The sequence below is a fragment of the Heteronotia binoei genome, chromosome 17 (assembly GCF_032191835.1).
Source record: "Heteronotia binoei isolate CCM8104 ecotype False Entrance Well chromosome 17, APGP_CSIRO_Hbin_v1, whole genome shotgun sequence".
NCBI lineage: Eukaryota > Metazoa > Chordata > Lepidosauria > Squamata > Gekkonidae > Heteronotia > Heteronotia binoei.
Window position 1 is genome coordinate 6,266,316 of NC_083239.1, and position 118,556 is coordinate 6,384,871.

Consider the following 118,556-nt stretch of genomic DNA (forward strand, 5'->3'; position numbering starts at 1 on the left):
TTATTACAAAAGGGATTGAGAATAAAACAAGCAATATTGTAATCCCCCTGTATAGATCTATGGTGAAACCAATGCACCATAGATCTATACAGGGGCATTACAATGTCACTTGTTTTATTCTCAATCCTAAATTTTCCTCACCTTTAGATATACACATTTCTCCAAATAGATGGTCCTCTTTCTTTCAGAAGTTGTATGAGGACCACATCTAAGGATATTTTAGCATTGGAAAAAGTCCAGAAAAGGGCAACTAGAATGATTAAAGGGTTGGAACACTTTCCCTATGAAGAAAGGTTAAAACGCTTGGGGCTCTTTAGCTTGGAGAAACGTCGACTGCGGGGTGACATGATAGAGGTTTACAAGATAATGCATGGGATGGAGAAAGTAGAGAAAGAAGTACTTTTCTCCCTTTCTCACTATACAAGAACTCGTGGGCATTCAATGAAATTGCTGAGCAGTCACGTTAAAACAGATAAAAGGAAGTACTTCTTCACCCAAAGGGTGATTAACATGTGGAATTCACTGCCACAGGAGGTGGTGGCAGCTACAAGCATAGACAGCTTCACGAGGGGGTTAGATAAAAATATGGAGCAGAGGTCCATCAGCGGCTATTAGCGACAGTGTGTGTGTGTGTATATATATGTGTATAAATATATATATATATATATATATATACACACACACACATATATATATATATATATGTGTGTGTGTGTGTGTGTGTGTATAAATATATATATATATATTTTTCTTGCCACTGTGTGACACAGAGTGTTGGACTGGATGGGCCACTGGCTTGATCCAACATGGCTTCTCTTATGTTCTTATGTGACACAGTGTTGGACTGGATGGGCCATTGGCCTGATCCAACATGGCTTCTCTTATGTTCTTTTGCCATTTCTAAATCTGTGTTGTAAATTTCTGTCATGTCACAGTCTCTTCCCCCTTTTTTTTAACTAAAAGCTACTTTACTCTAGACTGTCAATTTTACAAATTATATGAGCGCTTCCTAAGCAAGTCATGCCAAGTGTTCATTTTATTAATTTGCTTATTTACTTCATTTATAGCCTGCCATACTCCATGAGACTCAAGGCAGATCACACAGTTAGAAACAATGAAGAAGAAACACTACAATACATACAATAAAAATGCAGTATAAAGAAACTTGATTACAAAACTAGAGAATATACTAGGAAAATGTCATAACACATAATAAAGTAGGATTAAATAATTTGATGACAATACAACAAAACTGTATAATATATACAAAGGACAATTATCAATGACTAGAAGTTTCTAGATCAGGGGTCCTCAAACTACGGCCCGCGGGCCAGGTGCGGCCCGCTGAGGACGTTTATGCGGCCCGCCGGGTTATGGCAAAATCAGACCGGAAGTGACGTTCGACCTAAACTCGCGTTAGCAACGCACACTTCCGGCCCTGGGCTGAGGCGGTGGAGACAGAGTGTGAGGTGATACCAAGGTGAGGTGAGTTCCCAGGCCGGGGTGTGTCGTGTGGGGAAGGGAGAGAGATGCAGAAGACGGAGAACTGACGGCCCGCAGCCTTGTACAGTAATGGCGGTCCGTCCCTCCAACAGTCTGAGGGACAGTGAACTGGCCCCCTATTTAAAAAGTTTGAGGACCCCTGTTCTAGATGATAACTACAATTATGTTCACTTTATAAAAATACCCTCCTGAACAAATCAGGAGGATGAAGTAGGGAGGGAAAGTGAAAAAAAAGTTGGAGTCTGCTATTGAGAAGACAGCCACAAAAGTCCATATTTCTGCCACATTTCCAGCTGAAGATAACTTGCCTTGATCCTGATAAGGTAATCCCCTGTGCAAGCACCAGTCATTTCCAACTCTGGGGTGATGTCACATTACGATTTTTTGGGGTGGTTTGCCATTGCCTTCCCCAGTCATCTACGCTTTACCCCCAGCAAGCTGGGTAAACCTCAGAAGGATGGAAGGCTTTTACCAACCTCAGAAGGATGGAAGGCTAAGTCAACCTTGAGCTGGATACTCTTTCCTTAAAAGATATAGAATGCATATGTTTCTAATTTTTACTTCCAGGAAGACAACTGGTGGTATCCATAAAATAGTAGCCAAGATCAATTCAAGAAATATCTAGGGGTGGAGCCAAGAGACTTTGGGGATGGAGCCAGGAGCAAGGTTGTGATAGACACAATCGAACTCCAAAGGGAGTTCTGGCCATCACATTTAAAGGGACCGCACACCTTTTAAATGCCTTCCTTCCATAGGAAATAATGGAAGGATAGGGACACCTTCTTTTGGGGCTCATAGAATTGGACTCCCTGGTCCAATCTTTTTGAAACTTGGAGGGTCTTTTGAGGAGAGGCATCTGATGCTATACTGCAAATTTGGTGCCTCTACCACAAACAACAGCCCCCTTGGAGCCCCAGATACCCGCAGATCAATTCTCCATTATTCTCTATGGGAATCGGTCTCCATAGGGAATAATGAGTGCCCAGCAGACATTTCTCTCTCTGATGACCTTGGAGCAAGGGGAAGGCCTCCAAACCGAGGGGACCCCTACTTCCACCTGGGGATTGGCAACCCTACCATAAAAGGAGTGTCTATTTTACAGCGAGTATCTAATTCTAAGCATCTGTCAAAGGGATGTACCAAGAAGTGTTCTTAATACCTTTTTCCAAGAACTGTTCTTGCAGGGAACAGGATAAACCAGCATAAACTACTATCCTGAGTGTTTTGGAGCAGAAGAGTCAGATTTTGGCAGACATGTAATTCGAGCCCTGGATGACACACGGCGAAGGAAATGTAGCGTGTTGCACATTCTATCAGTTTGCTTCTAGTGGTTGTGTCCATATCGCCAGGCAACCGCCAGTGAGCTGACCCATTATTCAAATATCCACAAATTGGGTCAGCTCATCGCGGGCTCGGTAGTGATCTGAACATGCAATGAATAGTCCCCCCTTTTAAGAACATAAGAGAAGCCCTGTTGGAGCAGGCCAACGGCCCATCCAGTCCAACACTCTGTCACATAAGAACATAAGAGAAGCCATGCTGGATCAGGCCAACGGCCCATCCAGTCCAATACTCTGTGTCACATAAGAACATAAGAGAAGCCATGTTGGATCAGGCCAATGGCCCCTCCAGTCCAACACTCTGTGTCACATAAGAACATAAGAGAAGCCATGTTGGATCAGGCCAATGGCCCCTCCAGTCCAACACTCTGTGTCACATAAGAGAAGCCATGTTGGATCAAGCCAACGGCCCATCCAGTCCAACACTCTGTGTCACATAAGAACATAAGAGAAGCCATGTTGGATCAGGCCAACAGCCCATCCAGTCCAATACTCTGTGTCACCTAAGAACATAAGAGAAGCCATGTTGGATCAGGCCAATGGCCCCTCCAGTCCAACACTCTGTGTCACATAAGAACAAAAGAGAAGCCATGTTGGATCAGGCCAATGGCCCATCCAGTCCAACACTCTGTGTCACACATAAGAACATAAGAGAAGCCATGTTGGATCAGGCAGGTGACCCATCCAATCCAACACTCTGTGTCACATAAGAACATAAGAGAGGCCATGTTGGATCAGGCCAATGGCCCATCCAGTCCAACACTCTGTGTCACACATAAGAACATAAGAGAAGCCATGTTGGATCAGGCAGGTGACCCATCCAATCCAACACTCTGTGTCACATAAGAACATAAGAGAAGCCATGTTGGATCAGGCCAGTGGCCCATCCAGTCCAACACTCTGTGTCACATAAGAACATAAGAGAAGCCATGTTGGATCAGGCCAATGGCCCCTCCAGTCCAACACTCTGTGTCACATAAGAACATAAGAGAAGCCATGTTGGATCAGGCCAATGGCCCATCCAGTCCAACACTCTGTGTCACACATAAGAACATAAGAGAAGCCATGTTGGATCAGGCAGGTGACCCATCCAATCCAACACTCTGTGTCACATAAGAACATAAGAGAGGCCATGTTGGATCAGGCCAATGGCCCATCCAGTCCAACACACACACACACTGTGGCTAATAGCCACTGATGGACCTCTGCTCCATATTTTTATCTAAACCCCTCTTGAAGGTGGCTATGCTTGTGGCCGCCACCACCTCCTGTGGCAGTGAATTCCACATGTTAATCACCCTTTGGATGAAGAAGTACCTCCTTTTATCCGTTTTAACCTGTCTGCTCAGCAATTTCATCGAATGCCCACGAGTTCTTGCATTGCGAGAAAGGGAGAAAAGTACTTCTTTCTCTGCCTTCTCCATCCCATGCATTATCTTGTCAACCTCTATCACGTCACCCCGCAGTCGACGTTTCTCCAAGCTAAAGAGCCCCGAGCGTTTGCAAACAGCTGCCTCCTCTGGTTCCGTTTGGGATCCCAGCGCCCTCCAGGCACCAGGGGTTAACCTCGCCCGCCCCCGCCCCCGGGCCCCTGACTTCGGCTCGCCGCTTCCATAATAGGCGTGCGAACAGCGGCAGAGAGCCCGGCTGGTGATTGGCTTTTCCGCAGGGCCAGTTGCCGAGGGAGGCTCGGCGACCACAGCCAATAGGGACGCGGGGACTGGCTCTCGGGCGTGCGGAGGCGCTTCCACCGAGCGGCCGGGATGAGCTGCAGCGCGGCTTGAGGTCGCCAGGATGCGCGCCTGGCTTGGTGCGCCTGGGCTGCTGCAGCTTTTCCAGCTGTGCCGGCAGCTGGATTTCTCCCGCGGCAGCGGCTGGACGGGTAAGTCGCGCAGAGGAGGCTGCAATTCTTGGATGGGGCCGAAGAGAAGTTAAGCTGGGAGTGGGGGGAGAGCCAGTTTGGTGTAGTGAAGGGTGCGGACTCTTATCTGGGAGAACCGGGTTTGATCCCCCCCTCCTCCGCTTGCACCTGCTGGAATGGTCTTGGGTCAGCCAGAGCTCTCTTATCTGGGAGAACCGGGTTGGATTCCCCACTCCTCCACTTGCAGCTGCTGGAATGGCCGTGGGTCAGCCAGAGCTCTCTTATCTGGGAGAACCGGGTTTGATTCCCCCCTCCTCCACTTGTAGCTGCTGGAATGGCCGTGGGTCAGCCAGAGCTCTCTTATCTGGGAGAACCGGGTTTGATTCCCCCCTCCTCCACTTGCAGCTGCTGGAATGGACTTGGCTCAGCCTGAGCTCTCTTATCTGGGAGAACCGGGTTTGGTTCCCCACTCCTCCACTTGCAGCTGCTGGAATGGCCTTGGGTCAGCCAGAGCTCTCTTATCTGGGAGAAGCGGGTTTGATTCCCCCCTCCTCCACTTGTAGCTGCTGGAATGGCCGTGGGTCAGCCAGAGCTCTCTTATCTGGGAGAACCGGGTTTGATTTCCCCCTCCTCCACTTGTAGCTGCTGGAATGGCCGTGGGTCAGCCAGAGCTCTCTTATCTGGGAGAACCGGGTTTGATTCCCCCCTCCTCCACTTGCAGCTGCTGGAATGGACTTGGCTCAGCCTGAGCTCTCTTATCTGGGAGAACCGGGTTTGGTTCCCCACTCCTCCACTTGCAGCTGCTGGAATGGCCTTGGGTCAGCCAGAGCTCTATTATCGGGGAGAAGCGGGTTTGATTCCCCTCTCCTCCACTTGCAGCTGCTGGAATGGCCTTGGGACAGCCATAGCTCTCTTATCTGGGAGAACCGGGTTTGATTCCCCACTCCTCTACTTGCAGCTGCTGGAATGGCCTTGGGACAGCCAGAGCTCTCTTATCTGGGAGAACCGGGTTAGATTCCCCCCTCCTTCACTTGCAACTGCTGGAATGGCCATGGGTCAGCCAGAGCTCTCTTATCTGGGAGAACCGGGTTTGATTCCCCCCTTCTCCACTTGCACCTGCTGGAATGGCCTCGGGTCAGCCATAGCTCTCTTATCTGGGAGAACCAGGTTTGATTCCCCACTTCTCCACTTGCACCTGCTGGAATGGCCTTGGGTCAGCCAGAGCTCTCTTATCTGGGAGAACCGGGTTTGATTCCCCCCTCCTCCGCTTGCACCTGCTGGAATGGCCTTGGGTCAGCCATAGCTCTCTTATCTGGGAGAACCGGGTTTGATTCCCCCCTCCTCCGCTTGCACCTGCTGGAATGGCCGTGGGTCAGCCATAGCTCTCTTATCTGGGAGAACCAGGTTTGATTCCCCCCTCCTCCACTTGCAGCTGCTGGAATGGACTTGGCTCAGCCTGAGCTCTGTTATCTGGGAGAACCGGGTTTGGTTCCCCACTCCTCCACTTGCAGCTGCTGGAATGGCCTTGGGTCAGCCAGAGCTCTATTATCGGGGAGAAGCGGGTTTGATTCCCCTCTCCTCCACTTGCAGCTGCTGGAATGGCCTTGGGACAGCCATAGCTCTCTTATCTGGGAGGACCGGGTTTGATTCCCCACTCCTCTACTTGCAGCTGCTGGAATGGCCTTGGGACAGCCAGAGCTCTCTTATCTGGGAGAACCGGGTTAGATTCCCCCCTCCTTCGCTTGCAACTGCTGGAATGGCCATGGGTCAGCCAGAGTTCTCTTATCTGGGAGAACCAGGGTTGATTCCCCCCTTCTCCACTTGCATCTGCTGGAATGGCCTTGTGTCAGCCAGAGCTCTCTTATCTGGGAGAACCGGGTTTGATTCCCCCCTCCTCCACTTGTAGCTGCTGGAATGGCCGTGGGTCAGCCAGAGCTCTCTTATCTGGGAGAACCGGGTTTGATTCCCCCCTCCTCCACTTGTAGCTGCTGGAATGGCCGTGGGTCAGCCAGAGCTCTCTTATCTGGGAGAACCGGGTTTGATTCCCCACTCCTCCACTTGCAGCTGCTGGAATGGCCTTGGGACAGCCATAGCTCTGGCAGAGGTTGTCCTTGAAAGGGCAGCTGCTGTGCGAGCCCTCTCAGCCCCACCCACCTCGCAGGGTGTCTGTTGTGGGGGCAGAAGATATGGGAGATTGTAAGCCGCTCTGAGTCTCTGATTCAGAGAGAAGGGCGGGGTATAAATCTGCAATTCTTCTTCAATTCTTCTTCTTGTGGCATCTTTCAATTCTTTATTCCAGGAAGTTCCAGCAAACATTTTTTTTTTGGTACCCGCTTGGTCTAACAATATACCTGCTGATAAGCAGTCTGTTGCAGCTCCTGCCTTGATGCTTTCGCCTAGAAATGTCGGGGGAGGTCAATACACTCCGATGCTATTTCCGTCTCAGCCTGCTCTGCAGAGCCGGCAGAAAAGTCTATGGAGGAAAAAAGCTGATGAATCGTTAAGATTTTGATTTGTTTCGCTATTGATACCTGCTTTTCTCCACGGCGTGGGACCCAAAGTGGCAGCAATATCGTTCCCTCCTTAAGTTTTTCCTCAACAACCACCACAACCTTGCCAGGCCCTGGTCTCTCTAACCAGGCTGATATTTTAGTCTTTAAAATGCCCAAAGACTCCTGTTATTTTTGCTGCAACAGACTAACTAGCTGACTCCCGCTGGAGTTATCAGTCCCCCACCGCACAAAATAGTGGAAGCTCAAGCCGACAGGCAGACATATAATGTTGGGGTGCCCTGATCCTGCTGAAGAATGCGACATTTGAGCCACATCCACAGAAGGCATCCACATCTGGAAGCTCTGTATACCCAGTAGATTCAATTCATAACTGCATGCAATTCCCACACCCCCCAGGATAATATGGTTGCTACTTCAGATCAGAAAATATACACATACCAATATGTTGGATGTATTATCCATCTATTATACATATACAATTATGGATTCTAAGTTTCCTAAAATTTCAGTCCTGATTTATAATAGCACACCTCTCTTTGCTCAATTCTTTCCCCTTTCCTCCTCCCTTTCGGCCGCTCTCTTAAAACGAGGTAAATGTTTTATTTCCTTTTTTTTTGTTTCTGAAGAAATGAGCTCTGACTAATGAAAGCCATACAGGAATAAAAGTTAAAGTTGCAGTCCAATGGCACCTTTAAAACCAACGAAGTTTCATTCTGGGTATAAGCTTTTGTATGCATGCACGCTTCTTCAGATACCCTGAAACAGGTTTCCTCAAGCCTTCCATATGGGTGGGGGAGTTAGTTGCCAGGAAGGGCTAGTTAGACTCAAGATGCATAAGTAACTGGGCTATTAGTATAGCTGAGATTAGATTAAAGCAATGAGTAAAACCTGTGAATGGCAGCAAATTAGCACACGAACACAAGAGTTAACAAACATTAGGGTTTGTAGAATCTTTCAGGATCAAGTGCCATGTTCTACTGGAGAAAGTTTTCCTTCCAGACGTTTCATTCTCAGCTGCGGAGAACATCCTCAGTGGCGTTGCAGCCGGAGCAGGCGCTCTGACCTTCTTGGCTGCTGTGCATTGAGTGGACAGCAGCCAAAAATGCACAGCAATCTGGCTTAAGACATTTGACCACTCAATGCACAGCAGCCAAGAAGGTCAGAGCGCCTGCTCCGGCTGCAACGCCACTGAGGATGTTCTCCGCAGCTGAGAACGAAACGTCTGGAAGGAAAACTTTCTCCAGTAGAACACGGCACTTGAGCCCGAAAGATTCTACAAACCCTAATGTTATCGTGAATAATGTTACCTAATGTAACCAGCCGTGAAAACCTGAAATCTTAGTTAACAAACAGATGTGAAAACTAAGTCTGAGCCCAACGGCACCTCCAGGATCAACAAAATTCAATTCTGGGTGTAAACAATAACTGAGAGACTTCGCATAGATGCACATTTCTTCAGATACATGGAACTGATTTCCTCAAGTGTTACATATAGGTTGGGGGGTTAGTTGCTAGGAAGGGCTAATTAGAGTTAAGATGCAGAAGTAGAGCTAAGATTTGAATAACACAGTTGGTTATGTCTGTGTATAGCAGCAAATTAGCATACAAATAATAAAAGAGAACTGAGTTTGATTCCAGTGGCACATTTAAGACCAACAAAGTTAAATTCTGGGCATAAATAAGAACGGAGTGACTTAGCATGTGTAGTGAGATAAGAACCCAATATCTCTGTCAAACCTTGGGGATCCTATTGTCCTGAGTGTTATAATAACTTGTAAGTCAGCAGTCTCCTGTTATAGTTTGCTTATAGGGGAGGGACGGTGGCTCAGTGGTAGAGCATCTGCTTGGTAAGCAGAAGGTCCCAGGTTCAATCCCCGGCATCTCCAAAAAAGGGTCCAGGCAAAGAGGCGTGAAAATCCTCAGCTTGAGACCCTGGAGAGCCGCTGCCAGTCAGGGGAGGGACGGTGGCTCAGTGGTAGAGCATCTGCTTGGGAAGCAGAAGGTCCCAGGTTCAATCCCTGGCATCTCCGAAAAAGGGTCCAGGCAAAGAGGCGTGAAAAACCTCAGCTTGAGACCCTGGAGAGCCGCTGCCAGTCAGGGGAGGGACAGTGGCTCAGTGGTAGAGCATCTGCTTGGGAAGCAGAAGGTCCCAGGTTCAATCCCTGGCATCTCCAACTAAAAGATTCCAGGCAAATAGGTGTGAAAAACCTCAGCTTGAGACCCTGGAGAGCCACTGCCAGTCAGGGGAGGGACGGTGGCTCAGTGGTAGAGCATCTGCTTGGTAAGCAGAAGGTCCCAGGTTCAATCCCCGGCATCTCCAAAAAAGGGTCCAGGCAAGTAGGTGTGAAAATCCTCAGCTTGAGACCCTGGAGAGCCGCTGCCAGTCTGAGAAGACAATACTGACTTTGATGGACCCAGGGTCTGATTCAGTATAAGGCAGCTTCATATGTTCATATGCTTCTGAAATTCCTTTGCAGTAAAACAGATCCCCCATTTGAGGTCCTCCACTGAGTGCTCTGGGAGGTTGCAATGTTCTTCTACAAGTTTCTCAGTTTTGTGATTCTTGATGTCAGATTTTTTTTATTTTTTTTTAAAGGTAAAGGTAGTCCCCTGTGCGAGCACCAGTCGTTTCCGACTCTGGGGCAGACTTTTTATTGCCTTCCCTAGTCAGCTACACTTTTTGATATCAGATTGGTGTCTGTTTATTCTTTGGTACAGAATTTGACCTGTTTGTCCTGTGTAGAGGACTGAAGGCATTGTTGGCATTTAATGCCATATAGACAATGTTATAAAATGTAAGTAAATAAGCCTGAGATAATGTAGTAAATAAGATCCCCGGCATCTCCTGCTAAAAAGGGTCCAGGCAAATAGGTGTGAAAAACCTCAGCTTGAGACCCTGGAGAGCCATGAATGGGGCTGTGGCTCAGTGGTAGAGCATCTGCTTGGGAAGCAGAAGGTCCCAGGTTCAATCCCTGGCATCTCCAAAAAAGGGTCCAGGCAAATAGGTGTGAAAAACCTCAGCTGGAGACCCTGGAGAGCCGCTGCCAGTCTGAGGAGACAATACTGACTTTGATGGACCCAGGGTCTGATTCAGTAGAAGGCAGCTTCATGTGTTCATGGAGTTCTTCCACCATATTGAAAATATAATTATTTAGGTATTTGTACTATATTTCTGCCCTGTGGAGATCCAAAACACTTTACAGCATCATTTCTCCTCCCCCATTTTATTTTCACATCGTCAGCCCTGTGGTGTAGGGTAGGCTGAGTGAGAATGATTGGCTCAAGGTCATCCAATGGGCTTCTAGGGCAGAGCGGTGATCGAAACCTGGGTGTCCCAGATCCTAGACCAGCACTCTAACCACTGCATCATGCTGGTTCCTTCATTAAAGTGATTTTAAATCAACCTATGTATGTTCCTTCCTTTCTTTTTTCAGAGCTGTCCTATATTTCTTTTCCACATCCATGTGATGAAAGCTAGATTTACACCTGTTGGGCCAGATGTATCTTATTTAGTTAGAAAGTGTATACTGCACCACTCTATGATTAGGGTTGCCAATCCCCAGGTGGGGGCAGGGGATCCCCCGGTTTGGAGGCCCTCCCCCCGCTTCAGGGTCATCAGAAAGCGGGGGGAGGGGAGGGAAATGTCTGCTGGGAACTCTGTTATTCCCTAGGGAGATTTATTCCCATAGAAAATCATGGAGAATTGATCCGCGGGTATCTGGGGCTCTGGGGGGGGGCTGTTTTTTGAGGTAGATGCACCAAATTTTCAGTATAGCATCTAGTGCCTCTCCCCAAAATACCCCCCAAGTTTCAAAAAGATTGGACCAGGGGGTGCTATTCTATGAGCCCCAAAAGAAGGTGCCCCTATCCTTCACTATTTCCTATGGAAGGAAGGCATTGAAAAGGTGTGCCGCCCCTTTAAATGTGATGGCCAGAACTCCCTTTGGAGTTCAATGATGCTTGTCACAGCCTTGATCTTGGCTCCACCCCCAAAGTCTCCTGGCTCCACCCCCAAAGTCCCCAGATATTTCTTAAATTGGACTTAGCAACCCTATCTATGATTAAGGCAAGATCACACACACACACACACAATGAAAACCAAAACAGAAATGGAATTGTGACATTCTGACCACCAAGCTTTGCAGATGCGTTCATAAATAAAGCAATGAGGCTAAATATAAAGCTCTTCCTGTACCAAGCCCTGTTGGCAAAAGTGTGTATCCTTTTAGACCTGTGGAAGACTTTAAAAAGCAAGGGAAGGATGTTGCCTTTGTTGTTTATTGACAAAGGATTGCTGTTCTGCTTTTTGTTCTTAGGGGAGGAACAGGACATTCAAAGTGACTTTAAAAAAATGATATAAAAATGCAGCAGGACAGCAGCAATGAAAACACAAGCTTCTTCGAGGGAATCTATTAATCTCGCAGTGGTTCTTCGAAAAGATAGCTCCAGCTTTTTGGGAAAGAAAAAAAGATAGCTCCAGCTATCAAAATTTTGACGAAACACTGCAAGTCTAACCGATTCCCCTGAAGAAGCCTATTGGCAAAACACATAGGGGATTTTAACTGCATGATCATATATTTTCATTTTATTTAGCCGCCCTGAGCCGTATTGTTAGCCGCCCTGAGCCTGCTTCGGCAGGGGAGGGCGGGGTACAAATAAAATTTATTATTATTATTATTATTATATTATTTGGCATAGTGTAACAAGACCAAGATCATCATACAAGCTTCCAGGGTGTTTCCCAAATCCTAGTCCGACACTCTAACCACTTTACATGGGGCTGCCCTTGTCCCAAATCCGATGACTCCAGCTAGTGCAGAATGCTGCAGCCAGGCTGTTAATGGGAATTCCTTTACAGGAACACATTCAGCCTGTGCTGAAAGAACTGCACTGGCTACTGATAGTGTAACGGATTTTCTTCAAGGTGCTGGTCATTACCTTTAAAGCCCTATATGGCCAGGGTCCTGCATACTTTAGGGACCGCCTTCCCCTGCATATGTTCCAGCGAGCACCTCGGTCCGGGTCTCAAAACCTGCTGACAGTTCCCAACATCAGAGAAGTCAGGCTTAAATCAACTAGAACTAGGGCCTTTTCCGTCGCTGCCCATAGCTGGTGGAATGAGTCGCCGGAGGAGGTCAGGGCCCTGCGAGAGCTTCCACAGTGCCGCAGGGCCTGCAAAACGGCACTCTTCCGCCACGCATTTTCATAATGGCAACACCTGCAGCAATGGCACAGGCCTATAAATACTACCAACAGATCTATCTGAGCCTGCTTCGGCGGGGAGGGCAGGATATAAATAAAAGTTTATTATTATTATTATTATTTATTATTATTATTATCTCATCACGCTATGGTGATCCTGGGACCTCTTAGAACATCTAATATCAACCATCTAGCTACTTACCACCATTACAATTTTAATTAAGAACATAAGAACATAAGAGAAGCCATGTTGGATCAGGCCAATGGCCCATCCAGTCCAACACTCTGTGTCACACAGTGGCCAAAATTTTTTGTTGTCTGAAACTATTGTTGTCTGAAACAGTGATAATTGTTGTCTGAAACTATTGTACCAGCACCTGTTGATGTTTTAATAATTGTTCTTATGTTTTTATGTCTTGCTGTTGTTTTATATTGTTCGGTCACGCTAATCTGACTGCGTGACCCTTAATCTGTGAGCCGCCCTGAGCCTGCCTTTGGCGGGAAGGGCGGGATATAAATTAAATAAATAATAATAACTGTACTGCACTGGTTCTTCAGAAAGTTAACCCATTTGGTACCAGTCAGAAGGCCTTCCACAAAGAAGAAGAGATTAGATTTATACCCCATCTCTCACTACCCGAAGGAGTCTCAGAGTGGCTTACGATCTCCTTTCCCTTCCCATAACAGACACCCTTTGAGGTAGGTGGAGCTGAGAGAGATACTGCCTTGAGCAGAACAGCTTCTGACAGAGTTATGAGTGACCCAAGGTCATTCCAGCAGGTGCATGTGGAGAAGTGGGGAATCAAACCTGGATAAGAGTCCATGCACTTAACCAAAGAAAGCACCATGAAAGAAATTGCCCCATCTTTAGCAACCACTCATCTCACTAGGAACTCATGAAAACAGGGACTGTGAAAATGATCTCGGATGGGGTCACAATGGTTTATTACTTTCAACTTTTATTACTTGCAGTGATAAGACTCACCCTTATTCTGAAGTGGTACAGTCATATTCTGCCAACTCCGAACTTTGCCATGTCACAACCACGTTATTCAGCTGCCTATAATTTGACTAGACTGAGACACAGTTGTGGCAGTGCATGCCTCATCTTTCTTTATTACCTTTCAGGGAATGGTTGTGGTCACTCTGTGCTGACACCTTTCAGTGGGACATTAGCCTCCAAGAATTATCCTGGCACCTACCCCAACTTCACATCCTGCGAGTGGAGGATCCATGTAGCTACTGGGAACTACCTCAGCCTAGTCTTTGGAGACATGGACATTGAGGCCTCAGAACAGTGCAGATCTGGCTACTTGTTGATCTCTTCTGATAGCTCCAGCTATGGTAAGGACAGCCTTGACTCCTTAATCATGGGGATCATAAAACAGGAAAACTTGTGCTAAGGGACAGCATGATGTTCAAAATGCCTAATGATGAGAAGGTGAGGGAGGGAAGAACCCATATTGTTGTAATTGCCGACATTCAGTTTCCTCTGGCCATTCAGTTTCTTTGGAATCCAGCTATGGAGAACACACATAGGCTTGGATCCAATGAATGAGTTTCACAAGTGCTAAATAGTTTCTGCTTCTCCTTGCACTGAAACTTCCATTTGCACAACGACGCATCGAAAACCATTGAGCTTGCACAAATGGGAGTGCTACAGCACAAGGGAAAGCACTCAATAACAGACACTACGTAGCGCACATGGAAATTGTTCATCAGGGTGGATTGGGAGAACAAATGGCCCAGGAAGAGGAAAACACACTTCTGGGCCATGCCCCTTCTTGGCCACACTGCCAATGGAGGAAGGCCTGGCTGGTAGGGCAGTTTTCACATTAGTTGGTCCCAGGTGAAATAAGGAGAGTCTTCTCTTGTGCACGGTTCCTGCCAGCAAGGCAGCCTCTGTGAAGCGGAGGCAGTCCCCCAGACAAAAATGTGTGAGCCAGAGGCTAAAAAACTGAGCTAGCTTGCACTAACTCAGCTTAGAGGGAACACTGGTTGTAATGGGAGGGATGGTGGCTCAGTGGTAGAGCATCTGCTTGGGAAGCAGAAGGTCCCAGGTTCGATCCCCAGCATCTCCAACTCAAAAGGGTCCAGGCAAGTAGGCGTGAAAAACCTCAGTTTGAGACCCTGGAGAGCCATGAATGGGGCTGTGGCTCAGTGGTAGAGCATCTTCTTTGGAAGCAGAAGGTCCCAGGTTCAATCCCTGGCATCTCTAAAAAAGGGTCCAGGCAAATAGGTATGAAAAACCTCAGCTTGAGACCCTGGAGAGCCGCTGCCAGTCTGAGAAGACAATACTGACTTTGATGGACCAAGGGTCTGATTCAGTAGAAGGCAGCTTCATATGTTCATATGTTTGGGGAGGGATGGTGGCTCAGTGGTAGAGCATCTGCTTGGGAAGCAGAAGGTCCCAGGTTCAATCCCTGGCATCTCCAAAAAAAGGGTCCAGGCAAATAGGTGTGAAAAACCTCAGCTTGAGACCCTGGAGAGCCGCTTCCAGTCTGAGAAGACAATACTGACTTTGATGGACCCAGGGTCTGATTCAGTAGAAGGCAGCTTCATATGGAGATCTCCAGACTCCATTTAAGGTTGGCAACTCTGTCCTAGTACGACACTCCAGCCTCTATTCACCCATGGAGCTTTCCTTTTCAGTCAGCCCAGAGCATGTTTTCTGCCCAAGCGATCCAAGGAATAGGACTAAGCATGCCAAAACACCCCTTCCATCAATAGGGTTGCCAGGTCCCTTGCCCATCTGGCAGGGGGATTTGGGGGGACATTCCGGGGGTGGGTGGGGATGTCATGCGATGTTCCCAATGTGATGATGTCACCCAGAAGCGACATCATCACATTGGGGACATGTCCCTCTTTGGAGGTGGGATTTCTTCCACTGGCCAGCTGAATAGGGGCAGATAAAGCCCCCAAAATTGGGGCGACCACCATTAGGATCTGGGGGCCAGAAACCCTATCCATGAAGCCTGTGAGGAATCTACTTGCTCCTGGTTACTAACAAAGGAAGTGGGGCAGCAAGCAAAATATGGCCCTAAGTCATCCAGCAGGCAAGATCTATGACAAATTGGGGATTGAATTAGCCCTGAGTAGGGTTGCCAACCTCCAGGTACCACCTGGAGATTTTCTGCTATTACAATTCATCTCCAGGTGACCAAAATCAATTCCCCTGGAGAAAATGGCTGCTCGGGAGGGTGGACTCTATGGCATTATACCCTGCTGAGGTGCCTCTCCTCCCCAAATCCTGCTCCACCCCCAAAATCTCCAGGTATTTCCCAATCCAGAGCTGGCAACCCTAGCCCTGAGGCAGCTTTTGATAGCGGCTTTGTGATCCTCCCGATCTCTTCACCTTTTGCCTGATAATCAGACTGCCCACCCGCCCCTCACTTTTTACCACGTTGGGCTGACCCAGGTTTTCAGAGGGGGTTAGAGATTATCACATATAGTTTGAGCTTCAGATCTCAGTTAAATTTAGAACCGTGGAATTGTTTATGGCATAAAGTGGCAGAGGAGAGCCTTCAGCAGCACATTAATGGCAGGAGCTCCACTCATTCTTAGCATGTGAAAAAGGGTCTTTTGTATATTCATAAATCCTTGTACATATTGTAACCCTGACATATTAGATTTATCATGATTATCCCAAGCTGGAATTAAAACAAAATGCACAAAATGAGGTAATTGGCTCAGGAAGCACAGTAGACTGCAGGAAACAATCCTCCCACCTCTTAAAAGTGGAAAGGCTTAAAAGTGGCGGTCAATGAACGAATAGTACTTTACCATCTCTGATTCCCATGTGTAGCAAAAGACAAACAATTTATCCGGAGACCCTCTCATGTGTCCCTTTGACAGAGCACAAAAGGCCTTCTCTTGGCCCAACTCTGGCATTCCTGGGCCCATATTACTTCAGTAGCTCCCTGTCCTGCAGTTCATTTCGCTGTTGGATCCTTTATTTAGCTCTGCATCCTTTAGACCAGGGGTCCTCAACCTACGGCCCGCGGGCCAGATGCGGCCCGCTGAGGACGTTTATGCGGCCCGCCGGGTTATGGCAAAATCAGACCGGAAGTGACGTTCGACCTAAACTCGCGTTAGCAACGCATGCTTCCGGCACTGGGCTGAGGCGGCGGAGACAGAGTGTGAGGCGATACCGAGGTGAGGTGAGTTCCCAGGCCGGGGTGTGTGGTGTGGGGAAGGGAGAGAGATGCAGAAGACGGAGAACTGACGGCCCGCGGCCTTGTACAGTAACGGCAGTCCGGCCCTCCAACAGTCTGAGGGACAGTGAACTGGCCCCCTATTTAAAAAGGTTGAGGACCCCTGCTTTAGACATATGGGCTGTCTAGCCTTCCCCTCTTCCCTCTGCTTTCACCACCCCTTTTTCCTGGCAGATGCTATTGCACAATTCCATGCACAATTTCTGACAGACATTTCCAAAGGTCACAATTTCTTTTCAACTCCCACACAGCAGACTATGGATGCTCTGTTCAGGTCTGTCCAGTTCCTTTATAATTGGGGTTGCCAAGTCCAATTCAAGAAATATCTGGGGACTTTGGGGGTGGAGCCAGGAGACTTTGGGGATGGAGCTAGGAGACATTGGGGCGGAGCCAGGAGCAAGGGTGTGACAACCATAATTGAACTTCAAGGGAGTTCTGGCCATCACATTTAAAGAGACCACACATCTTTTAAATCCCCTCCCTCCATAGGAAATAGTGAAGGATAGGGGCACCTTCTTTTGGGGCTCATAGAATTGGACCGCCTGATCCAATCTTTTTGAAACTTGGGGGGTACTTTGGGCTCATGAATCCTTGTACATATTGTAACCCTGACATATTAGATTTATCATGATTATCCCAAACTGGAATTAAAACAAAATGCATAAAATGAGGTAATTGGCTCTGGAAGCACAGTAGACTGCAGGAAACAGTCTAAATAAGAACAGAGTCAAGAAAAAATAACTTTCTATTTCTGTTTGCCACAGTGTGTATAGATGTGTGTCTATATATATACACACACACACACACACACACATAAGAGTGTTGGACTGGACGGGCCATTGGCCTGATCCAACATGGCTTCTTTTATGTTCTTACGTGATACAGAGTGTTGGACTGGATGGGCCATTGGCCTGATCCAACATGGCTTCTCTTATGTTCTTATGTGACACAGAGTGTTGGACTGGATGGGCCATTGGCCTGATCCAACATGGCTTCTCTTATGTTCTTATGTGACACAGAGTGTTGGACTGGAGGGGCCATTGGCCTGATCCAACATGGCTTCTCTTATGTTCTTATGTGACACAGAGTGTTGGACTGGATGGGCCATTGGCCTGATCCAACATGGCTTCTCTTATGTTCTTATGTGACACAGAGTGTTGGACTGGAGGGGCCATTGGCCTGATCCAACATGGCTTCTCTTTTGTTCTTATGAGAAGCTGCTGCGATGGGGCTGGGTGGGAAGGGCCGCCATTTTTCCCCTCCTTCCGGATTTTTGGCAAGCGGGGGAGGAGGCTCCAAATCGGGGGTTGGGGGGGTTGGGAAGCCTCTCTATAATCCATTCAGTCTTTCCCAAGAAATCCGGAATGCATTTGGATCACTATTCTTCTGGTGGGGGGATAACTTAATATATTGGAACACAAATCTGCTCCTTGTATATGGTCACTCCATATGGCACATTTCCCATGCAGAAACAGAAAGTTATTTTTTTCTTGAGTCTGTTCTTATGCAGGGTATTACACTGATCCTCTTATCCAAAGGTTACAGCAATGCCTATGTGTGTTGGAAGACTCAGTATTCAAAGTGAAATGCACATTTTGAACCTTCCCTTCTGTAGAGTAAGGGCAGAAATGATGAGACAACGACCTTACAAGGAAAAAGGTGATAGAAGTCATTACACTAACAACACTGAAGATAAATTTCAGTTGGTGAGACAATTTCAGGTGAAGAGACAATGGAAGAGAGTTGTTACTGAGGGTTCGATCCCCTTCCTAGGAATGGAATCCTAGGAATCCTTAGATCTTACACAAGGAGTTTTCATAGGAGGGTACTGTACAACCAGAACAGCGCCCCTGGACACCGGACACCTAACCACCAAAGATGGGGGGATGCAGAAGATAATTTCAGTGGATAGCCTTCTCACCATTCCTTTGTGTGTTCCCCCCACCCACCCTTGGCCATATTCCTGTTTTGTTTTTTAGATAGATGCCTAAGAGCGTTTAAGGGTGCTTTCATATAGTGAATAGGGTTAGAGTAACTAGGAAGAAAGCGTTTTTTTCCTTCATCTTACTGACTAAAAACATGATGTCTAGTTTGAGCCAGTCTGGAAGGTACTTATCATAGATTTAGTTTTCATTTCTAAGCACCTACACATTTTCTGAAACTTTTTATTCCACCCACCCACTTGCCTAACTCATTTAGGTGGCTTCTGGCAGAGTTGCAAAAAAAGCAGATTCGTGCTCCAGAGCCTTTCTGCCAACTTTCAGCCTTCAACAAAGCTTGGCTGCCTTTCTGGAAGTTCTCTCCGGAAGTTCTGTGCAAGCGTGACCTTGGAATGACCCAATGCACACATGGCTAGGAAGGAAAAGGAGCTTCTGGCTGCAGCTTTTGAGCACAACTTTATCCCTTTCTGCACTTCCAACTTACTGTAGAGTATTCGATCAGTCAAGCCTCAAGCTTGACTTCAGATTTCTGTGCCTACCGTCCACACCAGTCTTGCACCGTCTGGTATACTTATTCTGCAGCTACAAACCCCACCCCCTGCACTTTTCAAAATAGGGGTGGAGCATCACTTGTAATGTGTGGTGGGCAGTGTCTAATTTAAAAAAAAATCATGCAAGTGCCCTATCACAGCTATGCAGTGGGCAGCAAGCACTTTCCATTTAAATCCTCATCATTAGGGTTTGTAGAATCTTTCGGGCTCAAGTGCCGTGTTCTACTGGAGAAAGTTTTCCTTCCAGACGTTTCGTTCTCCGCAGCTGAGAACGAAACGTCTGGAAGGAAAACTTTCTCCAGTAGAACACGGCACTTGAGCCCGAAAGATTCTACAAACCCTAATGATGTTACCAGCCATGAAAACCTGAAATCTTTGATAAATCCTCATCGTTCATGGTTTGTGCATGTCTTTTAGTGTTAGTATGTTGAATGATAGGGAACAGAAAGGAATGCAGGCAAAGGGAGAAAGCCCACTGATGAAACTGACCAGACTTGTGCCAAAATTTAAAAGGAGCTGAGAAGCCTAGTTTTCCATACTGTATGCACTAGGGGAGAGGGCAGCTCTGCTGTGAATGTGTGTGTGTGGAGAGAGAGAGAGAGAGACAGACAGACAGATAGATGGAAGCCACCAACAGAACAACTCCCCTGCTCGTAACCAGTAGTAGAAGACTCAGCTTCAAGGAGAAGGAATGCAGCCATCCGCTCTCCTGCCCCCTGCTCCCCTCTACTAACTTCCTTGTCTACATGAATCTGGGATGGGAGGAATCTCTCGCATTTTGCAATTTTATTTTATTTTGCATTTTTAAACACCTATTTGTTTTTTGGCCCAGAAAAAAAAATGAGACTGAAGTTTCCCCGACTGTGCCCAGTGTCATTTCGGAAATCCCATGTGCATCTTACATTTTAAAAATATTTTTTGAATTTTTTTTTCCTGTGGAGGTAGCTCTCACCTATGGGGGCATTGCCCCCAAATGTCCCATGGCTATGGGCCTGGCAACAGGAGAAGAAAGTACAAAGCTGGATGGCTCCCCACAGGCACAGCAATGCCAGTGGGTCCCTGCAGCATCACTGACGTCTCCTGCTGGCTGGTTTAAACCTGGTGGGCTCTGTTGAGCTGCCTCATTTAAACTGGGTTGCCCAGCAGAGTCCCAGCTGATCCTGCAGGGAGAACTCTTCCCACATGACTGGTTCCTGCACACACTCAGGAACCACCAGTTCAGCCTTTCCCTATGAATAATTTTTTAACCCAGAGAACCTAGTTTAGCAAAAAACTGATTTCTCTACAATTGCCCACTGGAAGGACTCCCATTTTCCATCCCAAGGTCTGGAGCCTAGCCCCTGTGTCTCCCATTGCCCAGTGCCTGATCACCACGGGGACAGTTTACTGCCTTGTGCACTCTTGGAGGAACAGCCACTGACCCCTTGCCTGCCTTCCCTCTGGCATTCGGTTTAAAATAATGTCCAAGACAGTGGAGGTCTGTGTGATACAGAGAACTAGTACCAGCTTCAAAAGTTATAAAGTATTTATTAAAAAGGAAATGTTCACTAGCGTACTTTTAGCACAGCACCAGACTGAGCAAGGGATTAAAAAAATCGGTAAAACACAAATCCTCTGTCCCTCTCTGTATACATGTCCTATCACTTGTTAAGACTATATCCTTAGCTTAGGATATTATAGAGCTTTACAAAATTCCTTTATCTTAAAGCTTCCTTCTGCTCTCTAGGGCAGCACATGTTAAAAATAGATGCCTCCTCAGTTAAGAGTTTTATCTGCTCTTACGGACTCCACACCAACCAAAGAAAGCTTTCTCCTCATTCCTCTGAGTGTTATCATCTCTCTTTCCTCCACCCACTCACCTGGTCAGCCCAGGTCAGAGATGCTTTTCCTGAAGATTCCTCCTGGAGCCTTTGTAGTCTAAAGTAGGGGAGTCAAATTCATTTGTTAGGAGGGCTGGATCTGACATAAATGGGACTTTGTGGGGCCGGGGTATAAAATGTAGTGTAAGGCAGTAAACTTTATGAAGAACACAGATAAACACAATTAAAGATATGTATTTTAACTTAAGAAGAAGAAGAAGACGATGAAGATATTGGATTTATATCCCGCCCTGCACTCCGAAGAGTCTCAGAGCGGCTCACAATCTCCTTTCCCTTCCTCCCCCACAACAGACACCCTGTGAGGTGGGTGGGGCTGGAGAGGGCTCTCCCAGCAGCTGCCCTTTCAAGGACAACCTCTGCCAGAGCTATGGCTGACCCAAGGCCATGCTAGCAGGTGCAAATGGAGGAGTGGGGAATCAAACCTGGTTCTCCCAGATAAGAGTCCGCACACTTAACCACTACACCAAACTGGCTTAAAATACAAGCATTCTTTAAACTCTTGCAATATTTTTTCAAAAAGAAAGGTGGGGGAATAGTGGGATTGGAAATGCAGTTTTAAAAATTAAACACCAAGAAAAAGCCAAAGGGTTTCATCTGTTCTTCCAATTACACATTCTTACATAGCTATTAGAAGTTCTCTTTTCAGCAATTAGCAAGGGAGTGACATGGCAAGCATGGATGGTATGTAGGCAACATGTGGGCAACATGTGTCCAAGGATAAGACTGGCTCTTTGCAGAGGCTGAAGGAAATGCCTGGCCAGCCTTTCTATAATTCATTGTGAGGGTGAGTTAGAACTCTTGGCGAAGGCATTTTTGGGTCCAATGAGGATGTGGGAATCACTAATCCTGATTCAGCCATGATTTGTGGCTGCTGATGGCCTTTATCGGAGTGATTCATCCTCATGATGCATTCCAGCACACGAGGTTCAGTGCCTGCCTGTAGTGTTTCTCCGCCTCCAGATGTTCACGTTGCTAGAGTTCACTGATAGACCTGCAGACTTTCAGATCAAAAGCAGCACTGATAGGAAATGTCATGCTGTGCTTGACTACAGTTTTCTATTTATCCATCCAGGGCTTTTTTTTGTAGCAGGAACTCCTTTGCATATTAGGCCACACCTCCCTGATGTAGCCAGTCTTCCAAGAGCTTACAGGGCTCTTATAGGGCTGCCAAGCTCCCGGGTCCAGGCAGTGGGGGGGACCTCCCCCTACGTCACTGGCATGATGACGTCACCTGGGAGTGACATCATCGAGCAAACGACGTCCCCGTGTGGCCGCTCCAGGCATTTCTAGGAAAACTCTATGGTTTTTCTGGACGCTCTAGCCATTTGGGAGGGAAAACTCTATCTGAGTGAAGACAAGTTAAACTCAGCTTCCTCCCACCTTCACAAATAAAATGAGACACATGCAGGGCTTTTTTTTTTTTTTAGCAGGAATACACAGGAACTGTCGTGAGCTCTGATGAGGAGGAGCAGGAAGGGTTAACAGACCTGAAAGAGTTGCCAGCCAGTTCTTCAGCTGAGCAAACAGCAGCTGGCCCATCAATCACTCTCCAGGCACCAGTCTCAGCTGTTGACGATCAATCTCCCCTGAGCTCTCCTCCTTCCATCTCAAGAGTTCGAAGCAGGCTCCAGAAAGAACTTTCAGAGCGAAGACATGAGGCATGCCGATGCTTCAGATCTCTCAGCCCTGAGTTCTAGCAGAGTCACTGCCACCCAGGGAGCAGGTTGATTGAAACTCCCATATAGCTCCCACCCAGCTTGTGGAAGCAACAAGTCTATTCTCTGACTTGCATCCACGCTCCTTCCTGATCCTGACCTGCTTGATTTTCTTGGCACCCTGACCTTTTGCCTTTTGGACATTGACTTCTGACTAGGGTTGCCAAGTCCAATTCAAGAAATATCTGGGGACTTTGGGGGTGGAGCCAGGAGACATTAGGGGTGGAGCCAAGATCAAGGCTGTGGCAAGCATAATTGAACTCCAATAACAAACTAAGAGGAATGGATCCTCCATGACAATGCACAGACCAGCTTATGCAGGACCCTAAAACAATCAATTACCAATAGTATTTAACCATGCTTGACATTGGGAAGTATGCCAAGTATGCCAAAGCGGTCGCCATCACCTTCCCCTGCCTGAATACGGCCAGCTGTTTCTTGGGAGGGAGGGAGCGGGGGAAGAGGCAGGAAATCCTGGGGTCCCCTGCCAGGGCGGGAGGGTTGGGAAGCCTAGGTGGGGAGGAGGAGGGGGAACCCTCAGAAAGGTTCAGAAGCTGTGCTCCCGTGCTCTCCTGCTGGATCTGAGGCTTGCTGAGTAGGATCTGTTCTGAAAATATTTACAAGAAGCTATTAGGCAGGCAGACTTACTCTGTATTTTAACCGGCTTTCCTCAGCATCCGCTTGGTGATAGCCGCAGCGCAGGAGCCAGGAGACCTTGAGTCCTCTAATTAAAGGAAACCCAAAATTTTTCCAAGCTTCCAAAAGGGTTGGCTGGGACCCTCCATGTGTTGGAAAGGGGAGGGGCTAGGATTTTGTCCATCAACCCTGCCTAGCTTGGAGCCCTGGTACTGAGGAGTGAAGAGCACCAAGTTGTCAAAGAGAAAGCAAGTGGTCTTCACCTGAGGGTTTGGGGAGGTGGGAGAAGCTTCCCTTGTGAAGTCTCCTTCGCACTAGATCTTTAATCCTGGTTTAACTCTGTCCCCAAACTGACATTCTACACTAGAATCAGAGAAACCAACTCTGTGACTCTATGATTCTATGATTTTAGCGTAGAATGTCTGCTTGGGGACAGGGATAAACCAGGGTTAAAGGTCTAGTGCGAAATCGGTCTCCCCTCTTCCAAGGAATTTGCCTCCTCTTCCAGTGAAGATGGGTTGGAGCAAACCCGGTCCCTGACACCTCACCATGCCTGATTTCATTGAAATCAACGTGCACAGAGGGGGAGTGAACAAAAGGACCCTGCCCATTGGAACCTGTTGGGGTTTAGATATACTATTAGCAGAGTAACGTGCAGAGAACCACGAATAACAGCCAGGCACACGGTTTAGCTTAACAAAGCAGTTTACTTTACTAATGATAAAAGGTATGACTGGGATTTCTAGAAAACAAAGAAGGATTCAATATCCTTTCTAGCTTCTAGGCTACATCTTGACTCTCTCGAGTCTTAACTTCAACTGATCTAAGGGCTTAACACAAAGGGCAATAAAACTGACCGAATGGTTTCCCTCAGACCACCACCCAAATATATGGATTAGCCTATTAGGGCTCTCCCTCGATGGTCACTATGCATATTGACACCTAGCCTTGGTGAGAAGTACGTACAAACATTCCCATTGGCTCTACCTGGAGAGCCAGTTTGGTGTAGTGGTTAAGTGTGCGGACTCTTATCTGGGAGAACCGGGTTTGATTCCCCACTCCTCCACTTGCACCTGCTGGAATGGCCTTGGGTCAGCCATAGCTCTGGCAGAGGTTGTCCTTGAAAGGGCAGCTGCTGTGAGAGCCCTCTCCAGCCCCACCCACCTCACAGGGTGTCTGTTGTGGGGGAGGAAGGGAAAGGAGACTGTGAGCCGCTCTGAGACTCTTCAGAGTGGAGGGCGGGATATAAATCCAATATCTTCATCTACCTCACAGGGTGTCTGTTGTGGGGGAGGAAGGGAAAGGAGATTGTCAGCCGCTCTGAGACTCTTCGGAGTGGAGGGCGGGATATAAATCCAATATCTTCATCTACCTCACAGGATGTCTGTTGTGGGGGAGGAAGGTAAAGGAGATTGTGAGCCGCTCTGAGACTCTTCGGAGTGGAGGGCGGGATATAAATCCAATATCTTCATCTACCTCACAGGGTGTCTGTTGTGGGGGAGGAAGGGAAAGGAGATTGTGAGCCGCTCTGAGACTCTTCGGAGTGGAGGGCGGGATATAAATCCAATATCTTCATCTACCTCACAGGGTGTCTGTTGTGGGGGAGGAAGGGAAAGGAGATTGTGAGCCGCTCTGAGACTCTTTGGAGTGGAGGGCGGGATATAAATCCAATATCTTCATCTACCTCACAGGGTGTCTGTTGTGGGGGAGGAAGGGAAAGGAGATTGTGAGCCGCTCTGAGACTCTTCGGAGTGGAGGGCAGGATATAAATCCAATATCTTCATCTACCTCACAGGGTGTCTGTTGTGGGGGAGGAAGGGAAAGGAGATTGTGAGCCGCTCTGAGACTCTTCGGAGTGGAGGGCGGGATATAAATCCAATATCTTCATCTACCTCACAGGATGTCTGTTGTGGGGGAGGAAGGTAAAGGAGATTGTGAGCCGCTCTGAGACTCTTCGGAGTGGAGGGCGGGATATAAATCCAATATCTTCATCTACCTCACAGGATGTCTGTTGTGGGGGAGGAAGGTAAAGGAGATTGTGAGCCGCTCTGAGACTCTTCGGAGTGGAGGGCGGGATATAAATCCAATATCTTCATCTACCTCACAGGGTGCCTGTTGTGGGGGAGGAAGGTAAAGGAGATTGTGAGCCGCTCTGAGACTCTTCGGAGTGGAGGGCGGGATATAAATCCAATATCTTCATCTACCTCACAGGGTGCCTGTTGTGGGGGAGGAAGGTAAAGGAGATTGTGAGCCTCTCTGAGACTCTTCGGAGTGGAGGGCGGGATATAAATCCAATATCTTCATCTACCTCACAGGGTGTCTGTTGTGGGGGAGGAAGGGAAAGGAGATTGTGAGCCGCTCTGAGACTCTTCGGAGTGGAGGGAGGGATATAAATCCAAAATCATCATCTTCTTCTACCTGCTCACTGGCTAAACATCAGCATGCATATACAAACACTTAATTAACTCATGACAGCAGGAAGTGAAATTGCATCAGAAACCCAACAGAACCCACACATGTTGTAGATGCAGGCATATAGACTCCATCCCTGTTTTGGGGATTGTTGCTTTTTTCACATGTTCCCAAACATGAGGACTTAGAGGGAGTGTCTTGTTTGTTTGCTGTCTATGGGGAGTGCAGCTTTTCGGCACTAAGCTTTGGGAGAGGAGAGTCTTTCTTCCTTAGCCTAGAATGGCATCTACTGACAGAATTGTCTGTCAGCAGCATTTGTGTTACATCTGGTATGTGGGGTGTGCCATATGCCACCGGTCAGCTATTGCAGAGGACTGAACAAAGAGCAGGAAAGGAGAAACTGCTAGAAATGCAAGAGCCCTTTCTCCCCCTCCGTTGCCTCTCCCAGGCCAACACAGTCCCAGCCAAATCCCAGTGTTTACTGGAAGGAAGGTCATCTATGCAGACACTGATGATCCATCCATAGGGACTCATCAGGAAGCATGAGAGGCCAGAACATTTCCCACGCATTGCACTGTTTATTGTATAACAAGTTTGAGTCCAGTGGCATCTTTAAGACCAACAAAATTTTCTTCCAAGTATGAGCTTTTGTGCATGCACACACTTCCTCAGGTACATTGAAGTGGAAGTCAACAGTTCATATATAGAGATGCTTCTATGTAGGTGAACAGCAAATTAGCACACGACTTAATGATGTTTTGACATATGCAAAGGCCAAACAGTGGTAACAGTATATATGGTCACCAGGTCACCATTTGTTTGGATTTCATTAGGGGGTCAGAACAGTGTGGTAATAAATATGTCAAAATAGAAGACGGATGTGTAAGGTTATCTTTTCCCCTTAGAAAATGCAAGCATGTGAAAATTAACACAATAGCTACTGCAAAAACAAGTGCCAAAATTATTAATGCTCCTAACTATTTATATGAACATATGAAGCTGCCTTATACTGAATCAGACCCTTGGTCCATCAAAGTCAGTATTATCTTCTCAGACTGGCAGCGGCTCTCCAGGGTCTCAAGCTGAGGTTTTTCACACCTATTTGCCTGGACCCTTTTTTGGAGATGCCAGGGATTGAACCTGGGACTTTCTGCTTCCCAAGCAGATGCTCTACCACTGAGCCACCGTCCCTCCCCAACGATACTAACGTTTAGTAAACTTTAAAGCAAACCAGATTTCAGGTTACAATCTTAAACGACTTTTAGGAATTCTTCTCCAAACCCGAGACTGTCTGGCCCACCTACACCTCTTACCTACACACTCCTAATAGAGGTTAACATTGCAATATGAGGATGGTAGCAGTAAATGGCACTGTGCGGTTGCGAGGTTCCGAAGTGTGTACCTTCCCATCCAAACGGGAGGCTTTGACGGTGCTCTTTTAGGAAAGTTCACAGCAGAGAGGTTTTGGGAAAGATCAGAGTTCAGACTGAAAAAGAATGTATGGAGGTATTTCTCCAGTGACATTAGTGAAAAGAGGGAGGAAAAAGATTAATTAGCTTAACAGAACAGAGACTCCTATGTGGATGAAAACAACCAGAAGACAAAATTATTTCAGAAGTGTAATATTTACCAGTGTCATGCAGATAAAGAGGGAATGGCGACGACTTCTTTGCAGAAAATGGTTCCTATGTTGAATTACCCTCCTCTGCCACCATTGCTAAAGACCATCTCCTATGGTTGGGCAAAACAACCAAGATATTTCCTGGTATAAGACCCTACCTGTTCTCTCTCTTTCCCCAGGTCCATACTGCAGTAACTCAAATCTGCCCCGCAAGGTCTTGGTGGTAAATGCAAGCTCAGTAACCATCTTGTTCAACAGTACTGTGCACCGCTCAGGACGTGGCTTCCTCCTTTCCTATGCCGGCAGCAACCAGCCAGGTAAGGCAGATTCCTTTGTCACACATGTAGAGGTCAGATTTGCCTGGAAAGTTGTGTTTCTTCCATTTGGGAAGGAGGGGGGGGGGTCATCCTCCAGCATGGCCATTTGTCCTCAGTCAGTAGCTACATTTGCTTTCATTGCACATCCACTGCGGTTGGGTTGCTGCCGCTATCCAGAGAGATGCTTCACAACTGCGAGACAGAGAAGTAGGTGGGTTTAACAGAACACAAGACCTTGTGCCGAGGAGAGCATCGGGGGGGGGGGGGGGTTTAATGATTTCAAAAAGTATTCACGGATCTGTGAATCCTTTGTTGTAATTTCTCATGTAGCTAATGACAACAACGTATCTGTGGGGAGTGACCCCGGTGTGGAAGCTCCCCCCCCCCACCTCCACTGGTGCTTCTTTATTCCAAGGAAGCCAGACCAGCTTAAGCTTCTATCTAAGTGAAGACAAGCTAAACTCAGCTTCCTCCCACCTTCACAAATGAAATGAGACACACGCAGGGCTTTTTTTTTTTTTAGCAGGAATGCATAGGAACACAGTTCTGGCTGATTTGGCATCAAAGGGTGTGGCCTAATATCCAAATGAGTCCATGTTGGGCTTTTTCTTTAAAAAAAGATGGGCACACCTATCTGTGAGCTCAACACCAGCTCAGCCATCGACTTCCCCTTCAGATCACCTTTCCACCTTTTATATTCAATATTTCTGGCTTTATGTGTCCACTCCCCTTCTGGAGTGCAATACTGCTTTGTGGAAGTTAGGGTTGCCAATTCCCAGGTGAGGGCAGGGGATCCCCAGTTTGGAGGCCCTCCCCCCGCTTCAAGGTCGTCAGAAAGCGGGGGGAGGGGAGGGAAATGTCTGCTGGGAACTCTGTTATTCCCTAGGGAGATTTATTCCCATAGAAAATCATGGAGAATTGATCCGCGGGTATCTGGGGCTCTGGGGGAGACTGCTTTTTGGGGTAGAGGCACCAAATTTTCAGTAGAGCATCTAGTGCCTCTCCCCAAAATACCCCCCAAGTTTTAAAAAGATTGGACCAGGGGGTCCAATTCTATGAGCCCCAAAAGAAGGTGCCCCTATCCTTCATTATTTCCTATGGAAGGAAGGCATTGAAAAGGTGTGCCGTCCCTTTAAATGTGATGGCCAGAACTCCCTTGGAGTTCAATTATGTTTGTCACAGCCTTGATCTTGGCTCCATCCCTAATGTCTCCTGGCTCCACCCCCAAAGTCTCCTGGCTCCACCCCCAAAGTCCCCAGATATTTCTTGAATTGGACGTGGCAACCCTAGTGGAAGTACCTGGATGACATCACAGGAGTCTAGCCACAATCAGCATTATGCACTGCCAGCCTCTGCTTGAAACTTACTAATGGCTTTTCACACGCACCCTCCACCTTCTGGGGTTTGTTTAAATGGAGGGAGATGAGGCCGTTTCCCACACAGACTAACCCCTCTGTAGATAGTTCTAACCTCCTGGCCCAAACTAAACTGTGTTTATTTCATCTTTATCCTGACCTTCCTCCAGAGAATATAGAGTAATACATGTGGTCCACTGCCCTGCCTCTCATCCTCAAACAAGCCCGTGAGGATGGTTAAGATGGAAGAGAAAGACTGGCCCAAAGTCACCCAGTGAAATCCATGGCTCAGCAGGAATTTGAACTCCTGACCCAAGTTCAGCCCTGTAACCAGGTTGCCTCACTGGCATCCAGAGGACATCGATGTTTAGTTGCATGTAACTTGCTCCTGCCATTTGGAGTTTTTTAGAAAATGCGGGCAGAGAAGCAGAAGAATGAGGAGGAGGGGTTTCTTAACCCTCTGCCCTAAGGTGCTTTTCTGCTAAAAATCACTACCCAAACTCTTTTTTGGACTGGTGCCTGTATCTTTTCCCTTGCAGAAGAAAAAGTAGCTGGAGAGGGGGGAGTGAGGTGAGGGGGAAAGGGCTACTGTTTTAGCCTGCTGCTGTGTTTTCTAAAAGCAAAAAACCCCCAACTTTCAGGAAGGAGAACAATGTGTGATTGAGCATAATGATTTTGGATTTATATCCCGCCCTATACTCTGAATCTCAGAGTCTCAGAGCGGTCCCAATCTCCTCCACCTTCCTGCCGCCCCCCCCCCACAACAAACACCTTGTGAGGTAGGTGGGGCTGAGAGTGCTTTTATAGCAGCTGCCCATTCAAGGACAGCTTCTATGAAAGCTATGGCTGACCCAAGGCCATTCCAGCAGGTGCAAGTGGAGGAGTGGGGAATCCAACCCGGTTCTCCCATATAAGAGAGCTCTGGCTGATCCAAGGTCATTCCAGCAGCTGCAAGTGAAGGAGTGGGGAATCCAACCCAGTTCTCCCAGATAAGAGAGCTCTGGCTGACCCAAGGCCATTCCAGCAGGTGCAAGTGGAGGAGTGGGGAATCAAACCCTGTTCTCCCAGATAAGAGAGCTCTGGCTGACCCAAGGCCATTCCAGCAGGTGCAAGTGGAGGAGTGGGGAATCAAACCCTGTTCTCCCAGATAAGAGAGCTCTGGCTGACCCAAGGCCATTCCAGCAGCTGCAAGTAGAGGAGTGGGGAATCCAACCCGGTTCTCCCATATAAGAGAGCTCTGGCTGATCCAAGGTCATTCCAGCAGCTGCAAGTGGAGGAGTGGGGAATCCAACCCAGTTCTCCCAGATAAGAGAGCTATGGCTGACCCAAGGCCATTCCAGCAGGTGCAAGTGGAGGAGTGGGGAATCAAACCCTGTTCTCCCAGATAAGAGAGCTCTGGCTGACCCAAGGCCATTCCAGCAGCTGCAAGTAGAGGAGTGGGGAATCCAACCCGGTTCTCCCATATAAGAGAGCTCTGGCTGATCCAAGGTCATTCCAGCAGCTGCAAGTGGAGGAGTGGGGAATCCAACCCAGTTCTCCCAGATAAGAGAGCTATGGCTGACCCAAGGCCATTCCAGCAGGTGCAAGTGGAGGAGGGGGGAATCCAACCCAGTTCTCCCAGATAAGAGAGCTATGGCTGACGCAAGGCCATTCCAGCAGGTGCAAGTGGAGGAGTGGGGAATCAAACCCTGTTCTCCCAGATAAGCGTCCGCGCACTTATCCACTACACCAAACTGGCTCATAAATGTAGTTTGGCTTTCTGTCAATTATGAAAGGCAAAGGACAAGATAATACAGCAGCAAGAACTGAGGAATTGTAGTCATTAGACTGCTGGACTAAAATTTAGAAGACTTGGGTTAAAATCTCCACTTGCAACAAAACCTACTGCTGGACCTTAGGCCAGAAATTCTCTCAGCCTGACATACCTAGCGCCCAGACTTGGATAGCTCAGGCCAGCCCAATCTTGTCTCAAGCTAAGCAGGGTTGACCTTGGCTACTATGTGGATAGGAGACCTCAAAGGAAAACCAGAGCTGTAAGGTGGAGGCAGGCAATGGCAATCCACCTCTTGATGGGGTGTGAACTGGCAGAGACTGACCAAGAGAGAGATCTTGGGGTCGTGGTAGATAACTCACTGAAAATGTCAAGACAGTGTGCGATTGCAATAAAAAAGGCCAACGCCATGCTGGGAATTATTCGGAAGGGAATTGAAAACAAATCAGCCAGTATCATAATGCCCCTGTATAAATCGATGGTGCGGTCTCATTTGGAGTACTGTGTGCAGTTCTGGTCACCGCACCTCAAAAAGGACATTATAGCATTGGAGAAAGTCCAGAAAAGGGCAACTAGAATGATTAAAGGACTGGAGCACTTTCCCTATGAAGAAAGGTTGAAACGCTTGGGGCTCTTTAGCTTGGAGATATGTTGACTGTGGGGTGACATGAACGAGGTTTACAAGATAATGCATGGGATGGAGAAAGCAGAGAAAGAAGTCCTTTTCTCCCTTTCTCACAATACAAGAACTCGTGGGCATTCGATGAAATTGCTGAGCAGACAGGTTAAAACGGATAAAAGGAAGTACTTCTTCACCCAAAGGGTGATTAACATGTGGAATTCACTGCCACAGGAGGTGGTGGCGGCCACAAGCATAGCCACCTTCAAGAGGGGGTTAGATAAAAATATGGAGCAGAGGTCCATCAGTGGGTATTAGCCACAGTGTGTATATGTGTGTGTGTATATATATAATTTTTTTTTGGCCACTGTGTGACACAGAGTATTGGACTGGAGGGGCCATTGGCCTGATCCAACAGGGCTTCTCTTATGTTCTTATGTGACACAGAGTGTTGGACTGGAGGGGCCATTGGCCTGATCCAACAGGGCTTCTCTTAAGTTCTTATGTGACACAGAGTGTTGGACTGGAGGGGCCATTGGCCTGATCCAACAGGGCTTCTCTTATGTTCTTATGTGACACAGAGTGTTGGACTGGAGGGGCCATTGGCCTGATCTAACATGGCTTCTCTTATGTTCTCTGAATGTCTCTTGCCTTGAAAATCCCACTAGTTGTCAGAAGTCAGATGTGAATTGACAGTAAACAAACAGCAATAAAACCTACCTAGTGTAAGGATAAAATGAAGAAGAGAGAATTATGTACACAGCTCTGAGATCCTTTGTAGGGAGAGTGGGATAAAAATACGCACTGGACAGATAATTGAAAACAGTGCTGAAACAGAATTTCCTATCAATTCAAAATATATTCTTACCAGCTGGGATATTTTGACAGAAGTGAGACATCTCTCACAGTGGCAGATAGCTCAAAGACATAGCAGTGGAGCAAGACCTAACCTCAAAGTGGTGTCAATTAAAGCTTTTGAGTTGATAAGAATCATATTCTGGTGCTTGGAGACTGTCAGGCAGAATTCCGGAGGCAGTATCTGGAGATTGTCTTTGAAGGACTTATGGATCAGTCATTGGTCCGATTCACACCGCAGACATCCATGACTCATTCTCTTCTTTGTGATTTGTGGGAGAAATCGTGAAATGACTGTGAGTCAAACAGGCTGATGGGAAACTTTGGACATTCAGTCTCTTGGTCCCATGAGTTATGAAGAAAACTGTCTACGATAGATTGCATTCCTGGTATTTGTCTCGTTTTCTGTTTAGGATAGTTCTGCCCATAAAATATTTCCCCAAATCATCCCCCCCAGTACACGTATTTTGTGGTTTCAGATGGAGAGAAAGAACACTTCAGTATGTTCATTGTCTCTCTCATGGATGTTTTAGGTAGTTTTCAATAGACTGGCCTCCTTTCCCAAAGAGGGATGCTCAACATTTTTTCACTGTGATACAGAAATGTATGTGAATGTAAATGTAAATGCTGGTCAGATATCCTTTGTACTCCAGTTCTTATCACAACACGACAGCAGATGTGGAGGCACTGTACCAGCTAGAGTGATGAACTGGGACTGGCAAGATCTGGGTTCAAGTCTGTACTCTGCCAAGAAGTCCCCTGCATGATTTTGGACCAGACACACTCTACATTAGAGGGCAAATCCATACACTACATAGTTCTTAGTGACCACCACAGGCTCTGGTGATCGGTTATACAACTGAAGTTTTGGACTTGGAACTTAATTCCCCAAATGCACATGGGTCCCATTTGGGATGGGACTGTGACATACAGGCAAAGGGGACTTAAGCATCCTCCGTGCGATTTTCCGAACCTGAAATGACGCAGAGGAGCCTCTGTTTGCCATCAGTAATCCTTCTCTCCCTGTGTATCATGGTTTCTCTTCCTACATACTACAGTGATAATCCAAACAAAGGCTGCCCCTGGGCCTAGTAATTAAGGTCCAAGCAGGGAATCTGAAGACCAGCCATATTTTGGCCAGCCACATGGGGGACACAAGAACTTTGTAACAAGTGAACTGGCCTTCAGCCTAAGCTACCTTGCAGGGTCGTTGTAAGACTTAAATGAGTAGGTGAAAACCATGTGCCCTACCCACTGAGCTCTTTGGAACAGGGTGCAGTTAGATGTAACTGCCAGTTCTCATGAATTATATTCAATTTTATGGCATGAGGCATTGATTCTGCACCGGAGAAGCCAAGCTATAAGAAAAGTTTTCAGTGTGACTTCTAGGGTTGCCAATCCCCAGTTGGGGGCAGGGGAGGTTTGGAGGCCTTCTCCCTGCTTCAGGGTCATCAGAAAGCGGGGGTGGGGGGAATGTCTGCTGGGCACTCCATTATTCTCTATGCAAACTGATTCCCACAGAGTATAATGGAGAATTGATCCACAAGTATATGGGGCTCTGCGGGGCCTGTTTTTTGAGGTAGAGGCACCAAATTTTCTGCATAGCATCCAGTTCCTCTCTCCAAAATACTCTCCAAGTTTCAAAAGTATTGGACCAGGAGATTCAATTCTATGAGCCCCAAAAGAAGGTGCCCCATCCATTATTTCCAATGGAGAGAAGGCATTTAAAAGGTGCACAGTCCCTCTAAATGTGGTGGCCAGAACTCCCTTTGGAGTTCAATTATGCTTGTCACACCCTTGCTCCTGGCTTTATCCCCAGTGTCTCCTGGCCCCACCCCCAAAGTCTCCTGGCTCCACCCCCAAAGTCCCCAGATATTTCTTGAATTGGACTTAGCAACCCTAGTGACTTCATTCACATGTCATGAACAAAGTGATTTATTTATTTATTCATTCATTCATTCATTCATTCATTCCGTAACTTATATCCCGCCCTTCCCACAAGTGGCTCAGGGCGGCTTACAACAAACAATAAAACAATAAAATCGGAACAAAGTTATTACATTTAAAATCAAGCATTTAAAAACCTAAAAACCTTAAAATTTTTACATTGAAGCTATACAGTATAATCACAAAAATCTAGAAAGCTACATTCGTCCAGTCAGGCGTAGGCTAACCGGAAGAGGGTCGTCTTACAGGCCCTGCGGAACTGAGTAAGATCCCGCAGGGCCCTCACCTCTTCCGGTAGCTGGTTCCACCACATAGGGGCCATTGTGGAAAAGGCCCTGTCTCTAGTTGTTTTGAGACGCACTTCCTTGGGCCCAGGGATGGTGAGAAGATTTTGAGTCCCAGACCTCAGTACTCTCTGGGGAACGTGTGGGGAGAGACGGTCCCTCAGGTAGGCAGGTCCCAGACCATATAGGGCTTTAAAGGTAATGACCAGCACCTTGTACCGGACTCGGTATATTATTGGAAGCCGGTGCAGAGCCCGAAGACCTGGCCGGATGTGCCCCCATCTTGGGAGGCCCAATAACAGCCGGGCCGCGGCATTCTGCAATTTCCGGGTCCGGCACAAGGGCAGCCCCATGTAGAGGGCATTGCAGTAATCCAACCTCAAGGTGACTGTAGCATGGATCACTGTTGCTAGGTCGTCAGGGTCCAGGAAGGGGGCCAACTGCCTTGCCCGTCTAAGATGAAAAAACGCGGACTTGGCAGTGGTCGCTATCTGAGCCTCCATATTTAGGGACGGCTCCAGTAGCACCCCCAAGCTTTTGACCCTGTCCGCTGGCCTCAGCGGAACACCGCCAAAAGCTGGCAGGGGGATTGCCCCCCCCTGGCCCCCAACGGCCCAAACAAAGGACCTCTGTCTTCACAGGATTCAGTGTCAGTCCACTCAGTCTGAGCCACTCAGCCACGGCCTGTAATGCCCGATCTAGGTTATCTGGGGCGCAGACCGGTCGGCCATCCATAAGTAGATAGAGCTGGGTGTCATCAGCATACTGGTGGCACCCCAGCCCATACCTTCGGGCAATCTGGGCAAGAGGTCGCATATAGATGTTAAATAACATCGGGGAGAGAACCGCTCCCTGGGGCACCCCACAGTTAAGTGAGCACCTCTGGGATAGTTCCCCCCCAATCGCGACCCTTTGTCCCCGACCTTCAAGGAAAGAGGAAAGCCACTGCAAGGCCAGCCCCTGAATCCCCGCGTCGGCGAGGCGGCAAGTCAGCAACTGATGGTCGACCGTATCGAACGCCGCCGATAGGTCCAACAACATCAGTACTGCCGAGCCACCCCGATCCAGATGCCGTTGAAGGTCATCTACCAGGGCAACCAACACCGTCTCCGTCCCGTGACCTGGGCGAAAGCCGGACTGAAGTGGGTCAAGGATGGAAGCGTCCTCCAGGAAAGTCTGTAGCTGCCTCGCCACTGCCCTCTCAATAAGTTTGCCCAAAAAGGGTAGGTTTGAGACCGGCCTATAGTGTGCCAATTGGGCCGGGTCTAGAGATGGTTTTTTTAGGAGGGGACGGACCACAGCCTCTTTAAGTGGTGCTGGAAAAAGCCCTTCCGTTAGGGATCTGTTTATGATATCCCGTATAGGATATCTGAGATCCCCCTGGCAAGATTTAATAAGCCAGGAAGGGCAAGGGTCCAATTTACAAGTTGTTGGGCGGGCAGATGAGAGGATCCGGTCGACTTCCTCCAGGCTGAGGGGGCTGAAACCGTCCAGGATATAATCCGAAGACATGCTCGGGGCCTCGGTTGCGTTAACTGTCTCAAAGTTGACGGGGAGGTCAAGGCGGAGTGATGCGATCTTATCCGCAAAATAGTTCGCAAAAGCCTCACAGCCTATCTCCAATTCACTAGAATTTGGTCTGCCCTGGGGCAGGGTAGTCAGATCTCGAATTATCTCAAACAATTGTGCCGGGCGCGAAGTTGCGGACGCAATCTTAGCCGCAAAGTATGTCTTCTTTGCGGATTTGATTGCCATCTCATTTGTGATGAGCATGAATTTAGTTAATTGTCAGGCTTGCATAATCAACTTTTCCTTCCCTTGCATGGAAATGTTACTGAAAGTCCAGTGAAGAAGGATTAAACTGGGGTTAAGAATCCCAGTTATTAGGGAAGAAACAAACTTCAGTTCACTGAGAAACCCACATTCAGACAACATGACCAAGGCTTTTGTGTGAAGACTTCCGTCTTTAATCACAGCATGGTCCACAAGAGCTCAACAGTTAACAAGGTTTATTTCCATCACATACAAACTCTGGCTGGTTCCTGATGTTTGGCTTCATGCTGTGAAGTAATTTCAAAGGATTCAGTGAGATCTGGAAGGTTCCACATTGGCTGGATCCTCATTTGTAGTAATCCACTAACAACCGATTTGGTCAGCTACGGTGTTCCCTCTAAGCTGAGTTAGTGTGAGCTAGCTCTCAATTTCTTAGCCTCCAGCTCACACATTTTTGTCTCAGCTTAGGAAAAATGGCCCTAGAGCAAACTAATTGATGCGGTAGATCACAACTTTAATGCCAGTAGCTCACAAAATAGAATTTTTGCTCACAAGACTCCACAGCTTAGAGGGAACATCAGCTATCATCTGTTACCCCTTCCGTCTGTCTTTTAGATTTGATTTCCTGCTTGAAGAAGGGTATCCATTACAGCAAGGAACAACTCAGGTGAGTGCCATCCATGGAGAGACTGCTCTGGTTTGACTGTGAAAACAGAATGAGTTCCACCCTTCCCTGCAGCTCATGGTTAACACAAGATGGCACTCAGGTGCAGTGGAAGATTTTCGTATTTCAGAAACTGCTATGCTGCCTCATCAGAGTTCTGCTCAAGGAGGTTAGAAATTAAAATAATAAGTTATGGATAGAAAAGGGGGCCTTAGGCATGGGGGAGGGGCTGAGTAAATATGGTACTATATGAACATATGAAGCTGCCTTATACTGAATCAGACCCTTGCTCCATCACAGTCAGTATTGTCTTCTCAGACTGGCAGCAGCTCTCCAGGGTCTCAAGCTGAGGTTTTTCACAACTATTTGCCTGGACCCTTTTTTGGAGATGCCAGGGATTGAACCTGGGACCTTCTGCTTCCCAAGCAGATGCTCTACCACTGAGCCACCGTCCCTCCCCAATATAGTGTTATATCACTTTGGAACTTCCTCCTCGGGGAGATTCGACTGTCTTCCTCTATCAGCATCTTTCACCAGGAGGTGAAGACTTTTTGTTTCTTCTGGCATACTCCCAGTAATGGTTATTGGCCCTCCTTCTAGCGTGGTTTGTTTATGTGTTTTAATTGAATTGTTTTTTTTAATTTTAACTGTATTTTAATTACTTAAATGTTTTAGTGCTTTTTATGTTCACTCTCTTGTGGACGCTGATCAGGAGGAATGGTGGTATCAAATATTTTAAATAAATATAATTGGTAGTAGGGTATATCACTATAACGTTATTGATTACGAATGACTTTTATTTTGTTTGTTGAAAAAGTTGACAATAAAAAAGGAAATTGATTACTCATGATTTTTAAAAGTCTTTTGGGGGGTGGGGGCAGGAAACGCTGAATGCAAGAGAATGGAGAGGGGGAAATGGCACACCAGGTGTGGTTAAGGAGATTTGCAAACCTGCACTGTCCTCCTCATGTGTGAACTAACCCACTTTCTTTCTGAAAACACTGGATCAAAGCAGGTTCCAGAAACCTCCAAAACAAAACGGGGTTCAGCAAATATATGCAGCAGCAGCCTGAATTTGATGGCCTGATGTCACTATATGACAGCCTTATTACAGTCATAAACCTGAAAGTATGATTACAATTAGAAAAATTTCCAAAGGAAGACAGGACTTTAATTTGGTATTTGCTCTCAGCTGCTAGGACATTGTATGCGCAGCTGTGGAAGCAGGGAAAAATACCAGAGAAATCGGATTGGATTGTGAAAGTTTTATCGTGGAGCGAGATGGACAAATGAATGAAAACCTTAAGAGACTATGATTTAGATATATTCAAAAAGGAGTGGAAGAAATTTAAAGGATATATGGAGAAAGAGTGGAATGTTAAAAAACATTGGACAATTTTTTAGTATTAACGAGAAAAGAAAAATATTGAAGTTTGATTGGTTAGTGGTACCTTTATAATTGAATTTAAATTTATAACTTCAGGGAAGTCAAATATTGGAGGGAGGGGGGCTGAAATATCATATGGGTTAGTATAGAAAAGAAACAATTAAGTATTGTAACCATATGTTATTAATAAATTGTTAAAACACATAAACCTCAAAGTATGTTTTCTAAATCAATATGAATGCTGGCTGTTGCCACCACTTGTGAGGAAGAAGGGTCCCGATCCTGTGCTCTTTAATTCTGCTACAGAGTATACTGTCCTGCAGGCTGCAAGGAAGTGGCAGGAGACATCTGGGGCAACATGAAGCAAGGCTACCGAGACGTAAGTACAGCACTGTCAAATCATGCTTTGTTTGCTGAGTGGTGTCTTGAGGGTCTGGTTTAACAAAGGGATGAGACACTGGCAGTTCTAGATCAGAGTTTTATAGCTCTAGGGTTGCCAGTCCCCAGGTGGGGGCAGGGGATCCACCGGTTTGGAGGCCCTTCCCCCGCTTCAGGGTCGTCAGAAAGCGGGGGGAGGGGAGGGAAATGTCTGCTGGGAACTCTGTTATTCCCTATGGAGATTTACTCCCATAGAAAATCATGGAGAATTGATCCGCAGGTATCTGGGGCTCGGAGGGAGCTGTTTTTTGAGATAGAGACACCAAATTTCCAGTACAGCATCTAGTTCCTCTCTCCAAAATATCCCCCAAGTTTCAAAACGATTGGACCAGGGGGTCCAATTCTATGAGCCCCAAAAGAAGGTGCCCCTATCCTTCATTATTTCCTATGGAAGGAAGGCATTGAAAAGGTGTGCCGTCCCTTTAAATGTGATGGCCAGAACTCCCTTTGGAGTTCAATGATGCTTGTCACAGCCTTGTTCTTGCCTCCACCCCTAATGTCTCCTGGCTCCACCCCCGAAGCCCCCAGATATTTCTTGAATTGGACTTGGCAACCCTATATAGCTCACAGCTCACAGCCTTCAAGACGGAACCTCCTGAAAACAGGCAAGGAGACATTAACAGCAGCAGCAAATAGCAGGCCTTGTCTGGGAGCTAGTTTTGCAAGCTCCACCCTTCAGTAGCACTGTAAGGTGTCTGATTGGACCTCTGCCTCATCTTTTCCCTTTTGCACTTTAGCCCGCAAGTACGTTTCTTTTGTCACTTACCTTTCATACTGTGGTAGCTCGCCCTGGCTCAGTCCCCAATAGGGTTGCCAAGTCCAATTCAAGAAATATCTGGGGACTTTGGGGGTGGAGCCAGGAGACATTGGGGCGGAGCCAGGAGACATTGGGGCGGAGCCAGGAGACATTGGGGGCGGAGCCAGGGTGTGATAAGCAGAATTGAACTCCAAGGGAGTTCTGGCCATCACATTTAAAGGGACAGCACACCTTTTAAAATGCCTTCCTTCCATAGAAAATAATGAAAGATAGGGGCACCTTCTTTTGGGGCTCGTAGAATTGAACCCCCTGGTCCAATCCTTTTGAAACTTGGGGGGTATTTTGGGGAGAGGCACTAGATGCTATACTGAAAATTTGGCTCCTCTACCTAAAAAAACAGCCTCCCCAGAGCCCCTGATACCCGCAGATCAATTCCCCATCATTCCCTATGGGAATCGTTCATGGAGGTGCATGATCGCTGTGGGGGTGGGGCTTCCCCCGCTGGCCAGCTGGCTGGGGGAGGGGGGAAGCCTGTAAAACCGGGGGATCCCCCTCTGAGACCTGGGGATTGGGAAGCCTAGTCCCCAAGAATAGGGAGCACGGCTGCAAATTATGGGACCATGCCAGACGCCTTCCACATAAGGTGGTGGTGGTGGCAACAGCGGATAAAGCACGTCTGTACTTTTAAAATCCCCCAGTGTGGCAAACAGCAGTGCACTTGGGCTGTTTGGAGTTGAGAAAACGGTGCAGGCAGGAAGTCTTCCCCAGTGCTATCATTCTGATCCAAATTGATCCAATAATGGAAATCCCAGGGTCTAGCCTGGGATGTAACGTAAGAACATAAGAGAATGGCCCATCTAGTCCAACACTCTGTGTCACAAAGTGGCCAAAGAATCAGGCGCCATCAGGAGGTCCAGCAGTGGGGCCAGGACACTAGAAGCCCTCCCACTGTGCACCCCCCCCCCCCCAAGCACTAAGAATACAGAGCATCGCTGATTTGGCTAACAGAACTTTGGGAGCTGGTGAAGCACCGCAGCTAAGCTAACAGACATAATTCAAGAGATAGTTCACGTAAATCTTTATGGTGCCACAAGATTCCTGTTTATCTTTGCTTTCATCACTGTCTCGTATTAATTCCCTCCAGACTTCAGTTCTCTGCAAAGCTGCTGTCCATGCTGGAGTGATCCTAGATGAACAGGGAGGGCAGGTTGCATTGTTGCAAGGAAAGGGAATCACTCTGTACGAATCATCCTTTGCTAACGGACTCTACTCAAAAAGGTAAGCAGAACTGGATTCACCAACAACCAAACAGCAACTTCTGAATCCCTCTTTGGATGGGCTAAATTTCAATTTAATTTTGCCCAAGTTTTACGTGCTGTTGAAGTATAGGGATTCTCATCCGCAATAAGTGGAGTTGACACACAGTTTTGTTTCTTCCTCATAAGAAACAAAATACCAATGGACAGGCCCTAGCTATTAAATAAAATTGATGCAGCATTTGGATAGAATAAGTCGAGGACCTGCAAGGACTTGCAGGGGGGGGGGTGGATATCATTTTCCCTTCCTCTGCTATTTCTTCTTTTCCTTTCCTAAAAGCCCCTATATCCTCTCTTCTTTCCCTGCTTCCTTCTCTTCTTCCTACACAGCAGCCAATATACCTCTATCTGCCACACTGTGTTGAGCTTTCCTTCTTTCCCTCCCCCTGGCAGCCTGCTTGCAGGAAAACAACCAAGCTTTTATATGCCCCTCATCTTAAGCTATACTCATTATTTATTTCTTCATTTATACCCCCAACTTTCTCCACAATGGAAACTCAGGAAAGCTTATGTCATTCTCCTGTTTGGCCATGGTCCCAATTATCAGATGTAAGTATCCACAGATGGGACCACACTGAAAATTAAATGAATTAATTATATATTCTACTGACATAGTTCAACCTAATCCTTCTCAGGCATGCTAAGGATGTTACTAGCCAGTATCCTGTTTCCATCAGTGGCAAGCCAGGGGTCTCTAGAAAGTCCCTAATCAAGGCATGAAAACTACCGGGTAACAGATCAGAGTTGTCCACTGAGATGGTGACAAACAGTATGGACAGTATGTCATGGACAGTATGTCTGCCAGAGTCTCGAGGTGGCAGGAGGAAGGTGGCGGGCCTAGCTTGCCTGGGAAATTATAGATGTCTGTATGCAAATGCTAGAAGTGTTCGAAGTAAAATTGGTGAAATGGAATGTTTAGTGTTGGGAGAAAACATAGACATTGTGGGAATTTCAGAAACTTGGTGGAATGAGGAGAATCAGTGGGACACGGTGATTCCTGGATATAAATTATATCGGAAGGATAGGGAGGGAAGGGTTGGAGGTGGGGTAGCTCTGTATGTCAGAGAGGATATACGGTCCAGTAAGACTGAGGTCAGAGAATTAGATTCCCTTTTAGAAATGCTTTGGGTTGAAATAGAGGCCCCAAAAGGAAATTTAACTATGGGAGTTTGTTATTGCCCACCAAATCAAAAGATAGAGGACGATTATAATATGATGGAAGGCTTAAAGATAGCAGCTAATCGTAAAAACTGTGTCGTAATAGGTGATTTTAACTACCCGCAGATTGATTGGGTCAATATGTGTTCTGGTCAAGAGAAAGAGATTGAGTTTCTTGATGCTCTCAATGACTGTGCTATGGAGCAGATGGTCTCAGAACCTACCAGGGGTGGGGCGATCCTTGATTTGGTCCTAAGTAATGCCCAAGACTTGGTGAGAGATGTAAAAGTTATTGTGCCACTTGGGAGCAGTGACCATAATGTTATTGATTTCACCATTTGTATAAATAGGGAGTTGCCCCGAAAGACCGCCACAACCACGTTTAACTTTAAAAGGGGTAAATTCACTGAGATGAGGAGGCATGTGAGGAGGAAACTGAAAGGAAAGGTAAATACGGCCAAAACCCTTGGGGAAGCTTGGAGACTATTTAAAACTATAATCCTAGAAGCTCAGATAAAATACATAGCACAAGTTAGGAAAGGCACAAACAGGCATAAAAAGAGGCCAGCATGGTTAACAAACAAAGTAATGGAAGCTGTAAAAGGTAAGAAGGACTCCTTTAACTGGTGGAAAACCAGTCCAAGTGAGATTAGTAAAAGGGAACACAGGCAGTGGCAAATCAAATGCAAGACTGTGATCAGGCAGGCAAAAAGCGACTATGAGGAGCATATTGCAAAAAACATAAAGACCAACAATAAAAATTTCTTCAAATATATTAGAAGTAGAAAACCAGCCAGGGAGGCAGTGGGGCCCTTGGATGACCATGGGGTAAAAGGATTACTGAAGGAGGATGGGGAAATGGCTGAGAAGCTGAATGAATTTTTTGCCTCCATCTTCACTGTGGAAGATGAGAACTTTTTGCCCGCCCCAGAACCACTAATTTTGGAAGGGCTGTTGAAAGACCTGAGTCAGATTGAGGTGACAAAAGAGGAGGTCCTACAACTGATGGACGAATAAGTCACCGGGTCCGAATGGCATACATCCGAGAGTTCTGAAAGAACTCAAAGTTGAACTTGTGGATCTTCTAACAAAAATCTGTAATCTTTCATTGAAATCTGCCTCTGTTCCTGAGGACTGGAAGGTAGCAAATGTCACCCCCATCTTTAAAAAGGGTTCCAGAGGAGATCAGGGAAATTACAGGCCAGTCAGTCTGACTTCAATACCGGGAAAGTTGGTAGAAACCATTATCAAGGACAGAATGAGTAGGCACATTGATGAACACAGGTTATTGAGGAAGACTCAGCATGGGTTCTGTAAGGGAAGATCTTGCCTCACTAACCTGTTACATTTCTTTGAGTGGGTGAACAAACATGTGGACAAAGGAGAACCGATAGATGTTGTTTACCTTGACTTCCAGAAAGCTTTTGATAAAGTTCCTCATCAAAAGCTCCTTAGAAAGCTTGGGAGTCATGGAGTAAAAGGACAGGTCCTCTTGTGGATCAAAAATTGGCTGAGTAATAGGAAGCAGAAAGTGAGTATAAATGGGCAGTCTTCGCAGTGGAGGATGGTAAGCAGTGGGGTGCCACAGGGCTCGGTACTGGGTCCCATGCTCTTTAACTTGTTCATAAATGATTTAGAGTTGGGAGTGAGCAGTGAAGTGGCCAAGTTTGCGGATGACACTAAATTGTTCAGGGTGGTGAGAACCAGAGAGGATTGTGAGGAACTCCAAAGGAATCTGTTGAGGCTGGGTGAGTGGGCGTCAACGTGGCAGATGCAGTTCAATGTGGCCAAGTGCAAAGTAATGCACATTGGGGCCAAGAATCCCAGCTACAAATACAAGTTGATGGGATGTGAACTGGCAGAGACTTACCAAGAGAGAGATCTTGGGGTCGTGGTATATAACTCACTGAAAATGTCAAGACAGTGTGCGTTTGCAATAAAAAAGGCCAATGCCATGCTGGGAATTAAAGGGCAACTAGAAAGATTAAAGGGCTGGAACACTTTCCCTATGAAGAAAGGTTGAAACGTTTGGGACTCTTTAGCTTGGAAAAACATCGACTGTGGGGTGACATGATAGAGGTTTACAAGATAATGTATGGGATGGAGAAAGTAGAGAAAGAAGTACTTTTCTCCCTTTCTCACAATACAAGAACTCGTGGGGATTCGATGAAATTGCTGAGCAGACAGGTTAAAATGGATAAAAGGAAGTACTTCTTCACCCAAAGGGTGATTAACATGTGGAATTCACTGCCACAGGAGGTGGTGGCGGCCACAAGCATGGCCACCTTCAAGAAGGGTTTAGATAAAAATATGGAGCAGAGGTCCATCAGTGGCTATTAGCCACAGTGTGTATATATATATATATATATATATATATATATATATATATATATATATATATATATATATATACATACCTCGGTGGGGTAGGGCGGGATATAAATCGAATAAAATAAATAAGAAATAAAATAAATAAATAAAATATATATATAATTTTTTTTTTGGTCACTGTGTGACACAGAGTGTTGGACTGGAGGGGCCACTGGCCTGATCCAACATGGCTTCTCTTATGTTCTTAGGTACAGTCCTCCTCTTGTTGTTTGTCACCAGTGTCAAGAATTAAGATACACTGCCTCTGACCAAAAAGAGGATATGATTTAATTTTAATTTCAAATAGTTCTCTAGCAGTTCTCCATTAGGTAGTTTTTCATTAATTAAAATGGAGAAACACAATTATACAAAATTAGCCAGCCAGCAATAGGGTAAAGGTAAAGGTAGTCCCCTGTGCAAGCACCAGTCGTTTCCGACTCTGGGGTGATGTCGCATCACGACGTTTTCATGGCAGACTTTTTACGGGGTGGTTTGCCATTGCCTTCCTCAGTCACCTATGCTTTTCCCCCAGCAAGCTGGGTGCTCATTTTACCGACCTCAGAAGGATGCAAGGCTGAGTCAACCTTGAGCCAGCTACCTGAAATTCAGCTTCCACTGGAATCGAACTCAGGTCGTGAGCAGAGAGCTCGGATTGCAGTACTGTAGCTTTACCACTCTGTGCCACGGGGCTGCAGAAACAAAATAGCACAGAATAAATAGCTGTAGACTTTTTAAAAAGCAATAAAACAATACCTTATTCTTACAAGCGTTTGTGAATTGAGATTTCAAAAGTAAGGGGGGAAATAGAAGTAGTATACTTATCAATGATTATGACATTGAACAACTGCACTCTGCAGAATCTGGCTGGCTTGCTGATTTCCCAATATGCTTCATGCTCCCTCCAAAGAAGTAGCTTTCCATATAACATGGAAGCATATAATTTGTGTTGGAATAAAAGCTATGCACATTTCAGACATTATAGAGTTAACTGTTTGTTTCTTATCTGAAAGAAGAAATGATGTATTGTAACCTAAACCCAATTGTGAACCGAGTCTTCTAAGCCCGGGAAAGCATGTAAACATAGCATTGGTCAGAACAGATATTAGGTGTGAAAAGCTTTGATCTTATATGCAAGCTGAATTGCTCTTTTTTCTGTTCTTGGTGTTTTCGGTGAAGATCTGGTTAGACAAAGGCAGTGGTGGGATTCAGCCGGTTCGCACCGGTTCTATGGAACCGTTACCTAATGCGCTATCGGTTCTATAGAACCGTTTGTTGGTCGGGCGCCCTCGGATCAACGGGGACTTTCCCCTCTAAGTGCCTAAAACTCACCAGTTTCTTTTCCCCACCAGACTGCAAAAAAGCCCAAGCGAACAAGTTAGACGCGCGCCCTGCCAGGAATTGCGTCTTACTCCCTCCAGCCCCTTCCAGCTTCACCACTCCCACGTGTGATTAAAATCCAGGCGCCGAGGAAAAAGCAGCTCAAGCTAACCACCGCGGCGCCTTCTGGGACTCGTAGTCCTTGCGCTCGGTAGCGCAGCGGGCAGGAGGCTCGAAAGACTACCAGACCTGGCATGCCCCTCGGCAAAGAAGGGCTCCGCTCGCTCGTGCGCGCTCGCGGAGTCAGGAAGCCCCGCCCACTTTCATTCCTGGAAGGATGAGTAGGCGAAGGTCTGTGGGCTGCAAACGCTTGTGGGGGCGTCGGGCTTGTTTGGTTTTTTTGCAAATGGCAGTCAAATTAGGTGACAGATTTTTCTTTTTGCAGAGAGATAAATATTGGAGCGTGTTGCCATGTATGCAAAACAAGGCTTAATAGCCAGGCTTTTCCCCAGCCAACGGTTGATCTGTTCAGATGGGTTCTGTGGCATGCGTTTGGGTGCCCCAACTGTAGTAGCTTTCAGGTGATGGTAAAAAAAACCCTCTGCCTGGACATGTGAGTCCTCCACCCGTGTTTGCTCAAGCTTGTATAACCAGCTTTGGTTGGCACACTGCTTTTTTAGGGAGGCCAGCCTCTTAAGCTCACATTGCCAGAGTGACACTTCGTTCTGCAAAGCCGGAGTGTCAAACATCTGACCTGGGGGCCGAATCAGGCCCTCGGAGGGCTCCTATCAGGCCCCTGAGCAACTGACTGTCATCTGCTTCCTTCTTTCTCCTTTCTGTATAACAGCTTGCTTTGCAAGGCTCCCTCAATTGCACAGGAACTGCAGAGCAAAACTTCTATTTTCTCCATTGGCTGAGGCTCCTCCCTTGGGGAGGAAGGAGGAGGAATAGCTTGCTTTGCCAGGCTCCCTCAATCGCACAGCAGAGATACTGAGTGAAGCCTCTCTTCCTTCTATTTGCTGAGGCTCCCCCCCCCAGTCCCCTGGGGAAGGAAGGAAAGAGCCAGAGCTTCCTTTGCCCAGTTCCCTGGATCCCATGGGAGAAATACAAAGAAAGCACCTTTAAGACCAACAAGTGCTAATGCTTTTAGCATGTTTTAAGTTTTTTAGGAAATATATTTGTGTTTGTGTCCTTTATAAAGTTTGTATCTTTGCTACCTAATCTTTAAATAGGAACACACATGGCCCAGTCTGACATGGCCCAGCCAGACAAGGTCTCCTTTATGTCAGATTCGGCCCTCATAACAAAATGAGTTTGACACTTCCATAGCGGTCTGTACACTGGTTGTAACGGGCTTGAACCTCCCACCCCCACCCCGCTTCAGGTTCCACTGCAAGATTCTCTGGTTTGATTTTGGTTCTCTGGCTTGACACATTGGCTTGTGGTTCCTCTGGGATTACTGAGTTCTGTAGAAGTTCTGCTGAACTCGCTGTCTGTCAGTGATTCCTACTTGCAGACATGGGGGGGGGGTTTTGCCCTGGAAGCAGCTTGCAGGGTTTTCTGTCCCCCTTTCCACTGGAAATAATGTTCAGAGGCCCATAAAATTGGACTCACTCCTTGGTCCAATCGACTTGAAACTTGGGGGTTATTTAAAGCAGGGGTCCCCAACCCCCAGGCCATGGACCGGTCCCGGTCCGTGGTGTGTTAGCATCCAGGCTGCACAGGGACAGCACTCTTGGCTTCCTGGGTCACAGATCTGGGAAGCTGAGAGCGGTGGGATGGATCAGCGGCGTGTGCTCTCCTCCAAGCCCTGCTTCCCAGGCATAGAGGAGAGCAGGCTTGCTCCACCACCCCTTTTGCCCACCCACACAGCCTCACTCCAAAGACCGTGGTGGACGAAAGAGGCAGTGTGGCCTCGCTCTGAGGCTGCCTCCCCTTCCAGGGGAGGTGGCCAGAAGCAGCCCCAGTCTCCCCCATATTTAAAGACCCCCATGGGGGCAGGGACATGGGAGCAGAGTGGCCTGGGGCAGCAAGAACCCCTGCACCACCCCCCACAGTCCGTGGAAAAATTGTCTGCTACAAAACTGGTCCCTGGTGCCAAAAAGGTTGGGAGCCACTGATTGAAAGGACAGGCACCAGCAGCTTCCCTGCGATTGTGGTGCTTGTGCCTCTAAAAGCCAGTTTGGTGTAGTGGTTAAGTGTGCGAACTCTTATCTGGGAGAACCGGGTTTGATTCCCCACTCCTCCACTTGCACCTGCTGAAATGGTCTTCGGTCAGCCATAGCTCTGGCAGAGGTTGTCCTTGAAAGGGCAGCTGCTGGGAGAGCCCTCTCCAGCCCCACCCACCTCGCAGGGTGTTTTTTGTGGGGGAGGAAGGGAAAGGAGATCGTGAGCCCCTCTGAGATTCTTCGGAGTGGAGGGCGGGATATAAATCCAATATCTTCTTCTTCTTCTTCTAAAAACAACTCCCCCGGCCACCTGGAAATCTTTCAAAACAACTGTTCCATTTCCCCAGCCATTCCCCATACAGAATAATGGTCCTGAAAAAACTGGAAATGGTGGTGGGGGGGGGGACCCTCCAAATCCAATTACCATACAGGTATCTGGAATTCAGGAATATTGGAATTACCAATATATTCCCAGTCCAATATACCTGAACCTGAAAAGGTACTTTTTTGGCACGTCCCACCCAGGACCCTGGGAATTATATTGTTATGGACAGTTGTTGGTATTTATGGCGAGAAAATGGTTGGATCCAACACTGAAGAGGGAAAAAATCAAACATTACTAAGGACATAGGTGTATTAACAGCAGTTAGTGACTAGTTTACCAGGTTTCTATCCTGTTTATCCTTTCTATCAAGAGCCAGTTTGTTGTGGTGGTGAAGTGTGCGGACTCTTGTCTGGAAGAACTGGGTTTTATTCCCCACTCCTCCACTTGCAGCTACTGGAATGGCCTTGGGTCAGCTATAGTTCTTGCAGAGGTTGTCTTTGAAAGAGCAGCTTCTGGAAGAGCTCTCTCAGCTCCACCTACCTCACAGGGAGTCAGTTGTGGGGGAAGAAGATAATGGAAATTGTAAGCCACTCTGAGACTGATTCAGAGAGAAGAGTGGGGTATAAATCTATGGTTTTCTTTTTCTTCTTCTTCTCTTCCTCAAAATTGTTCAAAGCAATTGTTCAAATTGTTCAAAGTTAGGAGCAATCGTGTTTTATTTAATTGGCCAGAAGAAGAAGCCAAGATTTGTTGCAATCAGAATTCTGGACTGGGAAGACTGAAGGTCAGATTCCTGCAAAGCTCACAGGCTGATTTCAATCAGTCACTATCAGCGCAATCCTAAAGCCATTTCCCTATGCAGCCCAGTTGCATAGACCTGCGTGAGAGTCTGAGTTAGATCTCCTAAGGATGGTGCTGTGTCTGTCAGCCCCACCTACTGCACAAGGTTGTGCGGATTTAAAGGGGAAGGCTAGTAAACTATGTATAACATCATGAGTACCTGAATACAAAGATGGGCTACATCAGGGGTAGGGAAATGGCTGAGAAGTTGAATGCATTTTTTGCCTTCACTGTGGAAGACGAGAAGTGTTTGCCCGCTCCAGAACCACTAATTTTGGAAGGGGTGTTGAAAGACCTGAGTCAGATTGAGGTGACAAGAGAGGAGGTCCTACAACTGATAGACAAATTAAAAACTAATAAGTCACCGGGTCCGGATGGCATACATCCAAGAGTTCTGAAAGAACTCCAAGTTGAACTTGTTGATCTTCTGACAAAAATATGTAATCTTTCATTGAAATCTGCCTCCGTTCCTGAAAACTGGAAGGTAGCAAATGTCACCCCCATCTTTAAAAAGGGTTCCAGAGGATTTCCAGGAAATTACAGGCCAGTCAGTCTGACTTCAATACCGGGAAAGTTGTTAGAAACCATTATCAAGGACAGAATGAGCAGGCACATTGATGAACACGGGTTATTGAGGAAGACTCAGGATGGGTTCTGTAAGGGAAGATCTTGCCTCACTAACCTGTTACAGTTCTTTGAGGGGGTGGACAAAGGGGACCCAATAGATGTTGTTTACCTTGACTTCCAGAAAGCTTTTGATAAAGTTCCTCATTAAGGCTCCTTAGAAATCGTGAGAGTCATGGAGTAAAAGGACAGGTCCTCTTGTGGATCAAAAACTGGCTGAGTAATAGGAAACAGAGAGTGAGTATAAATGGGCAGTCTTCGCAGTGGAGGACGGTAGTGCCTCTCCCCAAAATACCCTCCCAGTTTCAAAAAGATTGGACCAGGGGGTCCAATTCTATGAGCCCCAAAAGAAGGTGCCCTTATCCTTCATTATTTCCTATGAAAGGAAGGCATTGAAAAGATGTGCCGTCCCTTTAAATGTGAGGGCCAGAACTCCCAATATGGAAATATCTTCAATAAATCTTTCTTTAAACATAATCTAGTTGTCTTTACCTCTTTTACTGTTCTTATTGCAGTATTTAATGCGTGAATTATTAAACTACCTTTCGGTATATCTTTTGGTATAGTTAAAATGGTCATCAGGACATAGAACCTGTTGTTAATTTATTTGAATCCCACCACTGGACAAAGGGTTGTATAATCTGTAGCCATGTAGAGGTCAGATATAGTTAGACTAGCTGGTAAGCTAAGCTGTATTTAGGGTTTGTAGAATCTTTCGAGCTCAAGTGCTGTGTTCTACTGGAGAAAGTTTTTCTTCCAGACGTTTCATTCTCGGCTGCGGAGAAGATCCTCAGTGGCGTTGCAGCCGGAGCAGGTGCTCTGACCTTCTTGGCTGCTGTGCATTGAAGGTCAGAGCGCCTGCTCCGGCTGCAACGCCACTGAGGATGTTCTCCGCAGCCAAGAATGAAACGTCTGGAAGAAAAACTTTCTCCAGTAGAACATGGCACTTGAGCCCGAAAGATTCTACAAACCCTAATGATGTTACCAGCCGTGAAAATGTGAAATCTTTGATAAGTTGTATTTCTTTTTATCCCAAATATCCTATCCTGATGTTTTCTAGTAAACTTTATTTCTTTTGATAAGCTTAAGCCTCGACTCCAATTATTGCCGCTCCGAGTCCACACCTCTGAATTTTCATGTATATCTCAACAATTTGCCTACCATAAACTTATGGGCTGATAGTAGCTTGGTCTTTTTTATGGATAGAGACTATTATAACCTGTCACCAGAAGGGGGGCATGATTCCTGTCTTGTTAATCCATGTAAATATTGGTGCCAGAATCCCTGCCCACCAATTGGAATTTGCTTTAAATAGTACCACAGGTATAAAGTCTAGTCTTGGTACCTTCCCAGATTTCATGTGAGATATTAGAAGGTTATTTCTGAGACTGTTATAGGCAGCCAGTTCTCAAGGTGTGGTCTGAGGACCATTTGGGCAGGGATACTATTAGCAGATCGAATCACATAGGGCCTTGAAATATGCCTCCCAGCGGTTAGCAGAGATATGGCGGAGGAGCAGCAATCTAGTGTTAAGGGAGGGACGGTGGCTCAGTGGTAGAGCATCTGCTTGGGAAGCAGAAGGTCCCAGGTTCAATCCCTGGCATCTCCAAAAAAGGGTCCAGGCAAATAGGTATGAAAAACCTCAGCTTGAGACCCTGGAGAGCCGCTGCCAGTCCGAGAAGACAATACTGACTTTGATGGACCGAGGGTCTGATTCAGTATAAGGCAGCTTCATATGTTCATATGTTTGGGGAGGGATGGTGGCTCAGTGGTAGAGCATCCGCTTGATAAGTAGAAGGTCCCAGGTTCAATCCCCGGCATCTCCAAAAAAGGGTCCAGGCAAATAGATGTGAAAAACCTCAGCTTGAGACCCTGGAGAGCCGCTGCAGGTCTGAGAAGACAAGACTGACTTTGATGGACCGAGGGTCTGATTCAGTATAAGGCAGCTTCATATGTTCATGTTCAATGCATTTGCAATCATGTCCCAAAAGAGTTTTGTATCTTTTTTGGATGCTCAGATGAAGTGATTCCATGAGGTAACTAGAGCTGCTTTTTTTTAGCTTATGATAAGTATTCTAAATTTGTGTTTAAACAGGGGGGTCCAGTTAAGTATTTCTTTGTTGTTGTCTTAGGGTGGCCAGACCGTCCCGGTCACCCGGGAAAGTCCCGGTTCTGGCCCCCAATTCCTGCCTCCCGGGCTGGCTATACCGGGACCATTCGAGGTCCCGGTTTAGCCAGCCAGAGAGCCGGTGGGCTGCGCGCGCGGGTGGGGAAGGCGGCGAGTGAGGGAGGGAGCGTCCCCGCGCGTGCGCAGGGCGATTGGCGGCGGTGTGGCGGGCTCTGTGCATGCGCGGGGACGCTCCCTCACTCGCCGCCTTCCCCGCCCGCCCGCGGGGCCCGGCGGCGGTGGCGGAGGCCGGGGAGGCGGCGGAGAGGCCGGCGCTGGTCGCTGGAGGCCCTCCAGCGACCAGCGACGGCCTCTCCGCCGCCTCCCCGGCCTCCGCCACCGCTGCCGGGCCCCGCGCACGGGCCTCCTCCGCCACCCGCCCTGGAAGAAGGTAAGCAGGGCAGGCAGGGAGGGAGGGAGGGGGCCGAAAGCGAGGGGGGCGGCTGGCGGGAGGGGGCGGCCTTCCTTCCTTCCCTCCTTCCTTCCCTCCCTCCTCCCTTCCTTCCTTTCTTCCTTCCCTCCTTCCCTCCCTCCCTCCTCCCTTCCTTCCCTCCCTCCCTCCTCCCTCCCTCCTTCCTTTCTTCCTTCCTTCCCTCCTCCCTTCCTTCCTTCCCTCCCTCCTTCCTTCCTTTCTTCCTTCCTTCCTCCCTCCTTCCCTCCCTCCCTCCTTCCTTCCCTCCCTCCTCCCTCCCTCCCTTCCCTCCTTCCTCTCTCCTTCCTTCCTTTCTTCCTTCCTTCCCTCCTTCCCTCCCTCCCTCCTCCCTTCCTTCCCTCCCTCCCTCCCCCCTCCTTCCTTCCTTCCTTCCTTCTTCCTTCCATCCTTCCCTCCCTCCTTCCCTCCCTCCTTCCTTCCCTCCCTCCTCCTTCCCTCCTTCCTTCCTTTCTTCCTTCCCTCCCTCCCTCCTCCCTTCCTTCCCTCCCTCCCTCCTTCCTTTCTTCCTTCCTTCCTTCCCTCCTTCCCTCCCTCCCTCCTTCCTTTCTTCCTTCCTTCCCTCCTTCCCTCCCTCCCTCCTCCCTTCCCTCCCTCCCTCCTCCTTCCTTCCTTTCTTCCTTCCTTCCTCCCTCCTTCCCTCCCTCCCTACCTCCTCCCTCCCTCCCTTGCTTCCTTCCCTCCTTCCCTCCCTCCCTCCTCCCTTCCTTCCCTCCCTCCCTCCTTCCTCTCTCCCTCCTTCCTTCCTTTCTTCCTTCCTTCCTTCCTTCCCTCCTTCCTTCCTTCCTTCCTTCCCTCCCTCCTTCCCTCCCTCCCTCCCCCCTCCCTCCTTCCTTCCTTGGCTCTCAAATATCCGATGTTCATGTCTTGCGGCTCTCAAACATCTGACCTTTATTCTGTGTTGCTCTTTTGTTAAGCAACTCTGGCCACCCCTGGAGTAGACAATACTGACTTTGGTGGACCCAAGCACTGATTCAGTGTAAGGGAGCTTTGTGTTTGTGTCTTCTGGTGCAATTTTGTTCTCAAATCCTGTATTTACTTCATCAGTATATGGGATAAGGCACTTTCTCAACTGTGCTGCATAATGCAGCCTATTTATTTTGTCCTGTTTGCTCTGTTGGCTCTATCTGCACCACCTTCATCACTTTCAGGGTGTGGATCCCCCAGTGGGGTGGTCTCCCGACTCCCTCCGCCGGCTGTTTCTGATAGCCCTGCGCCCCCTCTTTCATTTGATATGTGTCCCGTGCGGGTGCCACCCTCCCGCCGAGAGATGCCGCAAAATGAGCCCCCTTGAGGCTTATGGCAGCAGGGCTCGGGGGAAGCGAGCTAGACTGCTGTTCTTTTGAGGGGTTATAGAGTGTTTCGAGCCCGTCCCTGTGGCATCGGTCCCATCGTTGTGGGGCCCAGGGGGCCGGCGCAGCGGCCCGCTGAAGCAGCCTGTCGGTCACTTCCGGGTTCCTGTCCTGCATCTCGACCTGTGTTATTAGTGACAGGCTGCTTCGGCAGGCCGCTGCGCCGGCCCCCTGGGTCCCACAATGATGGGACCGATGCCACAGGGACGGGCTCAAAACACTCTATAACCCCTCAAAAGAACAGCAGTCTAGCTCGCTTCCCCCGAGCCCTGCCGCCATAAGCCTCAAGGGGGCTCATTTTGCGGCATCTCCCGGCGGGAGGGTGGCACCCGCACGGGACACATATCAAATGAAAGAGGGGGCGCAGGGCTATCAGAAACAGCCGGCGGAGGGAGTCGGGAGACCACCCCACTGGGGGATCCACACCCCGAAAGTGATGAAGGTGGCGCAGATAGAGCCAACAGAGCAAACAGGACAAAATAAATAGGCTGCATTATGCAGCACAATCTCACTGGAATCTGACTGGCTTCTCAGCGTGGAACCCGTTCTCTCTAGACTTCTCACTTTGAAAAAAGTTAAAAAAGAGTTTATTTAACTTTATTTCCCCCTTTCCCTCTCTATAAATAATCTTGGTGTTTCCGGCGGTGATATTTGGGGGATTTTTGGGGACGTCACAGGAAGTGCTGTGAAGTCACTTCCTGTTTCCGGCAGTGGCATTTGGGGGAAATGATGCCACAGGAAGTGATGTCACTTCCTGCTTCCGGCAGGTGGCGCGGGGAAAATGATATCACAGGAAGTGATGTCACTTCCTGCTTCCGGCGGTGGCATGACATCACCGGAAGTGACGTCACCGGAAGTGACGTCACTTCCTGTTTCCGGAGTCGTCTGTTCCCATACTCCCTTATATTTTTCCCAAGGAAGGAACCCCGCTGGTCACCTTGGGGCATACCAGCTTCAAAGACTCACGGCGATTGCTAGTGCCAGTTGGATAGTTCCTCCCTTTGCGGTCAGCAACTGTCTTTTTCTATTTGAAATGCAGATCTCTGTTCCCAGGGTTAGTAATAGCATACAAGATGGCGTTAGCTAGGGCAAGTGAACACATCTACTTAAGGCACAGCTAGGTCTAAGTTACAATGTCTGACATGTATCTCCAACTTTCTGACTGTACCTATTCAGTCTACTGCATGCTGAAACAGTGCTGTTTCAAGGGTTATATATTGGAGGAATATATACATTAATCAAGATAAAGGAAAAGTTTTGTAGTTGCAGGCGTGAAGCTATCACATAAGGCGGTTCACTCGGTAACGCCGTAACATCAACCAGCAAACTAGTAGAAATCGAACAAGCAATTTCTGTTGAAGGGCAACCTAGTTTGGGTTTTCTAAACACCTCAAGAGAATAAACAGTGAAACCAGAAAAAAAATAAACTTTACTAGAATCATAGAGTTGGAAGGGATCTCAATGGTCGTCTAGTCCAAGCCCTGCACAATGCAGGAAACTCACAAATACCTCCCCCCAAATTCACAGGCAAACCACCCTGTAAAAAGTCTGCCATGAAAACGTCATGAAAGCAATGTCACCCCAGAGTCGGAAACGACTGGTGCTTGCGCAGGGGACTTCCTTTACCTTTACTAAATTCACAGGATCTTCATTGCTGTCAGATGGCCATTTAGCCTCTTTTTGGAAACCTACAAGGAAGGAGAGCCCACCACCTCCCGAGGAAGTTCTTCCTAATGTTGAGCCAGAAACTTCTGATTTAATTTCAACCTATTGGTTCTGGTCCTGCCTTCTGGGGCCACAGAAAACAATTCCCTGCCATCCTCTATATGACAGCCCTTCAAGTACTAAGCTTCAGGAGGTGTTTTGCAGCAAAACTATAGCATAGTTAGCTAGAAATTTCCTTGTTTCCTTGGATCCTACTCTATTTGCCCAACTCAAGTAAGGGAGAAAATGCTATTCATTTGTAATTATACAAGAATAAAGTTTTGGCTTGATGAGGAAAAGAACTGGGTGAACCCACTTGAGAAGGTTAGTCCACGACAAAAAGGGCCACTAATGAGAAGGCCTATAGTCTTCTTACTTGAAGAATGGTGAAGGCATTCTGGAAATCTGAGTGAGCAAAAATAGCTGATACTTGAAGAGATATTGTACCCTCTCCCCCTTTTTCTCATTTTCAACAGGGGACCCTTATCTGAAAAGCGGCTCATCTTTCATAAAGGTTGGTCATTATACTGGTTTTACTTCTTTCCTCTCTCATTTATATCCCAACATTATTTCAAGAAGCTCATGGATGGAGTGTACCCCAGTTCACCTTTGTAGTTCAAGCAGGGGCTATTACCAACATACAGTAACCCTGTTTTTTCTCTTACCTTTTAAGGTAGGTTAGACTGGGAGATGGAATGACCAGACCAAGGTCATTGAATGAGCTCTGTGGTCAGGTGTTCAAACCCAGTCCCTTCTTAGTCCCCGTCTAGTGCTCTAACCACTATACAACACTGGCTCTGTCTATAGTATATCCATTTAGAAGAAGAAGAAGATGAAGATATTGGATTTATATCCCGCCCTCCACTCCGAAGAGTCTCAGAGCGGCTCACAATCTCCTTTCCCTTCCTCCCCCACAACAGACACCCTGTGAGGTAGATGAAGATATTGGATTTATATCCCGCCCTCCACTCCGAAGAGTCTCAGAGCGGCTCACAATCTCCTATCCCTTCCTCCCCCACAACAGACACCCTGTGAGGTAGATGAAGAAATTGGATTTATATCCCACCCTCCACTCTGAAGAGTCTCAGAGCGGCTCACAATCTCCTATCCCTTCCTCCCCCACAACAGACACCCTGTGAGGTAGATGAAGATATTGGATTTATATCCCGCCCTCCACTCCAAAGAGTCTCAGAGTGGCTCACAATCTCCTTTCCCTTCCTCCCCCACAACAGACACCCTGTGAGGTAGATGAAGAAATTGCATTTATATCCCACCCTTCACTCCGAAGAGTCTCAGAGTGGCTCACAATCTCCTTTCCCTTCTCCCCCACAATAGACACCCTGTGAGGTAGATGAAGATATTGGATTTATATCCCGCCCTCCACGCCAAAGAGTCTCAAAGCGGCTCACAATCTCCTTTCCCTTCCTCCCCCACAACAGACACCCTGTGAGGTGGGTGGGGCTGGAGAGGGCTCTCCCGGAAGCTACCCTTTCAAGGACAACTTCTGCCAGACCTATAGCTGACCCAAGGCCATCCCAGCAGGTGCAAGTGGAGGAGTGGGGAATCCAACCCGGTTCTCCCAGATTAGAGTCTGCTCACTTAACCACTACACCAAACTGGCTCTCCATTTAGCTGTTACTCAAACCTCCCATCAGCTGCTGCATGTCTCTCTTTTGCACTGGCATTTGGTGCTTGTGGGCAGCGATGCCTTTCCCTGTATTTTGCAGCAATAGCGACACAAAAATATTTCAGAAAAACTGAAGGCATTGGAACTACCTCATAAAGTTGTTGTGAACCAAGAAAGCAAGTCTCTTCCATCCTTCCTTTTCCAGACTGTGATGGAGTCTTGGAAGCATCCAGCTTCAGTGCATCATCCGTCTGGCACGAACAGAATGCCATGGGGAGGAATCAGATCTGGGCTGCTGAGCATGCTGCTTTTAGCAGCAGTGGGATCTCCTGGGCAGCAGATCAGAGCTCTACAGAAGAGTGGCTGGAGGTAGATTTGGGTGGAAGGAGAAACATCACAGGTCAGTAAGTATCAAGCAGCTTTCCCCTTTCCCAAGCAAACTTCTCAAAACAGATGAAACAATGAGAGATCTGGGACTGGAGCCATCCAGTATCTTTTAAAGCCAAAGCACAGCCCTGTTTCCTTTATAGAGTAAATAACATATGAACATATGAAGCTGCCTTATACTGAATCAGACCCTTGGTCCATCAAAGTCAGTATTGTCTCCTCAGACTGGCAGCGGCTCTCCAGGGTCTCAAGCTGAGGTTTTTCACACCTATTTGCCTGGACCCTTTTATGGAGATGCCGGGGATTGAACCTGGGACCTTCTGCTTCCCAAGCAGATGCTCTACCACTGAGCCAACGTCCCTCCCCAACAGCAGAGAGAGACTGGTTTCCATTAGCAAAATTATGAAGAAGCAGACAGGTTAAGCCCCTTTTTCTTTTTCCGTGTGGCCCCATTCCAGGATTGTACGTGGCCATTATTTGACTGTAAAAAAGCAAGCAGGGATCCATGACCTCTGTCATGTCTATGTGGACCCTTTTTTTCACCCCGCTGGAGATAGTCAGTTTGTATTTATCAATTATTTTAATGATCCAGCAGCCTCTACTTATGTTCTTATGGGTAAATAAAGTTCCTTCTTCTTTAAAAAAAAAAATCTGCTGCTTGAAACTCAAAAAAGATTATGCACCAGGCAAGCAGCTGAAGGAACAAGACGAGGAGCCATTCCAAAGACGAGGAGTCTATTCCAAAAAGGCTCCTCTGTCTGGTGACCGTTCACTTTTACTTCAGAAGATTGGGGCACATGGGGAGGGCCAGTACATTTGCCCTCATGGGACAAACAGCCATGCTGTAGGGCTGTTTCTTGTCAGAAAACTTATTTTAGGCGAGTTAAAAAGTAATTCTCCTTGCACTGTGATCTTGATCCACATTGGTGTCTGTATGCCTGTTAGTTATGAAGGAACAGCGTAATATTTGGTTGGCAATGTTTTTCTATATACTTCTCCATTTTTATTCTCTTCTTCCTTTCCCATCTTTTCTTCTTTCCCTTCACTAGTTGCCTCATTCCTTCCCGTCCTGCCTCCGTTGCCTCAGAAACACTGTTGTCGCTCTGAACAAGTCAGATATTATGTCCCAGATATTCACTTTTTTGTGTCGTTTTCAAGAAGCCTGAGGAGAAATGGTGGCTTTTGTGAGGTCACCTCAGAATGCACTTGTTAATTGGCAAGGAGAAAAAAAGAAGCTTTGTGAGTCTGGGTGGCCAGAGGCTGAGTGGAATTCAGAAAAGGAACATAGTTTTGGGGGAGGAAAGGGGTTATCTGATCGCTGCCCTGTCCAATGCTTGGCAGGGCAAGGCAATTTGGGTGAAACATTCAAAGCCCATTCAAGCCTGAAAACTGTTCAGGGACAGGTTCTTGGTGGCCATGACATGGGGAACCAGTGGAAAGCTGAGGAAATCAAGTTACATCCCTGCAAGCTAAAAAACTAAAGAAAGGATATCATGCTTGATTAAGTGTGCGGACTCTTATCTGGGAGAACCGGGTTTGATTCCCCACTCCTCCACTTGCACCTGCTGGAATGGCCTTGGGTCAGCCATCGCTCTGGCAGAGGTTGTCCTTGAAAGGGCAGCTGCTGGGAGAGCCCTCTCCAGCCTCACCCACCTCACAGGGTGTCTGTTGTGGGGGAGGAAGGGAAAGGAGATTGTGAGCCGCTCTGAGACTCTTCGGAGTGGAGGGCGGGATATAAATCCAATATCTCCATCTACCTCACAGGGTGTCTGTTGTGGGGAAGGAAGGGAAAGGAGATTGTGAGCCGCTCTGAGACTCTTCGGAGTGGAGGGCGGGACATAAATCCAATATCTTCATCTACCTCACAGGGTGTCTGTTGTGGGGGAGGAAGGTAAAGCAGATTGTCAGCCGCTCTGAAACTCTTCGGAGTGGAGGGCGGGATATAAATCCAATATCTCCATCTACCTCACAGGGTGTCTGTTGTGGGGGAGGAAGGGAAAGGAGATTATGAGCCGCTCTGAGACTCTTCGGAGTGGAGGGCGGGATATAAATCCAATATCTTCATTTACCTCACAGGGTGTCTGTTGTGGGGGAGGAAGGGAAAGGAGATTATGAGCCGCTCTGAGACTCTTCGGAGTGGAGGGCGGGATATAAATCCAATATCTTCATCTACCTCACAGGATGTCTGTTGTGGGGGAGGAAGGGAAAGGAGATTGTGAGCCGCTCTGAGACTCTTCGGAGTGGAGGGCGGGATCTAAATCCAATATCTTCATCTACCTCACAGGGTGTCTGTTGTGGGGGGGAGGAAGGGAAAGGAGATTGTGAGCCGCTCTGAGACTCTTCGGAGTGGAGGGTGCGATATAAATCCAATATCTTCCTTTAGGTCTTCCCCTGATCTTGCCTCTGATCACTAGTCCTTGAGTAACAAGACACCCCCCCCCATTTGTTTCTTGCACCACTCCCTCACAAAAACCCCTGTAGCAAGCCCTACTTGTAAGCTCTAGTGGCACAGTGTGAGGGCCCAATCTAGACAAGGGTACCAGGGGTGGGGAAAGACAGCTGGCCTTTGTCTAGACAAGACCTTTTCTAAGTTTGTGGCCTAGTTCTGTCCCTTCCCCTCCTCCTGAGCTTACTAATACAGTTTGTTGCTTCTGAGTCCCCACCCCCCACCCCCACCCTACTGTTGCTAACCAATTCCTGGTGCACTAAGACGATGGCTTTATGGCCGTTTTAATTGATTGATTTTGGTTGCTGTTAGTGATTTTATAAATTTTCCTGAAGGCCAGTTTTGGTGGAAAGGTGGGTAATTTTAAAATAAATAGATTATTGTGTTGGTCTTGGATCAGAGAGATCCGAGTTCATATTCCTGATCCGAGCATGACTTCTCAGGATGGTGCTGTGCGGGTTTTTTTTTTGGGTAGAAAAAGCCCAGCAGGGACTCATTTGCATATTAGGCCATACCCCCTGGTGTCACCATTGTTTCATGCAGGGCTTTTTTTGGTAGAAAAAGCCACGCAGGGACTCATTTGCATGTTAGGCCACACACCCTGACACCAAGCAAGCCGGAACTGCGTTCCTGCACAAAAAAAAGCCCTGGTGCTGAGAAAAATGCCTCGGGATAGATCATTGTGGTGTTACCTGTGCTGTGTTGGAGAAATTATATTTACCTGGCAATATCCAACTCCTCTCCTCTCTAGATGTGGCATCCGTCCCATGAGTCTTCCTCCTGGTTCTTAAGGAGAAGGCACAGTTCAGAGGCATGGGGTGCGGGTGCTGTGGAACAGTTCAGTGTCTGGCATCTGCTTGAGATATCTTGTCAGCTGGAGTCACTGCTGTTAGCCTAGATGGACTTCTTGTCTGATTTAATAGGACAGCTACTTTTTGTATATTCATGTTGAGTCAGTGGGACCAACAGTAAAGGCAACTGAGCACAGGATCTACCCATGATTCCCCCCCAACACTTTTTATATCAACTTTGTGAGTAGGGTTCGGCCAACAGTCCCTCACTGGTTCAAGTTCACTTACACACCTTTGGATGTCTGTTCAAGTCAATGGACTCTGAGTGAACATATGAAGCTGCCTTATACTGAATCAGACCCTTGCTCCATCAAAGTCAGTATTGTCTTCTCAGACTGGCAGCGGCTCTCCAGGGTCTCAAGCGGAGGTTTTTCACACCTATTTGCCTGGACCCTTTTTTGGAGATGCCAGGGATTGAACCTGGGACCTTCTGCTTACCAAGCAGATGCTCTACCACTGAGCCACCATCCCTCCTACATATGAAGCTGCCTGCTACTGAATCAGACCCTCGGTCCATCAAAGTCAGTATTGTCTCCTCAGACTGGCAGTGGCTCTCCAGGGTCTCAAGCTGAGGTTTTTCACACCTATTTGCCTGGACCCTTTGTTGGAGATGCCGGGGATTGAACCTGGGACCTTCTGCTTCCCAAGCAGATGCTCTACCACTGAGCCACCATCCCTCCCGTGCTTAGATTGGTGCTGCTAATGAGGACTGAGTGGGTATTTAAACTCAGGATTCCCTGGTCTAGTCACTGCCTCAAGCTATCTTTATCTTGCTTATGTGACATTCTCATGGTTTTTTTAGGTACAAATTTAACCTTATTATTGTTTCAGGGATTATTACAAAGGGGTCCTCTCATAAATATAACTACTACATAAAGTCCTATAGAGTCCTTTTCAGCCGGAATGGAAAGAACTGGAAAGTCTATAAATCCAACAACGGAGAGGATAAGGTAAGACTGGTAGATTTTTGGGAAGTGGTTCTATTGGGATGGAGATGGTTAACAACAGTTGATATTCAAAGCAGCCTCCCCTGCTCTTCTATTAACATTTTAAAGAAGAAAATATGTTTCCAATGCTTGTAGAGAAAAAGTTAGGAAAGCTAAAGCTCAGTATGAACTTAGGCTGGCCAAAGATGCTAAAAACAACAAAAAGGGGGGGTTCTTTTCTTACGTTCAGACTAAGAAAAAGAGCAAGGACATGGTAGGCCCATTGCGAGGGCAGGAAAGTGAAATTGTAACAGTTAATGAAGAGAGGGCGGAACTGCTCAATTCCTACTTTTCCTCAGTCTTCTCTTCTGAGGGAAACGGTGCTCAATATGGCAAAAACTAACATATAATGAGGGTATGGCGTTCCGATCTAGGATCAGCATGGGGTAGTACATAAACACTTTGTTTTTTAAAATGAAACTAAGTCCTCAGGGCCAGATGAATTGCATTCAAGGGTTCTAAAAGAGCTTGCAGATTTAATTTCTGAGCCTCTGGCTATTATTTTTGAGAATTCTTAGAGAACAGGAGAGGTGCTGGAAAATTGGAGGCGGGCGAATCTTGTCCCCATCTTCAAGAAGGGGAAAAAGGAGGATCAGGGTAACTACCAACCTATCAGCTTGATGTTTGTACCTGGAAAAGTTTTAGAACAAATCATCAAACAGTTGGTTCTGGAACATTTAGAAAGGATGGCTGTGATTACTAAGAGCCAGCATGTTTTTCTCAAGAACAAGTCATGTCAGACTAACTTGATCTCTTTTTTTGAGAAAGTGACTACCTTGCTGGATCAGCAGAATGCTGTAGACATAGTTTATCTTGATTTCAGTAAACTTTTTGATAAGGTTCCACATACTTGTCCTTGTTGACAAGTTGGTAAAATGTGGTTTGGATCCTGTTACCGTTAGGTGGATCTGTAACTGGTTGGCAGATCGCACCCAAAAACTGCTTCTGAATGGTTCCTCATCCTCTTGGAGAGGAGTGACAAGTGGAGTGCCTCAAGGATCTGTCCTGGGACATGACCATACGCTGAACATGAGTCAACAGTGTGATGTGGTGGCTAAAAAGGCCAATGCAGTTTTGGGCTGTATCAACAGAAGTATAGTGTCTAGATCACGTGAAGTGATGGTATCACTTTACTCTGCTCCGGTAAGACCTCACCTGGAGAATTGTGTTCAGTTTTGGGCACCACATTTTAAGAAGGATCTAGACAAGGTCCAGAGAAGGGTGATGAAGATGGTGAGGGGTCATGAGACCCCTACAAACAAAGGTTGAAGGATTTGAGCATGTTTAGTTTGGAGAGGAGGCGGCTGAGAGGTGATAGAATCACCATCTTCAAGTACTTGAAGAGCTGTCATATAGAGGATGGCGTGGAATTGTTTCCTGTGGTCCCAGAAGGTAGGATCAGAACCAGTGGGTTGAAATTAAATCAGAAGAGTGTCCGGCTCAACATTAGGAAGAACTTCCTGACTGTTAGAGCGGTTCCTCAGTGGAACAGGCTTCCTTGGGAACTGGTGGGCTCTCCTTCCTTGGAGGTTTTTAAACAGAGGCTAGATGGCCATCTGACAGCAATGAAGATCCTGTGAATTTAGGGGGAAGTGTTTGTGAGTTTCCTGCATTGTGCAGGGGTTTGGACTAGATGTCCCTGGAGGTCCCTTCCAACTCTATGATTCTACATTGTTTAAAAATACATTTTCCCTTTTAAATGCTAACAACAGATCAGGGAGTGCAGTTTCAAATAGCAAAACCAAGGTTGAAGCTGAAGAGTTAAATCCCCATCTCTGCACAGTCATGAGCCAAGTTGTGGGCACCCAAACCTACAAAAAATGAATACTATTAAAGCTTTCCGTCATGCTAGTTTCTAACTGGTCTTTCTCACCATTCTATCAGGTCTTCAAAGGAAATAGTGACAACTTCCAGGAGGTCTCCAACGCTTTCATCCCACCAATCCTGGCACGTTACCTGCGTATCACACCCCAGAGTTGGAACCAGAGGGTTGCACTGAAAGTGGAGTTGTTGGGATGCCAGGTGGCATGCCTCAAGGCAATGTGCCCATACAGCAATAATGGAAGTAAGGAGCAGCAACTTGCATATCTGGATTGATACTTTTGATTATCACCAGCTGGCTCATCTTCCTTCAAGGAGATCATGTCAGCCCACACATGCACAAGACACTGGTCACCTGGAATGCTAATGCATGCCATTAAGAGCAAGGGGGAAGCAGCCACATCAAGGCTAGCATCAGGAGATAGCCCACATCTGCAGCCAAGCAAAGGGGCTTGGCCTTTCTGATCCCACCTTACAACAGAATGTTGCTCTGGGATGATCTCCCATTTTGGAGGCAGTGGAGAGTGGCTCTCATGTAAGCGTCACACTGCACTCCTTGGAGACTCTCCCACCAAGAACTGAGAGATTGTGATGCTGCAGTGGCTTCTAGGATGAACACTAATTTCCTGACAAGCAGGATGCTAGTGGGGGGCAGTGAGAGAATCATGCTTAGCTGCCTAGCTTAGAGGAGGTCCTACAACTGATAGACAAATTAAAAACTAATAAGTCACTGGGTCCGGATGGCATACATCCGAGAGTTCTGAAAGAACTCAAAGTTGAACTTGTGGATCTTCTAACAAAAATCTGTAATCTTTCATTGAAATCTGCCTCCGTTCCTGAGGACTGGAAGGTAGCAAATGTCACCCCCATCTTTAAAAAAGGCTCCAGAGGAGATCCGGGAAATTACAGGCCAGTCAGTCTGACTTCAATACCGGGGAAATTGGTAGAAACCATTATCAAGGACAGAATGAGTAGGCACATTGATGAACACGGGTTATTGAGGAAGACTCAGCATGAGTTCTGCAAGGGAAGATCTTGCCTCACTAACCTGTTACATTTCTTTGAGGGGGTGAACAAACATGTGGACAAAGGAGACCCGATAGATGTTGTTTACCTTGACTTCCAGAAAGCTTTTGATAAAGTTCCTCATCAAAGGCTCCTTAGAAAGCTTGAGAGTCATGGAGTAAAAGGACAGGTCCTCTTGTGGATCAAAAACTGGCTGAGTAATAGGAAGCAGAGAGTGAGTATAAATGGGCAGTCTTCGCAGTGGAGGACGGTAAGCTGTGGGGTGCCGCAGGGCTCGGTACTGGGTCCCATGCTCTTTAACTTGTTCATAAATGATTTAGAGTTGGGAGTGAGCAGTGAAATGGCCAAGTTTGCGGATGACACTAAATTGTTCAGGGTGGTGAGAACTCGAGAGGATTGTGAGGAACTCCAAAGGGATCTGTTGAGGCTGGGTGAGTGGGCGTCAACGTGGCAGATGCGGTTCAATGTGGCCAAGTGCAAAGTAATGCACATTGGGGCCAAAATCACAGCTACAAATACAAGTTGATGGGGCGTGAACTGGCAGAGACTGAACAAGAGAGAGATCTTGGGGTCTTGGTAGATAACTCACTGAAAATGTCAAGACAGTGTGCGTTTGCAATAAAAAAGGCCAACGCCATGCTGGGAATTATTAGGAAGGGAATTGAAAACAAATCATCCAGTATCATAATGCCCCTGTATAAATCGATGGTGCGGTCTCATTTGGAGTACTGTGTGCAGTTCTGGTCGCCGCACCTCAAAAAGGATATTATAGCATTGGAGAAAGTCCAGAGAAGGGCAACTAGAATGATTAAAGGGCTGGAGCACTTTCCCTATGAAGAAAGGTTGAAATGCTTGGGACTCTTTAGCTTGGAGAAACGTCGACTGCGGGGTGACATGATAGAGGTTTACAAGATAATGCATGGGATGGAGAAAGTAGAGAAAGAAGTACTTTTCTCCCTTTCTCACAATACAAGAACATGTGGGCATTCGATGAAATTGCTGAGCAGACAGGTTAAAACGGATAAAAGGAAGTACTTCTTCACCCAAAGGGTGATTAACATGTGGAATTCACTGCCACAGGAGGTGGTGGCGGCCACAAGTATAGCCACCTTCAAGAAGGGTTTGGATAAAGATATGGAGCACAGGTCCATCAGTGGCTATTAGCCACAGTGTATGTGTGTATATAAAATTTTTTGCCACTGTGTGACACAGAGTGTTGGACTTGATGGGCCGTTGGCCTGATCCAACATGGCTTCTCTTATGTTCTTATGCCTTTTCTCTCCCACCAAGAAATGGAAGATCGCCCTACAGGATCTTTCATTTCCTGGTGGGACGGAGGAAATGGAGCAATAACTCTCTAGCTTCCTTTCGTCCTGACTTGCTGACCACAGAGCAAATTGTAAATAGCTCAAGTATGCTATAGGGGCTGATAGGAGTAGAGCAGGGGTCCCCAACCCCTGGGCTGTGGACCGGTACCGGTCCATGGCCTGTTAGCAACCGAGCTGCAGAGTGAGGCAGAGGCACTGCACCACCCCTTTCACCTGCCTGGGACCTGAGCAGATGAAAGAGGCAGTGGGCCTCGCTTTCAAGTACCACCTCTTTCATCCACCTGGATCCTGGGTGGGTGGAAGGGGCAGCATGGCAGCAATCTTCACCTCTCTCTCTCTCTCTCGGCTTGGCTTCGCGAACGAAGATTTAAAGACCCTCATGGGGGGGGCAGGGATGGGGCATGGTGGGGTGGCAGCCTGGGGGCAGCAAAACACCTAGCACCTGCCACACACAACAGTCCGTGGAAAAATTGTCTTGCACAAAACCAGTCCCTGGTGCCAAAAAGGTTGGGAGCCGCTGGAGTAGAGGACTATGAGGCATGATTATGATGTACTTATGGAAGGGCCACTGGAGGGCATCTCACCTACAGGCCTCTAAAACATGGAGACAGTGTGCTTGCACATGAAAGGTTATATCTTGAGTAAAACTTTGTTAAGCCACAACCCCTCATGTTATGGTGTTGACAACAAAATTCCAAGAGTGCCCACAAGGGTGGGAACCCCTGACCTAAACCATAAGGAGGTGGTCTGGTTCTGAAAGACAGAACGATATAGAATCATAGAGTTGGAAGGGACCTCTAGGGTCATCTAGTCCAACCCCCTGCACAATGCAGGAAACTCACAAACACTTCCCCCTAAATCGCCTGTGATTGCGCTTTCAGTATTTCGCTTTTAAGAAACTCCCACCCCTCCTGAACCCCCTTCCTCCTAAGTATCTCTGACCATGGGATTTTACCCATCATAGTTCTAAGTTTATCAAAGTTTGCCTTTCTGATGTCCAACCTATAAGTCTGACTACGTATAGCTTTTCCCTTCCCTAAGACTGTAAATTCCAAAATCACATGGTCACTACTGCCCAGGGTGCCCACTATTTCCACTTCTTCCATCAATTCTTCCTTGTTGGTGAGAATCAGATCCAAGATAGCAGATCCCCTTGTTTCCTTCTTCACTTTCTGGAAAAAGGAAGTTGTCAGCAAGACAGGTCAGGAATCTATTTGACTTTTCATTTTTAGCAGAGTTGGACTTCCAACAGATGTCTGGGTAATTGAAATCTTCCATGATCACTGTATCCCTTCTCTTGGGTCGTTTTCGCACTCACCTCCAGCCGGCGCGACCCCCCTCTTCACCGCGCAGGATCTGCGCGGATTTCGCACTAAATGCCGTGGAGCAGCCTTTTGCGCCGGAAACTCCCGTCGCAAAAGCCGCGCAAACGCCAAACTGCTTTTTGGCGATTTACGTTTGAGCGGCTTTTGCGACGGGAGTTTCCGGCGCAAAAGGCTGCTCCGCGGCATTTAGTGCGAAATCCGCGCAGATCCTGCGCGGTGAAGAGGGGGGTCGCGCCGGCTGGAGGTGAGTGTGAAAACGACCTTGGAGAACTTTGCAATCTGCTATAGAAGTATCTCATCCAATTTGCAAGGCTCATCCTTGCCAGAGGCGCGAGCCAAAGGGCTCATGGCCTGTGGCTCTTGGCCTGGAGGGGTTCTAGCTTAGGGGTTCTGTAGAAAGGTGGGTAGTTACTCAAAAGTAGTTTTAAGTGGCAATGGGTAGTGAGATTTAAAGAGAAATGAAGAGAAAGAAATTTTTGAAATGGATTGCAGCAGTATGGCTGGTGAGGGAGCAGAGGCAGTGACATTTAAAGACTGTGAGATGTTTGTATTTCTACCTGAGAGTAGCACAAATTACACTTGCAGCAAGTGTAAGTTAGTGGCCCTGCTGGAGGAAAAGATACAGGGACTGGAGGCACGATTGTCCACACTTCAGTGTATAAAGGAAGATGAGGATATGTCTCAAATATGCAAATATGAGCCTTGCATGTGTCTTACTTTGTTAGAGTTTGTAGAATCTTTCATGATCAAGTGCCGTGTTCTACTGGAGAAAGTTTTCCTTCCAGATGTTTCGTTCTCAGCTGCGGAGAACATCCTCAGTGGCGTTGCAGCCGGAGCAGGCGCTCAGACCTTCTTGGCTGCTGTGCATTGAGTGGGGCCAGGGCTGCTGGAGAGCTGCTATTTCTAGGCTGGAGGGGGTGTGGTGAAAGGGCAATTGGTTTGTGGATGTGCCCATTGTTTGGTGGGGCTTCCTGGAAGGGTAGTGATAAGGAAACTGGCTGTTGAATGTGACCATTGTTCTGTGTTAATTGCTGGGAGGGTTGTAAGGGGTTTGAAGATAAGGAAGATGGTTGTTGACTGTGCTGATTGTTCTGTGGAATTTGCTGGTTGTTCTGAGACTTTCTGCAATTTATAGTCTGTAGGGTGTTTTGCAGAGCTGGGTACCAAGATTGGTGGATGAAAATGCCTTCTTCCTTTCTGTTAAAATTGTGCTGGTGTTTGTAAATCTCAATAGCTTCTCTGTTCAGGCGGGTATGATAATGTGAGATGGTAGAAAGGACTTCAGTTCTTTCAAAGTGGATGACGTGGTCTCCTTCTTGGAAGTGTCTTACTTTGAATCACCAAGGATTGTTATGCTTCAGATGCTTTCATATAAGACTAAAACCACCTGGGGCAGGGGTAGTTGTGCTTGGTAATGCAGAACAAAGAGCAGAGAAGAGACATTTGTCATACAAATATGCATTCTGTTTGATGAAGGTTTATCATTATCATTGAAGGCCCACTAAAGCAACAAATGTTTTGAGTCTCACATGTAGTCATATCCTTTATCGTAAGCTACCCACAAAGAATCATTTCCTCCCATTAACACAACTATGCAGGGAGAAAGCAGGGAGGGGAAGGTAGCACAAGAAAGAGACAATGAGTCAAGTGGATGTTTTGTTTTCTAGACTTCACCACCCACACTGTTTGGACTAGCGACAATTAGCCCTGGGATCAGCATGGTCGTCTCTGTGGGGCTTATGGATGATCGGATAGACATTGAATCACTCCAAAACTACAGTAGGAAGTGCAGGAGTCAGACATATTTCTGCCAGCTGTTGCTCAACATTCCTGAATGTTGTCTGAACAGCTGCATTTCCTCTGGAGGGGAAGACCAGAGCCTGCATCAGGGCTCAGCATCCTTTGTCAACTACCAAGGTCCACCTCTCTGCAGGGACCCCACTGTCTACTGTACCTGCAGAGCTGCCTCCGTCTTTGAGGAAGCAGGGAGAAACGGGGGCAAGGAATGAAAGGGCAGTAGCAGCTCCCTGCTTGTTCACCTCCCCTGCTTGGAGAGCCAGTTTGGTGTAGTGGTTAAGTGTGCGGACTCTTATCTGGGAGAACCGGGTTTGATTCCCCACTCCTCCACTTGCACCTGCTGGAATGGCCTTGGGTCAGCCATAGCTCTGGCACAGGTTGTCCTTGAAAGGGCAGCTGCTGTGAGAGCCCTCTCCAGCCCCACCCACTTCACAGGGTGTCTGTTGTGGGGGAGGAAGGTAAAGGAGATTGTGAGCCGCTCTGAGACTCTTCGGAGTGGAGGGCAGGATATAAATCCAATATCTTCATCTACCTCACAGGGTGTCTGTTGTGGGGGAGGAAGGGAAAGGAGATTGTGAGCCGCTCTGAGACTCTTCGGAGTGGAGGGCGGGATATAAATCCAATATCTTCATCTACCTCACAGGGTGTCTGTTGTGGGGGAGGAAGGGAAAGGAGATTGTGAGCTGCTCTGAGTCTCTGATTCAGAGAGAAGGGCGGGGTATAAATCTGCAATTCTTCTTCTGTTCCTCTGGGCAGCAGGTATGACTAGGTCCAGCCCAGGAGTGAGCAAGTGGAGGCTCCCCAAGGGCACTTTACTCAAGGGCCACTCAAACCCTGAAGCCAGGAATGGCCATAGCTCAGGTAGAGCGCATACTTTGTACACTGAAGTATTCCGTTCTCTTCCCAGCACCTCTGATTAGAAGGATCTCCAGTAGCAGGGTATTGTGTTTAAATAGCTATTTTGCAAGCTGTTTCATTTTTGCAGTTTAGAAGGTTGTCCCATTGGGGAAACCAGGTTGCTGGAAAGACTAGGAACCTTTACATGGGGGGGAGGGGGGGAATCAGAGTGTAATTGAGGAACAAAGATGGAGGAGAAAGTAAAACAGGGCTATAAGAGGGACAGAAGAAAAGAACCTGATGCTAAAGTTCCTGAGTTGTTTCCCCTGCATTAAGTTACAGAACAGGGCTGGAGAAAACCTTTCCCTAACATCTGAAGAGATGCTGCCAGTGGGAGTAAGCAGTATGTCCCATTCTCTACCTGGTCCTCTCCCAGGCCACCAAGGTCAAGTCAAGCTGGAGCTGGCTTTCAATCCCCGGCATCTCCAACTCAAAAGGGTCCAGGCAAGTAGGCGTGAAAAACCTCAGCTTGAGACCCTGGAGAGCCGCTGCCAGTCTGAGTAGACAATACTGACTTTGATGGACCAAAGGTCTGATTCAGTATAAGGCAGCTTCATATGTTCATATGTTTGGGGAGGGACGGTGGCTCAGTGGTAGAGCATCTGCTTGGTAAGCAGAAGGTCCCAGGTTCAATTCCTGGCCTCTCCCAACTAAAAAGGGTCCAGGCAAGTAGGCGTGAAAAACCTCAGCTTGAGACCCTGGAGAGCCGCTGCCAGTCTGAGTAGACAGTCCTGGCTTAAGGGGAGGGACGGTGGCTCTGTGGTAGAGCATCTGCTTGGTAAGCAGAAGGTCCCAGGTTCAATCCCTGGCATCTCCAAAAAAGGGTCCAGGCAAATAGGTGTCAAAAACCTCAGCTTGAGGCCCTGGAGAGCAGGGGAGGGATGGTGGCTCAGTGGTAGAGCATCTGCTTGGGAAGCAGAAGGTCCCAGGTTCAATCCCTGGCATCTCCAACTAAAAAGGGAAGTAGGCGTGAAAAACCTCAGCTTGAGACCCTGGAGAGCCGCTGCCAGTCTGAGTAGACAATACTGACTTTGATGGACCGAGGGTCTGATTCAGTATAAGGCAGCTTCAGATGTTCATAATGTCAACCCAAACCATCTAAAAAAAATGTGTTTTCCAGCTGCGTAATGTGTTGTTAAGGGTACTGCACTAGATTTGTCACCTTTGTTTGCTTAGCTGTAAAGTATTTATTGACAGCAGCAACCAAAACCACGATAGGTGCAAGATCCAAGCAAGACTGTGTCATGACAATGCTTACCTGGGCCAAGTCCGTAGCCCACTCCCAAGTGCTTGAGGCAGAGCGTGTTAAGAGTTCTCACGAAACCCCATTTTTGCAGTCCACAGTGGCCCCAAGGAACTCCCCATCCTGACCAGCATTCCAGCCGTTTTCACTCCAAACCCTGGAATAGTAATCAATTCTGAGAAAACAGGTAAGTGCTTCCCAAATTCTGTTTCTAAGAAAGAGCTGTTTCTAGTGGTCAGAGTGGTAGTGCTGGTGTTGCCTTCTCCCCTGCAGTCAAGGAATGCTTCCTAAATTGCAAATCTCAGGCAGGAGTGGACTTCTACCAGACGCAGAACACACACAGGCATGCAAAACGCCACTTGCACAAATAGTCACCACGTCCTAACAGCCCTACGTGGCCCAGAATCAGGGTACCTGAAGGACCACTTACTCCCAGAAGAATGTCTCCAGTAATTAAGAGTTTCATCGGCAGTCCTACTCCGTAGATTTCTATGGTTTGAAATAAAGGCTACGAGAGCCAGGGTCTTTTTTTTTCTGGGGCTCTGAAGAAGAAGACGACTGCAGATTTATACCCCGCCCTTCTCTCTGAATCAGAGACTCAGAGCGACTTACAATCGCCTTTATCTTCTTCCCCCACAACAGACACCCTGTGAGGTAGGTGGGACTGAGAAAGCTCTCACCGAAGCTGCCCTTTAAAGGATAGCCTCTGCAAGAGCTATGGCAGACCCAAGGCTATTCCAGCAGCTGCAAGTGGAGAAGAGGGGAATCAAACCCAGTTCTCCCAGATGAGAGTCCGCACACTTAACCACTACACCAAAATGGCTCCTGGGTTGTGGCATACCCTTCCTACAACTCGTTCGGGCTCCAGTTTAAGCATTTTCTTTTACTGACGTTTGATATAAAGCTTGTTGGCCAGCCTTCTGAATAGCACCTGTGAATACTGTCTGGGGAACACCAGGCACAGGGGCTGTGTGCAGAAACACCCTGGTGTGAGCTCTGACATGTCCTGCTAATGCAGGGATCCCACAGTGCCTGCAAACTGTTTTTAGAAAGTGGATGGGGCCAGGTGGGGCTTTTGCCCAGCAAGCCTTCTGATTGGCCATTGAAAATTCAATTAGGGTTTGTAGAATCTTTTGGGATCAAGTGCCGTGTTCTACTGGAGAAAGTTTTCCATCCAGACGTTTCGTTCTCAGCTGCGGAGAACATTCTCAGTGGCGTTGCAGCCGGAGCAGGCGCTCAGACCTTCTTGGCTGCTGTGCATTGAGTGGGAAAATTCAATTGGCTGTGCAGATTTTTTTGAAATGCTGCTTTGGCAGAAAATGCCACCGCGGCACAAGGATCTTCATTGTGTGACAGAAGGTAAGCTGCTGCAACCATTGTGTGGCTGGATCCACCTCCTGTGGAAGCCATTTTGTGGCTGTGTCCATCATAAAAGGTGCAAGCAGCAGTCATTTCCGACTCTAGGGTGACATTTCATCATGGCATTTTCACGGCAGACTTTTCAAGGGGTGGTTTGGCATTGCCTTCCCCAGTCATCTACACTTTACCCTCAGCAAGCTGGGTACTCATTTTACCGACCTCAGAAGGATGGAAGGCTGAGTCAACCTGGAGACAGCTACCTGAACTCAGCTTCTGCCGGGATCAAACTCAGGTCGTGAGCAGAGCTTAGGACTGCAGTACTGCAGCTTTAACATTCTGTGCCACAGGACATAATATTCTGTCAAAATTCTAAAGGTGCCCACAGGCTCAAAACGTTTGGGGACCCCTGTGCTAGAGAACCTCAGGCATGGTCTACACATGTGACAGAAACCTGGGGTGGTCATATAGACTGCAGTACTGCTGAACTCAGCATGGGTCCCTTGTCATGCCACTGACTGTCTGGGGGAAGTGCTTCTCTGCACTTGCAGAGGACGCTACTTTACTTTTGGGGAGATTTAAACTCCCCGTATAGATAATTTTTTAAAAAATTTTTCGATTTTTATGCAAACCTGGGGAGTGCCCAAAGTTTTGCAGAAAAATCTCCATGTTGCCCTGATCTGCAGATTTCGCTAGCAGCAAATAGGGGTCACAACCGGCTAACAGTATATAGGTAATTTAGCTTCATTAGCTACAAAACCTGGCCATATTTAATGGTTTTGATGTGGTTTTCAAAATTAGTTTTGGTACACCACCTCAAACACTTAAACCAGTCCATCTAAAGAGTCACTCAACACTAGGGTTGCCAAGTCCAATTCAAGAAATATCTGGGGACTTTGGAGGTGGAGCCAGGAGACATTAGGGGTGGAGCCAAGATCAAGGCTGTGACAAACATCATTGAACTCCAAAGGGAGTTCTGGCCCTCACATTTAAAGGGGCGGCACACCTTTTCAATGCCTTCCTTCCATAGGAAATAATGAAGGATAGGGGCACCTTCTTTTTGGGCTCATAGAATTGGACTTCCTGGTCCAATCTTTTTGAAACTTGGAGGGTATTTTGGGGAGAGGCACTAGATGCTATACTGAAAATTTGGTGCCTCTACCCCAAAAGACAGCCCCCCCAGAGCCCCAGATACCCGCAGATCAATTCTCCATGATTTTCTATGGGAATAAATCTCCATAGGGAATAATAGAGTTCCCAGCAGACATTCCCCTCCCCTCCCCCCGCTTTCTGACGACCCTGAAGCGGGGAGAGGGTCTCCAAACAGGGGGATCCCCTGCCCCCACCTGGGGATTGGCAACCCTACTCAACACAGAACTGCAAAGTGTTCTGTGTACTGCAATTCACAAGCATGGATAGCAGCATCTCTCACACATCGCTCACTCAGGGGTGCAACATGATACAACCCTGTGACTACATCTGGCTTACAAAGACACCACTATCTCCTGTGCCTAGTTAGACACATGCTGATGAGCACCCTTTCCTGTTCGGCTAGATTTATATTATATATTTATATTTAGGATAGATTTATATTTCTCACCAGTCATTTCCCTTGCCTTGAACATTAAATCAAATATACCCAGCCAGTCCTGAATGTATACATAGCCGGCATCAAATCCAAGCCTGGTCAAGCAGGGTAGAGAAGTCCGAGACAGGCCAGAGGTCAGGTAACCTCGGGGCCAGAGAGAGACAAGAGGTCCACAGGGCCCAGTAGAAGCTATATCAGGACCAGGACCCAAGATCCATAAGGGGCATTTCAAGGTTTAGCAGAAGTGCTGTCCAAGGCAAATCGATATTTTACATCATTTTAAATGGCAAACAGATAATTTATGAGGATCCAACTGACTCAGTAGATTCCACATGGGTTCAGAAACTTGAGAGTGAGCAATGCATGGGCACTGGCAAATGTTCACAGCCAACTGTGCTATTGTACATAGAGTTAAACCCCTCCAAGCTTAGAATGGGATGTTCTACAGCTGGACATGATTTCTAGATGTCATATCCCTGACAGCCTGCAAACAAATCGAGTTCCATTACTTTGTACAGAATTATAGAATCGCGGAGTTGGAAGGGTCCAAACAGGCCATCTAGTACGATGCTCGGCTCGATGCAGGATCAGCCGAGCCCTAAACCATCTCTGACACGTGTATAGAATCATAGGAATAATTGCGTTTCACTTTGATGCATAAAGTATTTGGGAAGCAGAATATGCAATGAATAAATCTGGTTGATCTGATTTTTTTTTAAAAAAAACAACAACCCAAAATAACAGACACCTGAATACAAATTTGTGGAAAACCTTGCAAGTTATACAAACCAACCAATATTTCCCATTTTACATTCTTTAGAGTTTTAAACTTGTTCCACGACCCAGTCACCATGGTTTCCAAGGGGGCTGAAGACTTAGAAAAATACGTGCACCGGAGAGGGGTTTCATTCTATGGTTCTTAACTTTTCGTCCACTACCCCCTACCACTATCCCAGTTTAAAAAAAATATTAGAACATCAGGACATTATTCTAGACCAAACAACTTGATTTACAGTGTTGATACACAGATCTGAAGCATAGAATTAATGAGACTTGTGCCCAGTAGGTAATCAGGCAACTCCTTAATATTAGGTTTTAATTCCTATTTGCTACATGCTTAGGGTTGCCAAATCCAATTCAAGAAATATCTGGGGACTTTGGGGGTGGAGCCAGGAGACTTTGGGGGTGGAGCCAGGAGACTTTGGGGGCGGAGCCAGGAGCAAAGGTGTGACAAGCATAATTGAACTCCAAGGGAGTTCTGGCCATCACATTTAAAGGGACAGCACACCTTTTAGAATGCCTTCCTTCCATAGAAAATAATGAAGGATAGGGGCACCTTCTTTTGGGGCTCATAGAATTGGACCCCCTGGTCCAATCCTTTTGAAACTTGGGAGGTATTTTGGGGGAGGCACTAGATGCTATACAGAAAAAACAGCCTTCCCAGAGCCCCTGACACCCATGGATCAATTCCCCATCATTCCCTATGGGAATCGTTCCTGGAGGTGCATAATGGCTGTGGGGGTGGAGCTTCCCCCGCTGGCCAGCTGGCTGGGGGAGGAGGGGAGCCTGTAAAACAAGGGGATCCCTCGCTGGGACCTGGGGATTGGGAAGCCTATACATGCTGTTTTAATGGCCTGGAACAGAACTCTAGGATTTTCCATTTTTTTCTAACACCTCTCTTCTTTTATCCAGGTCCTCCACTACTGGTGATGTTGCTGATTGGGGGCTTTGTGCTCATTTCCTCTGCCCTACTGCTGCTGGCTTTCCTTTGCCTTAAGAAGAGGTAAGCAAATTTCCCCTTCCTTGGGCAAGCAGATGCAAGGGGGAATCTCCTTGGCAGGAGGGAGACTTCACAAGGAGCACTGTGCATCCTTCTTAGAACCTCCTGCTGACATGAACACAAGAGGAATACCAAATTTGGAGCAAAGGAGGATTCAACCCCAAAAGTCTCCACAAAGAGGCTGATATTGATTTATTTGTAAAGTTTACATGCCATCTCTATAGGGACCTGCTCAAAGCAACTCGCAAAGTAAAAACAGTACAATAAAATCATTTTAAACGAATTATTAATGTTAAAACAAACAATAAGAATGGTGTGTGTAAATATAAAAACAGCACGAAACAAGATTTAATAGCTTAAAACACTATCTGCCAAACAGTTCTCGGACTAAAAGCAGGCCATAAAACACCTTAGAAAGAGAGAACCCCTCAGTTAAAAGCCTGAGTAAAAGAAATGTCTTGGGTTTGTAACTAAAAGACAGTAAAGCAGGTGTCACATGATCTTCAGGTGGGAGGGCATTCCAAAGGCAAGGTGCCATTACTGAGAATGCACCATTTCTGATTGCTAACCACCTCACTTCTGCAGGTGGAGACAAACAGTGTAGCATAGGAAGAAGACACATTGTGACATTTCTCTCGGGAGCATATGCTTTGTGAGCCCACATCACACTAGACCTAAACTGCAGTTACCTCCATGAAGATTCTCACCACAAGCAGATTGCCCCCAACCCCATTTAAAAATAAGGATGCAAGAACCATTGGGCAGCCATTAAGGAATACATTGCATTTCATGCCCCAAATGTGCACAAGGCATTGTCTATTTTATTGCACCCTGGGTGCAAACTGTTTGGATGTCACTCAGCAGCCCTGTGGGCTTCTGCACACTGAAATTTAGAAGTGGCGTTCATACACAAATCAGTATTGTATTATTACGCCATGTGCGGGCAGGGAAGGGGCTTTCTGAATCCTCTGTGCAATAATCCACTCGGTCTTCTCTCTCCCATGGCAGGAAGACAGCGGTTGATCAGGACTGCGGCCTTGTAAAAGGTAAACCATCCAACAGCACACATAGGAACACCAAATGTGTACTTTGGCCATTAACGGTGACTATGGGAGGGAGGGGGGAATAGATCAGGACCATAGGGCTGGGGAAGGGGTTATCTTTTTAGTCAAACTATTTCCCTGATCAAAAATGCCTCTTCTCTGAGCTGCTTTAAAACCCAGTAGGTGAAAAACACAGTCAGAATCTTTTTTGCCTCCTCAGGCTTAAAGGAGTATGGCACAGAAGGATCTGTGACTGCACAAATGATAGGTAGAACAGTTTAAACTTCTCTTCCCCAGCATTGCAGCACTGATATACACTTTCCATATGTTTCACGGAGAGCCACATTTGCAATTACTATATAAAAAAAAGAGCCATGTTACTACTGTATACCCTGTCTACCACCCCAAGCACACACATACCATGATTATTAAATATATAAGAATGACCTTTCTAACTTCCTCAGAGTACTTCTCAGCATGTAGGGTTGTCTCTCTCCACTACTGCTGAGTCTTAGCCAGCCTTTGTGTTTCTGGAGGGTGGGGAAGGGCTTCCTCCTGTCTTTCTGTCTTCCCACTCACTCTTCAATCAGCAGATCAGGAGAGAGACAGTGCAGGATGCCAAGCTGGTAATGGAAAAGGGCGAGTTAAACCACCAACACCTGCACTGTGGCCAGCTTGCCTTTTTCCTGGGATGAGAGCTCAGGCGCCACAGAGACGGGGGACAGAGTTGCTGGAGAGGACACAGGATCTTTGCTTCCATCCCTGGCGTGAGGCCGGCAGCTCAGGGAGGCTCATAGCTTACCTGTCTTCCAGTCCTGTGCCAGTGGCTGGTTCAAGGTAGAAATCACCAGCCTACTGGGCCAATGGCCTTGCTGACTTTCCTTGAACATGGGGTAGGTGGCACAGTGGAAAGAAGTGTCCAGAAGAACCACAGGTGGCGTGTCAAAGAGCCATATTTGGCTCCTGAGCCACTCAGTGAGTACCACCGATCTAGTAAAAAACAAACTCTAGAACAGGGGTGTCGAACTCATTTGTTATGAGGGCCGGATCTGACATAAATGAGACCTTGTCAGGCTGGGCAATGCTGGACCAGGTCATGTGTGTACCTATTTAAGATTAGGTAGCAGAGATATAAACTTTATAAAGGACACGGGCAAATTTCTTTAAAAAAAAGAAGAAATTAGCACTCGTTGGTCTTAAAAGTGCTTTCTTTGTATTTCTCCCATGGGATCCGGGGAATTGGGCAAAGGAAGCTCTGGCTCTTTCCTTCCTTCCCTAGGGGACCAGGAGGGGGAGGAGCCTCAGCCAACAGAAGGAAGAGAGGCTTAGCTCAGTAGCACTGTTGTGTGATTGAGAGAGCTTTGCAAAGCAAGCTCAGCCTCCCCCCCCTTCCTCCCCAAGGAAGGCGCCTCAGCCAATGGAGAAAATAGAGGTTTTGCTCTGTAGCTTCTGTGTGATTGAGTAAGCCTTGCAAAGCAAGCTGTGAGGCAGAAGGACTCAACACTGTGTGGCACAGTACAAATTACTATAATAATATCAAAGAGTTTTCAATACACGAAGAAAGTCATTCGTAAGTGCTGATAGCAAAAAGTCTCTTTAAGCTTTTGGGATTGGTATCCAAAGCGTACTCTCCCAACTTTTTCTTTTTATAATGGCAAGCCCATACTCTGTGGGGACCGGCTTTGATGCTACACACCTTCATCAGCCAAGGGCTTCCCCGCAGCTTTCTCATTTGCGGGCAGCTTTTTCACCGATATCCAGAAAACAAGTTTCTAAAGAGAATTATTATTTCTTGACCAGAACACCAATCCAATAAATTCTTATGACTGCAGTTCCTTCAGTTTCCGTGACTGGTATCGTCCCTCCTACCCAAATCACTCCCAATCCACTTTTAGTAGTATTCTACAAATCAATTACATTACTTTGGTGCACTATGTTAGAGTTAAAGGGATACAATTCAATGCAAATCAATAAAGGAAATATACAATATACACAGATTCAATGTAATAACAATTGAAAGATTCACAGAAATACAGACAAATCCATATTTTGATTCAAGCCCCATGGTGCCATTGTTTTTAAACTATGTATCCAGTAACACTCATGTTTCAATAGATGTTTTATGAATATCCACATGTACAAATGAATGGGAGTCAAATTTCTCTATTACCAAAAATTTAAAGTCACTTGGGGAATGCTTGGCATCCAGGAAGTGCTGGCAGAGAGGCGCCTCAGTTTTGTGAGTTTTCAGACGTGACTTATGCTCACAAATTCTGGTGCAGACTGCTCTCATCGAAGACCCCACATATAGCTTGGAACAAACACATTTTATCAAGTACACAATTCTTTGGCTTGCGCAGGTAATCCACGTTGTAAGTTTTTTCTTGAAATGAGGCAAAACTATTTTGTTAGTACACATAAGAACATAAAGAGAAGCCATGTTGCATCAGGCCAATGGCCCATCCAGTCCAACACTCTGTGTCACACAGTGGCCAAAAATATATATATATATATATATATATATATATATATATATATATATATATATACACACATATATATACACATTGTGGCTAATAGCCACTGATGGACCTCTGCTCCATATCTTTATCTAACCCCCTCTTGAAACTGGCTATGCTTGTAGCCGCCACCACCACCTGTGGCAGTGAATTCCACATGTTAATCATCCTTTGGATGAAGAAGTACTTCCTTTTATCCGTTTTAAACCGACTGCTCTGCAATTTCATGGAATGCCCACAAGTTCTTGTATTGTGAGAAAGGGAGAAAAGTACTTCTTTCTCTACTTTCTCCATCCCATGCATAATCTTGTAAACCTCTATCATGTCACCCCACAGTCGACGTTTCTCCAAGCTAAAGAACCCCAAGCGTTTTAACCTTTCTTCATAGGGAAAGTGTTCCAACCCTTTAATCATTCTAGTTGTCCTTTTCTGGACTTTTTGCTATAATATCCTTTTTGAGGTGCGGTGACCAGAATCGTACACAGTATTCCAAATGAGACAGTACCATCTATTTATACAGGGGCATTATGATATTGACTGATTTGTTTTCAATTCCCTTCCTATAATTCCCAGCATGGCATTGGCCGTTTTTATTGCAATTGCACTGTCTTGACATTTTCAGTGAGTTATCTACCACGACTCCAAGATCTCTCTCTTGGTCAGACTCTGCCAGTTCACACCCCATCATCTTGTATTTGTAGCTGGGATTTTTGGCCCCAATGTGCATTACTTTGCACTTGGCCACACTGAACCTCATCTGGCACATTGACGCCCACTCACCCAGCCTCAACAGATCCCTTTGGAGTGCCTCACAATCCTCTCTGGTTCTCACCACCCTGAACAATTTAGTGTCATTTGCAAACTTGGCCACTTCACTGCTCACTCCCAACTCCAAATCATTTATGAACAAGTTAAAGAGCATGGGACCCAGTACTGAGCCCTGCGGCACCCCACTGCTTACCGTCCTCCACTGCGAAGACTGCCCATTTATATTAACTCTCTGCTTCCTATTAATTAGCTAGTTTTTGATCCACAAGAGGACCTGTCCTTTTACTCCATAACTCTCGAGCTTACTAAGGAGCCTTTGATGAGGAACTTTATCAAAAGCTTTCTGGAAGTCAAGGTAAACAACATCTATCGGGTCTCCTTTGTCCACATGTTTGTTCACCCCCTCAAAGAAATGTAATAGGTTAGTGAAGCAAGATCATTCCTTACAGAACCAATGCTGAGTCTTCCTCAATAACTTGTGTTCATATATGTGCCTACTCATTCTGTCCTTGATAATGGTTTCTACCAATTTTCCCGGTATTGAAATCAGACTGACTGGCCTGTAATTTCCCGGATCTCCTCTGGAACCCTTTTTAAAGATGGGGGTGACATTTGCTACCTTCCAGTCCTCAGGAACAGAGGCAGATTTCAATGAAAGATTACATATTTTTGTCAGGAGATCCATAAGTTCAACTTTGAGTTCTTTCAGAACTCTTGGATGAATGCCATCCGGACCCGGTGACTTATTAGTTTTTAATTCGTCTATCAGTTGTAGGACATCCTCTCTTGTCACCTCAATCTGACTCAGGTCTTTCAACACCCCTTCCAAAATTAGTGGTTCTGGAGCAGGCAAACACTTCTCATCTTCCACAGTGAAGACAGAGGCAAAAAATGCATTCAGCTTCTCAGCCATTTTCCTATCCTCCTTCAGTAATCCTTTTACCCCTTGGTCATCCAAGGGCCCCACTGCCTCCCTGGTTGGTTTCCTGCTTCTAATATATTTGAAGAAATTTTTATTGTTGGTCTTTATGTTTTTTGCAATATGCTCCTCATGGTCCTTTTTTGCCTGCCTAATCACAGTCTTGCATTTGATTTGCCACAGCCTGTGTTCCCTTGTATTAAGCTCACTTGGACTAGCTTTCCACCGCTTAAAGGAGTCCTTCTTACCTTTTACAGCTTCCATTACTTTGTTTAACCACGCAGGCCTTTTCTTATACTTGTTTGTGCCTTTCCTAAATTGTGGTATATATTTTATCTGAGCTCCTAGGATTGTAGTTTTAAATAGCCTCCAAGCTTCCCCAAGGGTTTGGACTGTATTTACCTTTCCTTTCAGTTTCCTCTTCACATGCCTCCTCATCTCAGAGAATTTACGCCTTTTAATGTTAAACATGGTTGTGCTTGTCTTTTGGGGCAACTCTCTATTTATACAAATGGTGAAATCAATAACGTTATGGTCACTGCTCCCAAGCGATGCAATCACTTTTACGTCTCTCACCAAGTCTTGGGCATTACTTAGGACCAGATCCAGGATCGCCCCACCCCTGGTAGGTTCTGAGACCATCTGCTCCATAGCACAGTCATTGGGAGCATCTAGAAACTCAATCTCTTTCTCTCGACCAGAACACATATTGACCCAATCAATCTGCGGGTAGTTAAAATCACCTATTACGACACTGTTTTTACGTTTAGCTACTATCTTTAATCCTTCCATCATATTATGATCGTCCTCTATCTTTTGATTTGGTGGGCGATAACAAACTCCCATAGTTAAATTTCCTTTTGGGCCCTCTATTTCAACCCAAAGTATTTCTAGAAGGGAATCTAATTCTCTGACCTCAGTCTTACTGGACCGTATACCCTCTCTGACATACAGAGCCACCACACCTCCAACCCTTCCCTCCCTATCCTTCCGATATAACTTATATCCAGGAATCACCGTGTCCCACTGATTCTCCTCATTCCACCATGTTTCTGAAATTCCCATAATGTCTATGTTTTCTCCCAACACTAAACATTCCAACTCACCAATTTTACTTTGAACACTTCTAGCATTTGTATACAAACATCTATAATTTCCCAGGCAAGCTAGGTCCGCAACCTTCCTCTTGCCACCTCGAGACTTTGGCAGACAGTCCATACTGTTTGTCACCATCTCAGTGGACAACTCTGATCCATAACCCTTCATCTCTTTGAGATGAGTCCTCTCGAACCAGAGACATTTCATCTCCTGTCGGCTTTCCCCCAAGATTTAGTTTAAAAACTGCTCTGCCACCTTTTTGATTTTAAGCGCCAGCAGCCTGGTTCCATCTGGGGACAAGTGGAGACCGTCTTTTTTGTACAGCTCCCGCTTGTTTCAGAAAGCATCCCAGTGCCTAACAAACTTAAATCCTCTTCCTTACACCATCGTCTCATCCACACATTGAGACTTCTAATTTGTGCCTGTCTCTCCAGCCCTGCACGTGGAACAGGTAGCACTTCTGAGAAGGCTACTTTGGAGGTCCTGGCCTTAAGTCTCCCGCCTAGCAGCCTAAATTTTTCCTCCAGGGCCTCACGACAGCATTTCTCCACATCATTGGTGCCAACATGCACCACGACCACTGGCTCCTCCCCAGCACTGTCTATCAGCCTATCTACTACATGCGTAATGTCCGCTACCTTCGCACCAGGCAGGCAAGTCACCATACGGTCAGTACGCTGTTTTGCCACCCAGCTGTCTACTTGCCTAAAGATCGAATCACCAACTACCAAGACCCCCCCTCCCTCCCTGCCCAGGGATGGTTCCTTGGCGCGAAAGGATACCCGCTCACCAACTGAAGAAGAGGTCCCTTCTGAGGGCACATTCCCCTTATCCTCAGCACGGTGCCTTCTCAGCCCTCATGCTCCCTGGCAGCAACGGGGCCGCCACGTTCAGAGTGGGGCTCATCTGATACGTCCCCAAGAGTCTTCTCCGAGTGCCTAACTGACTGTTTCTGCTTCTCCAGGTCAGTCAGCTCGGCCTCAAGGGTACGAACTCGTTCCCTGAGGACCAGGAGCTCCTTGCATCGAGCACACACCCAAGACTTCTGTCCTGTGGGCAGATAGTCATACATGTGACACTCAGTGCAAAACACTGGAAAGCCCCCACCCCCCTGCTGGCATTCTACCTTCATGATAGCTTTTTTCAAAAATATACAGCCCCCTTTCAAATCTTGTTTGATTATGTGGCTCCCCTTTTGGAGGGTGCCTTACCTTATTGGGAGCAAAAGGAAATTAGGGATCTGGGTTCCTAGTCCTTACAGGTTAAGAGACACAGGCCAAGAGCCCTTTAGCTCTCGCCCTTCAGCTTGCGCCTCTAGCAAGTCGCATGGGCTTGTAGTTATAAAAAGAAAAAGTCGGGAGATTATGCTTTGGATACCACTCACAAAGGCTTAAAAAGACTTTTTGCTATCAGCATTTATGAGAGACTTTGTGTACTGAAAACTCTTTGATATTGTTATTATAGTAATTTGTACTGTGCCACAGTGTTGACTTCATTTTTGTCAAAATTTCAACTGTGTTTCTTCTTTACTTACTGTGATGCAGAAGGAAGCAAGAGTGAGGGAGAAGGAAGCAGACCACAGCCAGTTACTCAGGAGTCTGATAGAAGCCCTCCGGGGGCCTGATTCGGCCTCCGGGCCACATGTTTAACACCCCTGCTCTAGAACATTTAAGACTATTTTTTCTTAACTATTTGTTTTAGCTCTGGCACTCAGCATTCTTCCTTTATTTCTACGCCCTGGGAGAAGGTCTGTCATTCACAGTGAAGTATTATTGACACGGATTTGAAACCATTGGGCAAGGACTGCAGCTCAGTTGTACAACATTTGCTTTGCATGCAAAAGTTCCCAGGTTCAATCCCTGGCATGTCCAATTCAAACACTTGGGTAGAAGGTGATGTTCAAGTTCTTTGTCTGAGTCCCTGGAAAGCCCCCACAGTACTTGATGGATCAATAGTCCAATTCAATATAAGACAGCTTCATGAATATTCAAGTGTATGTCACCACAAATATTGCAAAAACTACTTCAAAACACTGGGGTTCTTTTCCCAATGTGCAACTGCTTCAGGCTTTTCATTGATTTCTCCTGCCAACCTTTAATTCTGTAGATGACCTAACATCAGATGCGAGCCAGATCTGTTCCAGCCTGCAACTGTCCACTTCAGAAATGGCCTCGTTCCCTGGGGAAGGGGCCTCAGCAGACCTCAGTGGAGCTCTGTCATCAGGTAGGTCGCAGCTCTGCTAGGACAGCCGAAAGCCATCAGATGACTCATTATTGCTTACATTGTTGTGGATAAATTCCAGAAGAGCAGCTGGGTTCATCTGTTGCAGTCAAAAGAAAGAGTCTTGTGACACCCGAAAGGTTAGCACATTTATTTAGGCTGAAGCATTTGTAAGTAAAACCTCAGATGCATGATCAACCGGTATAGAAATGTATAGCTAACAGGAAAACAGGGTGGGAGGGTTATCATAGTCAGCAAATTAACTTATTATGATCAAAAGATCAGCAGTTTACCAGCACAATTTGCATACAAACCTAAAATTGATATATATGGATTAAAATTCATTGCCTTATAAGTGTATTATTTGATCAGTCCTCCTCTCTCGATAAGTCGTCTTCCTAGACAGATGTGTAAACCAGGGGTCCCCAACCCTGGTGAGCCTGTGGGCACTTAGGAGGTTATAAACTGCATGTCCTTTTATGATGGAAGATAAAAAGTTGTTGGGTGCTCCTTGCAGACCCAAAGATAAGAACATAAGAACCCTGCTGGATGAGACCAACAGTCCACCTAGTCCAGCATCCTGTCTCATGCAGTGGCCAACCAGTTCCTCTGGACAGCCAACAACAGGGCATAGAGGCCGAGGCCTTCCCCTGACGTTGCATCCTAGCTCTGGGATTCAGAGGTTTAGTACTTCCCGTCAATCACCATGGCCTGTAACTACTGACAGACTTATCTTCCATGAATGTATCTAGTCCCCCTTTAAAGCTGTTTATTCCTGGGGCATCACTACATCTTCTGAAAGCAAATTCCACATTTTAATCACTCTGTGTGTAAAGTAGTATTTCCTTTTGTCTCCCCCTGAATCTACTGCCTATCAGCTCCTTTGGATTCCCTTAAGTTCTAGGAGAGCCAGTTTGGTGTAGTGGTTAAGAGTGCGGACTCTTATCTGGGAGAACCGGGTTTGATTCCCCACTCCTCCGCTTGCAGCTGCTGGAATGGCCTTGGGTCAGCCAGAGCTCTGGCAGACTTGTCCTTGAAAGAGCAGCTGCTGTGACAGCCCTCTCAGCCCCACCCATCTCACAGGGTGTCTGTTATGGGGGAGGAAGGTAAAAGAGATTGTGAGCCGCTCTGAGACTCTTCGGAGTGGAGGGCGGGATATAAATCCAATATCTTCTAGTATTTTGTGAGAGGAAATAGTTCTCTTTATCAACACTCTCCACCTCATGCATAATTTTGTAGCCTCTATCATGTCTCCCCCCGCTCCTGCCCCACGGTTGTCTCTTTTCTAAACTGAAACGTCCCAGACTCTTAAGCCTTTTCTCATATAGAAGGTGCTCCAACCCCTAATCATCTTGGTTGCCCTTCTCTGTATTTTTTTCCAGCTCTGCAATGTCCTTTTGAAGATACAGTGACCAGAACTATAGACTGCAGCCTAGATCTATACAGGGGCATTGCAATACTGGCCATTTTATTCTCAATCCCTTCCCTAACAATCCCTAACACAGAGTTTCCTTTTTTCACTGCTGCAGCACACTGGCTTGACACTCATTGGACACTTCGGCCATTTTCCCACTTACCTTACCCCAGAGCGACGTCCCTCTTCACCGCGCTGCATCTGCGCGGATTTCGCACAAACTGCTGCGCAGCACCAGGAAGAGCCGCGTAGTCCCGGGGCTTTTGCGTCGCAAATGTAAACTGCCAAAAAGCAGTTTACATTTGCGACGCAAAAGCCCCGGGACTACGCAGCTCTTTCTGGTGCTGCGCAGAAGTTTGTGCGAAATCCGCACAGACGCAGCGCGGTGAAGAGGGACGTCGCTCCGGGGTAAGGTAAGTGGGAAAACGGCCTTCCACTGGGTTGACACTTTCACTACAACCCCAATATCTTTTTCTCTCTCAGTCTCAGCAAGTTGACTCTATAAGCCTATACTCAAAATTGGGATTATTTTGTCCCAGTGTGCATCACTTTACACTGTTGTTGTTCAGTCGCACTTTCCAGTCCCCTATGATGAGGAGGACATCTTTTTTTGGTGTTAATTCTAGAAGGTGTTGTAGATCTGCATAGAACTGGTCCACTGCAGCTTCTTCTGCATCAGTGGTTGGGGCATAGACTTGGATTACTGTGATATTGAATGGTATGCCTTGGATACGGACCGAGATCATTCTATCATTTTTGAGATTGTATCCCGTTACTGCCTTCCTCACTCTCTTGATAACTATAAAGGCCACACCATTTCTTCTACGGGACTCTTGCCCACAGTAATAGATGTAGTGATCCTCTGAGTCAAATTCACCCATTCCCTTACACTTACCAACACTTAATTCATTTGCAACACTATCACCCATTCATCCAGTTTGTGGAAGTCCTATTGGAGCTCTTCGCACCCAGTCTTGGTTTTCACCATCCTGAATAATTTTGTGTCATCTGCAAATCTGGCCACTACAATATTCACCACTAGTTTCAGATCATTTATGCATAAATTAAATAATACCAGCCTCAATACCAATGCTTGTGGGACTTGACTGCTTACTTTCCTCCACTGTGAGAACTGTCCATTGATTCCTACCCTTTGCTCCCTGCCATTTAACCAGTTTTTAATCCACCATAAGAGAGCCTATCCTCTTATCCCATGACTGTTAAGTTTACTCAAGAGTTTTTGGTGAGGTGCCTTGTCAAAAAGCCTTTTGAAAATTCAAGTAAATAATGTCTGTCAGGTCACCGTTGTCATCATGCTTGTTCGCTTTCTCAAAGAACTCCAAAAGGCTGTTGAGTCAGGACTTCCCTTTGCAGAAGCCAAGCTGATTTAGCAAGCAAGCTTTAGCCCCTCTTTGTGCCTAATAATTCTCTCTTTGATTATGGTTTCTATTAATTTGCCTGGGCCAGGCATTTAGGCTGACCGGCCTGTCATTTTCTGGTTCTCTTCTGGATCTCTTTTTAAAAAACTGATGTAACATTTATTATTTTCCAGTCTTCTATACAGTGGATGACTTTAGTGATAGGTTACAAATATGAGTTAGTAGATGTCCACGACCAGTCCAGACTAACCCCCCGACATTGCTGCCAGCCCCCCTTACCTTCTTCACAGTGGGGACAAAGCAAAGCAAAGGGAGGAAAAAGGGAGGAAGCCCAGATGGCTTCCCAACCATTCACCCACCCACAGTCTGCCCTCAGGGCCTGCTGTGGACAAAAACTGGCACAGGTCAAGAGGCAACACCACCACCACTACCAGGGGGGAAGAGGCACCTCCCATTCCAGCAAGAAGTGGCGGGGCAAGGACGGCCCTCCACCTGTGAATTAATGCCAGTGTGGTAGCATCCAAGGGTCTGTTGACGGGCACAGCAGGATCCTGTGACAGTAGATCAACTGTCTTACAGCCGAGTTCCTTCAGAGCTCTTGGGTGTACACCATCAGGACCTGAAGACTTATAGGCTTTTAATTTCCCCAATAGGCTTAGAACTTCATCTCCAGTCACCTCTATCTGGTTCTGTTCTTCAGATTCTCTTCCTAAAAATAGGGTCTGTGGCAAGGGTATATGCCCCACACTTTCCAAATTAAACACAGGAGCAAAAAAAGTCACTGAGCTTCTCTGCCCTCTCCCCTTCTTCTTTTGGCAATCCCTTTGCCGTCCAAAGGCCCCACTGCTTCTCTGGCTGATATTATGCTCCAGATAGTTTAAAAAACATTGACTGCGGGGTGACATGATAGAGGTTTACAAGATTATGCATGGGATGGAGAAGGTAGAGAAAGAAGTACTTTTCTCCCTTTCTCACAATACAAGAACTCGTGGGCATTCAATGAAATTGCTGAGCAGTCGGGTTAGAATGGATAAAAGGAGGTACTTCTTCACCCAAAGGGTGATTAACATGTGGAATTCACTGCCACAGGAGGTGGTTCTCTTATGTTCTTAAAATGTATTCTGTCTTGATGCTTTGCCAAAGCACTCCTCAAAATCTTTTTACGTGCCTAATTATTGACTTACATTTCTTTTGCCACAGCCTGTGATCTCTCCTGTTCAATTCATTGGGGTAGACCTTCCACTTTTAAAAAGAATTCTCTTTACTTATTATAGCTTTCTTTATTTGCATTGTTAACCTTACAGACCTTCTTTTAGACTTGGCAGTGCCTTTCCTAACCTGTGGAATGCACTCTGTTTGGGCTTCAATTAGTGTGGTTTTGATAGCTTCCAAGCATCCTCTAGGGATTTGGTTCTCTTGTATTTCCCCTTCAGCTTTCTTTTTACTATTGCCCTCATTTTTGTAAAGTTCCTTCTTTTGCAATCAAATGTGACAGTTTTGGACTTTAGGGGTAGCTTTCTATTGAACTGAATGCTGAACTCAGAACTCACTCAGAACAAAGTCCAAGATCATTACCCCTCTGCTTGGCTCTGTGACCACTTGTTCCAGTGCATAGTCATTTATGATGTCTAGGAATCTCATTTCTACAGCATGACTCAAACATGTTAACTAGTCAATGTGAGGATAGTTAAAAGTCTCCCAATATAATATTATTTCCCTCTCAAGATCAGCCTCAAGGGTTTAATCAGGTGAGTGATAGTACACCCACACTTCTAAGTAGCCCTTAGGGCCCAGTATTTCCACCCATATAACTTCTGTTGGGGAGTTAATTCCCCTGATGTTTTCTAACTAATTTGATTCTATGCCCTCTTTGATGTACAATGCAACACCTCCCCCTCAGTTCCTTAGTCACCACGTGTGGTCCATGGTTGGCATTCTACCCTCATTCCCATGTTCTGGTCTGCTCCTATCATTATTACCTTGAGTGTTTACACAATCATCCCTTTGGAATAACTTGTTCCAAACCAGAGGCTCCCAAACTGCTCTGCCACCTTTTTGACATTAATCTCCAGCAGCCTGCTTCCCTTTTGAACATAAGAACATAAGAGAAGCCATGTTGGATCAGACCAATGGCCCATCCAGTCCAACACTCTGTGTCACACACTGGCCAAAATTTTTAGATAGATAGATAGATAGATAGATAGATAGATAGATAGATAGATAGATAGATAGATAGATAGATAGATAGATAGATAGATAGATAGATAGATAGATAGATAGATAGATAGATAGATAGATAGATAGATAGATACTGGCTGATTTGTTTTCAATTCCCTTCCTAATAATTCCCAGCATGGCGTTGGCCTTTTTTATTGCAAACGCACACTGTCTTGACATTTTCAGTGAGTTATCTACCACGACCCCAAGATCTCTCTCTTGGTCAGTCTCTGCCAGTTCACACACTATCAACTTGTATTTGTAGCTGGGATTCTTGGCCCCAATGTGCATTACTTTGCACTTGGCCACGTGGTTCAAGTGAAGCCCACCTCTTTTGTATAGGTTGGCTGTTCCCCAGTGGCTAACAAATCTAAACCCTTCCTCCTAGCACCACTTTCTTATCCACGCATTGAGACCCCTGATCTGTGCCTGGCTAGCTATCCCTGTGTGTGGAACTGGCAACATTTCTGAAATGCTATATTTGAGGTCCTGGTCTTTAACTTTCTGCCTAGTAACCTAAACTTTTCCTCCAGGACCACACGCCTACATTTCCCAATGTCATTGGTGCCGATGTGCACCGTGGCTACTGACTCTTCCCTAGCACTATCAACCTGTCTAGACAGTGTGTGATGTCCGCAACCATCACACCAGACAGGCAAGTCACCATGTGGTTGGAAATGCCTGTCACAGACTTCACTCTCTCTGTTCTTAATGATCTAATCACCTCCTACCAGAAGCCGACTTTCCCTTAGCCCCGCAGGGGTATCCTCATTACAAAAGGATATCAGACCATTGCCCAAGGTAGGGGCCCCTCCTAAGGGATCACATCCCTCCTCCTTAGACTGATGCCTTCCAACCTTGAGACTCTCTCCCTCCACAACAACAGAAGAGCTGTTAGCACATGAATGGGACTGTTCTGGTAAGTCCCTGAGGGTCTCTCTCCGAAACCTCTCTCCCTGCTTCAGCTTCTTTAGACCAGCATCCCTACCCTCAAGAGAACAAACCTTCTGAGAGCCACAAGCTCCATGCAGCGAGCACAGGCCCATGATTTCTAACCTGTGGGTAGATAAGATTGAATAGTCACTGCTCCCCCGCTGGCTTCTTGCCTTCATAACTGATTTGTGGTTTAAAGGTATCTAGAGTAAAGCTGGGTCCTCAGGCCAAGAGCCCTTTGACTCTCACTTTTCTGGCTCATGCCAAAGGCTTGTGCCTCTGTCTAGGAGGAGCATTGTTTAGAGGCCCACAGCTCCTGCATCCCAGCAGCGACAGCAAAGGGTGACCCTGCATCAGCCACAGGCAAACAGACCTTGCTCAATGAGCAACAGACCAGACAAAAGACCCAAACAGCCCCAGACAAAACCACCACTCGCCAGCAGGCTACAAGCACCCACTCACTCTCAAACTTCGGCCTCTCTCAAAGCAACCTCTCTCAAAGCTCCCCAGTAGTTTAGCAGTTTAGGAAAAGGGAGGGGGGAAATATTCACCTTCCCTGCTTCTCTCTCCTGTGCTCTTTCTCCCAACCCAGCCGGCTCAGGTTTGCCTCTGCCTAGGAGGAGCCTCCTGAGCTTTTCTGAAGTGCCTTCTGCTCTGGTGAGACAGAGGAAAGCTAGGATGAGCTCTTTGCTTCCCAGCACAAACAAGCACCAGGAAATCAACAGGCATCACAAACAAGTGCCAGAAAAGTAGCAGGGAGCAAGCTGTGGAATCATTGGAGTAAACAAACCACTCAGGCTGGATGCACTGGTCCCAAATATTGATGGGAGTAGCAAGCACGATGCATTTGTACATGTACCTGAACGTATAATGTGGAACAACTACTTTTGGGGGGTGAGCTGAGCACTCCAAGTCCCTGTTGAGTCCAAGGCTGCTAGTATCAAATCTGCATACAAATAGATGAGGCTAAAAGGAACTTTTTGGCATGCCTCGTCAACCTCTTCAACTTATATGTGGATCTGGTACCCTGAATAAAAAACCGGATCCTTATTGCACAAAGAGAGCTTGTATACATGCAACCAGGGGTCATTTAGTAGAAAAACAGGTGATGGAGCTCATTAGCATAAGTCATTATCATATGCCGTGGCCCCCAGCCAAAAGCAATCCGATGCAAGAAAGGAGAGCCCCAGGCGAGTGAGACCTGCTTGGGCTGGCTAGAGATCCAGCCAGCCCATGCAGGCCTCACTCGTCTGGGGCTCTCCTGGGCTGCTCCCCCAGTCAAAAGGTCAGCAAGCTACCCGCTGCCCAAAATCACATAAGAAGTGGAGAAAGGGTGGTGTGGGCGTCTCCAGGGGTCAATGAGGGCTGCTGGGGGTGTGGCAAAGCTCCTGGTGGCTGGCTGGCTGCCCGCTCTCCTAATCCAGGGATTGTTATGCAGCTGCACCTCCTATTCAATGGACAAGGTAGGTGGGGAGGAGGAGGAGGAACCCTCAGAAAGGTTCAGGAGCTGTGCTCCTGTGAGCTCCTGCTGAATCTGAGGCCTGCATGCAACTTATACACAGACGAGCATTGTGCCCATAGGAATAATGAGTGTGTGTGGAAAGTGGGAGCGGATATAGCAGACATGATCACAGAGCCCCCTCCCTCAATTCATTTTATGCAATTTCCAAATGTGTCATATGTCAACAAAAGCAAAAGTTATTCAGTGGGAACGGAATCCTTCCTTCATACAGCAACAAAACAAAAGGCACTGAGTGGAAATAGAGAACCCAGGACTATCTCTGTGTATTTACAAGCTGCAGTATCTGGAATACGTCCATAGTCTCCCAAGATACAGCACAAGGAAGATGAGGGGTCCAGTTCCAAAGGCCTCTCTTGAATGGCTTGTTTGTTCCTCCTTATGGAGCAGACAAAAGGTTACTTCTGAGCAACAGGGTTAGTTTGCCCATAAATTAAGCTCAGGCCAATACTGTCCATTGTCCTGCCTTCGAATGACAGCCCCAGAGCAGCAAACTGGCTCTGCTTATTCCATGCAGATGGATACAAACACATGGCCCATTGATTTTCTTTTCTGATTTCTTTCCATGATGCTGAGCAAGATGTGACGGGGTCTGGGGCCATAACCAGACACCTGCATCTTGGAGCAGCTGGGGGCTGCGCCATTCAGACTGTGAGCAAAAATCAGGAAGGGGGGGAGCTTTGGGGGAATACCTGAAACTGAGAAGAAGAAGAAGATATTGGATTTATATCCCGCCCTCCACTCCGAAGAGTCTCAGAGCGGCTCACAATCTCCTTTACCTTCCTCCCCCACAACAGACACCCTGTGAGGTAGATGAAGATATTGGATTTATATCCCGCCCTCCACTCCAAAGAGTCTCAGAGCGGCTCACAATCTCCTTTCCCTTCCCCCCCCCCCCCACAACAGACACCCTGTGAGGTAGATGAAGATATTGGATTTATATCCCACCCTCCACTCCGAAGAGTCTCAGAGCGGCTCACAATCTCCTTTCCCTTCCCCCCCCAACAGACACCCTGTGAGGTAGATGGAGATATTGGATTTATATCCCGCCCTCCACTCCGAAGAGTCTCAGAGCGGCTCACAATCTCCTTTCCTTCCTCCCCACAACAGACACCCTGTGAGGTAGATGAAGATATTGGATTTATATCCCGACCTCCACTCCAAAGAGTCTCAGAGCGGCTCACAATCTCCTTTCCCTTCCTCCCACACAACAGACACCCTGTGAGGTAGATGAAGATATTGGATTTATATCCCGCCCTCCACTCCAAAGAGTCTCAGAGCGGCTCACAATCTCCTTTACCTTCCCTCCCCCACACACAACAAACACCCTGTGAGGTGGGTGGGGCTGGAGAGGGCTCTCACAGCAGCTGCCCTTTCAAGGACAACCTCTGCCAGAGCTATGGCTGACCCAAGGCCATGCTAGCAGGTGCAAGTGGAGGAGTGGGGAATCAAACCCGGTTCTCCCAGATAAGAGTCCGCACACTTCACCACTACACCAAACTGGCTCTCCAGACACCTCAGTGGACAAGTCTATCTAAGGAAATCATATTAACTGGTCATAGCTCTGTGGCAGAGTATTTGTTTTGCATGAAGAAGACCCCAGATTCAATCCCTGGCATCTCCCATTTAAAGGATCAGGTAGGATGTGATGGGAAAGACCTCACCCTGAGACCCTGGAGTGCCACTGCCAGTCAGAGTAGGACTGACCTTGACAGTCCAAGGGTCTGAATCATATAAAACAGCTTCAAGTGTACCTGGAGCGCCCTGCTGGAAGGGTAACTATTTACTTGTATGTCACATCTCCAGAAACCTGCTTAAGGAGGCTTACAAGTAAAAGCAACCCCATCAAAACATAAAATATCAATATTAAAAACAAGCCATAGGCATAAAAACAGCAAACCCCCCACTGAACGATATAAAAATATCCATAATATAGACTTGTTTTGGTCAGTCACCCATCTTTCAGCTCTATCTCACAGTATGAGGATAAAACGTGGAAGGCAAAACCACACACACCATCCGAAGCTCCTTGGAGGAAGGAAAGCTCCCCTGTGCAAGCACCAGTCGTTGGGTTGCTTTCACAGCGTTTTCACGGCAGACTTTTTACAGGGTAGTTTGCCATTGCCTTCCCCAGTCATCTACGCTTTCCCCCAGCAAGCTGGGTACTCATTTTACCGACCTTGGAAAGATGGAAGGCTGAGTCAACCTCGAGCCGGCTACCTGAAAACCCAGCTTCCACCGGGGATTGAACTCAGGTCATGCGCAGAGCTTAGGACTGCAGTACTGCAGCTTTAACACTCTGCGCCACGGGGCTCTTCCCTTGGAGGAAGGGCGGTATCAAAATACAAGATAGATCAGGGGTTTTATCAGAAACAATGCAGCTGCCTCTACAACACTGTCTTGTATGTCTCACAAGCGTTTTCATCTTGTCTCAGGGAGTTGTTTTTTTTCCTTTGCAGAATATGCTGAACCAGATATGGTCCAAGTCAGCTCCACCAGCCAGACAGCACCATCCACGTTCCGGCCTGACCCAGATGAAGGCTACACGCTCCCCCTAGTGGTGAATCACTATGATGTGCCAGGGAAATACCATGAGTATGCTGAGCCATTGCCCCCAGAGCCAGAATACGCCACACCGTTCACAGAGCAGCCCATTGAGCCAGAGGGGGCCGCTTTCCAGAAGAACATCTGCATCATCAAAGTCATTCCTTCCTCCCAAAGCCAGCTAGCGTCCTTTGGCTCACCAGGGTACCCTGAGCTCCAGATACAATATGACTCCTCTGCTCAGCGGGCTGCAGAGAAGTCAGACAGTGCAGCAGGTGTGGTCAGGATGCTGGAGGGTGTAGCCACAACCACTCACAGGGAACTACAAGGCGAATGGACTCCGGGCTCAAAAGATGAATCCCCTGCTGTACAGCCGATTATCTTTCTGCAATGATGCCCCATCTGGCTCACAGACTCTCCCCCCTTACGCACGTCTATCACAAGCCCTTCTGAACCACACAGAAAGAGGACTTTGCCCATGCTGCTTAAAAACCGATGGACTGTTTCGAGGAGCACCACTTGTGGCCAGAAGGTCCTCCAACCAAGAGTGGTATCTCTTGCCCGCAAAGGGAAATGTCAAGAGTTTCCTGGCATCTTTGCTCAGCTTCTGAGAACTCTTTGCTTTGAACCCTTGAAGGGTTTGGTTGCAATTTCCCACCGCCCACACCCTTTAATTTAACAAATACCTCCAAGTGGAGTTGCAAGACCCAATCCGAAGCAGCTCTGCTCAGAAACAGAACCACGTTATTCAGCATGGCTTACTCCCAGGAAAGTGTCCTTAGGATTTAACTCAGTGAGACTTACTTCTGAGTAAACATATTTAGGATTGTACTGGAAGTAAGCCCGGAGATGGTATGGGAGGAGGGAAATTATATATATAACTTTATCTTCTTACTTTGCTAATTATTTTTTTTTTTATGAATAACAAACATCTACACACACACACAAAATATGCCAAGCCTGATCCAGTGGCATTCACTAATGCCCACATTCCCTTATTAAAAACTTGAAGGCATTTTATAAGCCAAGTCAAAAAAAATTTCCACTACCTATTGTTGCCAATATTCCTTCTTTCAGCATTAATTTGCTTTCAGATTCAACAGTGAATCTTTGTCATTTCTCCATGTCAAAAAAGGTAGCAACTTGGACATTTTTTTCCATTAGATGAACATTGTTTCCATTTGATGAACAGCCCTTCAGCTAGGGCAGCGGCCCTCGACCTTTTTGGCACCAGGGACCAGTTTTGTGGAAGACAATTTTTCCAGGGACCCAAGGGCAGGGTGGGGAATGGTTTCAGGATGGTACAATTGTGCACTTTATTTCTGTTAGTTTGGTGTGGTGCTTAAGTGTGCAGACTTTTATCTGGGAGAACCGGGTTTGATTCCCCACTCCTCCACTTGCACCTGCTGGAATGGCCTCGGGTCAGCCGTAGCTCTGGCAGAGGTTGTCCCTGAAAGGGCAGACTTTTATCTGGGAGAACTGAGTTGGATTCCCCACTCCTCCACTTGCAGCTGCTGGAATCGCCTTGGGTCAGCCAGAGCTCTGGCAGGTTGTCCTTGAAAGGGCAGACTCTTATCTGGGAGAACCGGGTTGGATTCCCCACTCCTCCACTTGCAGCTGATGGAATGGCCTTGGGTCAGCCAGAGCTCTGGCAGAGGTTGTCCTTGAAAGGGCAGACTCTTATCTGGGAGAACCGGGTTGGATTCCCCACTCCACTTGCAGCTGCTGGAATGGCCTTGGGTCAGTCATAGCTCTCTTATCTGGGAGAACTGGGTTTGATTCCCCACTCCTCCACTTGCAGCTGCTGGAATGGCCTTGGGTCAGCCATATCTCTCACAGAACCGTCCTTGAAAGGGCAGCTGCTGGGAGAGCTCTCTCAGCTCCATCTACCTCAAAGGGTGTCTGTTGTGGGGGAGGAAGGTAAAGGAGATTGTGAACGGCTCTGAGACTCTAAAATTATACAACTCACGGCCCGGTTGCTAACAGGACATGGACGGGGGGCTGGGGACCCCTGAGCTAGAGTGTCAGTCTAGAACAGAAGAGAGCTGAGTTCAAATCCCAACCTTCTCTCAGTGCAGCCTTCCTCCCAGGATTGTTTTGCAATAGGGCAGACCCCACAGATGCCACTCTGAGTGACTAGGTGGAATAGCGAGAATTCTGAGCAGACAACGGGAGGCACAACACGGCTTTGGAATGCACAAATCTTTCCACATCCCTTACCGAGGCAGGGAGGGATTGGAATAGCCATGTTTTTTCTCAGTAAATATGGCATACCAAAGAGGATAGTAGATTGATTCCCACAATTTTGTGAAAACAATTTTTATTAGGGAATGTTTAAAGATTGTAAAAACAGCCCAGTGCCACTAACGGCGGGGGGGGGGGGAGCTTTCATAAAGCCTGAAATACTTTCAGAAACAGCACCCAGCTACAAAAGCAAAATCAGTGCAGAAGAACAGGAAAAGAAAAGAATAAGATACCCAGAGGGGGAAAGTCCGAGTACAAAGATTGTAGAAATGTTTCTGCATCAGTCTACTGCAGTTAAGAGTAAGACTATCATTTACAGTGCAGTCCTCATCAGAGTTACACCCTTTGATTTGTGGATTTGGAATGCTATGTCTTCAGAAGATTGCACTGTTATTCAGATGGTCACTTCCATGAGCACAGCTCATTTTGTCAGATGCAGCAAAGTAAACAGAGGGATCAATATACAAGAACACAGTTAGAGTCTTGGCCTAGGATCTAGGAGACTCAAGTTTGAATCTACACTGTGCTAGGGACGCTCACTGGCTGACCTTGGGCTCTCTCGATCTAACCTCACGGGGTTGTCATTATGAAGATAAAATGGAGGACTAGAAAACAATGCTGTAAGCTGCTTTGGTTCACCAAGTGAAGGGAAAGCAGGGCATAAATATCTAAATAAAACAGGAGAGTATTAAGAGACCCACTTTGGTATAGCGGTTAGAGTGCTAAGCTAAGATCTGGGAGACCAAGGTTCAAGTTCCCACTAAGGTTGTGAAGTCCAATTCAAGAACTATCCGGGGACTTTGGGGGTGGAGCCAAGAGACTTTGGGGGTGGAGCCAGGAGCAAGGTTGCAACAAGCATAATTGAACACCAAAGGGAGTTCTGGCCATCACATTGAAAGGGACCACATGCCTTCCCTCCATTGAAAATAATGGATAGGGGCAGTCTTTTGAGGCTCATAGAATTGGACTCCCAGGTCCAATCTTTTTGAAACTTGGAGGGTATTTTGAGGAGAGGCACCAGATACCCACAGATACTCCCCCAGAGCCCTAGATAACCACAGATCGATTCTCCATTATACCCTATGAGAATCGATCTCCACAGAGAATAATGGAGTGCCCAGCAGACATTTCCCTTCCCCTCCCCCCCTGCTGCTTTCTGATGATCCTGAAGTGGGGGGAGGGTCTCCAGACTGGGGGATCCCCTGCCCCCACCTGGGGATTGGCAACCCTTGTCCCTACTCTGCCATGAAAACTTGATGGGTGACCTTGAGCCAGTCACATACTTTCAGCCTAACCTACTTCCCAAGGTTGTTGAGTGGATCACACGGAGGAGAGAATGGTGTGAGCTACTCTGGTCCCTACGGAGAATAAAAAAGGCCTATACATGAAGTCAAGTAAGTATTCCAGGAAAAGGCCAGTACTGCAGGCTATAGGTATGTTTCAGTACATTGCAGAGCACAGATACATGCCAAAAGTAAAACCATCCAACCCCAGTGGATGTGATTCACACTAGTGATGAAGAGGCAGAGAAGTTTATTATAAAGGATCACTGTTTGCCATAGTGGGGAAGCCACAACTGGTTCTGACTAAGCCCAAGTGTGAAAGAATCACATCTGAAATAATTCAGCAGGGTTGCCAAGATGACGGCGTGATCTTGCGCAGAACTTTAGACTTCCCTCTGGAGAACAAATAGCGTGTAACTACCTAAAAGGAACACAGCTCTTGTCCAGTGGCACTTTTAAAACCAACGTTTTATTCAAGGTATAAGCTTTTGTGCGCACATACTTCTTCAGATACATTGAAATGGAAATTACCAGTCCAGAGGCAGAAGATTATGCACAATAAAAAAAAAACTTCATAAAGTGTTCTGTTAAACTTGATTTAAAAGGTTTGGAAAAGATCCGGTAGAAAATCTCATCGTTTTATAAGATTAAAATCTATAGGAATGGATTCAGGTGGGTAGCCATATTGGTTAGGAGGACTGCAAAGTTCAAGCCCAGTGAAACTTTTAAGAACAGAGTTCTAATGGTAGATCCAAGTGGGCAGCCGTGTTGGTCTGAAGCAGAAGAACAAAGAGTCAAGTTGCACCTTTAAGACCAACTAAGTTTTATACAGCATGTAAGCGTTGTGTGTTCTAAAGCACACGAGGAATCAGGTACAAAGTTCTACTGGTGCACATACACTTCTTCCAAAGAACTGACTACAGATAAAAAGAACAAAAAAGTACCATGAACATATGAAGCTGCCTTCTACTGAATCAGACCCTCGGTCCATCAAAGTCAGTACTGTCTTCTCAGACTGGCAGCGGCTCTCCAGGGTCTCAAGCTGAGGTTTTTCACACCTATTTGCCTGGACCCTTTTTTAGTTGGAGATGCCGGGGATTGAACCTGGGACCTTCAGCTTCCCAAGCAGATGCTCTACCACTGAGCCACCGTCCCTCCCCTGATTGGCAGCAGCTCTCCAGGGTCTCAAGCTGAGGTTTTTCACACCTATTTGCCTGGACCCTTTTTTAGTTGGAGATGCGGGGGATTGAACCTGGGACCTTCTGCTTCCCAAGCAGATGCTCTACCACTGAGCCACCATCCCTCCTACATATGAAGTTGCCTTATACTGAATCAGACCCTCGGTCCATCAAAGTCAGTATTGTCTTCTCAGACTGACAGCGGCTCTCCAGGGTCTCAAGCTGAGGTTTTTCACTCCTATTTGCCTGGACCCTTTTTTGGAGATGCCAGGGATTGAACCTGGGACCTTCTACTTCCCAAGCAGCTGCTCTACCACTGAGCCACCATCCCTCCCCATAAACTGCTTTTTTAAAACCTGGTAGAAAGGGGGAGCCAGAACAACCGATTACCAGCTACCCCCAAGTAAAAAATTATGCTTCCGAAATCTCTTGATAGCGATTCCGCACAGAAAGAGAGAAAGCCGCAGCCACCCCCTTCTATGTGCTACTCACAGCAGAAGCCCTTTTTAACCGTTCCGCTTTGCGGAGGCTGCACCAGGCTGTGTGAGAGGTTCCGAGAGGTCACAGTGAGCCACCGGGCGCAAGCCCCGCAGAACAAACAGAACCGCCTTCCTTCATTCATAAAGTTCATTCATTCATTCAGCACCCCCTTGGGCTTTATAGCGACGTTTCTTTGCAAACAGTCGATTCTGCAGCGCAGTAAAGCTCTGAGCCCGCCTCGGCAGGCAAGATGCAAATTTGCGCAATGCATTCTGGGTAACGTGCTCCTGAATAGATAAGGCGATTTGATAAAGATTGGACTAGCCCGGCCAATGCACGAGAGGTTGGGAGAGCCAAGCTTTGCGAGAAGGAATTGTAAAACATAGTGCGACGTTGACCTTGAGGAGCGCAGCCGGGAAGCTGAAGCGGGGACGAGCAACGACGTTTCGATCCGGGACGCGTCCCTCGTAAGCCCTCAGCGCGCGTGCGCGCGCGTGCGCAGTCGCCCGCCCCCCGAGGCTCGGCGCGAGAACGGTGACGCGAGTCGGCGACGCGGCCGCTGATTGGCCGCCTGCTTAGGCGCGCGGTCTGCCTTGAGTTCCTAGGCTACGGCGGGTCGTGATCCCGGAAGTGTCGCGCGGCCCGGCGGTTCCTTGAGGAGAGGGGAGAAGTCGTCGGAGGCCGGACGTGGCTATGGCGACATAGGTGAGCGGACACCGCCGAGGCTCAGCCTAGAAAGGGCTGCCGAGGGGCGTCCCGAGGAACCCGCCTGGTTTGGGGGCAGCCTGGAAACCGTCAAGAGGGGTGTTGCCAACTGCCAGGTACGGCCTGGAGTTGCAGAGTCCAGTTTCCCTGCAGGGAATGGGAGCTGTGTTGGGTGGGCGCGGTTATAGCCTATGCCTGCTGGTGTAGATCAGTGTAAGGATTCCTTGTAAGGGGAGTGGGGAGGAAGGGGTAAGATTAGGGTTGCCAAGTGCAATTCAAGAAATATCTGGGGGTGGAGCCAGGAGACTTTGGGGTGGAGCCACGATCAAGGCTGTGACAAGCATCATTGCACTCCAAAGGGAGTTCTGGCCATCACGTTTAAAGGGACGGCACACCTTTTCAATGCCTTCCTTCCATGAAGGATAGGGGCACCTTCTTTTGGGGCTCATAGAACTGGACCCCCTGGTCCAAACTTTTTGAAACTTGGGGGGTATTTTGGGGATAGACACTAGATGCTATACTGAAAATTTGGTGCCTCTACCCCAAAAAACAGCCCCCTCTCCAGAGCCCCAGTTAACCGCAGATCAATTCTCCATAATTTTCTATCAAAATAAATCTCCATAGGGAATAACAGAGTGCCCAGCAGACATTTCCCTCCCCTCCCCCCGCTTTCTGACGACCCTGAAGCGGGGGGAGGGCCTCCAAACCGGGGGATCCCCTGCCCCCACCTGGGGATTGGCAACCCTAGGTAAGATGCATGTATGCTTTCCCCTGGCATAGTTTAATTTAGCGACAGGTATACTGGACATGATTGCTCTAGAACGTCAGTCCCTTGAAAAGCTGGCTAAAGATAAAAGTAACACAAGCTATCCCACACTATTAAATTCCAAGCCTGGAGGCAGGGGACAAACAAGGTATAACTCTCAGGAACGTAGAGATGTCCCCCTCTGCCAAATACTATTGTCCTGCAAAACATTCCCAGAGAGCTTACGTTCTGGGGTGACAACAATTTGATACAAATTGGCTTGGAATTATAAGTATTTGCAACAGGAAAAGTCTGTAGGTTAACCTTGGCTGTTTGTTTGCAGGAACTTCCCCCCCCCCTTGAAAATGGCCTCTCCATTCACTGGTCCCACAGCAGTTTCTGATGCAGTTTCTTCCTCCAAATGATCTCTCTCCAGGCACTGTCCCGAAGCTCCAGGCATTTCCTAAGCTGAAGTAGGCAGCCCTGCATGACCTCCGTGAACAAGCAGCCCTTTCCTGCTTCAACTCTGTCGCGCCTTGTAGAGGTTGAACCTCGCTTTAATCCCGTTATGCTTCCCTTTCTATAGTTTAAAAAAAGAAAATCAGTTTTATTACCGCCTTTTAGGATCGACGGAATTGTCTAGGGTATAAGTTTTGGTGATTCAACACGCAGTTCGTCAAATACTAATGAAATGAAGATCCGTCGGCCCTTAGGTTAGAAGATGGGAGGGGTGATACCAAGAATGGCTAATAGGAGTTAAAATACAGGGAATGTTTTGCAGGACAGTAGACCCCCCCACACACAAGGGCTGAATAGGGACATAAGATTGTTATCTCATTACAGATGCTAAGGTTTTGCACTTCCCGCTTCTATACATACCTTACTGTAATCAAATGGATACCTCTGTAATGTACCTTTGCATGCTGATTCCAGCTCTCCCCCCACCCCCCAATAACACCTCTCATGAAAGCTTGGTGGGGTTGTTAAGTTGAATCTGTTTTAAGGCAGCCCTGGGGTTTTCAAGTCCAGGGACGTTGAACATATGAAGCTGCCTTATACTGAATCAGACCTTTGGTCCATCAAAGTCAGTATTGTCTTCTCAGACTGGCAGCGGCTCTCCAGGGTCTCAAGCTGAGGTTTTTCACAACTATTTGCCTGGACCCTTTTTGGTTGGAGATGCCAGGGATTGAACCTGGGACCTTCTGCTTCCCAAGCAGATGCTCTGCCACTGAGCCACCGTCCCTCCCCAAACATATGAACATATGAAGCTGCCTTATACTGAATCAGACCTTTGGTCCATCAAAGTCAGTATTGTCTACTCAGACTGGCAGCGGCTCTCCAGGGTCTCAAGCTGAGGTTTTTCACACCTATTTGCCTGGACCCTTTTTTGGAGATGCCGGGGATTGAACCTGGGACCTTCTGCTTCCCAAGCAGAGGCTCTACCACTGAGCCATAGCCCCCTTCATGGCTCTCCAGGGTCTCAAGCTGAGGTTTTTCACGCCTATTTGCCTGGACCCTTTTTTGGAGATGCCAGGGATTGATCCTGGGACCTTCTGCTTCCCAAGCAGATGCTCTGCCACTGAGCCACCATCCCTCCCCAAACATGAACATACGAAGCTGCCTTATACTGAATCAGACCTTTGGTCCATCAAAGTCGGTATTGTCTTCTCAGACTGGCAGCGGCTCTCCAGGGTCTCAAGCTGAGGTTTTTCACACCTCTTTGCCTGGACCCTTTTTTGGAGATGCCGGGGATTGAACCTGGGACCTTCTGCTTCCTAAGCAGATGCTCTACCACTGAGCCACCATCCCTCCTCTGCTCTCCAGGGTCTCAAGCTGAGGTTTTTCACACCTCTTTGCCTGGACCCTTTTAGTTGGAGATGCCGGGGATTGAACGTGGGACCTTCTGCTTCCCAAGCAGATGCTCTACCACTGAGCCACCATCCCTCCTCTGCTCTCCAGGGTCTCAAGCTGAGGTTTTTCACACCTATTTGCCTGGACCCTTTTTTTGGAGATGCCAGGGATTGAACCTGGGACCTTCTGCTTCCCAAGCAGATGCTCTACCACTGAGCCACCCTCCCTCCCCAAACATATGAACGTATGAAGCTGTCTTCTACTGAATCAGACCCTTAGTCCATCAAAGTCAGTATTGTCTTCTCAGACTGGCAGCGGCTCTCCAGGGTCTCAAGCTGAGGTTTTTCACACCTATTTGCCTGGACGCTTTTTAGTTGGAGATGCCGGGGATTGAACCTGGGACCTTCTGCTTCCCAAGCAGATGCTCTACCACTGAGCCACGTTCAGAGGTGGTCTGCCACTGCCTGCTTCTGCTTAATAATTCTGGCCTTCCTTGGTGGTCTCCCATCCGAATACTAACCAGAGCTTCTGAGATTTGATAAGATTGGATTAGCCTGGTCTATCCAGGTCAATGCATGAGAGCTTAAGCCCTGGAAAGATTTATTTGTCTTTAGGTGATGCTGGAATAAAGTTTTGTTACACCGTTAGAGACTAATGTGGCTACCTCCCCGATACCAATTAGTACAGCATTATGTAGGACTGGTGAGACCCAGGTTCAAATCCCCAGTCTGCCCGGAAACATACTGTGTTGACCATTAGCCAGTAACCAACTCTTAGTCTAACCTAATTCACGGTAGTGTTGTGTACATTATGTGCTGGGTGGGGAGAAACTTCTTGAAGAAGGAATGGGATAAATATTCAAATGGTTTAAATGTTTTAAAATCTTAAATGTATTAATTATTTTAACTGTTTTATGCTTAAATTGTATTTATGTGGAACTTTGTGCTATGAGCCGCCCTGAGCCACTTGTTGGGAAGGGCGGGATAGAAATCATAAAATAAATAAATAAATGATAACTATAGAGAGAGAAATTTAGGTTAATGGCTATTTTGGGAATGTTTTGCAGGACAATAGTATTTGGCAGAGGGGAACATCTCTACGTTCCTGAGAGTTATACCTTGTTTGTCCCCTGCCTCCAGGCTTGGAATTTAATAGTGTGGGATTGCTCGTGTTACTTTTATCTTTAGCCAGCTTTTCAAGGGACTGACATTCTAGAGCAATCTTGTTGATAAAACATTGACTTCAAGATGAAGTTTGGAAATAAAACCCTGGCTTACAGATTGAAGAGGCAAAAATGCATGAGGGAAAGAGGTAGAAGAGGAAGATTTCTTTGACAATTCATCTGTTTCTTCAGGCTTTGTCAGTGTGCATCAAATGAAAATGGAAGTGGTATGTATGGGTGATGTAAATAAAATCAGTATTGCTCAGAGGAAGGTGATGTAGGCTTTCCAGTAGTTCTTTAACAGAGGCCTAAGTGTCCTTCTTTACTACCGTATGGTAATTTGTTTCTATTACATTTTTATTCAAGGATTATATGCAATTCTTTCTCCATTTTATCATTTCAACAGTCCTGTAGGATGGTTGCATTTACATTGACTTGTTAGTTTGCTTTGGGGGGTCTCCAACTTTTTTGAGCCTGTGGGCACAAGGTGGTAGGTGCAGTCAGAAAATGGGAGGCAAAACTAACCACAAAACATTCATGAGCAGCAGATGGATTGGATTAAATGCCAAGGTTCTAGTTGCTAACCAAAGTGTTGCACCAATATACCCTTAAGAAGTTTTACCATGGCAGTTTATTCAATGGTACTGTACAAAATATTTCAAGAATCAGGTGTAGGTGGAGAGGACATCACAGAATCACTCTCATAATGTTTCCCCCCATAATATATTCAGTTTTAAGTGAAGAAGGAACAGTGGCTGTAGTGATGTCCGGTTTACACATGGTTATACAAAATTATGTATTAACCTGGCTTGTGCTGGACTCATGAGCATCTCCTTTCCACCCCTTTTCCTGGATAGTTCACTACGAACGTTTAAGTTCCGATTAACCCCACACATCTTCATTTGTGCACGTGGTTAACTTGAACAGCTTTCTCTTGGTTTAGAGTCCCCGGTTTGTGGATGGAAAATGAGTTCTAGTTAAATTGCCTGGCTGCAATTTAAGGGGTAAGATGCAAGTGTGCTTTTCCTGGCATAATTTAATTTAGCTACAGGTATACTGGACATCCATCAGAGCTTCTGTTCTGGGTGACAACCTTTGATACAAATTGGCTTGTGAGAATTATAAGTATTTGCAACAGGAAAAGTCTGTAGGTTAACCCTGGCTGTTTATTTGCAGGAACTTTTCCCCCCTTGAAAATGGCCTCTCCATTCACTGGTCCCACAGCAGTTTCTGATGTAATTAAAGACCTAGATACTCAAATAGCTGTAAGTAAGTTAGCTTGAACTCACCATGACATGGCATGCTAGCATTGCAGTGAGAAACTGCTGACTGGTTTTGCCTTGCTGAGTTTGGTTGGATGCCAAGGTTGAAGTATGATGAAATTCTGCAAGAATCTCTTGCTTTTCCCTTTACGTTTCTAAAATTCTTGTCATTGTCATTTGGCCCATGTGGGATAGTCACAAATATATTCTACATAATTTAATGAATGAACTGGCAAGAGCTAAGTCCGAGAACTGGTCTGTATAGAATATTTAGTTATTGCTATTCTTTATTGGGAAATGTCAAAAGCTCTAGCTTTCAGTAACTTTTTAGTGACATTACTCTTCATATTGAACATTTTACAGTTGGTCCTTGCCCCTGCGGAAAGTTATGCATCCTTCACCTGGCTTTATGATGATTAATCCAGAATGGAGCACTGTATACAAGTGCCAAATAACGACATATGGTCTTTTCCCCTAACATTTGCTTATTTGAACTTTTTCTGTCTTGCAACCGCTACTAGTTATCGGTGACTTATGAAGAAAGCTAGGAATGTTAAATAATAAGTGCAATAACTGTACATGCCCCCACCCACCCACCCACAATAGTCAAAATCTTCTCTTCTGCGTTATATCTGAGGTTATTGAAGAGGGAGGATGAGGGAAATGGGAAAGAGCTAAGCTGTGAAATGGAGGGGGAAAGTTAATTTTCTAAAAAGTCCTTTAAAAGCGGCAGAAATGATGCTCAACAATTCCAGAAGCAGGAGCTACAACAGAAAACTGATTAGTAGTAGAAAGAGTAAATAAAAGTAAGGTTCAACAAGATCAGAAGCAGCAGCAGTAGAAGAAGAAGAAAGGGAAGGAATGTAGGAAGATGGAAGGGGACAATAATATAATTGGGATAGTTCCAATTAAACCCAGCTTTAGCGATTGACTTTAGTTGGTGTTGAGTGGAACTTTGCCTTTCTCATAGCCTGCATTATATTACGCTCATTCTTTAAACCTGCCAGCTGATTGTAGAAGCAATTATCACTAGCCTACATTAACCTCCGCAGGAGTGAGCTAAAGGGCTACCCTGAGTATTCTCCTGAAGCAGCTGTTAATGTGTGATAGCTCATGGTGCAAGCTGATCCATCGATACTGCAGGGAACGGAACTCTAAAATTCTTCAGCTTTAACTTGATTCTAAGCTCCATCCAATATTACCTCGCTCAGTCCCTGTTTCTTCTTTACATTTGGGCAGGTTTTTCACAGTTTTTTTTTCTGCAAGTTGAAGGATCTGCCCTTGTTTGAAAGCGGTGATCATTCTGAGACAGGATTTTCTGCCATGGCATGGGCTTCTCTGCCAAAACATGTTGAACAGAATCATGCATGATTATAACATGAATTGAAATTGCTTGGGGGGGGTGGTGGTGAGGTTTGTGTCCTTTGTGTGGCTTAGTACTAACAGCAAATTTGTTCTGTTTTGTTTTATTTAAATGAAGTCGATGAATGAAAAAAACACTTTCAAGTTGATCATCTTGCGATTGGAGTAGTATATATTTGGACTTTAATATGATATTAAGGGGGTGCACTAAGTGAAAATTGTAAGGTAAGCTGCAGTGCAGAATAAGCTCAATTAGCATATGTTATCCATGTTAAGCCACAGAAAAGTTAATAGTGTTCTCTAACAATACTCTCCTTTCAGATACGACTCAAAACCACAGTTTGATGCTACATGAGGATCAGAAATTATATGTTCTCCTCTTGTTCTATGCTGTAGTTTTTGTCCGGATTTCCTTTTAGTAGAAAATGAGGTTTCTTTTGCTTATGACGGGACTTGATAGATCCCAGGCACCAGTTGCCGTGGTGCCTAGAAATTTCATTGTGGCACTTAGTATTTTCAGCAACGATTTCATTGTAGTGTTTCTTGGCGATCCAAAGAAGTACAAACCTTATCATTTCGCATCATAATATGTTTTGTTGTGTGGCATAAAAATGCATGCGCATGGAGTTCTTGTTGCTGATTTATATGAACTTTATAGCCTCCAGCGGTGATAGTTACGTTCACTTCTTAACCAGTTGCTTTCCATACTGGCTCCAATATTTAAAAATACGAAGCTTTTAAAACCAGTAATTTAATTATGAGAAATTGGGGAGAGGTTAGGTTAGTCTTAGAGGTCAACTTTTTGTAGTAGTGATAACTACTAAGGTTACTCCTGTATTTATATACCGCCACACTTTTGTCATTGTGTTAATAAAATCAGAAAGAAAACTAAAAAAGCTAGAATTATGCTTTGTGGTAGCAATAATTAGAAAAATGTGATCATTAAAATTTGAAACCCTGAAGGCTGAAAAATGAGGTTGGCTTCCCATGTCCAAGAAATTTGTTGGGGCCTGGCTTATGAACTTAATGTCAGTCATGAAGAGCAAAAAGGAATCTAAGGGGAAGCATAAAAAGCCAGGGTTCGTTTGTGTATTAAACATGCTTTGGTGAGTCTGAACTGAGCCTTTTTGTCATTTTTTGCTGTTGTCGTTTAGGTAACAGATTTATTTGATTAAATTTGAACTTGATGGCCTGAACTGATGGCATGTTCAAGACACTGGCGTTCTTAAATGGATGGAGAAAGCTCTTGAGAAAGTCTCCTCGGAATTCTGAAGTATTGTTGGGATTAATTTGGGCAGGTTATGCGCGGGAACATTTTTGGGCAAAACTGAAGCTAGCCTAAGGGATCGCCCAGAGTCATGGTGCGGGGGAACAGTGAGTAAAGGGTATGTTCTCCAGAAATTATATGTTGGGAATCATGGTTAGTCTGAATCTGTGCTCATCCAGAGCCTCGGCTATTCCTCTGTTCATAAAAGATACTTACCATACATATAAACCAAAGGATGATTCACATGCCTTTTGTGAGGTTTGAGAAGCTATTGCTATCTCAACCAGGGATCTATACTGTACACAAGGAAGGTAAGGTAAAGTTATTTTTGTATCCCGCCCTCCCCCGCCGAAGGCAGGCTCAGGGCGGCTCACAGACATGGGACAACCATGATTTCAATAAAATACAATCGAGACAAAAGACAGATTAAAATACAATTAGGTTACCGTTATAGAGTAGGTTAAAATAGATAAAACAGCTGTTATAAGTTAATAGTTAAGGTGCTACAGTTCACAGTCATGTATAAGATGGCTAGATGGCTAAAAGTCAATTTAGCCGGGTTCTATCTTGAAAGCAAGCTGGAAGAGGATGGTTTTGCAAGCCCTGCGGAACTGATTCAAGTCCCGCAGGGCTCGCATCACCTCTGGAAGTTGATTCCACCATCGGGGGGCCATTGCTGAGAAGGCTTGCTCCCTCGTTGTTTTCAATCTAGCCTCTCTTGGCCCAGGGATTTTTAAAAGGTTTTGAGAACTAGATCTCAGTGCTCTCTGGGGAACATATGGGGAGAGGCGGTCCCTAAGGTAGGCAGGTCCTCGGCCATATAGAGCTTTAAAGGTAATAACCAGCACCTTGTAGCGAACACGATACACAACCGGCAGCCAGTGCAGGTCCCGCAGCCCAGATGTGACTGAATTGAGAGAGCCTAGATGTGGTTTAAAATAAAGTCAAATAAATATGATTTAATGAAAATGTGCTTTCACACAGTAAGAACATACCTTGATTTCTTTCCTGTGTGGACATTGCCAAACTATAAGATGGCTAGACGTTCCGTTTGAAACACATAGATAACATCATAAATTGATGATGTCCAGCTGTAGCTAGAGCTGCATGCTGCAGAACTTTCTTTTTCATTCCCTTCTCTTAGAACTTCAAATGAGGAGATGTCCATATGTTTTAGTGGTCAGCTAATAATTTCTTAAAGATCAACTAGCACCTCACATTTGTTTTTTTTTGAGCCAGGCAAATCCTAGGGAGTGGGCTGCCTTGAATGTTTGGTCTGAAAAATTAATAATAAACATCTGGGATCCACGGGAGGAGGAGTAATAATTGGATTTCCAAATTGTGGTGGTTTTGCATACTAGGTTACTATTCTAGGAAGGAGGCCTTGAAAAACTTCCCCCCTGCCTTCTTATGAAATGACTTAAACGTGAGGTAGTAAGTTGTTTTCCCCTAGTGATTGGCGGAAGCTTATTTCTCTAAATGTGTATCCAAAGATTTCATCAAATTGAAACATCTGGAATCCTACCTGTCAGGAATAGCTTTTTAAAAAGCTATCTTTACACCTTTTCCCACCCTCTAAATCCCTTTCCTTGCTTTTTTTTTTTAACAATGGGGTTTTGGTTTTTTTCCTTCAGCTGATTGGTTTAGGACCTCACACTCCCAAGAAGAAGCAAGATCTTGACAAATTCTATGATCTGAAGGCTAAAGCCCAGCAGATTATGAACCAATTTGGTCCATCTACCTTGATCAACTTATCCAGTTTTTCCTCAATCAAGCCAGAACCTTCTAGTACTCCCCCACATACCTCCATGGCAAACAATACCACTGTGGCAAAGATGCCTGGGACTCCTAGCAGCGGAGGGCGTCTTAGTCCTGAAAGCAGCCAGGTAATTTCATTTCAGGTCCCGGAGAAGCAAGGGGGTGGGGGGATTTTAAAAGTTGCTTGCATTTGAGTCTACCTGGTGCTACCTCTCCTGCAGCCTAAAATGGAAGCTAAACCTTTATTCAATGGTGTCTTTTTCCCGAGCACTGTGTAAGTCCTGCCTGAAATCATTTGATGGTTTTTTATTCTCCTTGTATTTTCTTCATCAAAAGTGCACATATCTCATGGATTGTTCCAGTCTTTTTTATAGTTTGCGGTGAGAATTGATGTAATGACTGCTGTTGTGGTAATGCTTGATTTGATTTCCCTTTACACCCCCCCTCCCCCAGATCTTAACCAAGAAAAAACTGCAGGATCTTGTCCGGGAGGTGGATCCCAATGAGCAACTGGATGAAGATGTAGAGGAGGTAGGCCTTTGTTAAAATGAGAGACTAGTGCTGACTTCTTTGGTACACACTCGACTCCATCCTTTATGGGGCTGGACCACTTATCTAGTGCTGATCAGATGGTAAGGCCATCAGCACAGGCACACATCATCAGCAGTATTGGTAGTGGAAGAATCACTGAGGTGCCTCTTGATACCAGTCTAATTTATTGGGAAAGTGAGAAACTTCTGAGGTTGAGGGGAGGGACGGTGGCTCAGTGATAGAGGATCTGCTTGGGGAGCAGAAGGTCCCAGGTTCAATCCCTGGCATCTCCAAAAAAGGGTCCAGGCAAATAGGTGTGAAAAACCTCAGCTGGAGACCCTGGAGAGCCGCTGCCAGTCTGAGAAGACAGTACTGACTTGGATGGACCAAAGGTCTGATTCAGTATAAGGCAGCTTCATATCTTAATATGTTTGGGGAGGGACGGTGGCTCAGTGATAGAGGATCTGCTTGGGGAGCAGAAGGTCCCAGGTTCAATCCCTGGCATCTCCAAAAAAGGGTCCAGGCAAGTAGGTGTGAAAAAACGTCAGCTTGAGGCCCTGGAGAGCCGCTGCCAGTCTGAGGAGACAATACTGACTTTGATGGACCCAGGGTCTGATTCAGTAGAAGGCAGCTTCATATGTTCATATGTCATCCCTGTAATGTCAGCTGCTGAAACCCACCACGGAACACACCTGGCTTCTTCCTCTCCTCTGTTGACAGATGCTGCTGCAGATTGCTGATGACTTCATTGAAAGCGTGGTGACAGCTGCCTGCCAGCTTGCACGACACCGCAAATCCAACACCCTGGAAGTGAAAGACGTCCAGCTGCACCTCGGTAAGCTTCTCCAGGCCAGGGCAGAAATGGTGACTATACGTGCAGCTCCTGTCACTCGAGGATGAGCCTTTTGTGTCCCCTGATGAATCGGACTGTGTCTCGAGACTCCTGCAGACGTCCTTTCCTATTCATAAGACCGTATGGATAAAATAGTCTGTTCTGTGCAGTGAGTTATTGCTTGCAAATGGGGCTGCTAGGTGGAGGAATTGGACTGCGTATGTGTGACAACTGTCATATATGTACCTGACTCCTCCTTCAAAGATGGCAAAAACGGGGGGCAACCCTAGTGCTTGGGTGTCAACACATGTGGCCCGTGGACCAAACCAGCCCTCCTGGTACTCAGGCTCAAGGGGCTCTCTTCCCCGCCCCCCCCCCCATCCTCACCCTGCGAAGCCCCAAGACTGCTAACGTTCCCAGCTCCTTCTGCCTTCTCTTTGCAGAGGCTAAAGCATAGCAATGCTGCAAAGAAAATGCAGAATGGATTTCACGCTCAGGTCTGTGGGCAGAGCAGACCGGAATGGAAAATCCCATGTTTTCCTTGCAACTTTGTTTCAATGGAAAGGAACTCAGTTCCCAGCATTCCTTTGACCAACTGAAGCTTCCTAGAGTTGTGTCCTTGCAAATCAAGTGTTGATGCTCTGAGTCAGCTTTGTCTCTTCTCACTTGTGCCTAGTGAGTACGCTATCTTGAAAACCCACAGTCATAGGGAGATATTACACTGGAGAGCCATTACTAATCTGAGTAGACTGGGGGGTGGGTGGGCAGGGGAGAGGCTTGAAATGCCCTGGCATTTAATGTTTTCCCAGGCTGAGAGCATTTTATATTTTTAGTTTTCTGCTGTGTGATCCTTGTGCTTTTTCTTGATGTTTTATGTTTAAAATTGCATCACAATATCCTACTATTCCCCTACCTTTCCGTTTTAAACAAAGTATTGCAAGAGTTTTAAGCATGTTTGTATTTTAAGTTAAAAATTAATATCTTTGTTTGCCTGTCTCCTTCATAAAGTCTATATCTCCTCTGTCTGGCATCACGTTTTAGAACACAAAGTCCCATTTATGTCAAATCCAATCCTCCTAACAAATGAGTTTGACGCCCCTGCCTTAAATAGCTGAAAAAATCCTCACATGTTAAGGATTCCAGGCTTTCACATTGTATAGATGGGGCAAAATCCAGTGTCCAGAGGGAACAGGGCCTAAGGAGGTGTTGTAGGAGAGGGGAAGAATAGTCAGAGTTATACCCCCGCCCTTCACTTGGAGACTCAGAGTGGCTTACAATCTCCTTCCCTTCCTCTCCTCACAACAGACATCCTGTGAGGTAGGTGGGGCAGAGAGAACTGTGACTGGCCCAAGGTCACCCAGCTGGCTGCATGTGGAGGAGTGGGGGAATCAAACCTGGTCTTCCAGATTAGAATCCACGACACTTAAGCACTACACCGAACTGAATTTCTTGAGCACAAGGATACACTTCAATTATTCCTGAATTTCTCAGTTGAAAGGCAGAGATTCATGTTTTTTGACCTGTAGGGTCCTTCCCTCCTGGTTGTTGCTCAGCTGAGGTGGGGATGCCATGCTGGTGGGAAAGACTTATGTGATAAGAACATAAGAAAAGCCATGTTGGATCAGACCAATGGCCCATCCAGTCCAACACTCTGTGTCACACGGTGGCCAATAATTTATACACACACACACACACACTGTGGCTAATAGCCACTGATGGACCTCTGCTCCATATTTTTATCTAACCCCCTCTTGAGCTGGCTATGCCTGTAGCCGCCACCACCTCCTATGGCAGTGAATTCCACATGCTAATCACCCTTTGGGTGAAGAAGTACCTCCTTTAATCCGTTCTAACCTGACTGCTCAGCAATTTCATCGAATGCCCACAAGTTCTGGTATTGTGAGAAAGGGAGAAAAAGTACTTCTTTCTCTACCTTCTCCATCCCATGCATAATCTTGTCAACCTCTATCATGTCACCCCGCAGTCAACGTTTCTCCAAGCTAAAGAGCCCCAAGCGTTTTAACCTTTCTTCATAGGGAAAGTGTTCCAACCCTTTAATCATTCTAGTTGCCCTTTTCTGCACTTTTTCCAGTGCTATACTATCCTTTTTGAGGTGCGGTGACCAGAATTGCACACAGCATTCCAAATAAGACCACACCATCAATTTATACAGGGGCATTATGATACTGGCTGATTTGTTTTCAATTCCCTTCCTAATATTACCCAGCATGGTATTGGCCTTTTTTATTGCCATCGCACACTGTCTTGACATTTTCAGTGAGTTATCTACCACGACCCCAAGATCTCTCTCTTGGCCAGTCTCTGCCAGTTCACACCCCATCAACTTGTATTTGTAGCTGGGATTCTTGCCCCAAATGTGCATTACTTTGCACTTGGCCACATTGAACCTCATCTGCCACATTGATGCCCACTCACCCAGCCTCAACAGATCCCTTTGGAGTTCCTCACAATCCTCTCTGGTGATTGCTGCTTCCCATGTGGCTCCAGATCTTTTCGGCAGCACTGTGGGATTGAACTACAGCAGTGTGTCCCCCACTCCACTGCTATAATGTTTCAGGGAGAACCCCTAGTTCAGCTTCCTTGCACCTGTGGGCAGATGTGACATTTCTTACCCAACCTCTAATCCAGATGTTCAAGATAGTTCCACAGAGGGACATAAGAGCCTTGCTCTCTTACAGGGACCTCTCAGATCCTGCCAAAAAAGCAATGAATTAAAATCTAGAGAATCCAGCTCCTATCAAAATAGGTGTTTTATTTCTGTTTCTTACTTTATGTAGTTCTTACAACCCTGGCAGCAAGAAGTGCTTTGGGCTTTTTCCTTCTAATTTGAGGAATGTTGGGGAATCTACTTCTTTTGCGCCTGCTTACTGCTTCTCCTCCCACCTTTGCTTTGCTGTAGAGCGCCAGTGGAATATGTGGATCCCAGGTTTCGGTTCTGAAGAAATTAGGCCATATAAAAAAGCCTGCACTACTGAAGCTCATAAACAGGTAAGGACCCGCTGTCCAAAAACTAACAATCTAATCTAAAAAAAGATTATATGCTCTGAAACGTCTGGCAGAAGTCTTTGGATGATTCGAGCATGTGAGTGCCAAAAGATTGTGGCATGCAAGCCATTCTGCTGGGTGTGGATACTCATTTTGCACCAAAGCAAGGTAGAGACTAGCACCTTGCTAGCTGGTTTAGCTGGCATCCTATTTCAGCTCAGGTACATCACGATCAGTGTTCCCTCTAAGCTGAGTTAGCGTGAGCTAGCTCACAGATTTTTAGCCTCCAGCTCACATATTTTTGTCTTAGCTCAGGAAAAATGGTCCCAGAGCACTCTAGTTTATGCAGTAGCTCACATCTTTAATACCAGCAGCTCACAAAGTAGAATTTTTGCTCATAAGCCTCTGCAGCTTAGAGGGAACATTGGTCACAATGATCAGTAAGACTGGGGGCTTGGAGGCATTTGGATACTGTGGAAGGATTTGTCTAGATCTCATTAATCAAGCACCTTGCTGAGACCACATGTTCCTGACTCACACTTGTTTTTTTTCTTTGCAGAGGATGGCGTTGATCCGCAAAACAACCAAGAAATAATGCCTGGGAAAGGCAAGGAGATAAAAATGGCTTTTCTGGGACTGGGGGGGGAAATCTGCCTCTAAACTGTGACATCTCTATGCCATCATCTATGGGATGATTTATGCTTTACAGAGAGGCATCTATTTCATGGTGCTGCAATATCTGACTTGGAGGGGAGATCTGCCAAAAGCATTAGCCCTGTCTGCCTCTCCCCCTCTCTGGTCCCCCCCCCCAAACGAACACAATGTATCTTGAAACATCAACCTTTTTTCTGACTTCAACAGTGATTTATTGTGCCTGGGATTGCCCAAGGGACAGAATATCTTGGTATTTTGAAGAACAGTATTAGAAGCAGCTGTAGATGTTTTTGTTTCCTTTAACTCTTTGTAATGTCAGTGTTTGGATTTGTTTTATTAGTAAAGAAATTATGACTCTAAAACCAGGTCATGGTACCAGTTGTGAAAAACACATTACTGAAGGCATCAAATCTGGAGCAAGAGATTGGGCCTGTCTTTAAAAAAAAAAACCCTTCAAAACAAACTTATTTTGAGGCTCAACATCAAGCAAGAAAGAAGTTGATTTTTTATTATTATTATTTTTTTTGTGAATTGCAGCTGCTTTGCTTTCAAAGGAGCCATTTACAACAAGGCAAAAGTCCTCCTAGGATGATTGTCCGGTACCCAGCACACACAACGTTAACCAGTAGATTCTGATTACTGGCTAAGAAAAGAGATCAAGGCTGTGTGTATACTGTGTGCATCCACACTTGATGGCTGGTTAATTTCTCCTACAGCAGAGTGGAAAACAGTTTAAAAATAGCCCACCAGCCCTCTCCTTCAGTGTTTGATCTCAAAATCAAAGCACACTCAAGTGTAAAAATAGGTTTAGTCAGCCACAACGCCTTTTCATGTGTGAATAAGAAATTGGCATCAGTGCGCTGAGCCTACAATGCTTTCCCCTTTATAGCATAACCAGCTGTGAATGTGCTTGTGTGTGCGATTCCCTCTCCCTTACATGCTGTTGTTTTGGAAGTCTGGGTCATGCTCACAGAAGCAGTCTTGTCAATCCTTTGCATCCGGCCTTTTCCTCTGCTTTTTAAGCTTCCCACATTTGTCTACAGGTTTATCTAACGCTTACCTGCACAGTCACTTGTGAAGGTCGTACAGCTGTTTCTTGCCCCGTGTGCCTCCAGCATGAAAACTGGCTGTGTCTTCCCACTGAGTGCTGAACGGCAGCTGTTACGGTGGTGTATGGAGGCGTCCCTCTCTTTTCTAAGCCTGTATAGGCCAGATATCCTACGTTCACCTTTAGGAAGCTGGCAAAGCTCTAATCATAACCGTAGTGCTAGTCTAAAACTCAGTCTGAGGCCCGCCTGATCTGTTCTAGATAATGCACTGGGATTTTTACGTCTCTGGTCTTCTTGTTGAACATGGGTTCCCTCAAGGAGATCTGCTTTAGTGTACTTGTGGAGTAACTCCACCATGTGGCTCTTTGTGGCAATGCTTTGAAGTAAAGGCTACGGACGAGTACAATCCAGTTGTGTGTGAAACAGTTATTTGGGAGTGGCAGTATGTTAAAGGGAAACATTTTTGCCCTCTTCAAAGCAAAACAGTCTCTCCCCCCCCCCCTTCAGAACGATGTTAATGCATTTGATGTTATTCAACTGCAGTTTTGCCTCATGAAAACCACTATGGTTGGGGTCTTCATCTTTCAGAAGATCTTGTGTGTTCCATCGGCGCTATAACCAAAGCCTACATCAAGGTGGAGGAGGCTTTATGTTATGGAATATCACACTTGCCTCAGTCCCCTTTTTTGGTGTAATTATGATATACAAACACAGAATTAGTAGGGTTTGTAGAATCTTTCGGGAGAATCTGTTCTGGAGAAAGTTTTCCTTCCAGACGTTTCGTTCTCAGCTGCGGAGAACATCCTCAGTGGCGTTGCAGCCGGAGCAGGCGCTCTGACCTTCTTGGCTGCTGTGCATTGAGGTCAGAAGAAGATATTGAAGAAGATATTGGATTTATATCCCGCCCTCCACTCCGAAGAGTCTCAGAGCGGCTCACAATCTCCTTTACCTTCCTCCCCCACAACAGACACCCTGTGAGGTGGGTGGGGCTGGAGAGGGCTCTCACAGCAGCTGCCCTTTCAAGGACAACCTCTGCCAGAGCTATGGCTGACCCAAGGCCATGCCAGCAGGTGCAAGTGGAGGAGTGGGGAATCAAACCCGGTTCTCCCAGATAAGAGTCCGCACACTTAACCACTACACCAAACTGGCTCTCCAGTCAGCCAAGAAGGTCTGAGCGCCTGCTCCGGCTGCAACGCCACTGAAGATGTTCCCCGCAGCCGAGAACTAAACGTCTGGAAGGAAAACTTTCTCCAGTAGAACACGGCACTTGAGCCCGAAAGATTCTACAAACCCTAATGATGTTACCAGCCGTGAAAACCTGAAATCACAGAATTAGTATTTTGAGTATCTGAATTGTCTTTCAAAAAATAAAATATCTAACCCTTTGGAATATGAAGATCAGCTTCAAAAGTGTAGAAATGCTGGGGCAGCCTTAGGATTTCTAGTAGGCCTTCTGTGCCTTCCGTAGTGCTTGCGATATTCCCCACAAGCTGCATACATTGTAAAGATACAAACCGTTTAAACAGGTTCTAGAATACAGATTTTTAAAAGCATATATCCACAGCCTAAATTATAGTAATTGTGTCATACAACCTGAATTTATTGTTTCACAGATACCGAACGGTGCTTACTTCCAGCTGTTTGTCCATAGGCTTGTAATCTTGGTTTCAGAACGGTCAGTTCTGCTCAATTGATAGCTGCGCACAGTCCTCTTGCAGTTTGGTTTGACTACAATAGACTGCATTCAGCCAGTTGCCAGCACGATACATTGGATATGCCCCATATTTTTGTCCCTGCTGGGAGTCTCTGTAAACTCCTTCTATCAAAGACACAGCCCGGAAAGTGAGGAGGGCTGCGGCACGTAGAGACAGCCCAAATCTCCCTCCCTGTTCTGCTTGAGGATCCATGCAGCCGTCTTGCTACACGGGGTCCTAAGACTCCCAAGTGTCTTTCTAAGGGAGAAATGGGACTGGTGTGTGAAAGGAGAATCTGGGAAGAATCCATCTCCGTTTGGCTACCACCCAGTGGATTCTAAAGGATTGCTATTCCCTGTTCTCATACTCCCAGGGCTGCAACTACAATAAGACCAATTCCACACTAGAGCTTTAATCCTGATTTAACTCTGTCCCCAAACTGACTTTCTACACTAAAACCATAGAATCATAGAGTCATCAAGTTGGTTTCTATGATTCCAGTGTAGAAAGTCAGTTTGGGGGATAGAGTTAAACCAGGATTAAAGCTCTAGTGCACAATTGGTCTAAGTGTTTAATAATGGGATTTCCAACAGCACAGCAATACACATAACTGGAAAGGGGACATCTGCTCTAACAACTAGGCAGGCTCAAGCCAGCAGTTCTAAAAGTTTTGCTTTGAGAACAGCTATTCAGACATCCATGTCCGAAATACAAGAATTGGTGCTTCTAGTCATTTGTTTATGCTGTGAACAAGATTTTTAGAGCCTACTCCGATGGAGATGCACTAGGTTCTGTGGTGCTGTATAACAGCCTTTGTGCTTCTCCTGTTTAACATTAAACATCTCTTCCTTACAATGACAAAGGCAGACATGTAACAGTGAAACGATATCGATCTTTTATCTGCCATCCTCTTTAGAAAGCTATGATGATTTATTTCTAGGGCACAGATAACAGTCTCGCCTTGAATAGCAAGCAAGAGACTTTGGCAGAGCCAAAGACTTAGCTGTTTGTTTGCTCTGCTGCCTAATGACCAGAAGTTAAATGCAGGGAAGTTGGATGTGTTATGAGCTGTCAGTGAAAGGAATATTCCAAAATTTAGCTGGTGGTCTGGGAGGATGGTAAAGGATTTGCATCTC

The 118,556-nt window shown here is 46.6% G+C and overlaps 2 protein-coding genes and 2 non-coding genes across 4 annotated transcripts; 3 read left to right on the forward strand and 1 right to left on the reverse strand.

Moving 5' to 3' along the window:
* The first annotated feature begins 4,607 nt into the window (after positions 1-4,607).
* Positions 4,608-94,751, forward strand: LOC132586458 (discoidin, CUB and LCCL domain-containing protein 1-like). Its single transcript, XM_060258538.1, has 15 exons — positions 4,608-4,725; positions 13,548-13,763; positions 27,568-27,705; positions 36,925-36,976; positions 38,667-38,739; positions 40,700-40,833; positions 55,803-55,840; positions 57,159-57,353; positions 61,469-61,587; positions 63,508-63,688; positions 71,155-71,247; positions 75,697-75,787; positions 76,793-76,866; positions 84,238-84,354; positions 94,273-94,751. Exons 1-15 carry the CDS (start codon positions 4,638-4,640, stop codon positions 94,749-94,751), a joined length of 2,088 nt encoding a protein of 695 aa, XP_060114521.1. The 5' UTR covers positions 4,608-4,637.
* Positions 14,566-14,637, forward strand: TRNAP-UGG (transfer RNA proline (anticodon UGG)). Its single transcript has one exon. It is a non-coding gene; the product is annotated as a tRNA-Pro (tRNA).
* Positions 94,752-99,428: 4,677 nt separating the features above from the next.
* LOC132586572 (U11 spliceosomal RNA) lies at positions 99,429-99,570 on the reverse strand. The gene has a single exon (XR_009556379.1). It is a non-coding gene; the product is annotated as a U11 spliceosomal RNA (small nuclear RNA).
* A 5,621-nt stretch (positions 99,571-105,191) lies between these two features.
* On the forward strand, positions 105,192-114,664 carry LOC132586200 (transcription initiation factor TFIID subunit 12-like). Its single transcript, XM_060258185.1, has 6 exons — positions 105,192-105,270; positions 109,531-109,782; positions 110,108-110,185; positions 110,906-111,020; positions 113,938-114,026; positions 114,583-114,664. Exons 1-6 carry the CDS (start codon positions 105,202-105,204, stop codon positions 114,616-114,618), a joined length of 639 nt encoding a protein of 212 aa, XP_060114168.1. The 5' UTR covers positions 105,192-105,201; the 3' UTR covers positions 114,619-114,664.
* The last annotated feature ends 3,892 nt before the right edge of the window (positions 114,665-118,556 follow it).

Excerpts from the sequence above, each read along its gene's own strand:
- LOC132586458 (XM_060258538.1), top strand. The coding sequence starts at position 4,638 with ATGCGCGCCTGGCTTGGTGCGCCTGGGCTGCTGCAGCTTTTCCAGCTG. Across the intron at positions 4,726-13,547 it reads CCGCGGCAGCGGCTGGACGG|GGAATGGTTGTGGTCACTCT; the intron begins GTAAGTCGCGCA and ends ATTACCTTTCAG. Across the intron at positions 38,740-40,699 it reads TGAAGCAAGGCTACCGAGAC|ACTTCAGTTCTCTGCAAAGC; the intron begins GTAAGTACAGCA and ends AATTCCCTCCAG.
- LOC132586200 (XM_060258185.1), top strand. The coding sequence starts at position 105,202 with ATGGCCTCTCCATTCACTGGTCCCACAGCAGTTTCTGATGTAATTAAA. Across the intron at positions 105,271-109,530 it reads ACCTAGATACTCAAATAGCT|CTGATTGGTTTAGGACCTCA; the intron begins GTAAGTAAGTTA and ends TTTTTCCTTCAG. Across the intron at positions 111,021-113,937 it reads AGACGTCCAGCTGCACCTCG|AGCGCCAGTGGAATATGTGG; the intron begins GTAAGCTTCTCC and ends GCTTTGCTGTAG.